Genomic DNA, 144,179 nt, shown 5'->3' on the forward strand with positions numbered 1-144,179 from the left:
TCCCTCGTCTAGATCATTTATAAATATTGGGAATAGCTGGGGTCCTCGGACCGATCCCTGCGGTACCCCACTAGTCACTGCCTACCACTCGGAAAAGGACCCATTTATTCCAACTCTTTGCTTTCTGTCTGCCAACCAGTTCTCTATCCAAGACAGTACCTTACCCCCATTCCCGTGTGCTTTAACTTTGCATGCTAATCTCTTATGCGGGACCTTATCGAAAGCCTTCTGAAAGTCCAAATACACCACATCCACTGGTTCTCCCTTATCTATTCTACCAGTTAGATCCTCAAAAAATTCCAGTAGTTTAGTCAAGCATGATTTACCTTTTGTAAATCCATGTTGACTTTGTCCGATCCTGTCACTGTTTTCCAAGTGCTCTGCTATTACATCTTTTATAATGGACTCTAGCATTTTCCCCACTACTGATGTCAGACTTAACGCTTTATAATTCCCCATTTTCTCTCTACCACCTTTTTTAAATAGTGGGGTTACATTAGCTATCCTCCAATCCATGGGAACTGTTCCAGATTCTATAGAGTTTTGGAAGATGACCAACAATGCATCTACTATTTCTAGGGCCAATTCCTTAAATACCTTAGGATGTAGATTATCAGGCCCTGGGGATTTATCGGCCTTCAATCCCGTCAATTTCCCTAACACCATTTCCCTACAAATACTGATTTCATTCAATTCCTCCTTCTCATTAGACCCTATGTTCCCCGACATCTCTGGGAGTTTATTTGTGTCCTCCTTTGTGAAGACAGAACCAAAGTATGTATTTAATTGGTCTGCCATTTCTTTGTTCCCCTGTGGCGGTCCCATTGGTTGACCTTTACATTGAGATACATAATTCCCTTTAACTTAACTTACTTATGTATGTATAACTTACTTAACTGTATGTACTTAACTTACTTATTTGTATAACTTACCAGTTGGGGCTGTTGCCCCTTTAACTTACCTGTTGGGCCGTTGCCCCTTTAAGAGGCGACCTAATGCGCTGACGTCACGCATCACGTGATGCATGCGCGCCGGCCTGACTCGGGTTTCCAAGACGGCCGCTGGCATAGCCCGGCCTACCGCGACTTTGGCCGCATCAGCCAGCAGGCGGGAGCGAAGCAATCCTCCACTCCCGCGGCAAGTACCGGCACAGCCCGGTCTCGCAACCTCAGCCTCAAAGGCCAGCCTCCATACCGGGGAGATGTACCGATGCAACGGCGCAGGTCGCGTGACCGCCTAAGCGCACGCGAACGTGCTGACGTCACGACGCGGTCACGTGACGCCCAAAACGGGAATATAGAGCAGAGTGTGATGAGGTCATCACGCTCCCCACGGGACTGGGAATTCAGTCCTTGTGGAGTCCCCGCTGGGACAAGACCTACAACATGGTGCTCCTGCAGTCAGCCATCTTACCTGCTACCTTACCTGCTGTAATTATCCTGTTCTGGTAAATAAACAACTTATTTATAGTTCGTCGAAGTTAAACTCTTTCAATTAGTGGCGATTTACACGAACCGTTACACCCCATTATAAATTTCCCTGATTCTGACTGCAAGGGACCTATGCTTGACTTCATTAAAATGGAGAATGAAGTAGTTGACTCAGAGACTAGGGACCTGAATTTAAATAAAGGAAACTATGATGGTATGAGGCACGAGCTGGTTAGGATGGATTGGGGAACGTTACTTAAAGGGTTGACGGTGGATAGGCAACTGCAAACATTTAAAGATCGCATGAATGAACTACAGAATTTGTTCATCCCTGTTTGGCATAAAAATAAAACAAAAAAGGTAACTCAGCCATGGCTAACAAGGGAACTTAGGGATAGCATAAGATCCAAGGAGAGGACATATAATTTGGCCAGAAAAAGCAGCAACCTGAGGATTGGGAGCAGTTTAGGATTCAGCAAAGGAGGACAAAGGGATTAATTAAGAGGGGGAAAATAGATTATGAGAGTAAGCTTGCAGGGAACATAAAAACTGACTGTAAAAGCTTCTATAGATATGTGAAGATAAAAAAGATTGGTGAAGTCAAGCGTAGGTGCCTTGCAGTCAGAATCAGGGGAATTTATAATGGGGAACAAAGAGAGAGTGCAGCGAAGATTCACCAGACTGATACCTGGGATGGCAGGAATGATGTATGAGGAGAGATTGGGTCGATTAGACTTATATTCGCTAGAGTTTAGAAGAATGGGAGGGGATATCATTGAAACTTATAAAATTCTAACAGGGCTAGACAGACTAGATGCAGGAAGGATGTTCCTGATGGCAGGGGAGTCCAGAACCAGGGGTCACAGTCTAAGGATAAGGGGTAAGCCATTTAGGACTGAAATGAGGAGGAATTTCTTCACCCAGAGAGTGGTGAACCTGTGGAATTCTCTACCACACATGGCAGTTGAAGCCAATTCATTAAATATATTCAAGAAGGAGTTAGATATATTTCTTAAGGCTAAAGGGATCAAGGGATATGGGGTGAAAGCAAGGACAGGGTACTGAATTTGGATGATCAGCCATGATCTCATTAAATGGTGGAACAGGTTCGAGGGGCTGAATGACCTACTCCTGCTCCTATCTTCTATGTTTCTATGTTTCTATGTAAACCTTCTAGACAGCAGGTGTTTCACACCTTATATGGAAATTCTGAGTCTGTTTGGAACAGATTTAGAATTGAGAAATTAAAAGTTAGGGTATTCGGGGATGAGTAAAGATGTTACAGCCTTATTGCCAGAACATACAAGATTCGAGATTCGTTGTAAAGTGAAAATGGCATTGTCTCTCTGAGTATTCCACCAGCTGAAGCATCAAAGTCATCATGCCAGTTTTATTGAAATGCGTCCTGGCTACTTTGCTGTGCTCCCATCCTTTGTGTCCCCGGATTAAGTTTAGAAAATATGGTCACCCTACAATAATGGGTCATTGAACATATGAACAAATGTCAACTTAAATTGTCAAGAGCTTGTTAAAAAAACACACCGTGAAAGACTTCAACAGAATTGGACTCGACGAAACATGTTTCAGCCAAAAAGATCAGCCATGATCTTATTGAATGGCGAACAGGCTCGAAGGGCCAAATGGCCTACTCCTGATCCTATTTCTTACGTTCATATGTTTCAAAAAATGACTGCAGGTTAGAGCTGGGGTGACTTTCAAGTTCTATGCCAGTGTTAACTAGTGAAATTTAGTTTTGCTTCTTTATTTTGCAACATGTTCTGAGCAGTTGAATCTCTTTTATTCATGTGTGTCTGAGAGAAAACAGAAAAACATGAACAGCAGTCAATAGGTTAACTTAGAGGGAGGAAATACTGGAAAGACTCTGTCATCATTCCAATTAGGAGGGTCTGTATAAAAGTCCTGCATTGAGACTGAGTAGCAGAAACCTTCTGACTTTGTGCTCCCAGTGGGCAGCCTTGTCCACCAGAAACACATGGAAATTCAGAATGAAAAGAAAGAACTTGTATTATATAGTATCTTTCACATTCTCAAAATATCCCAAAGCACTGCGACACCAATGAATTACTTTTGTAGGCCCCATAAACAGCAATGAGATTAATAGCCAGTTAGTTAGTTTGGTGTTGATTGAGGGATAAATGTTGCTCAGAACACCAGGGGACATCCCCTGCTCCTCAAATAGCATCATGGGATCTTTTACATCCACCTAAGTAGACAGACGGGGGTCTCAGCTCAACATCTCATTTGAAAGTCGCACCTCTGAGACTCCCTCAGTACCACAATGAACCACCAGCCTAGATTTTATTTTCAATTCTGGAGTGGGGCTTGAACCCATATACTTCTGCCTCAACAGAAGAGTGCTGCACTGAACCAAGACTGACACTTGGTCAGAATAGTTGGCAAATCAATTTCTGCCATGTATATCTGGCAGTTTTAAAGTTAGTTTAATAATTTCCTAAGTTTTGGGCGATTGATCCTTGGTGTAAAAATCCACCGCTAGCTCAGTAGAATAGTCTGCTGATTCCCTGGTTGTAGGTGAGGCTTAAATTATCTTTCTTTCTCTGTTTCTGTTCACCCCTCTCTCTATTCTCCCGCTCTCTGGGCTCGATTTTGCCGGGCCCGAGGAGATGGGTTTGGAGGCGTGTGAGGTGGTAAAATCGCAAAAAATGGCATGCGGGCCCGATCGCGCCTCCAACCCGCCTCCGAGCAATTTTCCCACATGCGTGTTTTCTGACACCGTTTCCATCCCACCTCCAAGAGGCGGGTTAGGCCCTTAAGGCCCTTAACCACTTAATTGCCTGTATCATTCCATTTTGAGAGGCCTTTCTGATTTTTTGACATTTCCCCCATCCTACATCCCTCCACTGGAACACGCCAGGTAATCCTGGCGGCCTCACAGTTGGATTGCTTACTAACTGCTGCAGCTCCACTATTACAAAGGAGTTTTCACCGATAATCATTTGCAGGTGGCAGAACTTTGTTGTCTCAGGCCTACTCATTGTTGTGGAAGTTTGGAGCCTAACACCCATCTCCAGTGTGACCTCCTGGGAAAACCAGAGGAGGCGGACCTGTGTGGGAGCGGCAGTGGGACCTGAGAGAAGGCAGAGCGGCCATAAAGGAGCGCGGCAGAGGAGGCCCGACACCGGAGGAGGCGGACCTGTGTGGGAGTGGCAGCGGGACCTGAGAGAAGGCAGAGTGGCCGTAAACGAACGTGGCAGAGGAGGCCCGATACTGGAGTGCTGCGAGTTGGGAAAGTGTCCAAGAGCGGGAGCAGTCAAACAACAACAACTGCAAAACCGCTAAAGTGACATCACAACCAGGGAAGGAGCTGATTGGTAAGTAGGACCTGGTGAGTATTTCTACAGTCCAGTCGTTGAAGTAAAAGTAAGGTCTCTAGTTTAGAGTAAGTAGTGTTTAAAGGGAAATAAGGTCCCTAGTGTATTTAATATTCTTTAATTTAAAGGAAGTAAAGGGAGTAAGTTAAGGGTGGGACATGGCAGGGCAGCTCAGCAGCATGGAGTGCTCCTTCTGTGCTATGTGGGAAGTCAGGGACACTTTCGGTGTCCAGGACGAACACATGTGCAGGAAGTGTCTCCAGCTGCAGCTATTCGAAATCTGCGATTCGGAGTTGGAGCTGCGGCTGGAGTCACTGTGGAGCATCCACGAAGCTGAGATCTTCGTGGATAGCATGTTTAATGAGGTGGTCACACCGCAGGTAAAGTGCATCGCCAGACAGAGTAAAAGAACTAGGAAGGTAGTGCAGGAGTCCCCTGGGTCCATCTCCATCTCCAACAGATTTTCCATTTTGGATACTGCTGGGGGAGATGGTTTCTCAGGGGATTGCAGCAAGAGCCAAGTCCGTGGCACTACGAGTGGCTCAGCTGCACAGGAGGGGAGGAAAAATAGTGGGAGAGCAAGAGTGATAGGGGATTCTATCGTAAGGGGAACAGATAGACGTTTCTGTGGCCGCAGACATGACTCCAGGGTGGTATGTTGCCTCCCCGGTGCCAGGGTCAAGGATGTCACTGAATGGCTGCAGGACATTCTGAAGGGGGAGGGCGAACAGTCAGAGGTCGTGGATCACATTGGTACCAACGACATGGGTAGAAAGAGGGATGAGGTCCTGCAACAAGAATTTAGGGAGCTAGGTAGAAGATTAAAAAGTAGGACCTCACAGGTTGTAATCTCTGGATTACTCCCAGCGTCACGTGCTAGTGAGTATAGGAATAGGAGGATAGAGTAGATGAATGCGTGGCTAAAGAGTTGGTGCAGGAGGGAGGGCTTTAGTTTCCTGGATTACTGGGTCTACTTCTGGGGAAGGTGGAACCTGTACAATTCGGATGGGTTGCACCTGAACCGGAACGGGACCAACATCCTTGCGGGGAGGTTTTGTAAGGGGCTTTAGATTGCAGAGGTTCCTCTCTCTGGAGGCCTCTCTCTCTTGCACAGTAAAACCTTGAGTGGTTCGACCCACTAGCCCCTTAGATTCTATACTCTGGTCTTTGGGGCAGGAACTACAATGTAGAGAAAACTCTTGTAGACCAAGTTTGATGAAACGAAATGAAATTTTATTGCATAAGGAAAAATAAATCAAATGCAAGCAGATAAGAGAGTGCATGGGAGGGAAAAACACAAACAAATCATAACGACACAATACTAACTAAGGCAAATACAGGCATCTTATACTCTACAAAGATCATCATGAAATAAGGAAACACACGGAACATCGAGGGACAACAACTGATGTTAATTGTACCCTTAAGTCCACCCCCTTAAACCTATCTAGATCTGATTGTGAAGGGCCAGAAACATGCTCACCAATCCAACTAGGAAGTGCAAGGTTTTGAACCAGTCTGCGTTTGATCCTTTCAGGCGTTCCGTCTCCACGTGGATTGTGGAGCCCCAGTGAGCTGCGCCACACCTCTCTCCTGAGGTGGGGGTCGGGGGCGGCTGGACACCGGCTGGTTCTGGCTGTCGGCAGGGTCAGGGATCGTCAGCTCGACCCCGGTCAGAGGAGCCTTGGGCTGGCTCCCATCGTTTCTTCAGTTTGTTTTTGTCTCTTCTCCCGAGTTGGGTCGATGGCCTCTCGTTTTGGCAATGGCCCGGGGATGATCGATGATCTCCCGATGTTTGTCCCCGAGGCGGGATGCCGGCTCGAACGGCCTTCTTGATGTTGGCTTAATTCTTCTTCCTCCTCCGATGGTGGAGAGGAGTTTGCTGATCTTCTCCCGAAGCGACTCCTCTTCACCCACTGCCACTCGGTCGTGTGTCTCTGAGTGTGACTGTGTCTCCAACTGTCTCCGCAACTGTAACAGTTCAACCATGACTCCTCCAATTATACCTTTTCTTCAGGAGCCTCCACTTCCCGCCCAAAATCAGGTTAGTCTTTGTTTAACTTTTGGCGGGCTGGGAGCACAGCGGGGTAGTTATTATATTTTAAAATGTTTTAGATGGCCGGTAAAGGCCCATCTCTGGTCTGGAATGACCTTCATTGTTTTTAGTGTCCTGCTGATTTTGTTATCTAGTCCTTGGTGCTGTTCTCATGAATATGAAATTGTCCCCTTTTGTCTGGGTCAACATTTAGATGGCCTCTGTCTCCAGGCCGATCTTGACTGGATCTGCATCTAATCCATATGTATATGTGTGGGTCTGGTTTCGTTCTCTCAGAAACGGCTTCCAGAACTTACTGTGGGTTGAATCCACAAAGCTGTCTGAGGATTCGCAGGAACCATTTTAAAATGTCCCAATAAGCCAGTCACATGGTATGGCAGCCATTTTGTATGCCCCTTTTTCCTGGGCTTCTGTTAAAACAGTCTTTAAAAATCATGGCATCTTCTGCCATTTGACCCTTTATAATACAACGTCCAATTTTGCGAATCCTACACTCCCCCCGATGATACTGTAACTTGCTTGAAGTATCATATTCTGGGTGAGCAAAATTTTCTGACTTTCCACAACCTAACCATCCCCAGTATTTACCTATCTACGACCCCACGACACATGCATTTCCCATTTCAGAAAAATCTAGTGTATATCAAGCATCTATAGATGGCAATACCTTGGAGTTAAAAATCTAACAACTTACTTCCAGGCGTGGAGGGGGTCCTTATACCCCTACATCACCTAGTGCATACACATTACCCTTTTAATAATAACATCACATCTAATAAGACTTCAATAATAAAATAAAATACACACGAAAAATCAAAAATGCACATGAATACACATCAAAATAATGCAGAGGAGGGAGGGAAAACTTTAACTTTATACACAGCAGCAAAAATCTAAACGGGTGTCTCTTCTTCTACCCGCACATAATGCTCCCTCCATTCCCCTCTATTCTCATACTTTTGCGAATGTTTGACCTTTTTACAGTGTACAAACAGTAAATAAACTACAATGACAACCTAGCACACTACAAGAATGTGGGAGGCTGTCCTAATCCAGGAAGGGACTTCTATATTAGTGAACAGGTCCCACCACGGTGGGGTCACTATATCCAATATGTCTGCCCCTATCTCTAAAGTCTTCTGCTCCAGTGTGTAGAAGTGTTCCTGTGAAACAACAACGGATTTTAATATCTTGGTGAGGTGTTCAGGGAGAGGGGGAATGATATATCCAAAATGTGCAACAAATCGCTGCAGATTGGTAAAATTCTCTTTAACAGTGATGTGAACAGTGGAAGGTTCAGGAATGGGGACAATTTGCTCTTGGGCCACTTGAACTTCTGCCCTGGGCTTAAAACAGAAGCTGCTGTCACTAACCGGACACCAACCGTGCTGTCCATGCTGGTAGTGGGGCACTGCAGTGGTGACACAGTATGTCCCACCTCCTATATATGCCACCTGCGGGGGCACATGGCCTTGTGCCATTGCCTCCATGGTGCAATTTATAGGCTTTGCGCCAGCAGTTCTGAACCCGCACTGTGGTTTTGAATGGGCATTCAAGTGCTGGGGACACAGGATGATGTGTGCTCCCCGGCTCCGGCACCCCGAGAGGTCGGTACCCATCATTGCATGCTCCCATCGAATGACGTAAAGTGGGACCCCCGTGTAGCGAATGTGCGCACCCCCCTGAATGTCTCCAATGTTCTCCACCCTGTATACCGGGACGGGTTTAGCTGTCTTACCCATCACCGGCATTCTTACCACTATACCCATAATGGTGTGATTAGACCGTCCACAGTCCACTGGGACTGGGTAGGCCTCTGAGGCTAGTCTGAGCTGGCACGGACTTAATGCATTCTCAAAAGGGTGGAGGGCTGCGAGGTGCTTGTTGCTGATCCAGGAGGGGACTAAACCTTGTTTCAAATCCTCCAGGTTATTGCGGCCCTTGCCCAGTAACCACGCCCCGTATAGTACACAAGCTTCATTCTGCGCCGCCTGATCGGACGCATTCCGATCCTCCCTGATGAGAGCATTGACCATTCTGGCGTGTTTCTCCAGCTCAGCTATAATCTCTTTTAAGTGTTGTGTCATGGCCTGGTCCTCATGTAACTCAGAACCCGCTACCTTATCCTCATCAGTCAGTATCTTTCTTAACTGTGTTTTCAAACCATTGATTTGGGTTTGCAGCTCCACATCATCCAGTGTGTTGATGACGGAAGTTCCTGTGTTAAAAGCTGTGAAAATATCATTTACTGCACCCCTTCTTTGTCTCCCTACCCTGTCCAAGACCTCATGTGGTGTGGTGTACAATTTGGCTCTGTCGACATCGGCAAAGTCGAATTCGTAAAACTGTTTAAACATGTTTGTTAACAGGACCTGGTATAATTGCTCCATTTCCCTGGGGCACCACTCTGGCAATCGTACTTCAGTGAGGTTTAAAATCACCGAAGCCACCGCATAGTGTACCCCTTGGTACAGCACCTGACCTGTGGGTACCAATACCAATCCGTTCCTGGGTCCCTTTGTCGTGGTGGGGCACCCTTCCTTGAGGGCTTTAGCTACCGGAATTGTGGGCAGGGGCTTGCGGGGTCGGGTGATGAGCTCAGTGACGTTTACTGGGATCTGAGAGTATGGGACTCGGCATGCCCGTGTGCTGACGTCCCACCTCATTCCTTGTCCAGCACCCTGCCACTGTCTTTGGAAAAAGAAGGAGATGCCTGTGGGCAAGCGCGTCCTGAACCCCACATACAGATGTAGATCCCCTCATCTGGTTCCCACCATTTGTCCCAACAGACACTCAACCCCCCATGAGTTCCCGTAATCATCCGATGGGTGTTGTTACCCAATCTCTCCCATTCCACAGTGGAGTTCTTCATGGTGCTGCTCAACTTGCGCAACCACCACCAACGGTCCAAAGGTACATGTCCCAGACAGTTCAGGAAAATCTTTCCCACGGTGACGCTGATCCTGGGTGCAATGATCCGCACCCTGGGGCACATCAGAGACGTTTCTCTGTATGCAAACCCCGTCTGGCTGGAGTATTCAGTAGAGTTCGACCCCAGCCAGCCTGGCCATCTTCCTTCATGGAAGTAGACAGCAGTCTCTTCAGCATCCCGTGGGCCGGTTCCATCAGTCGCGATGGGGCCTCTGTTGCCAGAGCACCTGTATATGGTAGAGTCCTTAGTGCGGCCCCGATAGGCCCAGCTTCACCCGATCGTCACGAACGCGACGAGGATCCCTCTCATCTTTCTCCTGGTTCCTGCAACAAATCACACAATATAGCCAGGCTCCCGAGAGATTCTGGCTTAGGTGACAGCATGATCGGGTCTTTCGACCTTGATCCAAAATACACACATACTGGTCAGATTTCAAAACTACTTAAACTCTAATCCCCTTAATATTTACATACCTTAAACTTAAACTTAAACTTATGTACAGCGCCGCCCGTCCTCGGGCGGCTTGCCTAATCCCTGATTGGACTGCAGCTCACCGCTCCCTGTGGCGGGGCTGCAGTGACCTGTGGCTTGGGTTCCCCGTAGCCTTTTGCTGTTAATCGGGGACTGCGTTTTGTCAAGGATTTTTCAAGTCGGCGTTTACTGGGAGCGGGGGACTCGGACCAGGGTTTTACTGGCTGAGGCGTTCGAGTCGACCTGCGAAAAGGTACTTTGGGCGTGGCTCCCTTAGCGAGTGGACCTTCGGGTGGGACCTTAGCTCTCACAGCCTGTGGCTCTTCCATGACTGTGGGCTTCAGCTCCCTCCCTTCAGGCTCCGCCCCTTTGGGATTCGGGCAGGCTCCCTTGGTGAGTGGACCTTCGGGTGGGACTTTAGCTCTCACAGCCCCTGGCTCTTCCACGACTGTGGGCTTCGGCTCCCTCCCCTCAGGCTCCGCCCCTTCAGGAATTGAGCCTGTGGCAGACGGCTCCTCCTCACCTGTCCCTACAGGTGGAGAATCTCTGCCCCCAATTTCTACCTCCCCCACGCTTGAGTCGAGGGCGGGACCTCCGTCCTCCGACTCCACCTCCTCCAGAATCGTGTCGAGGGCGGGGCCTTGCTGTTCGGGCTCCTCCTCGTCCGAGTGCCAGGCCATCGGGGAAAGCTCCCTCCAGGTGGGCAGGACAGCTTCTCCTTCCAAGCAGGCTACAACGCCAGCTTGTGTGGTCTATGACCCATCGCGCGCCTCAGGCTAAGGATCTTTACCCTCAGACCTGGCTTCGGTTGCTAATGCTCTTGCACCCGGTTTAAACAGTTTGCACCGCTTCATGCGAAACCATTTGTTGCGTCGGGACACCTCCACTGTGCAAGTGGCGTAGACCGGTGGATTTTCCACCAATTCCGGTCGATCCTCCTGGTCTATGGCTCTCTTGCCAGCGCATAGGGTTAGACCCAGGAATTTTACTTCTCGCCGGCCAACCCGCGCCTTCGTAGGGTTTTCCTTAACACTCTCTATCTCCTTCACACTCATACCCGCTCCCCAGAGACAATGATTTCTCAGGTCCACGTGGATCCCGTGGGCCACCAAAAAATCAGACCCCAGGACTCCCGTTCCACCTCCCACTTCATTAGTGTACACTTCCACGTGGTGCGGAGTGGTCCTAAATGAATGGAGAGGGGAAGGGAATGTGTGCCAGCCTGTTCTTCGCCCGTGAAGCCCGACAAAAGGTATGGGACCCCGGTGGACAGAGGCGAGGCGGTGGGGTTATCTGCGTGGATTACGGTGCACGATGCTCCCGTATCCAACAGATAGGTCCCTTTCACCTCCTCCACTTCCATCTCCACGAGGGGTCGTCTCCATACATCATATCACAGCGCACACAGGTAGATGGACTGCGCCGACTCTAGTCACTTGGGCACAGCGGTCGGGGTTTCGGGAGCGACAAGACCAGTGGTGACGGATATTTTCCCCTGTGAAATCATCAGAGACCGCATTGTCTCTATGATTGATTCAATCGCAGCAGGATCCATAACTGCACCAGCTCCTTGTGCTGGGGCAGGAGCTACGGCTTGGGTTTGGGCTGATGCTGGGGCGGAGGTCTGGGCTTGGGCTTGGGCTGCGGGAAATCTCCCTTTATTATCCTTCCACAGGTTTCTACAGTCCTTGTGCCAATGTCCATCCTTCCCACACCCGTAGCAATTGAGCTTAGCTTGGACAGGGCGATTCCCCTCTTGACACCACTCCTTTTTGCTTGGGGCTGCGGGTTTCTCCTCATGCACCTTTCCCTTCTGGGGAGGTGTTTCCTGACCTCTACAATTCTTGTACGCAACATTTAGCTGACGGAGTACCGTCTCCTCCGTGACGCCGGGACCTTGGGGATCAAACCATGACCTGGCTAGGGCCCGTATCTCTGGCAAGCTGTTGGTAACCAAGCAACAGAGCCAATGAACCCACTGTTCATTGCTCATTTGAGCCCGTTCAGGCATACCCGGACAGCTGCGTCGATATACTGGCCACAGCCTTTCTGCGAAAACCCGTGGGGGTTCTCCAGATAGCTGCACGGTCCCTTCCACATGGTCGAATGGACTACCGTCTTCCACTCCCATTACTTCTAAAACTTCCTCCCTGAGATCCGTATAACCTTTCCATCCCCTCTTACTATCCTCTGAGAGGCACTGAAGGATCGTGCAATCCTGGGAGAAAAGTAACATTTTCACCTGTTCCTGATCATCACAGTCATTAATGGCTGCTGTTTCCTCTATCTCCCTGAAATGAATCGAGGGATCTCCCTTTACGGTGAGTCGTGTGAGGTGGCTCACCATGGACCTTAATTGCGGGCCAGCGTAGGGCACCACGAGTTGGTTCTGGTGGGGTCCGATACCGCCATCGGCAGCGTTGGGACCGAACCTCTGGTGCTGAGCGGGACACATTGCTGCCGGTCCCGGCTTTGCTACCAGTGGTTCTTCCTCACACTCCACCTCGGCTACCTCCTCTTTCACTACCCCCTCCTTTTCCGGCCAAGTCTCACTATAGCTCGGCGGTGCTGAGGGCTTGGTGGCTGGTACCACAATTACCTCAGCTGGAAATGGCTGTTTTGATTCCTTTAAAAAGTCCATGTGACTAGCTTTCGGGCTGACGAGAAACACCATGCCTTTTGCCTTTACCAGGGCCGTTCTTAGGTCCTCTATGGTCTTTTGGCAGGGGCCGTGGTCTGTGCTCTCAAACCCGTGCTCGAGGGCTAGCTTGTAAGCTGCCTTAACCTCCACTACTCTCTCCTCCTGCGCTCTTAGCTGTTGTGCGAGGCGGGCGTTTTTCTCCCGTATCCTCGTTTCATTAATCTTTGCCTCAGTAACCTGGCACTCCAGGTGCTCTATCCTAGCCTGATGTTGACTAGCTACCACTTGGCGTTCCTGATTCAGCGCGTGAAGCGCTGTGATGAGTTTTTCCCCTCCCATGGCCTTTTCCTCTATCTCTGCTGCCTGGGTTGTAATCTTGGCTGCCTGTGCTGCAACGACCCGGTCCAAGATCTGGACCTGCTTCTTGTAACACATCAGCCACACTGCCTTCTCCACTGACTTCTTATGCTCTTTGCTCTCTGTCCATCTGATGACTGCGTCCACCGGACGCCCATCCAGTAAGAGATCAGAAATCCACTGTTTAGTGAGATTTACCTTGCCAAAGACATAATCCGCTATCCGCTCATCCATTGCATTTCGACCATTCAAACTCGGATCTACGACATTGCAATCCTGCTGCCAGAGTCCTGCAGCGGTCGCCATTTTCTGTAAGGGGTTTTAGATCGCAGAGGTTCCTCTCTCTAGAGGCCTCTCTCTCTTGCACAGTAAAACCTTGAGTGGTTCAACCCACTCGCCCCTTAGATTCTATACACTGGTCTTTGGGGCAGGAACTACAATGTAGAGAAAACTCTTGTAGACCAAGTTTGATGAAACGAAATGAAATTTTATTGGATAAGGAAAAATAAATCAAATGCAAGCAGATAAGAGAGTACATGGGAGGGAAAAACACAAACAAATCATAATGACACAATACTAACTAAGGCAAATACAGGCATCTTATACTCTACAAAGATCATAATGAAATAAGGAAACACACGGAACATCGAGGGACAACAACTCATGTTAATTATACCCTTAAGTCCACCCCCTTAAACCTATCTAGATCTGATTGTGAAGGGCCAGAAACATGCTCACCAATCCAACTAGGAAGTGCAAGGTTTTGAACCAGTCTGTGTTTGATCCTTTCAGGCGTTCCGTCTCCACGTGGATCATGGAGCCCCAGCGAGCTGCGCCACACCTCTCTTCTGAGGTGGGGGTCGGGGGCGACTGGACACCAGCTGGTTCTGGCTGTCAGCGGGGTCGGGGATCATCGGCTCGACCCCGGCCAGAGGAGCCTTGGGCTGGCTCCCATCATTTCTTCAGTTTGTTTTTGTCCCTTCTCCCGAGTTGGGTCGATGGCCTCTCGTTTCGGCAATGGCCCGGAGATGGTCGATGATCTCCCGATGTTTGTCCCCAGGGCGGGATGCTGGCTCGAACGGCCTTCTTGATGTTGGCTTAATTCTTCTTCCTCCTCCGATGGTGGAGAGGAGTTTGCTGATCTTCTCCCGAAGCGACTCCTCTTCACCCACTGCCACTCGGTCGTGTGTCTCTGATTGTGACTGTGTCTCCAACTGTCTCCGCAACTGTAACTGTTCAACCCCGACTCCTCCAATTATACCTTTTCTTCAGGAGCCTCCACTTCCCGCCCAAAATCAGGTTAGTCTTTGTTTAACTTTTGGCGGGCTGGGAGCACAGCGGGGTAGTTATTATATTTTAAAATGTTTTAGATGGCCGGTAAAGGCCCATCTCTGGTCTGGAATGACTTTCATTGTTTTTAATGTCCTGCTGATCTTGTTATCTAGTCCTTGGTGCTGTTCTCATGAATATGAAATTGTCCCCTTTTGTCTGGGTCAACATTTAGATGGCCTCTGTCTCCAGGCCAATCTTGACTGGATCTGCATCTAATCCATATGTATATGTGTGGGTCTGGTTTCGTTCTCTCAGAAACGGCTTCCAGAACTTACTGTGGGTTGAATCCACAAAGCTGTCTGAGGATTCGCAGGAACCATTTTAAAATGTCCCAATAAGCCGGTCACATGGTATGGTGGCCATTTTGCATGCCCCTTTTTCCTGGGCTTCTGTTAAAACAGTCTTTAAAAATCATGGCCACTTCTGCCATTTGACCCTTTATAATACAAAGTCCCATTTTGCGAATCCTACAGTTTGCTAGTACTGTTGGGGGGGGGGGTTAAACTAACGTGGCAGGTGGTTGGGATATGGAGTGGAGCTATAGTAGGGGGTGATGCACAGCCAAATATCGAAGGAAAAACAAGTCAGCCTGGAAGGCAGAGCAAATATGTAATGGCACAAGGGAGAATGGCAAGGCTGGATGGCATTTATTTTAATGCAAGGAGTCTTGCGAGTAAGGCAGATGAATTGAAGGTGTTGATGAACACATGGGCATATGATATTGTTGCTATCACAGAGACATGGTTGAGGGAGGGGCAGGACTGGCAGCTCAATATTCCAGGGTATAAAATCTTCAGACGAGACAGAGGGGGGTGTAAAAGAGGATGGGGTGTCACAATATTAATCAAGGAGTCAATTACTGATATAAGGAGGGATGATATCTTAGCAGGTTCCTCTAATGAGGCCATATGGGTAGAACTTAAAAACAAAAAGGGGGCAAGCACTTTGCTGGGAGTGTACTACAGGCCCCCAAACAGTCAGGGGGAGATAGAGAAACAGATATGTAGGCAAATCTCAGGGAAGTGTAGAAATAATAGGGTAATAATAGTAGGGGATTTCAACTTCCCTAATATTAATTGGGATAGTCAGAGTGTGAAAGGCTTAAAGGGTGCAGAATTCTTAAAGTGCATCCAGGAGAGCTTTTTGAGCCAGCATGTAGAAAGTCCTACAAGAGAGGGGGCGGTACTCGACCTAATTCTAGGGAATGTAGCCAGGCAAGTGACAGAAGTGGCAGTAGGAGAGCATTTTGGTGACAGTGACCATAATTCAGTGAGATTTAAGGTAGTCATAGAAAAGGACAAAGATGGACCGGAAATAAAGGTTCTAAATTGGGGGAAGCCCGATTTTAATATGATAAAGCAGGATCTGGCCAAAGTGGATTGGGATCAGCTACTTGAAGGAAAATCCACTTCAGAGCAGTGGGAGTCTTTCAGAAAGGAAATAGAGAGTACAACGCTAACATGTTCCTGTAAAAGTCAAGGGTGGGACCAACAAGCCCAGGGAACCCTGGATGTCAAGGGATATACAACAATGGATTAGGAAAAAAGGGAGGCTTTTGGCAGATACAAAGGACTAAGAACAGTGGAAGCCCTAGAGGAGTATAGAAAGTGCAGGGGGGTACTTAAAAACAAAATTAGGAGAGCGAAGAGGCGGCATGAAAAAACACTGACGCACAAAATAAAGGAAAATAATCTCTGGATTATTACCTGAACCACGAGCGAATTTGGTTAGGACAAATAAAATTAGAGAGTTAAATGCGTGGCTCAAAGACTGGTGTGGGAAAAATGGGTTTTGCTTCCTGGGACACTGGCACCAGTACTGGTGCAGGAGGGAGCTGTTCCTTTGGGACGGGCTTCACTTGGCCAGTGCTGGGACTAGAGTCCTGGCGGATCATATAACTAGGGCTGCAGAGAGGGCTTTAAATTAACTAGTGGGGGGGAGGTTCCTAGAGAGCAAATAATAAGAATGACAACAGAGAAGGTCATAGATTTAGGTAGCAGTGGGGAAATTAAAAACCAGAGCATGTCAGGAAAGGGCAGAAGGTATGGAGTAAAAGGTAAAGTAATAAAAAGGGCAAAAGCAGGAACTACGTGTCACAAAACATATTTGAAAGTTCTCTATCTGAATGCACGTAGCATTCATAACAAAATAGATGAGTTAATGGCACAAATAACTACATATGCGTATGATCTTGTGGCCATTACAGAAACATGGCTGCAGGGTGACAATGCCTGGGAAATAAACATACCAGGTTATTTAACGATCAGGAAGGACAGGCAGGAAGGAAGGGGAGGTGGGGCGGCTATGTTAATAAAGGAAGGAATCACTGTAATACAGAGAAATGATATTGGGTCAAAAGATCAGGATAATGAAACAGTTTGGGTGGAGATAAGGAATAATAAGGGGAAAAAAAACACTAGTGGGCGTAGTCTATAGGCCTCCGAACAGTTGCAACTCTGTTGGACGGAGTATCAATCAGGAAATAGTTGAGGCTTGTAATAAGGGAACATCTATAATTATGGGGGATTTTAACTATCATATTAATTGGACAAATCAAATTGGGCAGGGCTGCCTTGAGGATGAGTTCATTGAGTGTATTAGGGATGGGTTTCTTGAGCCGTATGTAACTGAACCGACCAGGGGGCAAGCAACCTTAGATCTGGTCCTGTGTAACGAGACAGGATTAATTAAGAATGTCCTAGTAAAGGATCCTCTTGGAATGAGTGACCATAACATGGTTGAATTTCATATTCAATTAGAGGGTGAGAAGGTTGGATCTCAAACAAGCATGCTAAGCTTGAATAAAGGAGACTATGAAGGTATGAGAGTGGAATTGAGTAGAGTGGATAGGGAAAATAGATTAAAGAGTAAGACGATACATGATCAGTGGTGTACATTTAAGGAGTTATTTTACAACTTCCAAAAAAAATATATTCCACTGAGAAGAAAAGGGTGTAAAAGAAAAGACAGCCATCCGTGGCTAAGTAAAGAAATTAAGGATAGTATTCAACTAAAAACAAGGGCATATAAGGTAGCCAAATCTAGTGGGAGGATAGAGGATTGGGAAAACTTTAAAAGACAGCAAAAAATAACAAAAAGATTGATTAAGAAAGGGAAGATAGATTATGAAAGTAAATTAGCAAAAAATATAAAAACAGATAGTAAGAGTTTTTATACTTATATAAAAAGAATAAGGGTGGCTAAAGTAAATGTTGGTCCCTTAGAGGATGAGACCAGGAAATTAATGGTGGGAAATATGGAGATGGCAAAAACACTGAATGAATATTTTGTATCAGTCTTTACAGTAGAAGACACTAAGAATATCCCAACACTGGACAAACAGGGGGCTATGGGGGGGAGGAGCTAAACATGATCCAAATCGCTAAGGAAGTGGTACTCGGTAAAATAATGGGACTAAGGCGAATAAATCACCTGGACCTGATGGCTTATATCCTAGGGTCTTGAGGGAAGTGGCGGTAGGGATTGTGGATGCATTAGTAATAATTTTCCAAAACTCCCTGGACTCAGCAAAGGTCCCGGCAGACTGGAAAACTGCTAATGTAACACCCTTATTTAAAAAGGGCAGTAGACAGAAGGCTGGAAACTATAGACTGGTTAGCCTAACATCTGTGGTAGGTAAAATTTTGGAGTCCATTATTAAGGAGACAGTAACAGGACATTTGGATAATCATAATTTAATAGGACAAAGTCAGCATGGTTTTATGAAGGGGAAGTCATGTTTGACAAATTTGCTGGAGTTCTTTGAGGAAGTAACATATAGGGTGGATAAAGGGGAACCAGTGGACGTAGTGTATTTAGACTTCCAAAAGGCATTTGACAAGGTGCCACACAAAAGATTATTGCTTAAGATAAAAAAATCATGGGATTGGGGTAATATTCTGGCATGGATAGAGGATTGGCTATCTAACAGAAGGCAGAGAGTTGGGATAAATCGTTCATTCTCAGACTGGCAATCAGTAACTAGTGGTGTTCCGCAGGGGTCAGTGCTGGGTCCCCAACTCTTTACAATCTATATTAACGATTTGAAGGAGGGGACCGAGTGTAACATATCAAAGTTTGCAGATGATACTAAGATGGGAGGGAAAGTAGTGAGTGAGGAGGACATAAAAAACCTGCAAGGGGACATAGACAGTCTAAGTAAGTGGGCAGAGATTTGGCAGATGGAATACAATACTGGAAAGTGTGAGGTTATGCACTTTGGCAGGAAAAATCGTAGAGCAAGTTATTATCTTAATGGCAAGAAACTGGAAAGTACTGAAGTACAAAGGGATCTGGGGGTCCTGGTGCACGAAACTCAAAAGGTTAGTATGCAGGTGCAGCAAGTGATTAAGAAGGCCAATGGAATGTTGGCTTTCATTGCTAGGGGGATAGAATATAAAAATAGGGAGGTATTGCTTCAGTTGTACAAGGTATTGGTGAGACCGCACCTGGAATACTGCATACAGTTTTGGTGTCCATACTTAAGAAAAGACATACTTGCTCTCGAGTCAGTACAAAGAAGGTTCACTCGGTTAATCCCGGGGATGAGGGGATGGACATATGAGGAGAGGTTGAGTAGATTGGGACTCTACTCATTGGAGTTCAGAAGAGTGAGAGGTGATCTTATTGAAACATATAAGATTGTGAAGGGGTCGGATCGGGTGGATGCGGGGAGGATGTTCCTGATGATGGGTGAAACTAGAACTAGGGGGCATAGTCTTAGAATAAGGGGCTGCTCTTTCAAAACTGAGATGAGGAGGAACTACTTCACTCAGAGGGTGGTAGGTCCATGGAATATGCTGCCCCAAAAAGCTGTAGAAGCTACATCATTACATAAATTTAAAACAGAAATCGACAGTTTCCTAGAAGTAAAGGGAATTAAGGGTTACGGGGAGCGGGCAGGAATTTGGACATGAGTCTAGGTTCGGATCGGACATGGCCCTGTGGGTAGCGGAACGGGCCCAGGGGCCGTGTAGCCTGATCCTGCTCCTATTTCGTGTGTCTAATTCTGTTAGATTCAGGAGATGATTCTGTGATGGTAGATTGGCGGTTAGGATCAGATCAGCCATGATCTTATTGAATGGCGGAGCAGGCTCGAGGGTCCAATTGGCCTACACCTGCTCCTATTTCTTATGTTCTTATGAACTTATAAAATCCTAAGGTGCTTTATAAGTATATTAAGGGCAAGCAGATAACCAGGGAAAGCGTAGGGCCCATTAGTGATCAAAGTGGCAATCTGTGTAGAGCCGGAAGATGTGGGTGAGGTTTCAAATGAATATTTTGCATCTGTGTTCTCTATGGAGAAGGACGATGTAGGCATAGGAATCAGGCAGGGGGATTGTGATATACTTGAACAAATTAGTATTGAGAGGGAGGAGGTACTAGCGGTAGATGCAGGAAGGAAGTTCCCAATGGTCGGGGAGTCCAGAACCAGGGGTCACAGTCTAAGGATAAGGGGTAAGCCATTTAGGACAGAGATGAGGAGGAATTTCTTCACCCAGAGAGTGGTGAACCTGTGGAATTCTCTACCACAGAAGGCAGTAGAGGCCAATTCATTAAATATATTCAAGAAGGAGTTGGATATATTTCTTAAGGCTAAAGGGATCAAGGGATATGGGGAGAAAGCAGGGACAGGGTACTAAATTTGGATGATCAGCCATGATCACATTGAATAGTGGAGCAAACTCGAGGGGTCAAATGGCCTACTCCTGCTCCTATCTTCTATGTTTCTATGTTAGCGGGCTTAAAAGTGGATAAGTCCCCAGGCCCAGACGAGATGTATCCCAGGCTGCTGTGTGAAGCAAGGGAGGAGATTGCAGGGGCTCTGACACAAATTTTCAGAACCTCTCTGGCCAAAGGGGAGGTGCTAGAGGACTGGAGGACAGCTAATGTCGTACCATTATTCAAGAAGGGTAGTAGGGATAAACCAAGGAATTACAGGCCAGTGAGCTGAACATCAGTGGTAGGGAAATTATTGGAAAAAATTCTGAGAGACAGAATTAGTCTCCACTTGGAGAGGCAAGGATTAATCAAGGTTAGTCAGCATGGCTTTATCAGGGGGAGATCATGTCCAACCAATTTGATTGAATTTTTCGAGGGGGTGACTAGGTGTGTGGATGAGGGTAGTGCAGTTGATGTAGTCTACATGGACTTCAGTAAGGCTTTTGACAAAGTCCCACATGGGAGACTGGTCAAGGAGGTAAGAGCCCATGGGATCCAGGGCAATTTGGCACATTGGATCCAAAATTGGCTTAGTGGCAGGAGGCAGAAGGTGATGGTCGAAGGTTGTTTTTGTGACTGGAAGCCTGTGTCCAGTGGTGTACCGCAGGGATCGGTGCTGGGTCCTTTGCTGTTTGTAGTGTACATTAATGATTTAGATATGAATGTAGGAGGTATGATCAGTAAGTTCGCAGATGACACGAAAATTGGTGGAGTGGTAAACAGCGAGGAGGGAAGCCTCAGGCTACAGGACGATATAGACGGGTTGGTCAGATGGGCAGAACAGTGGCAAATGGAATTTAACCCTGAAAAGTGTGAGGTGATGCATTTTGGGAGGACTAACAAGGCAAGGGAATACCAATGAATGGTAGGACCCTAAAATGGACAGAGGATCAGAGGGACCTTGGTGTGCATGTACATAGATCCCTGAAGGCAGCAGGCCAGGTAGATAAGGTGATTAAAAAGGCATATGGGATATTTGCCTTCATTAGCTGAGGCATAGAATATAAGAGCAGGGAGGTTATGATGGAGCTGTACAAAACGTTAGTTAGGCCACAGCTCGAATACTGTGTGCAGTTCTGGTCGCCACACTATAGGAAGGATGTGATTGCATTGCAGAGGGTGCAGAAGAGATTCACCAGGATGTTACCTGGGCAGGAGTGCTTCAGCTATGAAGAGAGACTGGACAGGTTGGGGTTGTTTTCATTGGAGCAGAGAAGGCTGAGGGGGGACCTCATTGAGGTGTACAAAATTATGAGGGGCATAGATAGGGTAGATAGAAAGGAACTTTTCCCCTTAGTAGAGAGGTCAATAACCAGGGGGCATAGTTTCAAGGTAAGGGGCAGGAGGTTTAGAGGGGATTTGAGGAAAAACTTTTTCACCCAGAGGGTGGTTGGAATCTGGAACTCACTGCCTGAAAGTGTGGCAGAGGCAGGAACCCTCACAACATTCAAGAAGCATTTAGATGAGCACTTGAAACGCCATAGCATACAAGGCTACGGACCAAGTGCTGCAAAATGGGATTAGAATAGATAGGGCTTTATGGCCGGCACGGACATGATCGGCCGAAGGGCCTCTTTCTGTGCTGTATAACTCTATGACTCTAGGGCCTAGAAATTCGGTGGCGCCCCATTTGGGGTGCCAGCCTCGCCTGGGCGCCGGAAGTACCGCCCCGGACGGAGACGCAAGCGCCAGCCAGAAATTCAGTTTCAGCGCCCCAAACGGAAGCGGGGCACTGCTCGAGGCGCCCCGCACCCCTCTTGGGGCGCTGCAACTGAAAATCGCAGCGCAACGTGCTGCAGCGCCACACGCTGCGGCACGGCGCGCTGTGGTACTGCAGGCCTTCCTCCCCTTCTTAAAGGGGAGGGGCCTGCAGCAGCGCAATCAGAGATCGCGAGTGCCGGCAAAAGAGCCCGGCACCGAGGAGAAGTGCCAGGCTCTTGGAACACAGCTGGCACAACGTGGGGGGGTGGCTCAGGAGGCCGGGGACGGCGGCGCGAGGAGCTGCTGGCAGGCGGCCAAGAAAAAAATGGCCGCCCCGCACCTCCCCTTTAATTAGCGCCTCTAGCGCCACAGGTAGGCCCCCCTGAACTGGTCGCAAATTGCGACCAGCGTTACAGCGGGAGGTGCTACCAAATATCACGTTCGGGGCAGTAGAGGGGCGCTGCGCACACCGATGACGTCATCGGTGGCGGCGCAGTGCTACAGGATAATGCCGCCATTAGTGCCCCGCTAAATTTTGCGGGAGGTGTGGCCAGTGGCACTAAACCCACTAAGTGCCCTCTTTGGGCACTAACTGGTGGCACAGGCCACCGAATTTCTAGGCCTATGTCTCTATGACCCCTCTGTCCACCTTGACTGAGCGCTTCCTCAACTGAGGCATATACCAGAAGCATGGCGACCATTTAATTCCTTTCCTCCTGGACATCAGATTCGGACGAAGACCAGCCGCGGCAGCAGCAGAACCATGAACAACAGCAGCACCAGCAGCAGGAGCATCAACAGGAGCACCAAGCTGCTAGTCACCCACCTGAAGCTGCACAGGCCAGAAGGCGCCAGCACACAACAACATTGCTGCCCGGGATGCACGGAACGCACTCATCTTGGGCAGATTTGGTGAGCCTGCACAATCAAACACTTTTGTCTTGCACCTTCTTACCAGAGTATCCACAATGGACAAGAACCTGCGGATTCTTATCACTCTGACCACCATACTGAGAATTGCAAGGCGCCCTAAGCCCTCAATGTGAAAGTCCCATTTGCAAAATGACAGAGGCTACAACTTCAACAGTTTGCCATCAAATCTGTTTATAATACAATGACAATGATGGCTGGTCCAAATACAAAACATCACAGCACCCAAGTGACTACCCTTGTGACTACTTGTGCTTTATCTTCCTCTTACGCGTGCTCCTACATAGTGCTTCCCCTGTGGCTTCAGCAGATGTGGAGGCCCCCTGCTCACTTTCTTGCTGCTCCTCTCTCGATGCCTTTGGCGGCCATCCTCTGGGGTGGCCAACTTATGTGGGCTCGCCAATATTCTGCTGCTCCTGCGGCTGTGCAGGGGCTGAGATGCCCATCTCAGTTGGGTAAGGACTCTGGTGGGGCTCTGATCGAGGGCTCTGCAGTGGCATGCTCGTGTGAGAGCTTGTAGAAGTGCCCCCACTCCCTTGTTCTCTGCCACCAACATCCCTCTCATAGATCAGCCCCACTTCAGAGCTAGCAAGTGGCTTGACAGCACCTTGCTGCACTTCAGGGGGGCCATGAGCACCCGTTTCTGCACTGGAAGTCCTACTCCAGAGGACTTCCATGAAGGTCTGGTTTCTCTGCTCAATAGCTGACCATCGCTCCTCAAGAGATGTCATTCTATTCTGAACAATTACCATGTTTTCCATACCCTAGCGAACAAGCTCCTCCATGGCCGTAGCCATCCTCTCCTCTACCATAGCCATCCTCCCCTCTGCGGTAGCCAGCCTTCCCACAGAGGTTGCCATCCTTTCCGCATTCATGCGTTCATGCGCCAATGCCTCCACAAAGGCTCTGATCATGTTAGCGATGGACTCCTCCATTCGCTCCACACTCGCAGCAACCCTGGAGACAAAACCTGCCAGAGATTCCTGCACCTGTTCCTGGATTCCAGCACCACTCTCCTTCTGGATGGACCCGGAGGTGCAGGGTCGACATGCAGCTGAGCCGAGCTGGCAGAGTCCTGCGCTCTCCAACGAGGACTCTCCACTGCTGTCCCTGTCTCCACCATCTGCTGATGCTCACTTGTGAGCTGTGATACACCAGGTGACAACACCAATCTATCTCGCAAAGGTCGCACCGAGGTGTGAGTGTCGGCGCTGGGGCTGGGTGCGCAGATTTCTGCTGACGCTGCGCCCTCAGAGGTTGCAGTTTCCTCTGAGGAGTCTGAAAGCTCAGGCTCTTTCTCCTGGACAGTGGGGACGGGGGGCTTTCGATGGTCCTCTGGGGGAGTAAAGGAAAGAGCTAGAGATGTGAGGTTAAGGTTACATGCACATTGAATAGTGCAGATGATCATAAATCAATCTGTTAGAGCATCAGATTCATTATCAGTGACTCATGCAATGTCAATGAGAGAGATGCCAAACTATTCTGTCACCAGATTGCTGTGATGCGCCCGTCTGTCCATCCCCCACTTGGGAATCCTCCTCGATCCTGGCGATTTCCAGGGTCGCCTCCTCCCAGGCAGTGAGCTGGGCTACTGAGGGGGGCCCTCCTCCTGTCATGGCTCTTTCCCTCTTATTGTGGGCTCTCTTTTCCTGCAATGATGGACACAAGTGGAGTTTGAGTGAGAATGAAGGAGTGAGTGTAGAGAATCCATAGCATAGATGCTTAGAAGGAGGCAAGGGACCCTCCCTGTGTGTTGTAATTTGTTTTCATTGCATTCCAGTGATAGAGAGGGTGAGGGCTGCATGGTCGAATAGTTAAGTGAATGTGACCATAGCGAGAGAAGGAATGGATAAGGGTGCAGGGATGTAAGTGTCAAGTGGGATGTGGAGGAAGAGGTTGGCAAAGCAGAGTGCTGGTGATAGGGATCAGATTGAGGGTGATGGGAAAGTCATACTCACTTTTCCTGTGCGGAGAAGGTCATGAAACCTCCTCCTGCATTGCAGCCAGGTTCTGCGGCTCATTGATATGGAGTTGACCTCCTCGACCACTTGCAGCCACACAGCTTTAGTCTGCTGGGGTGGTTTTTTTCTCCCTGAGGAAGGGAAGAGCACCTCCTTATTAGATCTTGCTCCCTGCACCAGAGCTTGGAGGGAGGGCTCATTAAAGCGAGGTGCACACTTTTGCTTGCTCGTGGACATGTCGGTAAATGAAGTCATTCATACAATTTCCAAAGCGTTTCCAGTCTCCAGAGGAAGCAAGGCTGCTTGCAGGCCTTAAATACAGCAGCATTGATGCTGTCATCGGAGGCGACTTTCTGTATGAAAAGACTCATTGGGCCAGGGGTTCCCACACACTGGAAATCAATTGCCTAAGTAGGGGAAAATCGCAATTTTTCACTTCGGAGTCGGGGTCCTGACACGAATCCCACCTGACACGCCCCAGCCCGCCCACACTGGCAAAATCGAGCCCTCTATCTTTCCACCCTCTGGCTCTCTTTCCCTTCTCGCTCTCTCTTGCCCCTCTCTTACCTCCCCTCTCTGAAAGGTATTAATATTCATTTATTGAAAATATTTTGTACCTCTAAATATTAGGAAGCATATTATTCCCACTGATTTGTATTTTCCACAATCACATGTTTCAAACGTTACAATTTCCCACCTCTGGTTGAATTGGGAAATCTTTTTAAGTGCCGTAGAAAAAGAATCATTGTGGCAGATTTTTGCCTTCATCACCTGGGCCATAATCTGATGGAGGAGATTGACTGCCCATTTTAGAACCCACCCAATTTTCTTTCCATGTCTTTGGGTGGGTTCTTTAAAGGGCTTTGACATGGCACACAAGGAAACATTTCATCCACACTTAGCTGCTATAATAGAACCTTATCACATGCAAATAGAGGTCTTCTACATACTCTCAAGAAGTCCCATCCTTGCCTGATTTTGCTGGTAGTGTATCTTGATGACACAAAAACAGATTATCTGGTCATTATCACATTGCTGTTTGTGGGAGATTGCTGTGTGCAAATTGGCTGCCGCGTTTCCCACATTACAACAGTGACTCCACTTCAAAAAGTACTTAATTGGCTGTAAAGTGCTTTGAGACGTCCAGTGGTCGTGAAAGGCGCTATATAAATGTAAGTCCTTTCTTTCAATTTCTTTCATCACTAAGGTGTCTCAAAGTGTCGACTGGGCCCTATTTCTATGGAGGTGCTAATACATTAGTCAGTTCTCAACTTTTGGGGATGTGATGACAAAGGCAGATTAACTTGAGATCTATTTAAAAGAAAAACCTAATGGAATATAACATGTAGTAAGAACAGAATGGCCCTGAATTTCCATCGGGGTTGTCCCAATGTTCCGCTGGAACTTTGGCGAGAGATCTGTGGAACACCCAGAGGATCAGCTTGAACCGCTATTTTTAGCTGTTTATGCCGTTTCTGCGAGAGTTCTGCTGATCTCATGCTGAAGTTACAGTAGGAGATTGGGAGAACCCCTGCAGAAATTCAGGCCCAAAATACTGGAAAAACACAGGAGGTCCATTGGGCAATTAAAAGAGAATCGATGAAAAAAATAGGTTAAGGTTGTAGGTAGAGCCCCTTCAAAGAACTGAAAGAGGATCTTGTTTAGAAATTAAGTTGCTAATAATTTAATATAGGAATGACACCTAAAGATGAGAAAGCTGTGTACATGTAGTCAAGTAATAATTCTTTATGCTATGTTTTGGCTTGAATAATTTTGACAAAGTCCCCAGATTCAAAAACTGTCATTTTTACCAGGATTACCCAATACATAAAATTAAGTCATCTTAATTCAACAAGCAGTGTTTTGTCTGCAAAAGTCTGATATGTGATATAAACACGATTTTCACTGATATAACGGGATAAAAGGATTAGGTATGGAATGACAGATTGGGTGACATTGATGCATTTACACAAATATAACTATGGTCTAATAATATGGTATAATGTACCTTCAGTGTTGGATCAGTATAAGTCTGCTGATCTCACAGAAATGTGAAGATTGGCACCAGTAGTCCCAATCATTAGAACCATCACCCAAGCCCAGTAATCAGCATTCCTACAACCATTTTGAGTGAGCGTGCACAAAGTTCTACCTTCCTGACTCAACAGCAAACTGAGTGGACAGTATGACCATAGCTTCTCACTTGCATTATTCTTAACAATGTAGTGGCTGCTGTACTGGTTGGTGCAGTATAATTGGAGATTTGGGCCTGTGCTTTTCTTGTGGTAAAACTTGTCTAATTTTCAGAAAAATAGGTAAAATAGGGTGGTGTGGTTTTACTGCTGCAATCCCACCCCAAGAAATGGCCACCAAAGTTTTCCTTTTCAAAAACAGCCAGACCTGATGACCACCCACTCTGACTCTGCTCCATCAAACATCCATTTTTGTTGCTTTGTGCTCTGGAACTTCACTGAAGAGATTTCTTATCTTTTATGGTGTGTACTGGACCAATTTACATCTTGGAGTAGGGAAATGGATTTTGTTATGTATTGTGTGTTCTCCTCCCACCTGTGGTGGCGCTGTTACAGCAGATACATGGTTGGGTGTTCTCTTGGTTAAGTTTTAGCTCTCTTTGTTTGGTTCTCTCCAGAACCTTCTTTTTGAATAAAGCACTTCATGTTTGAATCTCTGAGTTCTGAGTTCTAAATTGTGTCTAGGTAGAAAGGTACCGACACAACAAAGTGGCGACGAGGATCGGATGAATCTGCCGGAGGGCAAAAGTTCCGCAAAATAGACTTATGCCAGGCTTATCTACAAATGCACGTCGATGACAAATCAAAGGAGCTGCTGACAATTGTGACACACAAGGGGCTATACAGGTACTGCCGCCTTCCATTTGGAATTACGTCGGCCCCTGCTCTATTCCAAAGGGCAATGGATCAGATTTTGAGTGGACTGCCAGGAGTCCAGTGCTACCTGGATGACATCCTTGTCACTGGGACAAATGAGGAGGATCATCTTCTGAACTTGGATGCGACACTACAACGACTGAAAGAGTACGGACTCAGAGTTCGTAAAGACAAATGTGAATTTTTTCAGTCTTCAGTTGAGTACCTGGGGCATGTGATTGACGCTACTGGCCTGCATAAGGTGTCGTCAAAGGTCAAGGTGATCGTGGAGGCCCCAGCACCCCAGAATGTGAGCCAGTTACGTTCATTTCTGGGGCTACTTAACTACTATGGTAAGTTTATTCCAGACATAGCAACATTGCTGAAGCCGTTACATCAGTTGCTATGTCAAGGCAAAACATGGAAATGGACTGAACTGTGCAACGAAGCTTTCGCCCAAGCAAAGAAAGCATTGCTGAAATCGGAGGTCCTGACACACTTCGACCCAAAGCTACCTGTGCAGCTAGCATGTGATGCATCACCATATGGTGTGGGAGCAGTCATATCCCACATCATGCCTTCTGGTGAAGAGAAACCTATCGCCTTCGCATCACACACCTTGAACAAGGCCAAGAGTAACTATGCGAGGCCTTGGGAATCATTTTTGGAATTCGAAAATTTCATCAGTACCTGTTTGGGAGAAGGTTCACACTCCTGACAGACCACCGTCCATTGACTTCAATCTTCGGGCCCCACACCGGAATTCCATCTCTTGCTGCAAGCAGGATGCAAAGGTGGGCTTTACTGTTGTCAGGACACACATACGACATCAAATATCGCAAATCAGACTTGCACGGCAACGCAGACGGTCTCTCGAGGCTACCCTTGCCTGTTATTCCCCCAGAGCCTTGTCAGATAGACATCTTCTTCTTTAGACAAGTGGAGGGAGCACCTGTCATGGTAGTTCAGGTGTGAAGGTACACCCGCAACGATCCAGTCCTGTCTGAGGTAATGGACGATGTCATTCGAGGGAGAGCTATAGGAGATTCTCCTATTTGAAACCTTACGTTTCAAAAAGAAATTAGCTCTCTGTCCAGGCAGGTTGTCTTCTTTGGGGACGCCGTGTCATCATTCTGCCACCTCTGAGGGAACCTATACTGCAACGACTTCATACAGGCCACAGTGGGATGGTTCGGATGAAGGAAATGGCAAGAAGCTACTTCTGGTGGCCAGGTCTCGATGGAAATATTGAGGAGAAAGCCAAAACATGTTCCCCATGTCAAAGGGTCCGGAATGTTCCACAGCTGGCAACCCTACACCCCTGGGATTGGCCTGCAGAAGTGTGGCAGCGAGTACATGTGGACTTCGCCGGTCCTTTCAAAGAGAAGATGTTTATGGTGGTTGTGGACGCTCATAGCAAGTGGCCGGAGGTCGCTGTGATGAGGTTTACCACAGCAGAGAAAACAATTGAGAAACTTGGTGAGATGTTCAGCCGCTATGGCTCACCGGAACAACTCATAAGTGACAACGGTCCACAATTTGTATCACAGGAGTTTGCAACCTTCCTGCATGTGAATGGTGTCCAACACATCAGGTCTGCGCCCTATCATCCCTCTACTAACGGCCTGGCAGAAAGGTTCGTGCAAACTTTGAAGCACGCCTTGATGGCATCGCAAGGTCAGGGCTCAATCCACCAACGTCTGAACAGCTTCCTGTTGTCCTACAGGAACGAGCCGCATGCCACAACCAAAACTTCCCCCGCTTCGCTCATGATGAAGAGGCAGTTGCGGACAAGTTTTGACTTATTCAAACCTCCAAGGGCAGAACAGGTTATTTATTGTCAACAACAAGCTCAAGTTGAAAAGAGAGAGAAAAGAGCCAAGGAGAGACGGTTTCACCCTGGAGAGCACGCCCTAGCTCAAAACTACAACACTGGACCGAAATGGGCTCCTGCTACGGTGATCGCACAGACGGGCCCTGTGTCTTACACGGTTGAGACTGCTGAGGACGTCGTCTGGAGAAGACACACAGATCAACTGTTGCTAGGAGCAGAGACAGCCACAGAGGCTCCAACAGTTGGCTGGCCTGAACTGTTTCCGGATGATACCGCAAACCAGCGTCCTTTGCCACAGTGCTCTTCTCCAACACAGGAAGTCATAGAGACTGTTCCACCTGTGCAAACTCCTGACTTTCGACTGACACAGGCACCTTCTCCATCCAGGCCTGTGTCAATGCCTACTGCTGTGGAAGCCAGCGATGACCACCAGTATCCTGTCAGAGAGCGGCGGCCTCCAAGACGCTTGGATCTGTAGGCTTACTGACTTACCCACAAGACTGGGGCAGAATAAACCCCAGGGTAAAGTCAGGGTTTAAGGCAGTCTACCTCTACCCTTGGTTAGTTGAGTGCATTGAAAGTAACTTACCTGTTGAGGAATAATGTGGACCTTTCATTTAAGAGGGGAGGAATATGTTATGTATTGTGTGTTCTCCTCCCACCTGTGGTGGCACTGTCACAGCAGATACATGGTTGGGTGTTCTCTTGGTTAAGTTTAGCTCTCTTTGTTCGGAACTCTCCAGAGCTTTCCTTTCCTTCCTGAATAAAGCACTTCGGCCTAGAAATTGAGTGGGGTTAGCGCCCAATTAGAGGCGCTAGAGGGCCTTGCGCCGGAATTATAGCCGCTTCGGAAATTGATTTGGGCCCTACCATCGGCGTTAGCCGGTAGCGCTGCGCCGGCACCGATGACGTCATCGGTGTGCGCAGCGTCCCGGTTGCCGTGGTAACGCGGCCGGACGCCGAAATTCAGTTGCGGCCGCCTCGCCCGTGGCAGCCGCAACCAACGATTTTTCAAAAGTTTCTTGCTGGACTTAGCGCCGGCGCATTAAGGTGGCGCGGCGGCCGGCCGCTTTCCCGGCGGCCGCCTGCCCGCACCTCCCTCCCCGGACTCCTCCACCACCCCCCCGCGGCACAGATGTGTGTGGGCCTCGAGCCCGGCACTTCTCCGAGGTGCCGGGCTCATTTTTCGTGCGATTCCACCGGCCAGCGGTCGGCTGCAGGCAGCTCCTCCTTAACAGAAGGAGGAGGCCTGCAGTACCCCAGCCTGCCGCACCGCATCGGGTGCCGCAGCGGGGGATTAGCGCCGCAATCCTGCATTCAGCGCCCATTGCGAGGCGCTGACACCCTCCATTCGCGCCCGCAGCCGTCTGGGCGCGGCGCAGCTGAATTTTTGGCGGGCGCAGCGGCAATTAACGCTGGCGCTAAATTTCGGGCGCTACAGCCCTGGCGGAGGCAAACTCAATTTCTAGGCCTTCATGTTTGAATCTCTGGGTTCTGAGTTCTAATTATGTCTAGGTAGAAAGGTACTGACACAACAGATTTCCCAATGGGAATCCTTCTCTTCCCCTGGTATGAAAAGGAGGATAGAAATAGAAAAGGCTTGATTAGAGGAACTTAGAATATGGCATCACAAAAGATGCTTTTTACAACACGCTGATACCCGCTCTAGGGCCTAGAAATTCAGTGGGTTGCGCCAGCCGCTAACGCCATAAAACGGCTATATTTCCGGCGCTAGACACTTAGCGCCTGAACGCAGTCCGACCTGCGCCGACGCCCAAATTCAGTTGACATTTAGCGCCGGCTTTGCGCCCGCTCGGGTGCGCGCGCAGCTTATGACGTCATATTGTCGCGCAACGCTGTTTGTGCGCCCCAAACCGGAAATTCAGTGGCGCCCGCCCAATGTGGGCATGGCGCTGCTAAGAACTGTGAGGTGGAACGCAAAAGAGGCCCTGTGGGCCTCGGGGAGCGCAAATTAAAGGGCACTTACACTGACCTATAAAGCCCAGCCATTTTGCTGCAATGACTTCACTGCTTTGGATTTCTGGACAGAGACCAAGGGACAGAGGTTACTGATTTGGGACAACATAGGAGAGGTATTTTTGGCTTCTGGCCAGTGCTTTGACATTTGATTCATTGTGATTTATCTGTTCTCAACTTTATTATGGGGGCTGTATGGGGGGCCAACCCTCAGTTGCAGCATTATGTGCGAAGGGCTCGCAGACGCTGTGAGAGAGGGCCAGCCATGCCTAGACGCAGAGGGGCCATCAGGCATCGGCAACGTAGGCCTTACCCACTCAGGCAATACCGGCAGCAGGTGTCCTATCTCACCATGACTGCGGCACATTGTGTGACGAGGCTGCGCTTCAGAAGGGAGGTGGTTGCAGAGATCTGCCAGCTGCTTCACACAGATCTGTGTCCACAGCTGATGTGCAGGATGTCTCTCTCGGTGGAAGTGAAGGTCACGGTGGCTCTGAACTTTTATGCAAGCGGCTCCTTCCAAGCCGCTGCTGCGGACATAGCGAACATCTCCCAGTTCGCCGCGCATCGCTGCATCCGGCAGGTCACCGATGCACTTTACGCGAGGAGACACCAATTCATCTCCTTCCCCATGACCCGACAGAGGCAGGAGCAGCATGCAGTCGGATTTGGCAGGATCGCGGGCTTCCCCATGGTGCAGGGCGCCATTGACTGCACGCATGTGGCTATGCGGGCACCTATCCACAATGCCGAGGATTACCGCAACCGGAAGGGCTACCATTCCCTAAATGTACAGCTGGTGTGTGACCACAGGCAGCGCATCCTAGCTGTCAATGCCCGCTTCCCAGGAAGCAGCCACGATGCATTTATCCTGCACCAGACTACTGTGGCTGACATGTTCGAGGCACAGCCTCCACCAAGGGGATGGCTTATCGGGGACAAGGGCTACCCTTTGTGTACATGGCTCATGACCCCGCTCCGCGCGCCCAGGACCCCAGCGGAGGAGGCATACAACGAAAGCCATCAAGCCACAAGGAACATCATCGAGCAAACGATAGGCGTCCTCAAGCAACGGTTCCACTGCCTGGATCGTTCCGGAGGATCTCTTCAGTATTCGCCGGATAGAGTCTCCCAGTTCGTCGTCGTGTGCTGCATGCTGCACAACCTGGCTATCCGCAGGACTCAGGCACTGCCACCTGGCATTGCACCACCACCTCAGGAGGACGAGCAGGAGGAGGAGGAGGAGGAGGAGGAGGAGGAGGAGGAGGAGGAGGAGGACCAGCCCAGGAGGGAGCGACAAGGGCCAAGGGCCGTCCGCCGGGGGCTTATTGATCGACACTTCTAGGCCCCCTGTCAGGGAATGGCCTGTGGCAATGAACGCACCTGAGGCAGCCGCTCCGCAAGCCCTCAGCCGGTTAACGCAACAACCACTTCAAACATGACACCTGGACATGCTGAATAAATCAAAAGCTTTATTTCACAAACTCAGGGCCCTTCCCACATGAAACAGAAAAACAGACAAGACCCCCAAAAAACAGTCAAAAACATCTGTCACTCCCAAAACCTGGGGAGGACTAACAAAACTTGCCCATCCAAAAGGCCTTCAACAGCGGCCTTACAAAAATAAGCCCCCCCCCCCCACAACAGAGACACCCCCATGAAAACAAAAAATGCCTTGATCCTCGGCCTTAACAAAATAATGCCCCCCACAACACAAGCCCCCCATGTAAAAGAAACCGCTCTCACCACACTCTAATGGGTGTGCCGAGAGGGCGAGTCCTTAGACAGGCTTCTCCGGCCCCTGGCCGACCTGCTGCTCCGCCTCAACCTGGGCCCTGCGGGTGTGGCGAGGCTGGGGGAAGGCTCATGAGGGCCACAAAGCGTGTCGGCAGATGCCCTTGGGGGTCGGCCTAGACGAGGCCTGGCCCGGGAGGGGCCGCCTGCTGACTGCTGCAGCTGTGGCTGGGCAGCATCAGTCTTAGCAGCAGCTCGTCGCACCTTGGCTGGGGGAGTGGCAGTGTCGGCAGCACCATTGGGGGCAAGCTGGCTGATGGCAGGTGCGCGCTGCTCGCCAGAGACACTGGCACTCGGCCGGGCTGGCAGTGTAGCAAGCGCAGCAATCTGGGGGAGGCCAGACCGCTGTGCTGCAGCAGGGCGGCGGCTGCCATGGCGATGCCTCCGTGCCACAGCAAGTGTGGCAGAAGTGAGTGCCCGAACTGCCCTGGTATGTGCCCGCATCAGCTCTGCCAGTGTCTGGACGGCACCACTCATCTCGCGAGTCGCGTCCTGCGCTGCCGCCAGTTGCTGCACACCCGCGTCCTGCGCTGCCGCGAGTTGCTGCACACCCCTGTCCTGCGCTGCCGCGAGTTGCTGCACACCCCTGTCCTGCGCTGCCGCGAGTTGCTGCACACCCCTGTCGTGCGCTGCGGCCAGTTGCTGGACACCCCTGTCATGCGCTGCCGTGAGTTGTTCGAACCCCCTGGCCTGTGATTCCCTGAAAGCCACCACACTCTGAGCCAGGGACTCAATGGCGTGAGGCATCTGTTCGACCACCCCCATGAACTCTTGGTGGCGCCGCTCAGATGCCACCGACATCTCATCGAGGACGCGCACCTCCTGGGCAAGGACCGTGTCCGGACTGGAGGGCGGACTCTCCCTCCGGGGAGAAGGCCGCCGTGCTGGCCGACCCTTCCCGCGTGCGTCGACCCCACTTGGGCCAGGTTCTGCCCTCCCCTCCAACACCTCCCCCCTCTGGGCAGAAGGCCGGCGTGCTGCCGGAGCCTTCCCGCGTGCGTCCACCCTACTGGGACCAGCTTCGGCCCTCCCCTCCAACACCTCCCCCTGGCTCTCCTGCAGGCCAGACGTCTCCCCTCCATTGCCATCCCCTGGCGCGGAGGAGGGTTCCCCTGATGTGCCGCCTTCCTCCTGGTCCTCGACGTCCTCCTCCTCCAAGGGCCTGGCTCTCTGCGCTTCAGGGACCACCTCCTCCTCACCAGCTGAAAGCAGGAAGGCACAAGAGTAGCTTTAGAGTGAGGACAGGCCATCAGCGAGGTAGGCCTGAGTGGTGCATTCTGCGCATTTGTCGGTCAGTGGGAAAGGATGTAGATCTGAAGCGCGAGGGCAACGAGAGAGGTGCAACCGGTCATGTCCTTACCAGTGGGTACCAGTACAGGGTCCGCCTCGCCGATCGCGACAGGGCCAGTCACCCGGCCACGCATGAGTCGTGCCACGCTCTCCTCCAGATCAGTGAGCGCCTGGTACTCGGGACGGCCTCCACCAGTGACAGCCTGGCTCCTTACATTGCTCGCCAGCTTGGCCTGCAAGAGAAAGGACGGCCTCTAAGTACAGTGTGGTGCCCTGTCGCTGGGTGCACTGCCTCCCATGGTGGAATAGCTTGGCCAGTGTGGTGCCCTGTTGCTGGGTGCACTGCCTCCCATGGTGGAATAGCTTGGCCAGTGTGGTGCCCTGTTGCTGGGTGCACTGCCTCCCATGGTGGAATAGCTTGGCCAGTGTGGTGCCCTGTTGCTGGGTGCACTGCCTCCCATGGTGGAATAGCTTGGCCAGTGTGGTGCCCTGTTGCTGGGTGCACTGCCTCCCATGGTCGAATAGCTTGGCCACTGTGTTAAGTGCAGAAAGTGCTATTGATGAACATGCAAGTGCCATTGCTGCGGGAGGAGGGCTGCCCATTAGGCCTTTGAGGTCCTTTTGCCCATAATGTGAGGTGCACATGCAAGGATGAGGGGGACACTGGAAAGGGTACTCACCTTCACCATCCGAGTGAGGTCGTTGAACTTCTTGCGGCATTGGTCCGCACTCCTGGGGACATCACAGGTGGATGACACCCTGCGGGCGATTTTGCCCCAGGCTCTCCTGTACTGGCTCCTGGGAGCCTTCCTGCCACTGTCCGGGCACAGGATCTCTCTTCTCTTCTCCACACCATGAATGAGCACCCTCAGAGCATGCTCTGAGAAGCGCTGCGCTCGCTCACGGGCCCTCTCCATTGCTCCAGGCGCTATTTTGGCACACCAGTAGTGCTGAGGCCTAGCTGCAGGGCTCCAGTATGCAGGGCGTGGCAGCAGTCAAAGTTGACCCTTCCCCCTTTAAGAGCTGGCCGGCGTCAGGGTGTCTGCTGTCAATCAAAACATGACCGCACCTGCGCTGCGCCCGGCTTCGGCGTTATTAGGCCGCATCGCCGGCTTAGCGCCGGAACACAGCATTTCAACGCCAGTTTCAGCGCTCGGCCAAACTTAGGGCCAACTCTACTGAATTTTGGCGATGTGGCCTACACTTTCCGGCGGGCGCTAACTTTAGCGAGCGCCCGACTTTAGCGCCCCAAAAGTGTCCAGACTGAATTTCTAGGCCTAGAGGGTTTACAGACCTAGAGGTCGTCGATATCTTGTACTGCCAATTCCTCAGAAGGCTATGCTTCCCCCAGAGGCTATTGGGAAGCCATGTCAGCTGTTGGCTAAAGACCTGCAGCCCACTATAACGAGGAACATAGCATTATGCAAAGTTGAAGCCTATGGAATAAAAGAGACAGTGGCAGCATGGATATGAAATTGGCGAAGTGACAGGAAACAGAGAGTAGTGGCGAACAGTTGTTTATCGGACTAGAGGAAGGTATACACAGTGGTGTTCCCCAGGGGTCTGTACTAGGACCACTGCTTTTCTTGATATATATTAATGACTTGGACTTGGGTGTACAGGGCACAGTTTCAAAAATTTTAGATGACACAAAACTTGGAAGTATAGTGAACAGTGAGGAGGATAGTTATAGACTTCAAGAAGACATAGACAAGCTGGTGAAATGGGCGGACATGTGGCAGATGAAATTTAACGCAAAAACATGTGAAGTGATACATTTTGGGAGCAAGAACGAGGTGAGGAAATATAAAGTAAAGGGTGACGTAAGAAAACTACTAGGTGCTTGGTCTGAGTTTTAAACAAGGCTTTCATCAATTGTTTTTTAACATGGAGATCCAATTGTGTCCTTCATTGTTCCTGTTAAAGAATGTCCTGAGCAAACTGGGCCCATGCCTGAGTATTTATACTCTCCCTGGACAGCGTCACCAGCAGGCCGCCCAGTATTACTTCATAAGTCATTTCTGTTAAGTATGTGTATTGTATTGAACAATTAACACAAAGACTTAAACGTATAACTCAAACAGGTCTTTACTGGTTGGAGGTAGGGACTATACTGAATACAAGATTACTGCACAGTGCTTATATACCGGTGTGTTCACCCCCGGTATTACGTCTACAGCAGCCTGAGAAAGTAGTACATCTCTTAAGGTGGAACAGGCTTAAGCTCTCTTAAGGTGGAACAGGTTACATACACAACACTCCTCCCTTCTTAGCTTTATAGTCATCCCCCCCATTTAACATAACGTAATAACATATATACATATATAACTTCATGTTTAACGTAACATATCACAGATTCAGTCTCTGCGGAAAACAGTTCACAGATTCAATCTCTACGAACAGTTGCAACATACTCTTAGTGGGAACAGTTTACAGGTTCAGTCTCTGTGGGAACAGTTCGTAAATTCAGTCTCTGATCTTAATTCGTTCCAGACAGCATCTTTTCGTAGTGTTCGGCCGGAGGTAGTAGAAGTAACAATATTTTAAACAATTATTATTTTCGGCCTCTTCTTTTTCTTTTCTGCCTTTTTACAACTCTTGTCGTTCCCATCTTCTCGGCGGACAGCTGTAATGCTACCAACTCTCTATGTTCTTTAGACCTTAAGTGCTTCCTCCGGATTTCAGCACTTTGGGAGTTTCCATCACAATTTGGGCATACCACATCCTCGTAGTATTCACTATCACTCAACAGGTCGAGAGGCCCTTCTACTTCTTCCTTACCCAACTGGACGCTATCCGACTGCTGTTCCTTCTCTATCTCTCTTACTTCCCGTAGTAGAGCCACCTTCTTCCGATGTTCCGTAGACTTTTGGTGCTCCTCCATGATTTCTGCACTTTGGGGGTCGAAGTTACAAGCTGGGCAGGACAGGACATCGTAATATTCGGAGTCGTCCGACAGGTCATGGTAATATTCGGTGTCGTCCTGAGCTAGGCCAGCGAGAGGGTCGTCTATTTCCTCCATACCCAGCTGGACGTTAGCCAGCTCTTGTTCCAAATCCAGACATCTTTCCTGAAGAGACTTCTTCATGTGTACCTCTGCATCCAGCTTTTTCTGGGCTTTCAGCAAGTCGTTTACTAGTGACCTCATTTGTGATTTTAATACTTCAACTTCCTTTGGAGATTGATTGCTCGGACTATGCAGTCCCTCTACCGGAGCAGCTGTTTCAGCGGTCTGTTGTTCTACATTGACGTGAGTCAGCGTACTTTTGGCATCCAATGGCTGCTCTGTTGCAGTCGTTTCAGTCTGTGTCATCACATCAGCCATCTCAATGACTTTTGAGAGCTCCGAACCCTTTTCCTTTGAAGATCGCAGCTCATGTTCAAGTTTTTCCCATTTCAGAGTCTTGTCCCTCAGCATATGAAGGAGTTGGCTGACCGTTAACTCTTCTGACACCAGATTATGGCACGCACCTTCAGAACCTGAATCAGCTTTGATTCGTTCGGCCTCCTCGCGCAGATGGTTGGTGTGCTCCTGCTCCATTTTCTCCATCAGTTGCTTCTGTTGCCTTTCCAGATTCTCCCACTCTGTAACAAAGAACTTTTTATTTCATTCATCTCTTGCTCAAAACGGCGAATCATTTGTTCTAATTGCTGTTGTAGTTTGAAATGGAGTTGAGTTCGAGCCCAGTGTCCCTCAAAAATGTGCATATCAGTAGACTTGACAGACTCAGAATTCTCTGTTAAACTATGTTGTTGTTGCTCAGTGGAATTCTGTGCTGAAACTTTGTCTTTTGCACATGGGTTGGTCTTACCATCATCAGTTCTAGAGTCTGGGCTGATTATCTGCACCGAGTTCTCACTCTTTATGGCTTTTAGCGAATGCCAGTCCATATTTATGTTTCTAAACCACTCCCGGCCTAGTAGTGGTGGACCTCCCTCCGGTAGCACATATAAGTCCATTATTTGACTTCCTTCGCCCTTGTTGGCCACTGCAACCTTTATTGTCCCGATGGGGTACACTCTCTGCCCCGTGTAGGTTGTCAATATAATCTCCGTATCCTGTAGGGGAATATGTTGGAATAACCTTCTGTAATCTTTCTTATTCATGACCGACAATGCCGATCCAGTGTCCAATTCCATTTTTACTTGGACTCCTTCTATCTGAAGAGTAACCCAAATTGTCTGGAGGTCTGCACCCTTACCAACGTTGAGTACCCTTAAGCTAGCCAGTTCAATACTGCTTGCGTCTGAATCGGACTCCTGTTCGGCCACCTTGTGTACCTTTGCGTATTTCCCTTGCGGTGACTTCTTGTTGCTGGTCTTCTTCCCTGACCTGCATACTCTAGCTATATGTCCAAGCCTACCACAAGTTCTACATTCTTGGTTTTTAAACCAACACTGGTTCTGATCATGCGTTGTCTTTCCACAACGATAACATTTAACAGAACTCACACCCAATTTGTGTGCACTGAGCTCCGGTGACCGTAGCTGCATTACTGCCGTGCCTCTCGCTGCGGCTTCGTGTGCTGCTGCCATAGTGACCGCCTTCTCAAGCGTCAGCTCATTCTCCTCGAGCAGTCGCTTTTGTGTATCCTGTTTAAATAAACCACACACAAATTTGTCTCGTAGTGCATCTGTCAGTCCCGTTCGAAACTGGCAATATTTCGCTAATTTACGCAATTCCAGCAAATATTCAGCATTGCTTTCATGCTGTAGCTGCCTTCTGTCGTAAAATTTAAATCGTTCCGCTAGCATCAGCGGCATGGGGTTTAGATGATCTTTCAGGACAGTAACAATCTCATCGAACGTCTTATCCGCCGGTTCATCTGGTGATAACAGGTGTTTCAATTGCCCGTATGTCTTCGCACCCATTAAATTTAATAATGTTAGTGCTTTATCAGCCTCACGAATTTTATTGGCCTTACAATAATTTTTAACTCGTTCAACATATATGGCCCAATCTTCGATGTCACTATCAAAGTTGCTAATATTCCCGTGTTTAGGCATTGTAGTACTTTATCAGATTTGCAATTTCTCAGATTTTTTTTTTTTTTACTGCTATCCAAGATGGCGGCTTCCCGCTCTTGCCGTCGTCCTCCGCCCACAAAATGGCGGTTTTCCCGCGCTTGGCGGTCTTCACCCGTCCCCCGACGCCGTCTCCCTTCAGCCCCGAGTGCGGCCCTTATCTCCGCCGCGATCGATAGCCCGCGCTGTGCACCGCGGCTCTCGCACCTTGAGCTTCTGCAGCCGCCGCGCCTTTCAGCCCGAGTGCGGCCCTTATCAGGGATTTTGATTGATGGCCCGGCTGCACCTCGCACTTGAAAGCGGCCCAGCCCTTATCAGCGGATGCGATCGATGGCCCGGCTGCGCCCCTCACTTCAAAGCGGCCCGGCCCTTATCTGCCGATCGCTATCGCCCTGTACCTCTCTCTTCCCCAGTCCTGTCTTCTACTCCGGTTCACAAGCTGATGGAGGCTTCAGGGTCCTAATGCCTGTCGCTTCCAGTGGGGTGGTGAGTGGTGAGGTTTGAAACCTCTCTTCAACCGCCGTGGAATAACTGCCGCAGGGTAAGAACCTGACTCGTCGCCAGTGTTAATTATGTGTATTGTATTGAACAATTAACACAAAGACTTAAACGTATAACTCAAACAGGTCTTTACTGGTTGGAGGTAGGGACTATACTGAATACAAGATTACTGCACAGTGCTTATATACCGGTGTGTTCACCCTCGGTATTACGTCTACAGCAGCCTGAGAAAGTAGTACATCTCTTAAGGTGGAACAGGCTTAAGCTCTCTTAAGGTGGAACAGGTTACATACACAATAATTTCCACATGAATGACAAGGTTCATGTCAAGGGTACAACCCTAAAGGGGTTGCATGAACAGAGAGATATGTGCACAACTCGTTGAAGGTGGCAGGGCAGGTTGAAAAAGTGGTTATAAAAGCATATGGGATCCTGGGCTTCGTAGATAGAGGCATAGAGTACAAAAGCAAGGAAGTTATGATGAACCTTTATAAAACACTGGTTCGGCCTCAACTGGAGTATTGTGTCCAATTCTGGGCACTGCACTTTAGGAAGGATGGAAAGGCCTTAGAGAGGGTGCAGAAAAGATTTACAAGAATGATTCCAGGGATGAGGGACTTCAGTTATGTGGATAGACTAGAGAAGCTGGGATTGTTCTCCTTAGAGCAGAGAAGGTTGTGAGGAGATTTGATAGAGGTGCTCAAAATCATGAGAGGTCTAGACAGAGTAGAGTTCCCATTGGCGGAAGGGTCAAGAACCAGAAGACACAGATTTAAGATGATTGTCAAAAGAACCAAAGGTGACATGAGGAAAAACTTTCTTACGCAGCGAGTGGTTATGATCTGGAATGCATTGCCTGAAAGGGTGGTGGGGGCAAACTCAATCGTGGTTTTCAAAAGGGAATTGTTTAAGTACCTGAAGGAAGAAAATTTGTAGGACTACGGGGAAAGGGCGGGGGAGTGAGACTAGCTGAAGTGCTGTTGCAGAGAGCCGGCACCGGCTCAATGGGCCGAATGGCATCCTTCTGTGCTGTAACCATTCTATGATTCTCTGATTCACTGGGGGTGATTTTCCCAGCCCCGGGGAGGTGGGTTTGGAGGCGGGACAGTTGGCAAAATGGCAAAAACTGAGGGCGGGTTCGGAACCCACCTCCGCTCAATTTTGCCGGAGGCAGGTTTGATGGGTGCGATTCGGTCCTGCCTCCATCAGTCTGGTGAGGTAGATAAGACCCTTAAATAGTAGTTAAGGGCCTCTATAATCCTATTTTGACAGGCTTTTGTTATTTTGCCACATTTTGTGCATGTTGCACGACCCTCCTAAACCACGCCAGCTAATCCTGGCGGGTTGACAAGTGGGTGGCCTCCTCACAGCTGCAGCTCCACCATTAAAACGGAGCTTTCATCAGGGATCAGTTGCAGGTGGCAGGACTTTTGTTCCAAAGGTCTTTCAGCACTTTTAGCAGGCCTACTGAAGTCGGAGGTGCTGCAGCTTCTATCTCTCAACTGTGGGACCTCCTTGGAAGACCTTCTCCCCGCTTGGACTGAGCACTTCACCAACGGAGGTACCTGTCAGCAGCATGGGAACCATTTATTTCCTTTCACAATGGACCTCAGATTCGGATGAGGAGCAGCCACAGCAGCAGCAGAACCAGGCAGCTCAGCAGCAACAGCAGCAGGAGCCCCAACTTCCTGCTCACCCACCTGATACTGCACAGGGCAGAAGGCGCCAGCACATGGAAGCATGTCACCACAGGAGATACCCCCCTCTCAGTGTTTACAGACAGAGGATGAGCTACCTCAACATGAGTGAACAGCAGTGCCAAAGGTAAGCTGAGACTTTCGCGAGAGGTTGTCGGAGACATCTGCGCACTGCTGCACCAACACCTGGAGCCCAGAGGAGCGGGTGGACACCCCTTACCAGTGGCTGTCAAAGTCGCCACCACACTCAACATTTTTGCCTCAGGCTCCTTCCAGGGATCATCAGCAGACATCAGCGGCATCTCCCAGTCAGCCGCCCACAGTTGCATTATGCAGGTTACTGATGCCTTTTTCACAAAGGCCCACAATTACATTCACTTCTCAAGGGATCAAGCAAGTGTAACCGCACGTTCAGTTGGCTTTTCAAATATGGCAGGCTTGCCAATGGTGCAGGCATCATAGACTGCACACATGTGGCCCTTAGGGCACCCCATCACAACCCAACTATCTTTGTCAACCGCAGGGGCTTCCACTCCCTCAACGTACAGCTGGTGTGTAACCACAAGAAGGAGATTTTGCATGTTTGCGCCAAGTTCTGTGGTAATTGCCATGATTCGTTCATCCTGCGGCACTCTAGTGTTCCACCGGTCTTCAATCCGCCAAACCAAGTTAATGGATGGCTCCTTGGTGACAAGGGCTACCCCCTGAAGAAGTGGCTAATGACGCCAATCAGGAGGCCAGCTAACAAGGCTGAAGAGCGCTACAAAGCCAGCCACATTTGAACCAGGTGCATCATCGAGCAAACTATTGGCTTGCTGAAGATGCGATTCCAATGCCTTGACAGCTCAGGTGGAGCCCTGCAGTAATCAGCAGCCAGGGTCTCCAGAATGGTCGTAATATGCTGTGCACTGCACAACATGGCACAGCATCGAGGCTTGCAGCTTCCTGATGAGCAGGTGGCTCAGTTCATAACCTCCTCAGATGAGGAGGAGGAGGAGGAGGAGGAAGACCGAGCTGCGGCGTATCGACCAGCTGCAGCAGCAGCACGCGAGCACATGGCTGTCCGTGATGCAAGGGATGCACTCATCCAGGCCAGATTTGCATAGGTTGCGCATTTTGGCACATGTCCTTGGCTCCATCTTAATACATGATCGACAATGGAAATGACTCTCTGGCCTCCTTTCACTGGCCAACACCTGGAGACCAGAGGAGCAGGTGGACACCCCCTACCAATGACTCTCTGGCCACGAACCTGACCACGCAAGTGTCGTGGAGCCCACAATGTGGAGCTGCATAAGGCGAAATAACAGATGCCATCATACCAACAGTTTGCCATCACCTCGTTTTTATACATTCAAACAGGGATGACATTTGTCATTAAACAGAAACAATCACCCAAGTGCCTACCCCTGTGACTAATGGTGCTTTATTTTTCTCTTACGTGGTGCTCCCCCTGTGCCTTCAGCAGAAGTGGAGACCTCTTGCTCACTTTGATGCTGCTCCTGCTTCGACACATTTGGCAGGCGTCCTCTGGGTTTCCGAGCCTGTGAGGGCTCACCAAATGCCTGCTCACCCTGCTGCAGTGCAGGGGCTGAGACGCCCATCTCAGTTGGGTGTGGACTCTGGTGGGGCTCTGACCGAGGGCTACGCAGTGGCATGGAAGTTTGAGCATTTGGAGAGGAGCCCCCACTTCCTTGTTCTCTGCCACCAACTTCCCTCTCATGGGTCAGGCCTACCTCAGCGCTTGCAAGTGGCTTGAGAGCACCTTGCTGCACATCAGGGAGGCCATGGGGACCCATATCTGCACTGGCAGTCCTACTCAAAAGAACTTCCATGAAGCTCTGGTTTCTCTGCTCAATAGCTGCCCATCGCTCCTCCAGAAATGTCAGTCTATTCTGAACAATCACCATGTTTTCCTGACTCTGGTGACTTATTTCCTCCATGGCCATAGCCAGCCTTTCCATGGAGTTTGCCATCCTTTTGCGTGTTGCTGCGTATATGCGCCATTGCCTCAACAACGGCACTGCTCATATTAGAGTTGGACTCCTCCATCTGTAGTGTATGTGCCTTTAAGAGCCCCATGTGTACTGTAATGCCGGTAATGGCCACTCGGGCTATATAAGCCTGTATATTGTGTTGTATCAGTTAGTTCCCCTCCAGACTTTGTTTAGTAAACACCTATGAAACCAACTCCTGTCTTCAGTGTCTCTATCAACACACAGACACAACAGTGGTGACGAAAAGAAACGGACTTACCTGCAATTCGGCAGCACCTCAAGGACATCGATTCCTCTGGCGTCCAAAGTTGAAGAAAAATCAAGAAAAATAAAACCCGGGATTTCACCAGCTAGCTAAGCTGGTGGCAGGTACTACAATAATCCTTCCTGGGCATCGGGCTGGGGCTCCAGCGGCTGGCTCTACAGCTAGGCCAAGCAGCGAAAGCAGAGGCAAGCAGTAACAGACGGGGAGGGAGCACTCGGGAGACGGCCAGCGCTGCAAGCAGGTCGGCATTCAGACCTAGAGAGAGAGTCCGGCGGGAACGAGTCTCCAACTGTAAATAAATAAATAAAAAGAATGGAAACCGCGGGAAACAGCATTGTCATCGGCAGCAGCGGCAGGGAAGCGCGGGAAGCGCCATATCTTTTCTGCAGAAAAGAAAGAAAAGCGCGGGAAGCGCCATTTTATTTCTAGGATGCCTAAGTCTGGCAATATTGATGCTTTTGATAACGGCCCAGAAATTCCAGAACTGGGCTTGCAGCGCGTGCAAGCCCCGTATTTGCACTTACCCCGCGCTCGTGCCGATCAGCTTCTGGGACGCCTGAACTTGCAGAAATAGAAAGCACATTCCCGGGCAGCGTATGACGTCACGCCGCCCAGGAGTGCAGCCAGCGCGAAGCCAGGAGCGTGCAGTGTAAGTGAGACACGCCCCTTGAGGTCTCAGTTTCACTGGACATGCCCCCAATGTTTCTGTCAAGCTGCTAAGGATTTTTACATGCAAAGCAGCAGTTTAAATAGGTTTTTGGAAGTTTTTTGAAGATTTTGGTAACTTTTATAAACTTTTTAAAATGTTTACATTATTTTGAGTAATCTGAAGTAGTTTTAAAGAGAATTAAAGCAATTTAAAGACTTTTAAAAGCCCTAAAAGAATTTTTTTAATTCCATTTATTTATTTAGCAATGTCGTCGTCATACGTGTCTTCACACTGTTCCCTTTGGGGAACTGTATGAAGTGGTGGAAGGACTTATGGCCATGATTAACGCTCATTCCGTGACCGTAACCATCTTTGAACCAGCCATTAGGGCGGTTAGTCCTATGGCGGGAGGGTTTTACGGGCTCCCACAAGCTATACAAGGAGGGGGGGCCACCCACACCCACGGACGCAAATATCCCACTGGATGTCAACCCAGAATTTAGAGCCGGAGCTCCGACTCCACTTGCCGGGACTGTCTGGAGCGGGGTTCGAAACCCTACCCTGATCTGGCCCAGCGGCGGAGATCCTACCGCTATGACAAAGGCCCAATCCAATTAGCAACGTGAAATGGCAGCATAGGGCTCCAGTCACGGGGAGGGAAAAGGCGCAGGAAACGTATGGGTGTCACCTTTTGTGCGGAGTGGGCCTTTTGCGTAGCAGTAAGCATCCCCGCCGCTGGGCCAGAAGGAGTAGGGTTTTGAACCCCACTCCAGACAGTCCCGGCAAGTGGAGTCGGAGCTCCAACTTTAAATTCTGGGTGGACATCCAGCGGGATACTTGCGTCCGTGGGTGTTGGTGCCCCCCCCCCTCAGATGGGTTGTGGGAGCCCGTAAAACCCTCCCGCCATAGGACTAACCACCCTAATGGCTGGTTCAAAGATGGTTACGGTCACGGAATGAGCGTTAATCACGGCCATAAATCCTTCCACCACTTCATACAGTTCCCCAAAGGGAACAGTGTGAGGATACGTACGATGATGACCTCTTGCGCAATGCACCTCCTTGCGCCCTCAGTCGCAGATGCGAGGGGGCAAGTCGTGCAATTGTTAAATTTTTTATTTTATTGACATGTAAAATGTTGGCCCAGTAATTCCCTTCCAAATGCGCTAGTACGGTCGGGGTACTTACGCATCTGGCCGGATGAAATGCCGGTTTTCAGCATTCACAGTGCATGTGGGGAAAACCGGCATTTCCTGTCCTCTGACCGAAGGGGTTCAGAGGCAGAACGCGTGTGACTGCACAGGCAGCGCGTGCGCAGTATAATTCGCCGCTTTCATTAATGCTTTCAGTGAGGTCCAGTCATTACAACTTACACATGAAAAAAGCATGGGTACAGTTGCTCCACAGGCTGCGGAGGAAGATATTTCTTATCGTGGAGCTTCTGAAAGTATGTATGTCTGTATATATTCCTTTGCGTGTTATGTATATATTCCTTTATTTATGTGTATGAATGTATTATTTAATTATGACTTTCAGAGAAAGTAACTTATTGGAAAATCATAATTAAAAACATACATTCATACACATTAGTAAAGGAATATAAAGCATACATACATATACGTAAAGGAATATATGTGGACATACATACATAACTCATTCTCACATTCCATTCACACAGCCACAATTGCTCCTTCTACCTACCGTTCTGAAAACCCTTTTAAAAAAAAAATTTAAACATTAAAACTTACTTAAAATTTCTTAAAATAACTTCCCTCCCTTTCCCAAACAAAAATATTGCATTTCAAAAGCTCCACGATAAAATATATCTTCCTCCGCAGCCAATGAACAACTTTACACTTGCTTTTTCCAAGTGTAACGTCTAAGGACTTACCCTCACGGATTTCATGAATGAAATCCACGAAGTTCACTGCGCAAGCGCTGCCTGTGCAGTCGCACGCGCTCGAGGTCTGGAAATGCCGGCGTTCCCCGCATGCGCTGTTCATGCTGAACGCCGGCATTTCCAATGGCCAGAAGCGTGAGTAAGCCGACCGTACTCATGCTTCTGGCCTGGAATTTCTGGCCCAACGAGATAGAGGATTGGACCACATATGTGGAAAGAGTGGAGGTATATTGCACCACAAATGGAATAGAAAATGAAAAAAAAGCTTCAGTACTGCTAAATCTAATGGGCGCAAAGACATACGGGCTGTTACGAAATTTAATCACTCCAGCCAAACCAAAGGACAAGAATTTTAAAGAAATTGTTGATACCCTACAGGAGCACTTAAACCCAACACCACTGCTGATAGCGGAACGATTCAAATTCTTCAAGAGAAATCAACACAAGAATGAAAGAAACGCTGATTACCTCACCGAATTAAGAAAGCTATCAAAACACTGCCAATTCGGGGCAGGACTAGCAGATTATCTTCGAGACAAATTCATCTGCGGTCTCTTAAGTGAAGGAACACAGAAAAGGCTGCTTTCTGAAAAAGATTTAACACTGGACAAGGCTTTCAGTATGGCTGTATCATACGAAGCAGCCGCAAGAGGAGCTGCAGAGATACAACAAAAGACACAGGACTTCGGCACCCATGAAATGACACAGGGTTTCAAGAGATGTTATCGCTGCGGCAGATCCACCCATGACCAGAGGGACTGCTGGTTCAAGGACAAAGCATGCAGACAATGCGGAAAGATTGGACACATTGCACGGGTATGCCGATCTGGACAAAAAAAATCCACAGACAGGAAAAAAAAAATCAATAAAGAAAAGTACAGAAAGGTACAAATGATGACGGACAGTAGCTCCGAAGACCAGAAGAGTGATAGCGACTCCGAAAACAAGAGACTAAGCTGTCTCAAATTACATAATGTAATTGCCAAAGATGATTACCAGACCATTTGGGTTACCCTCACGATAGCAGGGTCCCCAGTTAAAATGGAGCTCGATACAGGATCAGCTCTGACCGTCATAAATCGACGGGATTACGAGCGGCTATTTCCGCATATACCTTTAAAAGACACATCCATTATCTTGAAAACATATACGGGGCAGAAAGTATACCCCAAAGGAAAAATAAGGGTGCCTGTTGTATACAACGGCAAGGAAATACAAAAGTTGTATTTATACATTCTACAAGATGGTGGTCCACCGCTGTTGGGATGTGAATGGATCAGGAAAATACGTTTAGACTGGCACTCCATTCAGGCACTGACGGTGACCAGTAAGAAAAAAAACGATGATGACATCATACCTGAACGATTAAAAGACATCTTGGCCAACGCCAAAGAAGTGTTTCAAGAGAAACTAGGAACCTTGAAAGGCATCACCGCCTCAATAAAAGTAGAAGATGCAGCAATTCGTCCTGCAGTCGAGGCAGAGCTGGAGAATTTGGAAAAGGCAGGCGTATTATTCAAAATAGATTGGAGCGAGTGGGCAACACCCATCGTCCCGGTCATGAAGAAAGCATTGAATAATGATAAATCTGAAGAACAGAGAAAAATTCGCATCTGTGGAGACTTCAAGGTGACTGTAAACCCGGTCCTTCACACGGTACAGTATCCTCTTCCGAGGATAGAAGATATTTTTGCCTCACTATCCGGAGGGAAACGTTTCACCAAAATTGACTTGCACAGGCATATCTACAGATGGAGGTTGAAGAGGCCTCTAAAAAATATCTCACGATAAATACACACAAAGGTCTGTACCAGTACAATCAACTGGTTTTCGGAGTAGCATCCGCTCCAGCTATCTGGCAAAGAGCTATGGAGCAAGTCCTCCAAGGGATTCCGGGGACTCAATGCTACCTAGACGACATCCTTGTAATAGGAGAAAACGACAACGAGCACCTTGCCAATTTGGAGCAGGTGCTCACTAGGCTGAGAGAACGGGGCCTACGAGCAAATCGCCCCAAGTGCGAATTTTTCCAAAATCAAATATCATATTGTGGCCACATAATTAATAAGGAAGGGTTGCATAAGTCACCTGAAAAAATTGAAGCGGTCATAAAAGCCCCAGCACCTGAAAATGTTTCACAATTAAGGTCGTTCCTGGGATTAATAAATTACTATCATAAATTTTTACCCAACTTATCAACTCTTCTACACCCTCTTAATGAACTGCTACAAACAGGAGTAATTTGGAAATGGAGCGAAGACTGTAAACGTGCCTTCCATAAATGCAAAGACTTAATCACGTCCAAAGAAGTTTTGGCTCATTACAACCCATCACTGCCAATCAGACTGGTGTGCGATGCATCCCCTTACGGCGTAGGGGCAGTATTATCGCATAAATTCCCTGATGGCTCGGAACGGCCGATAGCTTTTGCATCACGCTCATTGAACTCAGCTGAGCGTAACTATGCCCAAATCGACAGGGAAGCACTCAGCCTGGTATTGGCAATGAAGAAATTCAACCATTACCTACACGGACAAAAATTTACCTTGTTGACTGACCATCAACCCCTCATCTCCATATTCAACCCTAAAAAGGGTGTTCCCATTATGACAGCGCAAAGGCTACAGAGGTGGTCCCTTTTTCTAGGGGCACATCAATACAACATCGAATACAAAGGATCAAAACAGCATGGGAATGCTGACGGGTTATCGCGCCTACCGTTGCCAATGGTAGAAGAAGCACCTACCGTAGACCCAGTGGAGATTTTCCACTCTACCATAGTCGAATGTCTACCAGTAACAAATTCTGCCATTGAAAGGGAAACTAGAAATGACCCGACTCTCTCACGAGTCTACGATTTAACAGTGAAGGGATGGCCAGCATATGGCGAACCACTGTTGCCAGCATTCTCGCAAAGAAGAGAACAGCTGTCAGTGTGCCGAGGAACCTTGATGTGTGGATCCAGAGTGGTGATTCCACCCAAACTCCAGGATAAAGTTCTAAAGGAGCTTCACGAGGGGCATCTGGGTGGAGTGAAAATGAAGAAATTAGCCAGGGCATTTGTATGGTGGCCAGGTATCGATGGAGACATCGAGGAAATGACCAAGAGCTGCCTAGGATCCCAGAAGGTCCAAAACGCTCCACCCCAAGCCCCTCTACATCCATGGGAGTGGCCCTCATCTCCCTGGAAAAGGGTACACATTGACTTTGCTGGTCCATTTATGGACTCAATCTTCTTAATCGCGGTTGATGCACACTCCAAGTGGCCGGAGGTAATAAAGATGTCCTCCACCACCACGGAAAAAACCATCACAGTATTAAGGACCATATTTGCCAGGAATGGGCTGCCGGAACAGATCTGTTGTGATAATGGACCGCAATTTGTGTCCGAAGAATTCAGGAAGTTCTTAAAAAACAATGGGGTTAAGCACTACACGTCCGCCCCATACCATCCCGCCACCAATGGATTGGCTGAAAGGTTTGTCCAGACCTTCAAGAAGGCCATAAAGGCCATGGGTAATGAAGACATAAAACTTCAGCACAAGGTGGATAACTTCTTGTTCGCATACAGGAATGCAACACATATGGTTACAAACCAAACTCCCGCCATGATGTTCTTCAATAGAAGCCTAAGATGCCGGCTGGATTTGATCAAGCCCAACATCAGAAGGGACGTGGAGAACCGGCAATTTCAAGGCATGAATGAAAGGCCAACTAGAACCTTCCAGATAGGTCAACAAGTTTTGGCCCGGGACTACCGTACCGAGAAATGGCAGCCTGGAACTATCTGCACATGACTAGGACCGCTGATGTATACCGTGGACATCGGCGAAAGCATAATAAGGCGCCATGCTGACCAAATCATAGAGTCATCCGAAAGGGGACAACCTACACCACAACTCTATACGCCTAACGATGAAGTAGAGATACCCATATCTACCTCCGATCCGGTGATACTGGAACCCGATGAACCCGACACTGGCATTCAAGCCGAATCAGCCTTGCCAAAAGAACCTACTACACCACCAGAAACTACTACACCACCGAGGCGCTATCCGGACCGAGTCAGGAAGCCTCCAGAGAGACTGACTTATAATTAATTAACTGCAGCAATGTGTAGATTATTTTTCTTGTAACATGTAATTAATAATTACTTAAAATATTATGTACTGGTTGGCTAAAAGGGGAGGAATTGTAGTGTATGTGCCTTTAAGAGCCCCATGTGTACTGTAATGCCGGTAATGGCCACTCGGGCTATATAAGCCTGTATATTGTGTTGTATCAGTTAGTTCCCCTCCAGACTTTGTTTAGTAAACACCTATGAAACCAACTCCTGTCTTCAGTGTCTCTATCAACACACAGACACAACACCATCCTCTCCACACTCACAGTGACCATGGAGACAAGACCTGTCAGAGACTCCTGCACCTGCTCCTGGAGTTCCAGCACCGCTCTCCTTCTGGATGGACCCAGAGGCATAGGGTCAACATGCAGCGGAGCAGAGCTAGGACAGTCCTGCGACCTCCGATGAGGAATCTCCACTGCTGTCCCTCTCTCCACCACCTGCTGATGCTCACCTGTGAGCTGTGATACACACGGTGACAACACAACTCTATGTCCCGAAGGTCCCACTGAGGTGTGCGTATCTGCGCTGGTGCTGGGTGCACTTACATCTGCTGACGCTGCGTCCTCAGAGGTTGCAGGTTCCCCCGAGGAGTCTTGCTGCTCAGCCTCTTCCTCATCAACATTGGGGGTGGGGGGGGGGCTCTGTGGATGATCCTGTGGGGGAGTAAATGCATGGGTTAGACATTTCACGGAAGTGTGGCATGCACATACAATAGTGCAGATGCTTAAGTGGCATTCTAATAATGTACACCAGCAGCCATTTCAGTTACTCAAGCAGTGTTAATGAGAGAGATGCAAAACTATTCTGTTACCAGCTTGGTCTGCATCGCCCGTCTGTCCGTCCCCCACTTCCGCCTCCACCTCTGCGCCGGCGATGTCCAGGGCCACCTCTTCAGCCTGGGTGCGAAGGGTGAGGGAAAGTGGCGCTCCTCCTGTCTTCGCCCTTTCCCTTCTAGTGTGGGCTCTCTTTTCCTGCAGTGAGGGAGACAAGTGGAGTTGGAGTGAGAATGATGGAGTGAGTGTAGAGAGTGCAGAGCATAGATGCTTAGAAGGAGACAAAGATGGAGTAAAGTTCCATGTCCAAGGGCCCTCCCTGTGCGTTGTTAGTCATTGTCATTGCATAACATTGAAAGGGAGTGTGAGGGCAGCATAGTTGAATAGTGAAGTGATTGGGTTTATAGAGTGAGAGGGATGGTGAAGGGTGCAAGGGTTGTAAGGGTAAAGTGGGATGTGTAGGAGGAGGTTGACAATGCAGAGTGCTGGTGATGAGAGGAGAAGGGAGCAGAAGGAGGGTCAAGCTGAAGGTATACTCACTTTGCCTGATCTTACAAGGTCATTGAACCTTTTACATCACTGCAGCCATGTTCTGCTGCACACTGATCTGGAGGTTATATCCCTTGCCAGCTGTACCCACACAGCCTTGGTTTCTTTGGGAGGCCTCTTCATCCCAGATGAGGGGAAGAGCAGCTCCCTGCTGGCTCTTGCCCCCTCAACCAGCATACCCAGCGCCTCATTGGAGAACCTCGGGGGGGCCCTTGCCTTGGAGTTGGCCATTTTTGAAGGAGATAACAGTTTGGAGGTGGTGCAGCATCGACCAAAAACGAGTGGAATGAGCCAAGGCCGCAAGCAGCCCTTAAATGAAGCTGGATAAATGACGTCAGCAGAGGTGAGTTTCAGTCCCAAAACACTAATTGGCCCAGGAGAACCCACACCTCTGAAATCAACTGGCCAATTAGGGGAAAAATCGCAAATTTTTCCCACCTCTCAGTGGAGAGGATTTGGATCCCACCCCAAACCGAAACCCGCCTCCAACCTGCCTCCATTGGGAAAATTGTGCCCTATGATCTGTAACAGTCAAATGAATTATGACCTAGAATATTTTTGCCATTGGATCTTTCCAGGCAGCCTTGGGTGACCTTTATCACATAATTCAGGCAGCAGCTCATCACTGTATAAAGAGAGTCCCTGACGCTCTAATCAAATGAGCCTCGCTGTTCATTACCTTCTCAATGGAACCAGCAAAACAAAGTGATTCTATAAATTAACAGTGACCCCACAGGAGCAGGGAGCAATTGATGGGACATAAGTGGCCTTGAAAACGCTATACAACAAACCACAATTTCATTAATCGGAAACGGCTTAATTCCTGCAACATCCAGCTAGTGTGTGATGCTAATCACTTTATCTGCACCTTAATGCTTCCTACCAGGAGGTTGTCATAATGCTTTCATCACATGATAATCCATCATACCAACCCTGATGACTCAAAACCACATATTAGGATGGCTGATTGACGATTAGGTATGGCTGATGACTCCAGTATGGCTCCCACATATGGAGGGACTCAGGAGCAGGAAGTGCCCCCAGGTTTTCAGATGCATCCATGAATGTTTTATTTTTTGAAGTGAGGGCTAGAAGGGATGGACTCATTGGATTGAGAACAGGTAGTCCTGTAAAAGTGTGGAACAAACATTATGGAGGTAAATTGCTGAGACAGTCTGTGCTATGTCTTGCACCCCATGAACTGCCACACAGTGCAGAAAAAGGTTTAATGACCCCACAATGTTGGGCAGAGGTAAGTGACGGCATTATTTCCCATGCACATCCTGTAACATAGAAACATAGAAGATAGGAGCAGGAGTAGGCCATCCGGCCCCTCGAGCCTGCTCCGCCATTTAATGAGATCATGGCTGATCATCCAAATTCAGTACCCTGTCCCTGCTTTCTCCCCATATCCCTTGATCCCTTTAGCCTTAAGAAATATATCTAACTCCTTCTTGAATATATTTAATGAATTGGCCTCAACTGCCTTCTGTGGTAGAGAATTCCACAGATTCACCACTCTCTGGGTGAAGAAATTCCTCCTCATCTCAGTCCTAAATGGCTTACCCCTTATCCTTAGACTGTGATCCCTGGTTCTGGACTCCCTCGCCATCGGGAACATCCTTCCTGCATCTAGTCTGTCTAGTCCTGTTAGAATTTTATAAGTTTCAATGAGATCCACTCTCATTCTTCTAAACTCTAGCGAATATAAGCCTAATCGACCCAATCTCTCCTCATACGTCATTCCTGCCATCCCAGGTATCAGTCTGGTGAATCTTCGCTGAACTCCCTCCATGGCAAGAACATCCTTCCTCAGATAAGGTTGGCTGCCGCGTTTCCCACATTACTCCAGTGACTACACTTCAAAAAGTACTTCATTGGCTATAAAGCGCTTTGAGACATCCGGTGGTCGTGAAAGGCATTATATAAATGCAAGTCTTTTTTCTTTAAGTGACCTGGAGCTGAAGGTCAAGTCGTCTTTTGGCTCCCTGAAACCCAGGAGCACCACAACCAATGGCCGTCAGCTCGCTGAAAATAGTTAACACAGCATATACCGTCAACTGAGGCCCGGGCCATCTTGGGCTGTCCGGCTCAGGTGCTCACTGACTCAACCAACGAGCCATGAGGGGAAATGAGGAAATTTGTTACTGCTTGACTTCCAGGCCTAGAAATTGAGTTGACGCCGCGCCAGGGCTTTAGCGCCGGAAATTTAGCGCCGGCGCTAATTCCCTTGCGCGCGCCAAAAATTCAGTAGCGCCGCGCCCAGACGGCTGCCGGCGCTACTGGCGGGCGTGAGTGCCTCCCAATGGGCGCTGAGTGCCGCATTGCGGCGCTAAGCCGGCGCTGCGGCACCCGATGCGGTGCGGCAGGCTGGGGAAGTGCAGCCCTCCTCCTCCCGTTAAGGAGGCGCTGCCTTCACCCGATCGCTGGCCGTTTGATTTTTTCAAAAATGAGCCCGGCACCTCGGACAAGTGCCGGGCTTGCAGGCCAGACGCATCTGTTCCGCGGGGGGGGGGGGTGGAGGAGTCCGGGGAGGGAGGTGCGGGCAGGCGGCCGGCGGGAAAGCGGCCGGCCGCTGCGCGACCTTAATGCGCCGGCGCTAACTTGTGTAAGACTCGATTGCCAGAGTCTTAGTTGCGGCTGCCACGGGCGAGGCGGCCGCAACTGAATTTCGGCGTTCGGGCGCGTTGCCACGGCAACCGGGACGCTGTGCACACCGATGACGTCATCGGTGCCGGCGCAGCGCAACCGGCTAACGCCGATGGCAGCGCCGAAGTGAATTTCAGAAACGGCTATCATTGCGGCGCTAGGCCCTCTAGCGCCGCAAAATGGGCGCTAACCCTACTGAATTTTCAGCCCCAGTCCACATCCCATTAATGATGCGTAACATAAAACTGGTGTTAAGGCATTGGAGGAAATTCACAAAGGTCTTGTGTGAAGCAGAGCAGGAGACATTGGCCCCGAAATTCCACGTAGTGAATTTTGCTGGATTTGTGGCAATAAGTCATGAGTTGCGCCCACTGATGCTGTACAGAGCTGAAACACCAATATTTCATGGGTCAGCTCATTTGTATATCCATTGGAGGATCCATTGATGTAAGTTTTATGTAAATTGGGAGTAATGTGCGGAGGGCACTTGTAAATTAGAGTGCAACCTTTAAAGAGCCAATTTCTGATTGAAGATTGCAGCAGCAACCTGGGAGAGCAGCAGATAAGCAAGAAAGTGTTTGCATTACTCAGTCCACTATCAGCTAGCTGCACTGGATGGCTCATGTGTATTTTTGTCCACGTTTCAAGAACGGCTGCCACTGAAGGATCTGGCATTGACAACTGAAAGAAGGACAAGGGCATGGCAAGGAAGAACAGAAGAATAGTATTCAATTTTGTGACAGCAACATCCAAACCCTCCCAGATGAGATTGAGAAAAGCTTGGTCTCAATAGGAGGATGCCACAGAAAAGTATGTCTTGTTCCATATCGAGTGAGGTGATACTGGCACTGTGTGCCATCTCTCTCACCATTAGAACTGCAGACCAGTGCCACAGGAAGTTCAATGACTTTACTAAGGCAAACAAGGTCTCTCTTTTCTTCATTAGACACCCTGGGCACCAACGCATTGTTCATCCACTAGAATAAACTTGGGATCTTGATGTAGGCGTTCCCAAATTCCCCTCCCTGCACTTTAACAGGATTATATTAGCACATCTCTGAAAGCAGCTGTCCGGTGGCACCTGGAAGACAATCCTCCACAGCTGGCCTTCACCTATTCTGCCAAATCTTGATACAAGAGAAACTTGCTCACAGTGGGAGTATCACAGGCATCAACGAGCTCATCGCCTAGGAGGAGAAGCCATGGAGCTAATGGGAAGGCACCCTATTGTTGCCATGGCAGATGACTAGGTTGGATGCATAGTGAAGGCACCAGGTTAGTGGGTTCACACCTGCACAGTTGCCATGGCATCCCTGTGAAGCATCACACAGCCACAAGCTTCAACCACTTCCCAGCGTGTATTGCTCACCCATTCTTAACTTGTACTCATTTTTTCTGCAGATCTACCACAGCAATGGGAGGGTGGGGGGAAGTCAGAGGAGGATGATGATGATAAACAGTAAGAGAGATGGGATTTCAGCCTCATGGACTTAAAGGATGATGAAGGCAAGGAGGATGATGTGAAGAAGGAAAGGAAATCAAGGTGAAACCCATCTATGGGTTCCTGCAGTGACATCCTGCCCCAGGTTCTTCTGCCACAACCCCCTTGGTCTCACCCACTCCGTCGTTCCCAGATACTTTCACTCAAAGGAGGTGAAGGAATTAGATAGTGTTAGTGAGGATGCGGCACTGGATAATTAACAGAGCATGAGGGAACCAGAGACATGGTGAGTGGGTGAGGATGTGCCACCTTACCAGCAGCGGCTGAGAAAAAGGTTGCCTGTGGCATTGGGTTGAGGTACCCAGAACTCTTGGGTACTTGCCTGAAAAGAAGGATTTTTAAGCAACGTCATACCTACGTACAGGCTATTGGGTCACTCTCTGAAGATGTGTGGCAACTGACAGGTATGATTCTGGAGTCTACAGCCCTCATTTGGGACAATATCAGGGAAGCTTTTGCCTCGTTGCAGCTTCATAGGAATCTGCAGCAAACCCCCACCTAAGAAGCAGCCAGGGATCATCTGGCTCCTCCACCTCCATGGAAGCATAAATTGCTGCCCTGGTGACATTTGGAGACAGTTCCCTCTGTACCAACTTTCGGATGCTTCGGCTGTCTCTTAGGTCTTTTAGGATCTGATAATTACATTGGGTCATCCACCTTGCTGATCACTAGAGAAACAGGTTCAGGGACCAAAGACATGGCGATAGGCCTGCTTGAGGCTGCCATCTCACGTGGACGACAGCACATGCCAGGCCTCCGGCCTTCCTCTTCAAAACATCATGCCAGTGGCACATAGGACGCAACCTAGGCAGTTCTTCCAAAAGCAAGCTGCTATGAGAGGAGGGCCACTTCAGTCTCATGAGCCGTTTGTGGCACCAGCTGCCAACCACCTTTCATGATACTGCACTTAGAGTAAGCAATAGAATAGGAGAAAGAACAGTTTAGTGTCAGGAAAGAATATGCTGGTTTGTGTTCACTTTGGAGTTTGTTGTATTATAAGAGCACTTACGTTGTTGTGTTTCGTTATTCAACAACTTGCATTTATATAACATATATGCTATATATTATTAAAAATTAGTTAAGCTGTCTGTACAGCAATGCACACAGTGTCCATAATAAAACAGGGGAACTGGAGGCAATAATATGTTGCGAGGAACCAGATATAGTAGGGATTACTGAGCCAAGGCTACAGAAAAATCAAGACTGGGAACTAAACATTGCAGGGTATAACATATTTGGAAAAGATAGAGAGGGAAGGTGGAGTAGCTGTACTTAGTAGATATAACATAATGGCAGTAGAAAAAGTGACAGCCATCAGTAAGACAGAAATAGAATTCATGTGGCTTGAGATATAAGATAATAAAGGATAAATCACACTAATAGTGGCAGTCTACAGAGCACCTAATAGTGGAAGGGAGGTGGAAGAAGAAATATGCAAACATGTTAGGGAAATGAGTAAAAACATAGAATAATAATCATGGGGGATTTCAACTACCCCAAAATTAATTGGCCAGAAGAGGTAGGTAAAGGGGATAAGGGAATGGAGTTCCTATAATATGTACAGGATTCCTTTCTAACCCATTATGTCAGAAGCCCAACAAGGGAGGATTTGCTATTGGATCTAGTAATGGGGCATGAACCACAGCAGATAAGAAAAGTAAAAGTAGGGGAACATCTAGGCAATAGTGACCATAATATATTATAGTTTAAGATAATAATTGAAAAGGACATAAGCATGACAAAGACCAGGGTAATTGATTGGAGAAAAAGATGATTTTGAGGGGATGAGAATAGAACTTGGGAAAAGAAAATGGACAGCAATATTGGCGAACAATGATATAGAACAGCAATGGGAAACAATTAAAATGGTGTTGAACGGAGTCCAGGAAAAATATATTCTGCTAAAAAACAACAAACTAAACACTAATGAGACACCATGGATGAATAAAGGCATAAGGGAAAAATTGAGAATAAGGAACGAGGTATACACCAAGTACATGGACAGCAGGGGAGAGCATGACAAGTGAGAATATGAAACAATTAGGAGAGAAGTCAAAAAAACAATTATGAAGGCAAAGAGGAACTATGAAATTAAATTATCAAGGAACATAAAACAAAATAGTAAAATATTCTTGATGTGCTTTCAATTGCCACAAAACTAGAAGTTATAGACTTTAACAAGTTGGCTTTTAATCACTAAGATCAGAGCTAACATCTCAACACACCGACTGGCTCACAGGAATGAGTCATACAGATCCTGAGATCTTTAAGTAAGAGAAGTCAGGGGCGGAGCCAAGAGCCAAGACCTGGAACCTTCCAGGTTAGTCAGGAAAGAGGAAGTAAAACTATACACCGTGTGGGGGAGGGTAATATACATGAGTGCAAAACGGATACAGGCAAGACAAACAGATTTCATTACATTCACCCCTTCTTTAGATTTAGTCCATCGGGGTGATGTTTCTTAAAAGTTGGTATAAGTGAGTCTGTCAGGAGGTTTTGCGGTTCTCAGTGATCGGCGCAAAGCCGGTTGGGGTGCCTCTAGGGGAGTGGATTCTGGTTCCTCCACTGTCCGGGCCTCCGCAGTGTCTTCCAGGTTAGTCAGGAATACTAGGATGGATCAACTCCTAAAACCAGAGTGTCTGGACTTGGATCCACATTCTGCTGAAGCATCAAATCAATTTGGACACTGGCTCAAATGCTTCGAACTCTTTGCGAGGGCCTCATCCGCTAGCGAGGTAGATAAACTGAGTCTACTGACTACTCGCGTTAGTCATCGGATTTATTCGTTCATCCGGGACGCCACCTCTTACACGGAGGCCATCACTATCCTGAAGGCCCAATACCAGAGGCCAGTAAACGAAGTGTACGCCAGACATCTGCTGGCTACACGCAGGCAGCGACCTGAGGAATCAATGGACGATTTCTTACAGGGCCTAAAGGACTTGGTCCGGGACTGTAACTGCAAGGCCGTGACGGCCAACGTGTACTCTGACGAATTGGTCCGCGATTCCTTCATCACGGGCCTCAAATCGAATTATATCCGGCAGAGACTGCTGGAGAAGGATGTCCTGGACTTAAAAAAGGCAGTGGCCACTGCGCGATCGCTGGACGTGGCCCAGAAAAACTCTGACTCTTATTCTTCCGGCCATGCGGCCCTCACCGCCTCGTGCGCGCCGAGGGGGCCGCCATCTTGGAATCAGCCATCTTCCCCATCCAGATCTCAGACCAGCTCTACTCCGCCGGAGTCCCCACACAGAAGTTCACCCAGGAGTCCTACTACAGCGGCAATGTCTCGAGGCCCAAAATGCTACTTCTGCGGCCAGGCCAAGCACCCCAGACAACGATGCCCAGCGAAGGACGCTACATGCTTCAAATGTAAGAAAAAGGGGCATTTTAGCAAAGTCTGCAGGGGGAATCCGATTTCCAACTCCGTCACCGCCTCGTGCGTGCCGTGCGGGCTGCCATCTTGGGATCCGCCATCTTTTCCCGACTCAACGGCCGCCCAGGGCCCAACAGTGGCTTCGATCACGGTGGATCAATCCAGGCCACACCCGTTGACAAAATCCATGATGGACATACAGGTAAACGGGAATTTAATGAAATGTTTAATTGACTGTGGGAGTACAGAGAGTTTTGTCCACCCTAGCCTGGTACGGCGGCACTCATTAACGGTGACCCCTACACGGAGCAGAATTGCTATGGCTGCTAAGCCCCACACTTCGGGCATTTTGGGCTACTGTGTGGTAACACTGACTTTAAAAGGCACGGACTACAAGGATTTTAAACTCCTCGTGATGCCAGAACTCTGTGTTAATGTAATCTTGGGCCTGGACTTCCAGTGCCACCACGAAAGTGTCACGCTAGCATATGGCGGGTCCCAGCCGCCACTCACAGTCTGTGGCCTATCAACCTTAAAAATCAGTCCACCCTCTTTATTCGCTAATCTCGCTCCGAACTGTTGGCCCATAGCGACCAAAAGTAGACGGTACAGTCTGGAAGACAGACACTTTATCAAGGCGGAAGTGGACAGACTCCTGCGGGAAGGCATTATTGAATGCAGTACCAGCCCGTGGCGTGCCCAAGTAGTCACAGTTAAAAATAGCGAAAAGAAACGGATGGTAATTGACTACAGCCAGACTGTTAATATTTATACCCAGCTGGACGCCTACCCTTTACCCCGCATATCAGAAATGGTCAACCAGATTGCGCAATACCGAGTCTTCTCGACTATCGACCTCAAATCCGCGTATCACCAGCTCCCCATTAGAACGGAGGACCGCCCATACACCGTCTTCGAGGCGAACGGGCGCCTCTACCATTTTCTCAGAGTGCCCTTCGGAGTAACAAATGGGGTCTCGGTCTTTCAACGTGAGATGGACCGCATGGTTGACGAGAATAAACTACAAGCTACCTACCCCTATCTGGACAATGTCACTATCTGCGGGCACAACCAGCAAGACCACGATCTAAATCTTGCGAGATTTTTAAAAACTGCCCTAAAGCTGAATCTAACCTACAACGAAGACAAATGTGTCTTCAACACAACCCGTCTCTGTATCCTCGGCTGTGTGGTGGAAGATGGGGTAATTGGACCGGACCCTACTGGTGTCAGGCTTACCGGTCTATAATTCCCCGTTTTCTCTCTACCACCTTTTTTAAATAGTGGGGTTACATTAACTACCCTCCAATCCAAGTTTGGCAATATTGTGGTGGTGGAAGTAGGTGGTCTTTGTGATAGATATGGGGGTGAAAGCTCAGCCCAGAGATAAATAGGATGCTGAAGTTGTAAGCAATTTGGTTCAGCTTGAGACAGTGGCCGTAGTGAGGGATGGAATCATTGGTAAGGGTACTTAGTTTGTGATGAGGGCCAAAGACGATGGCTTTGGTCTTCCCAAGATAAGAGAAATTGTGGCTCATTCAAGACTGAATATCGGACAAGCAGTCTGACAACACAGAAGCAGCGGAGGGATCAAGAGAGGTGATAGAGAAATAGAGCTGGGCGTCATCAGCACACAAGTGTAAATTGATTCCATATTTGCAGATGATGTCACCAGGGGACAGCATGCAGATGAAGAAGAGGAGGGGCAAATGGTGGATATTCATGAGACTCTGGAAGTATGAGTGCAGAAGTGGGAAAGAAGTCACTGTTGGAGATGCTCTGGTTATGATCCGATTGGTAAGAGTAGAACCACATGAGAGCAATCCCACTGAGCTGGAAAATGGAGGGACGGCATTGGACGAGGGTGCTGTATTTGACCCTGTCAAAGGCTGCAGAGAGGTTGAGGAGAACGACGAGGGATAATCCACCATGGTCATAGAGATTAGAGTCATACAAGAAAGAGTGCACTTATTTGGTGCTGATTTATTTAAACAGGTGATTGTTATTGGAATAGTCATACAGAGAAAGAGGTCTGATGTGTTGTAATGCTACAGGATGGGTACTGCTTTGAAGAATTAGTCCTTTATTTGAAGTTGGGGAAGAATGAGTAAGACATGTTTAACAGAGATAGACTGTGTTAAACAGAAGAGAAGACTTCAGTGATTATTTGTGCTCTGATGCCCCTTGCAGCAGTCATTGAGAAGTCCTCTGTGTGACAGTCACCTTGTTGCTCTTCTCCACGTACTTCTGCCTCCAAAGCAGCTAAGGTCATCTTCCCAGGCTTCTTTGGATGCTGAAGTTATGCAGGATCTGCAGGCTATAACAATGTATGACATATGAGCAGGAGCATACTACCAAGCCCCTCCAACCTGTCAAGGCAACAAAAACACTCCTTTAAGATCCAAATGGTCCTCTCAACCACTATGGTAGAGGCATATGTCTCACTGCTGCTGTTCGGGCCACTCTTAGTGTGATCATTATTCATTAGCAGGAATATGCCTTGTCACCCACAAGCCATCCATTGACACGATCTCCTTCCTTAAAGAGGTCAGGAGAGGCTGAATTACAAAGGATAAATTAATTATGGCAACTTCCAGCATATCTTACATTGACGTGTTGAATCTTTTGCGTGTTGTCATACACAGTCTGTACATTTAGGGAGTGAAATCCTTTTCAATGAAGGAAGTTGAGGGGTTGTCTGTAGGAACTCACAAAGCAACATGGGTGCCATCTATTACATCCTGGATCTAGGGAAGCCAGCAACCACAAAAAGCTGGATGGCCCTATCTCACTGCTGTCGCATTGGGATGAATGTGAATGAATTCCCTAGCTCTGCTGTAAAGTGCATCAGTTACCTGATGGGTGATTGCCTGTACTAAAGCCTGGCTGATGTTACAAAGAACACTTTATGCTATGATTTGCTTTATTATTAATGTGGTATGTAAACATTCTACGGGTCTATTTCTTCAAGCATTTTACTACATGTTTGTGTTTTAATGGATTGGCAGGGGGAGCGGGTTTGCGGGGGTGGTGGGGGGTTGCGGAGGGACCCCGAATATCCTTGGTGCCCAGGGCTACTAGAATTCTTAATCCAGCTCCATGCAACTGCTGATTAAGACAGAGATCACGGCTTATTTAAGATGGCATTGATTAAGTATTTGAAACAAAGAATATAAAAGGATTTGGGAAAGGGTCTGAAAATGGGACTAGAGTACATGGTTCCAACTGAAAAGCTACTGTTGGCATAGATGCAATGGGACAAATAGCCTCATGCTATGTTGCCCTAATTTCTGCTTCTGTTGCTTGGTGTCAAATTTGGTTTTATAACGCTCCTTGAAGCATCCTGGTACGTTTTACATTAGAGGTGCTATGTAAATACAAGTTGTTTGTTGTTATATTACTGGAAGGTGTAGATGTGAAGGTTTCCTAAGAGGTCTGCTGCAGATCTGCTTCTGATTCAACTGGCTGCCTACCTAGAAAAGTAACAGACGCAGAAAATCCTGCCTATGTGCCAGGAATGAATTGCCCAGTTGTAACTGCAAGGCTTTCTCCTGTCACTTGTCCAGAGGCAGCTGCAGGCAAGAGGCTAGTGGCAACCTGATAGCTACCCGCTGTTCCTGTGTTTCTAGCCACGTGGGCCTGCAGAATGTTCATATCAGCTACTGCTCTGTTCAAATATAGTACATTGCACTGCTATGAGACCTCTTGTGGTTCCCCAGAGTCTGCCTCCAGTCATGTTGAAGTCATCCATTATAACATCATGCAGTGTGAACCTCAATGCCTCAAGATCATCATTGAGATGCTCCAATTGTGCTCACTGTGTATGTGCCTAAGGTCTTCCCTGTCGATGCTCCAGGACTCTGTGTGTTGCTCAATAGCAGTACATAGAGCAGATAATTCTTGCTTCATGACAGTGCAGAGCTGGCTAGTAGAACCTACAAGTGTGATCTGAAAAGAGACTAGTGACTGGGACGCTTGTCATGAAGTATAGCTGGCTCCATGAGGTCAGACTCAGATGAGGAAATACTCCCACCATGGCACGTTGGAAAATTGAATTAATTAAATCTGGTGATTTGTGGGCTGGCAGCAGATAAAATAACCATGAAAAACTGCTGGATTGTCGTAAAAACCCAACTGTCACACCTACCTGGTCTGGTCTACATACGACTCCAGTCCCACCCTACATAGTTGACTCTTAATGCCCTCAGGCAACTAGGGATGGTCAATAAATGCAACCTTGCAAGCGCATCCCCCCAGAAAATATATTTTTAAAAAGCCAATGGAGCAAAATTGGGCAGAAAGGCCCAACTCCAGTAAATTATACTACAGTGTAAGCCCTACAGTACTAGGTGCAGTAAATTTTAATCTGTTTCCAGTACAAGCTTGCCAACATGTGAAGCAAATAGCAATAGCTGCATCTGATGCTGTCAGCAAGTAGCAAGAGCCAAGTCTAATATGGCAATGGAAACAAAACAAAGTGGACTTTGAAAATGGCATATTTAAAGATGAATGAACAAGTGGTTATCTGTTTATTCCTGCAGGATAAAGTTAATACTGAACCAAGGTACTTGATTTTTAATACAAATGTTGCAGTGGTGAAGACTTGAAATGTCAAGTGTTGTGGGTGCTGGGAAAACCAAAGCAATCCCTTTAGCACTGCTGATTGCAGGAGTGCCTGGTGGAAATAGAAAAGGGAAGGTTTAATGATGGTGTGGTGAAAGAAATTCAAGAATTCCCATTGTCTGACAAAACAAGCACACCCTGCATTGCCTGAAGAGATTTCTCAAAAAGTACTTACGGATCTGAAAGTTGCATTTTGTTATGCTGTTGCAGTCCATGAACAATGCAACGTCATTGATGTTGCACAGTTGTCTGATTTTGCTTGCTTTTACAACAATAGACATTGGGAAGACCTAAGCCATAATACAAAGAAAAAAAAATTCTATTTATATAGTGCCTTTCACGACCTCAGGACATCTCAAAGCACTTTACAGCCAATGAAGTACTTTTTTTGAAGTGTAGTCACTGTTGTAATCTTCGACTTGTGGCACAAACTCCGTTCCCTGGCCATCGATTCCACCCCCCTCCCTGGTCACTGTCTCAGGTTGAACCAGACTGTTCTCAACCTTGGTGTCCTATTTGACGCCGAGCTGAGCTTTCAAACCCATATCCTCTCTATCACAAAGACCGCCTACCTCCACCTCTGTAACATCACCCATTTCTGCCCCTGCCTCAGCCCACTTCTGCTGAAACCCTTATTCATGCTTTTGTCACCTCTAGACTCAACTATTCTAATGCTCTACTGGCCGGCCTCCCATCTATCATCCTTCATAAACTTTAGCTTATTAACTCAAGTAGCTATTGAATAAGATAACTTTTTAACGCACTTTGATGTCGGACGGCTAAGCAAAGGATGTGTGTTGAGTTGACTGTGGGCAACGAGGAAAGTAATCTGAATTCCTCAACAACTTTCATAGCTAGAAAGCAAGAAAGTTTACAGATTGTTTAGAGGAAGATGACATTATGGGGATAGTTTTCCTGACAGAGAACCTTGCCCAAATTTTGAAAATCGTTCCCAATGGGCCTGACTCTTTTCTGGGAGCACAGAGTCACAAAATTACCTCTATTGCTGAACCTTGTCTTCTTATCCGGGATCCTTTTACACCTTAGTGGGCTTAATAGTGACCTCCAGGGAAAACAAAGTCCTGCCTAAATTGAGGCTCAATGTATAAGCTTTCAGTTTTTTTTTGACGGATGTTACATCAAGAGAGTTGTTTTATTTCCCAAGATTGTTGAAATTGGAGAATCTTTGCTTTTTGGGCTTTGCTATCTTCCTACACAGTCTACGCAAAGAGTTTCACTCATACTTTGAAGATTTTACTCACATCAGTCAACTTCCGCTCCTTGTCCTTGACCTATTTTCTTTGCAGCTCAATGGCAAATGGAATAAGAAAGCAAATGCAGCTTTTAGTCAAGACAACGGGAAACTTAATTCAGAACTTGAAACTAGGAATGGAAGGGGCAGAGGGGCTGGGATAATAAAGTGAACCAGCATCAGCTAATAATGAAGGGAGAAACAGATGACGATAATATTCACACAGAAAACAAATTAGCAATCGGGATATGGAGTAGAGAAAGAAAGAAAGACTTGCATTTATATAGCGCCTTTCATGATCACCAGACATCTCAAAGCGCTTTACAGCCAATGAAGTACTTTTGGAGTGTAGTCACTGTTGTAATGTTGTAGAGGAATGAAATTAAATGGACTAGCTATATTCATGGAAAATTAATAAAGGTAGGGGGTAGCTTTGACAAAGAAATCATGGGAAAAGGAGTAGTGCTTTTTTTAAAGCAAATAAAGGTTAAATGCATGTATTGCAATGTGCAGAGTGTGGGAAATAACCTGGGGGAACTGGAAGCAATTATTTTACAGGAAGATCTAGACTTAACAGCATTAACAGAAACCTTCAAGCTGGACAAGAATAGAAAATAAACTTATCAGGATGTGACATATTTAAGATCGCTAGAAAAGATAACAAAGGAGGCAGTGTGGTAATATTGGTAAGAGTGAATATATACTAGAGAGATGGTTAATGTTAACAAGAAAGGGGTATAGAGAGGCAATATGATTTAAGCTTAAAGATAAAGAAAGGGTTTGTTACGTTAGTAAGGGTGTATTACAGGCTTCCAAATTGCAGAAAGGGGACATAGGAAATGCGACAGGAAATCTGCAGTCAGATTAGACAGATGAGTAGGAATAAGAAAATTATTGTTCCTCAAGATTTTAATTATCCACTTATTGATTCTGACAGATGTAATGATATCAGCAAATAGAGATGGTATTTGCCTGTTTGATTATCATGTCTTACCAGCATGTTTGCATGTATTGATTACTTATGCCTGACCAGCAGAGGTCATGTGAGAGACAAGCAGTTTGGGTTTAGTTTCAGTTTCGTTCTAGATGCATCACTAGCATCGTGTCTCCTGTAAATGCTGTATAAAGAGTTGAACAGACTTAGATTAAAAGACATCTTCTTTCATAAATGTCTCATCATTGAACCCACAAAGAAATCAATACATGTGTCAGAAGTGGCTGAAAGAGATGAAGAGAAAAAATCTGAAGTTAAATCAGCTCTCCACAGATTAGCAAGCCAAAAGAGAACATCGTTACTTACCAGTAGAGAATAGCTAATGAAGTGAAAAATGGAAGGTTTACTCCCACCGGCGATGCTTCAGTTGACAGGTAATGTGGCTGAAAATTGGAAAAGGTTCAAACAACGTGTGGGGTTGTATTTATCAGCAATCGGAGCTGACGAGAAAAGTAATAAAAGGAAATTGTCACTGTTCTTACATGTCGTGGGTGATGAAGCGCTGGAGGTGTATAATAACTTCACATTCGCTGCTAATGGAGACAAAATGAAGCTAGATAAAATAATGGAACAGTTTGAGGCCTACTGCATACCTAAACATAACGTGACGTTTGAGAGGCACAGATTTTTCACGTGTTCAGAAAACGGGTGAGACTATTGATCAGTATGTGACTGAACTGAGAAACAGAAGCAAATCATGTGAATTTGGGGGACTGACAGACTCGCTGATAAAAGACAGACTGGTGTGTGGTATTCCAGATAATGGTCTAAGGGAAAGACTGCTAAGAGAGCAAGATCTAGACCTGGGAAAAGCCATAGCACTGTGTAGGGCTACAGAGGCTGTGAAGTTGCAGGCAAAGGAGCTGTTCAGTGACAGTAGCTGCAACGTGGATGCAGTGAGTAAGAACGGACACAAACCATTTAACAAAAAGAGTGCCAATGTGAAAAAAGAGGCATGGCCAGCGAACAAAAATGAAAGGGACAATCAAAAGTCATGTAGTCGATGCGGTACACAGCATCCACCAAGAAAGTGTCCAGCATATGGTAAAACATGCAATAGTTGCAACAAGAACAACCATTATGCCCGTTGCTGTAAGAACCAAATGCAACAAAGCAAGGTCCATGCAGTAGATGAAAGCGGCATAGAGGAGTTCTATGCAGATGTTGTGTCTGAAAACAAAAAAGAAGAAAGAGACTGGATGTTGACACTAAAAGTGAATGACATACACATTCCATTTAAATTGGATACTGGAGCACAAGTTAATGTGTTATCAGAGACTGATTTTAAGAAAATTAGACCCAGACCAAAGATACATGGGCCTAGAAATTCGGTGGGGTTAGCGCCCAATTAGAGGCGTTAGAGGGTCTTGCACCGGAATTATAGCTGGTAATGAAATTGCGTTGGGCCCTACCATCGGCGTTAGCCGGTAGCGCTGCGCCGGCACCGATGACGTCATCGGTGTGCGCAGCGTCCCGGTTGCCGTGGTAACCCGGCCCCAAGCCTAAATTCAGTTGCGGCCGCCTCGCCCGTGGCAGCCGCAACCAACGATTGTTGAAAGGGATGTTACACACCTTTGCGCCGGCGCATAAAGGTGGAGCGGCGGCCGGCCACTTTCCCGGCGGCCGCCTGCCCGCATCTCCCTCCCCGGACTCCTCCACCACCCCCCCGCGGCACTGATGTGTGTGGCCCGCGAGCCCGGCTCTTCCCCAAGGTGCCGGGCTCATTTGTCGGGCAAATCGACCGGCCAGCGGTCGGCTGCAGGCAGCTCCTCCTTAACAGAAGGAGGAGGCCTGCAGTGCCCCAGCCTGCCGCACCGCCTCGGGTGCCGCAGCGGGGGATTAGCGCCTCAAAACTGCACTGAACGCCCATAGTGAGGCGCAAAAACCCTCCATTAGCACCCGCCGCCGTCTGGGCCCGGGGAAACCGAATTTTCGTCGGGCGCAGCAGCATTAACGCCGGCGCAAAATTTCGGGCGCTAAAGCCCTGGCGGACCCACAACCGAATTTCTAGGCCATGGAATCAAAGTGAAAGTGACAGGATACTCAGGTACTGAAATACCAGTGAAAGGAAGATGCAATATCAAAGTGACACACAAGGACAGAGAGCACACGTTAGCATTAATCGTGGTGCCAAAGGAGGTGCAAGCCATACTAGGTTTAAAAGCCTGTGAGAGACTGAACCTGGTAAAGAGAGTCCTCGTTGTGGAAAGCGAAGGAGAGACAGTCTATGATGAACTGAATGTTGCGTACACACCAGGTAAGCTGAGGTATACAGCAGACACGTTGTCCAGAGCTGTTGACCCAGGAGAGCCCGCAAACACAGTGAAAAGACTGAAGTACAAGGCAAAAGACAGTGGAACTGACTTCTACCAGAGCATGCTTGTATACCGCACAACGCCGCTCGAGTGTGGTATGTCACCAGCCCAACTCCTGATGGGACGTCGGCTAAGGTCAAACCTACCCATCCCGGAGAACCTCCTGAAAACAAAAGAGGGGGAGAAAGTGAGGAAGTTCAAAGAGCAACAGAAAGAAAAGCAAAAGTATTACTATGACAGAGGAACACAAAACCTACCTGAACTCCACACTGGTGACCAAGTAAGGTTCAAAGACAAAACAAACACATGGACTCAGAAGGGAACTGTCCTGAGTGAAGTTCAACCAAGATCATACACCATTCAGACAGATGAGGGTGCTGTTCTGAGAAGAAATCGTCGAGATCTTCTCATGGGACCAGCTACAGCAGGTCAAGAGACTGATACTGTTGAACAACCTGATCACACAGCTGAGAACCAATCATCTGAGGCAACAACTCAGATTCAAGGACAATCAATCAGAAAATCCTCAAGACACGTGAAGCCTCCTGAGAGACTCATTGAGCAAATTTAAGGACTATTGTTATAGAAGGAAGTAATGTTATCTTATTCTTTCTTCAAGTTCTAGTGTATTGACATATTTCATGTGAACACACAAAGCAAGGTTAAAAAACCTTGATCATGATAATGATAATGTAAGTTCATTAAGTGTTACAGTTAAAATGCAGATTAATACAAAGAAAACATGTTGTTAGTTAAAAGTAAAATACTTTTGTTTTAAGAAAAGGAGATGTAATGATATCAGCAAATAGAGATGGTATTTGCCTGTTCGATTATGATGCCTTAATAGCATGTTTGCATGTATTGATTGCTTGTGCCTGACTAGCAGAGGGCATGTGACAGAGACAAGCAAGGCAGTTAGTTTGGTTTCAGTTTCGTTCTAGATGCATCACAAGCATCGTGTCTCCTGTAAAAGCTGTATAAAAGAGTTGAACAAGCTTTAGATTAAAAGTCATTCTCTTTCATAAATGTCTCGTCATTGAACCCACAAAGAAATCAATACAACAGAGAGGCAGTAAATGAAGAACTGTAGGGGGTGGCATATGCCCAGTCAGCTCTGCCCCTGACTGTCTCTGAGCGGTTCGAATCGCTCCCACACCCCTGGGCTCTAGACACCGGACTTAGGTACAGGCAGCAATACAGAAATAGAGTAGACAACTGGTTTGGTGCAAGAAAACCTAATTTTTATTAAAGGCACAATAAAATCACAACACTGAAAATTACTAGAATAATTACAGGCATATAAAAGTACACTTATTTTGGAATGGGGAACACACGGCACATCGAGGGAACAAACGCATTAAAAATCCCCCTACCCTTGTCCCACCCCCAATACCTAACTAGATTGAGCTACGAGGGGCCAGGGATTTAAGCTTACCAATGGGATTCCTTTTGACGGTTTGAAACCTGTTGATTAAGCCGGTTGCGGTTTTGGGATTCGCTCTTTGTGTCCTTTGGGGCCTGCCGTCGTCATGTGGTTCCAGGGTGCGGCGGTGGAGTCGTCTGAGTAAAGTAACCTCTTTTCCTCCGTTAGAGATAGGGAGTAAAGTCTTTGTTGGGTACTTTACCTTGCAGAATGGTTGTTCTTCTGGTGGTGGTCTGGTTGTCAAAGGTTTTGTTGCGGTTGGGGTTCGGTTGGCGGTCTATGGTGTTTGGCTTGAGTTTGTTACCGCGGTGCTCGTGGTCGTCAGCTGCTTTTTCTACCCATGCTTTGAATACCAGCTTATACCTGGACCGGGGTGTGTGCCCGCTCGTCCCCAATGTTTCTCTACGCTGCCCTTCTCTGCTTATCGGCCTTGCCATTCATCTCGTCTCGCCTGCCCGCTTGCTGCCCCGTGTGTCCTGTGTGTGTTGAGTCGGAGCCCATTCTCCTTCCTTTTGCCCCCGGTGTTGTAATGGGCGTCCTCACTGTCGAGCAGAGTGGGAAGAGAAGAGAGGAAGTGAGCTTGGCTACCGGTGGGCCTACAATTATACTACTTTGGAGGTTCCTTATCTGCGCACCAAATCAGGGTCAGTTCTTTGTTTAAATTTGGCGGGCTCGTTAAAGTGATTATAGTCATTCACTTTAACTGTATTTGGGGCGGTTGTCTTCTTGCTTAATGGCTTCAACATCCTGGTTGTTTTTTATTTATGATTTTTAATCGGTGTTCTTCTGTCTTGGTGGCTACTTCGAACTGAAGCCGATTATGTATGCAAAAAGTTAATGGCCTCAAGATTACGTCTATCCTGAGTTAAACTGTTTCAAGATGAAGGATGCATATTCTGTGTTTATCTAGTGTCTGGCTTTTAGAAATAACAAAGTCCTTCACACAGATACATGCATGTTAGATTTCCTTTCAAGATTTGAATGAGCCTGCATTTGCAGGGCCTTTTTAAAAAAAATCCTGCAGGTTTCTGTCACGAGGTTCAGAAGCCATTTTTCTTTCGGGTACCCTTTTTAATAACTTGTCCATACAGGGTCCCTTTATCCATAACTTTTGGGGAATGTGGGAATTTTGAGAACCCTACACTCCCCCCTGTTGATACTAAACTCGCTTTAAGTATCATCCTTTCAAGGTGAGCAAAATTCCCGACCCTCCATAGTCAATCTTCCCCTGTAATTACCTATCTATGATCCCATGACACATGCATTTCCCATTCTGTAAAAATGTAGTGTACATAAGAATACATAGACAGAAATACAGTTGTTAACACACATCCAAGCAAGGAGGGGGTTAAACACCTCTGCACCACTTGGTACACATACATCTTTATTAAAATAACACGTCGAAAGTCTTTATTAAAAACAAAAAACACACAAAAAAAACAATCTTTATTCAGAAACACAAAATAAAAAAATTCAAACAGGTGTATCTCCCTCCACCTTAACATAATATTCCTTCCATGTCCTTTGGTTTCGGAATTCTAGTATTTGGCCTTTTCCCTTGCACTGAGTGCACACTAGGTACAATACTATTCCCAGCTGGCAAACCACGAGGATGTGGGAAGCCAGTCAAATCCATGAAGGGACCTCTATATTTTCAAAAATGTCCCACCAGGGTGGAACCACAATATCCAATATTTTGGCCCCTATCTCTAATGTCTTCTGCTCCAGAGTGTAGAAATGTGTCTGTGAGACTATTACTGCTTTTAGTATTTTGGTAAGGTGTTCTGGGAGAGGGGGGATTTCATAGCCGAAATGTGCTACATATTTTTGTAGGTTGGTGAAATTCTCTTTTACAGTGAGGTGAACAGTGGAGGGTTCAGGAATGGGGACAATTCATTCCTGGGCCACTTGAACTTCTGCCTCAGGTTTAAAGCAGAAACTGCTGTCCATGCTGGTAGTGGGGCACACCTGTGGTGACATAATATGTCCCACCTCCTATATATGCTACTTGTGGGGGAACATGGTCTTGTGCCATTACCTCCATGGTACAGTTTATAGGTTTTGCGCCGGCAGCTTTAAACCCGCACTGTGGTTTTCAATAGGTGTTCAAGTGCTGGGGACACAGTATTATGTGTGCTCCCCGGCTCCAGCACACCGAGAGGTCAGTACCTGTCATAGCGTGCTCCCACTTTATGACATAAGGTGGGACCGCGGTGAAACGAATGTGTGCACCCCCTTGAATGACTCCAATGTTCTCTACCCTGTATATCGGCACGGGTCGGGCTGTCCCACCCATGACCGGCATCCTCACTACTATCCCCATGATAGTGTGGTTTGAACGTCCACAATCTACTGGGACTGGGTAGGCCTCAAAAGCTAGCCGGAGTTGATACGGGCTTAATGCATTCTCAAATGGATGGAGGGCTGCGAGGTGTTTGTTGCTGATGCAGGAGGGGACTAAACCCTGTTTTAAATCCTCCAGGTTACTGCGGCACTCGCCCAGCAACCACGCCCCGTACAGTACGCACACCTCATTCTGTGCAGCCTGATCTGAAGCTGTAGTGTATGTACCTTTAAGGGGAGAACTACTTTTTACAGCTCCTGTATACTATAGTACCGGCAGTGACCACACCTGTATATAACCCTGAGTAGGGATCTGTACAGTTTGTTTTACAGTAACCCTCATCCAGTAAACACCTGTTGATTGTTCCCTGCAGTCTCTTGTCTAATTATTGAAGGACACACAACATCAAGATACACGGATCTAACATTGGCGATGAGAAGATTCAAACCTACCTGCAACTCTGCATCACCTCCCAGGGATTCGCTCCTGGAGAACAGTGAAAGAAGAAGGCCGAGTCCAGAAGCACGTGCGTCGACCATCCAGCGGAGGCTTGAGCATCGCAGGTGAGGCTGTTGAGAGCTGGGCTTGGTTCTCCAGTCACGGTGGTCCAGCAAAACGGGCTGGCAACAGGTACGGCTCAGACCCTTCCCGGACAGCGGCGGCTAGAGCCGACCGACGGCACAGAAAAAGGCCGAGCAGCGTCGACGGGAGAATAGAGAGGGTAGAGCACACAGGGCGCAGCTGGTGTTCAGGACCGAGCGGCGTCGACGGGAGAAGAGAGAGGGTAGAGCGCACAAGGCGCAGCCAGTGTTCAGGACCGAGTGGCGTCGACGGGAGAAGAGAGAGGGTAGAGCGCACAGGGTGCAGCCGGTGTTCAGGACCGAGTGGCGTCGATGAGAGAGAGCAGAGTGTAGCCGGTGTTCAAGGGCCGAGCAGTGTCAACGAGAGAGAGAGGCGTGCAGGAAAACGCACAGAGCGCAGCCGGCGTTCAAGGGCCGAGCAGCGTCAGCGGGGAAGAAAGGAAAGCGCGGGAGACGCCATTTTGAGCCGCAGCGGAGAAGAAGGGAGAGCGCGGGAGACGCCATTTTGAGCTGCAGCGGAGAAGAAGGGAGAGCGCGGGACACGCGATTTTGAGCCAGTCTAACCACACCCAGGGATGCCGAAGAGTGGCAGTGTCACAGCGCTCGACAATGAAGTCGAAGATTGGACGACATATGTCGAACGCATAGAAGTGTACTGCAAGGCGAAGGAAGTGCCAGATGACAGGAAAGCGCTGGTATTGTTGAATTCAATGGGTGCAAAAACATATGGCTTACTGCGAAACCTAGTAACCCCAGAGAAGCCAGTGGAAAAGGATTTTGAAAACATAGTGTCAATCCTACAGGACCACTTAGACCCCACACTGCTGCTGATAGTGGAAAGATTTAAGTTTCACAAAAGGAACCAGCATAAAGATGAAAGTAATGCTGAGTTTTTAACGGAACTGTGCAAGCTATCGAAACACTGCCAGTTTGGAACGGGACTAGCAGATACTTTAAGGGACAAGTTTGTGTGTGGGCTTCAAAGTGAAGGAACCCAGAAACGGCTTCTATCAGAAAAGGATCTTACGCAGGACAAGGCTTTCAGCATGGCAGTATCACACGAAGCAGCAGCATGGGGCGCGGCAGAGATACAATGGAGACCGCAACAATATGGCACAAATGAAATGTCATACGGAACAGTGAAGTGCTATCGCTGCAGCAGAACAACACACGACCATAAGGATTGCTAGTTCAAGGACCAAGTGTACAGACAGTGTGGAAAAGTAGGACACATAGCAAGAGTCTGCAGGCCAAGAAAGAAAACAAGCAGCAAGAAATCTCCACAGGAGAAGTACAAAAAGGTACATAAGGTGACGAAGAGTAGTTCAGACGAACAGAAAAGTGATACAGACTCCGGAAGCAAGGAGCTGGGTTGTCTGAAACTACATAATGTAATCAAAATGGAGGATCACCAAACTATCCGGGTCACGCTCAAGATAGACGGAGTCCAAGTGAAAATGGAATTGGACACAGGATCAGCCCTAACAGTCATAAACCGAAGGGACTACAAGCGGCTATTCTCACATATACACTTGAGAGATACAGATATTATCTTGAAGACATACACGGGGCAAAAAGTCTACCTCAAAGGAAAAATAAGGGTGAACGTGATATACAACAGCAAGGAAACACCAAAAATGGATCTATATGTATTGCCAGATGGAGGACCACCACTATTAGGACGTGAATGGATCCGGAAGATACAGCTAGATTGGCATTCCATACAAGCACTGACTGTAGATGCCAAAAAGGATGACGACGTCACACCTGGACAACCGTCAAAAATGCTAACTGACGCACAAGAAGTGTTCCAGGAGGGACTCGGAACACTAAAAGGCATAACAGCGACGATCAAAATAGAGGAAAATGCAAGCCCAAAGTTTTTTTAAGGCCAGACCGGTACCTTATGCGATCCGCCCAGCCATCGAAGCAGAGCTGGAAGGTTTGGAATGTTCAGGAGTACTGTCCAAAGTGGACTGGAGCGAGTGGGCTACACCCATTGTTCCTGTAATGAAGAGGTCGTTGAGTAATACACCTGGGGAACCAAAGAAGGTTCGCATCTGTGGGGCCTTTAAGGTGACAGTGAACTCAGTCCTTCACACTGTACAATATCCGCTTCCGCGGATTGAAGATATTTTCGCCTCGCTATCTGAAGGGAAACGCTTCACTAAGATTGATCTGGCCCAGGCGTACCTGCAAATGGATGTAGAAGAAGCCTCGAAACAGTACCTCACGATCAACACTCATAAAGGTCTCTACCAATACAACCGGCTGGTGTTCGGGGTAGCATCAGCTCCGGCTATTTGGCAAAGGGCAAAGGATCAAGTCCTGCAAGGGATTCCAGGGACCCAGTGTTATTTGGACTACATCCTGGTCACGGGCGAAAATGACAGTGATCACCTCGTCACCCTGGAGCAGGTGCTCACTAGATTGAAGAAATATGGGCTCCGAGCTAATCTCCACAAATGCAAGTTTTTCCAGAAGCAGATCTCGTATTGTGGCCACGTTATTGATGAAGAGGGGTTACATAAGTCCCCTGAAAAGATTGAGGCAGTAGTCAAGGTTCCAGCACCGGATATTGTGTCACAACTGAGGTCGTTCCTTGGGCTGGTGAACTACTACGATAAGTTCTTGCCGAATTTGTCAAAGTACTACACCCACTGAACACCCTACTGCAAACAGGGGTACCATGGAAGTGGAATGGCGAAAGTAAACGAGCTTTCCAGAAGTGCAAAGAATTGATCACATCAAAAGAGGTGTTGGCTCATTTCAACCCAGCACTACCAATTCGTTTGGCGTGTGATGCATCACCCTATGGCATTGGACAAATTCCCGGACGGCTCGGAGAGGCCAGTAGCCTTTGCGTCTCGGTCACTAACCTCAGCCGAGTGCAACTACACCCAGATTGACAGGGAGGCCCTTAGTCTTGTGTGGGGAGTGAAAAAGTTCAACCAATATCTGCACGGGCAGAATTTCACCTTGCTGACTGACCACCAACCACTTGTCTCCATCTTTAATCCAAAGAAGGGCGTTCCGGTGATGACTGCGCAACGGCTACAAAGATGGTCCCTTTTTCTAGGGGTGAACCAATAAGAAATCGAGTATAAGGGCACGAAACAGCATGGAAACGCTGATGGGCTGTCACGCCTGCCACTGCCTACACCGGAGGAAGCACCAGCAGTGGACCCTGTCGAAATATTTTATTCAACTATAATTGAACGCTTGACAGTAACTAACGCTGATATAGAGAAGGAGACCAGAAATGACCCGACACTGTCTCGGGTATATGACTTGACTTATAATCCGTGAATCTTGATGTATGGTGTCCTTCAATAAATCGACAGAGACTGCAGAGGAGCAATCAACAGGTGTTTACTGGATGAGAGTCACACAAAAACTAACAGTACAGATCCCTACTCAGGATTTATATACAGGTGTGGTCACTGCCGGTACTACAGTATACAGGAGCTGTAAAAAGTAGTTCTCCCCTTAAAGGTACATACACTACAATTCCTCCCCTTTTAGATTAACAGTACCATAACATTCATTTTAACAATTAACACTTTTAACATGCAACATTAACTGAAAATAGTCCATTTATAAATTCAGTCTTTGGGGCGGCTTCCTGATCCTTTCTGGATAGCGCCTTTCCTGAGTGTCTTGCTCTTGGTGCGGAGATGATTCTGCCCCCCTGTCGTCGGTTGGTTCATCAGCTCGCGATGCTACTGTTTCTGGGGTAGATGCTACCTGTATGTCGGGTTCATCACCAGGTACGCGAGACATGGGGTGGTGCATTTTGGACCTTCTGGCATCCTGAGCAGTTCTTTGTCAGGTCCTCGATTTGCTGATCGATCCCCGGCCACCACACATAAGCCCTAGCAAGGCTTTTCATTTTCACCCCTCCCAGATGGCCTTCGTGAAGCTCATTGAGCACTCTCTCCCTTAACTTGGGTGGAATTACCACTCGGGATCCACACATCAAGGCCCCCTGGCATACTGACAGCTGTTCTCTTCTGGATGAGAATGCTGGCAACAGTGAGTCGCCATGTGTTGGCCATCCCTTCACCGTCAAATCATATAAACAAGACAGTGTCGGGTCATTTCGGGTCTCCTTCTCTATATCAGCGTTAGTTACTGGCAAGCGTTCAATTATAGTCAAATAAAATATTTTGACAGGGTCCACTGCTGGTGTGTCCTCCGCAGTAGGCAGTGGCAGGCGTGATAGCCCATCAGTGTTTCCATGCTGTTTCGTGCCCTTATACTCTATTTCATATTGGTTCGCCCCTAGAAAAAGGGACCATCTTTGTAGCCGTTGCGCAGTCATCACCGGAACGCCCTTCTTTGGATTAAAGATGGAGACAAGTGGTTGGTGGTCAGTCAGCAAGGTGAACTTCTGCCCGTGCAGATAATGGTTGAACTTTTTCACTCCCCACACTAGACTGAGGGCCTCCCTGTCAATCTGGGCGTAGTTACACTCGGCTGAGGTTAGTGACCGAGACGCAAAGGCTATTGGCCTCTCCAAGCCGTCCGGGAATTTGTGTGACAGCACCGCTCCAATACCATAGGGTGATGCATCACACGCCACCCGAATTGGTATTGCTGGGTTGAAATGAGCCAACACCTCTTTTGATGTGATCAATTCTTTGCACTTCTGGAAAGCTCGTTTACATTCGTCATTCCACTTCCATGGTACCCCCGTTTGCAGTAGGGTGTTCAGTGAGTGCAGTACTGTAGACAAATTCGGCAAGAACTTATGGTAGTAGTTCACCAGCCCGAGGAACGACCTCAGTTGTGACACAATATCCGGTGCTGGAGCCTTGACTACTGCCTCAATCTTTTCAGGGGACTTATGTAACCCCTCTTCATCAATAACGTGGCCACAATACGAGATCTGCTTCTGGAAAAACTCGCATTTGTGGCGATTAGCTCGGAGCCCATATTTCTTCAATCTAGTGAGCACATGCTCCAGGTTGGCGAGGTGATCGCTGTCATTTTCGCCCGTGACCAGGATGTCATCCAAATAACACTGGGTCCCTGGAATCCCTTGCAGGTCTTGATCCATTGCCCTTTACCAAATAGCCGGAGCTGATGCTACCCCGACACCAGCCGGTTGTATTGGTAGAGACCTTTGTGAGTGTTGATCGTGAGGTACTGTTTTGAGGCTTCTTCTACCTCCATTTGCAGGTACGCCTGGGCCAGATCAATATTAGTGAAGCGTTTTCCTCCAGATAGCGAGGCGAAAATATCTTCAATCCGCGGAAGCGGATATTGTACCGTGTGAAGGACTGAGTTCACTGTCACCTTAAAGGCCCCACAGATGCGAACCTTCTTTGGTTCCCCAGGCGTATTACTCAACGACCTCGTCATTACAGGAACGATGGGTGTAGCCCACTCGCTCCAGTCCACTTTGGACAGTACTCCAGAACGTTCCAAACCTTCCAGTTCTGCTTCGACGGCTGGGCGGATCGCATAAGGCACCTGTCTGGCCTTAAAAAACTTTGGGCTTCCATTTTCCTCTATTTTGATCGTCGCTGTTATGCCTTTTAGTGTTCCGAGTCCCTCCTGGAACACTTCTTGTGCGTCAGTAAGCATTTTTGACAGTCGACCAGGTGTGACATCGTCATCCTTTTTGGCATCTACCATCAGTGCTTGTATGGCATGCCAATCTAACTGTATCTTCCGGATCCATTCACGTCCTAGTAGTGGTGGTCCTCCATCTGGCAATACATATAGGTCCATTTTTGGTGTTTCCTTGCTGTTGTATATCACGTTCACCCTTATTTTTCCTTTGGGGTTGAATTTTTGCCCCGTGTACGTCTTCAGGACAATCTCTGTATCTCTCAAGGGTATATGTGAGAATAGCCGCTTGTAGTCCCTTCGGTTTATGACTGTTAGGGCTGATCCTGTGTCCAATTCCATTTTCACTTGGACTCCGTCTATCTTGAGCGTGACCCGGATAGTTTGGTGATCCTCCATTTTGATTACATTATGTAGTTTCAGACAACCCAGCTCCTTGCTTCCGGAGTCTGTATCACTTTTCTGTTCGTCTGAACTATTCTCCGTCACCTTATGTACCTTTTTGTACTTCTCCTGTGGAGATTTCTTGCTGCTGGTTTCTTTTCTGACCTGCAGACTCTTGCTATGTGTCCTACTTTTCCACACTGTCTGCACACTTGGTCCTTGAACCAACAATCCTTATGGTCGTGTGTTGTTCTGCCGCAGCGATAACGCTTCACTGCTGCATATGACATTTCATTTGTGCCATATTCTTGCAGTCTCCGTTGTATCTCTGCAGCGCCCCGTGCGGCTGCTTCGTGTGATACTGCCATGCTGAAAGCCTTGTCCAGCGTAAGATCCTTTTCTGATAGAAGCCGTTTCTGGGTTCCTTCACTTTGAAGCCCACACACAAACTTGTCCCTTAAAGTATCTGCTAGTCCCGTTGCAAACTGGCAGTGTTTCGATAGCTTTCGCAGTTCCGTTAAATACTCAGCATTACTTTCGTCTTTATGCTGGTTCCTTTTGTGAAACTTAAATCTTTCTGCTATCAGCAGCGGTGTGGGGTTTAAGTGGTCCTGTAGGATTGCCACTATGCTTTCAAAATCCTTTTCCACTGGCTTCTCTGGGGTTACTAGGTTTCGCAGTAAGCCATACGTTTTTGCACCCATGGAATTCAACAATATCAGTGCTTTCCTGGCATCTGGCACTTCATTCGCCTTGCAGTACACTTCTATGCGTTCTGCATATGTCGCCCAATCTTCGACTTCATTGTCGAACGCTGTGACACTGCCACTCTTCGGCATCCCTGGGTGTGGTTAGACTGGCTAAAAATGGCGTCTCCCACGCTCTCCCTTCTTCTCTGCTGGCTTAAAATGGCGTCTCCCACGCTTTCCTTTCTTCTCCCACAGACGCTGCTCAGCCCTTGATCACCGGCCGCGCTCTGCGCGTTTTCCTGTGCCCTCTCTCGTTGACGCCGCTCGGTCCTGAACCCCGGCTGCGCCCTGTGTGCTTTACCCTCTCTCTCTTTTTATTTTTCCGTCGACGCTGCTCAGTCTTCAACCCCGGCTGCGCCCTGTGCGCTTTACCCTCTCTCGTTGACGCCGCTCGGTCTTCAACCCCGGCTGTGCCCTGTGCGCTTTACTCTCTCTTACCCCGTCGACGCTGCTCGGCCTTTTTCTGTGCCGTCGGTCGGCTCCAGCCGCCGCTGTCCGGGAAGGGTCGGCGCCGTACCTGCTGCCAGCCCGCTGCGCTGGATCGTCGCGACTGGAAAACAAAGCCCAGCTCTCCACAGCCTCCTCTGCGATGCTCAAGTCCTCTCTGGATATTCGACGCCCGCACTTCTGGACTGTGCCTTCCCCTTTCACTGCTCTCCAGGAGCGAATCCCTGGAAGGTGATGCAGAGTTGCAGGTAGGTTTGAATCGACTCGTCGCCAATGTTAAATCCGTGAAGCTTGATGTATGGTGTCCTTCAATAAATCGACAGAGACTGCAGAGGAACAATCAACAGGTGTTTACTGGATGAGAGTCACCCAATAACTAACAGTACAGATCCCTACTCAGGGTTTATATACAGGTGTGGTCACTGCCAGTACTACAGTATACAGGAGCTGTAAAAAGTAGTTCTCCCCTTAAAGGTACATACACTACATTGACGGTGAAGGGATGGCCAACACATGGCGACTCACTGTTGCCAGCATTCTCATCCAGAAGAGAACAGCTGTCAGTATGCCAGGGGACCTTGATGTGTGGATCCCGAGTGGTAATTCCACCCAAGTTAAGGGAGAGAGTGCTCAATGAGCTTCACGAAGGCAATCTGGGAGGGGTGAAAATGAAAAGCCTTGCTAAGGCTTACGTGTGGTGGCCGGGGATCGATCAGCAAATCGAGGACCTGACAAAGAGCTGCTCAGGATGCCAGAAGGTCCAAAATGCACCACCACATGCCCCTCTACACCCATGGGAGTGGCCCTCATCTCCATGGCAACGGGTGCATATTGATTTTGCTTGTCCATTCATGGACTCAATGTTTTTAATAGCCGTGGATACGCACTCGAAATGGCCTGAGGTGATCAAAATATCCTCCACCACCACGGAGAAAACTATTGCAGTCCTATGGACCATATTTGCCAGGAACGGCTTGCCAGAGCAGATTTGCTCTGATAATGGACCACAGTTTGTGTCCGAAGAGTTTCGAAGATTTATGAAAAGGAATGGGGTAAGGCATTACACATCCGCCCCGTATCATCCAGCCACAAATGGATTGGCTGAGAGGTTCGTACAAACCTTTGAAAAAGCAGTAAGGGCCATGTGCGATGACAGCATTCCACTGTAGCATAAGGTGGACAATTTCCTGTTAGCCTACAGAAATGCGACACATGCAGTCACCAACCAGACCCTGGCCATGATGTTCTTTAACCGAAGGTTGAGATCTCGTCTGGATTTGCTCAGACCAAATGTACGAAGAGATGTTGAGAATAAGCAATTCCAGCACATCAATGAGAAGCCGACAAGGAGCTTCAATGTAGGGCAACCAGTCTTGGCCCGCGACTACCGAACAGAGAAATGGCAACCAGGAACGATATGCACACGGCAGGGACCACTAATGTACACAGTGGAGGTTGGGGAGTACATTGTGAGATGCCATGTTGACCAGATCCTAGAGTCACAGGAACGAGTCAACCCCATGTCTCGCGTGCCTGGTGATGAACCCTGTAAAGTCCGCGCCTCAATAATACACGGACTTTGGGAGAACAGTTTAACAGGTACTTTACTGAACAGGAGGGTAACGTCAGACTGAAATACAAAAGCCTGCTAGGGCCTTTTATACAGGGGTGGTCACTGCCGGTACTGCAGTCTAAAACCAGTTCTTCCCTTAAAGGTACATACACAACAATTCCTCCCCTTTTAGATAAACAGTACATAACATTCATTTAACAACTAAATAATAACTAATTACAATTTTCTGGGTACTATATACATCAACTGAAATAATCATTTATAAGTTCAGTCTTTGAGGAGGCTTCCTGATCCTGACTGGATAGCGCCTTTCTCGAGTATCCTGTTCTTGTGGCGGAGTTGATTCTGGTTCATTGTCATTGGTTGGTTCGTCAGCTTCCAATACCACTGCTTCTGAGGTAGACGCAATCTGTACATCAGGTTGATTACCAGGTGCACCTGCTCGTGGTATGGGTTTGGCTTGTTCCTGTGACTCTAGAATCTGGTCAGCATGGCGTCTCACGATGCTCTCTCCAACGTCCACTGTGTACATTAGTGGTCCCTGCTGTGTGCATATCGTTCCTGGCTGCCATTTTCCTGTTCGGTAGTCGCGGGCCAAGACTGGTTGCCCTATCTTGAAGCTCCTGGTTGGCTTCTCATTTATGTGCTGGAATTGCTTATCCTCAACATCTCGTCTTATGTTTGGTTTGAGCAAATCCAGGCGACATCTTAGCCTTCGATTGAAAAACAGTACGGCTGGAGCTTGGTTGGTGACTGCATGTGTCGCATTCCGGTAAGCAAACAAGAAATTATCCACCTTGTGTTGTAGTGGTATATCGTCATTATACATTGCCTTTATGGCCTTTTTAAAGGTCTGAACAAACCTCTCAGCCAATCCATTTGTGGCTGGATGATATGGGGCAGATGTGTAATGTTTCACCCCATTATTCCTCAGAAACCTCCGGAAATCCTCGGACACAAACTGTGGTCCATTGTCGGAGCAAATCTGTTCTGGCAACCCATTCCTGGCGAAGATGGTCCTTAGGACTGCAATAGTTTTCTCCGTGGTGGTGGAGGACATTTTAATGACCTCTGCCCATTTCGAATGGGCGTCCACAGCGATTAGAAACATTGAGTCCATAAATGGACCAGCAAAATCAATGTGTACCTATTGCCATGGAGATGAGGGCCACTCCCATGAATGTAGCGGGGCCTGTGCTGGAGCGTTTTGGACCTTCTGGCATCCTGTGCATCTCTTGATCATATCCTCCATTTCTTTATTGATTCCCAGCCACCACACAAACGCCCTGGCTAGGCTCTTCATTTTTACCCCTCCCAGATGACCCTCATGAAGCTCATTGAGCACTCTATCTCTCAACTTAGGTGGAATTACCACACATCAAGGTCCCCCGGCACACTGACAGCTGTTCTCTCCTTGGCGAGAATGCTGGCAACAGTGAGTCGCCATGTTCTGGCCATCCCTTCACCATCAAATCATAGACCTGAGAGAGTGTCGGGTCATTTCGGGTTTCCTTCTCTATACTTGAGTTTGTAACAGGCAAACGTTCGACCATGGTCGCATGGAACATCTCAACAGGGTCCACTGCAGGTGCTTCTTATACCATAGGCAACGGTAGGCATGACAGCCCATCAGCATTTCCATGGTGTTTCGTACCCTTGTACTCTATGTCGTACTGATGTGCCCCTAGAAAAAGTGACCACCTTTGCAGCCGTTGCGCCATCATCACCGGAACGCCCTTCTTTGGGTTAAAAATGGAGACCAGGGGCTGATGATCAGTCAGTAGGGTGAATTTCTGCCCGTGCAGATAGTGATTGAACTTCTTCACCCCCCACACCAGGCTGAGGGCCTCCCTGTTAATCTGGGCGTAGTTACGCTCGGCTGAGGTTAGCGAGCGCGACGCAAAGGCTGTTGGCCTCTCTGAACCGTCAAGGAATTTGTGTGACAGCACAACTCCAATGCCGTAGGGTGACGCATCACATGCCAACCGAATCGGTAGTGTTGGGTTGTAGTGGGCCAATACTTCTTTTGAAGTGATTAGGCATTTATATTCCTGAAAGGCACGCTTACACTCATCACTCCATTTCCATGTTACTCCAGTTTGCAGCAGGGCGTTCAGTGGGTGCAGAATTGTAGATAAATTCGGCAAGAACTTATGGTAGTAGTTCACCAACCCGAGGAACGACCTCAGTTGCGACACATTTTCCGGTGCTGGAGCCTTGACTACAGCCTCAACCTTGTCCGGTGACTTATGCAACCCTTCCTCATCAATCATGTGGCCACAATACGAGATATGTCTCCTAAAGAACTCGCATTTGGGGCATTTGGCTCGTAGCCCATATTCCTGTAATCTCGTGAGCGCCTGCTCCAGGTTGGCAAGGTGTTCACTGTCATTTTCGCCCGTAACCAGGATGTCGTCCAAATAACACTGTATCCCCGGGATCCCTTGCAGGACTTGTTCCTCTGCCAAATAGCCGGGGCTGATGCTACCCCGAATACCAGTCGATTGTACTGGTAAAGGCCTTTGTGAGTGTTTATTGTGAGGTATTTTCGAGATGCTTCTTCCACCTCCATTTGTAGATACGCTTGGGCCAGATCAATCTTTGTAAAACGTTTCCCTCCAGATAGTGAGGCGAAAATATCTTCTATCCGCGGAAGTGGATATTGTACTGTGTGCAGGACTGGGTTCACAGTTACCTTGAAGTCCCCACAGATGTGAACCTTCTTCGGCTCCCCAGGCGTGCTGCTCAATGCTTTCTTCATTACAGGAACGATGGGTGTGGCCCACTCGCTCCAGTCCACCTTCGACAGCACACCCGAACGCTCCAGACTCTCCAGTTCAGCTTCAATGGCTGGGCGGATCACGTATGGCACTGGTCTGGCCTTAAAAAATTTTGGGTTTGCGTTATCTTCAATCTTTATGGTTGCCTTTACTCCTTTTAGAGTCCCAAGTCCTTGTTGGAACATCTCTTCTGCGTCAGATAGAATTTGTGACAGACGTCCAGGTGCGACGTCATCATCCTTTTTGTCAGTCACAGTTAGCGCCTGAATGGAATACCAATCCAATTGTATTTTTCGGATCCATTCACGTCCCAATAATGGTGGTCCTCCATCTCGTAGTATATACATATATAGTATCTGTGTTTCCTTGCCGTTATATTTAACTGGCACCCTTATTTTTCCTCTGGGGTAGACCTTTTGCCCCGTGTATGTCTTCAATACAATGGATGTGTCCTTTAAGGGTATGTGTGAGAATAGCCGCTCATAGTCTCGTCGATTCATGACAGTTAGGGCTGATCCTATGTCCAATTCCATCTTTACTGGGGATCCTGCTATCATGAGGGTGACCCAAATGGTTCGGTGATCCTCCTTTGCGATCACGTTGTGTAACTTTAGACAACTTAGTCTCCTGCTCCCGGAGTCCTTATCACTCTCCTGATCTTCCGAACTACTGTCTGTCAGTTTCTTTACTTTCTTGTACTGTTCCTTAGTAGTTCTTGTCGTGTTGGTTTTCTTTCCCAACCTGCAGACTCTTGCTATATGTCCCATTTTTCCGCATTGCCTGCATACTTTGTCCTTAAACCAGCAGTCCTTCTGCTCATGGGTTGTTCTGCCGCAGCGATAGCACTTTTCTGCTCCATACGCCATTTCGTTAGTGCTGTATTCTTGTGGTTTCTGTTGTATTTCCGCAGCTCCCCATGCTGCTGCTTCGTAGGATACTGCCACGCTGAAAGCCTGTTCTAGCGTCTGGTCCTTTTTCGAAAGTAGTCTTTTCTGGGTTCCTTCACTCTGGAGCCCGCAGACAAACTTATCCCGTAAGGTGTCTGCCAGTCCTGGCAGTGCTTCGATAACTTGCGTAGTTCCGTAAGATAGTCAGCATTGCTCTCATCTTTCTGCTGGTTTCTTTTATGGAACTTGAATCTTTCTGTTATCAGCAGCGGTGTAGGGTTTAGGTGTTCCTGTAAGATATTAACAATCTCCTCAAAACTTTTCTCCATTGGTTTAGCTGGGGTAATTAAATTCTGCAATAGGCCGTACGTACTCGCGCCCATCAAATTCAATAATACCGACGCCCTCTTTCCATCGGCCACCTCATTTGCCTTGCAGTACACTTCAATTCTTTCCACATACGTGGTCCAGTCTTCTACCTCGTTGTCGAAAACAGTGATACTGCCACTTTTCGGCATCTTGGGTGATTTAAAATGGCGCCTCCCGTGCTTTTTCTTCTTCCCCAATGGAATAAAATAGCGCCTCCCACGCTTTTCCTTCTTCCCCAACGGGATAAAATGGCGCCTCCCGCTCTTTTCCTTCTTCCCCTTGCTGCCACGCTGCTCCTAGCATTCTACAGGGTAATGGCGGCGACCCGCGGCTTCGGCGCGTCTCACTTTCCTTCCCCCCGTTTATTTACTCTCCGCTGCCTGGTTCTTGAGCACCGACCGCGCCCTGTGCGCTCCACCCTCTCTCTCTCTTTTGTTTTCTTTTCCCGGCGACGCTGCGCGGCCCATTTTGTAGAGCCGCTCGATCGAGCTTGAGCCCGCCGCAGTCCGGAAGGGTCAGCGCACTACCTGCTACCAGCACGATTTGCTGGAACACCTTAACTGGGGAGCCAAACTCAGCTCTCCACAGCCTCTCCTGCAATTCTCCGAACACCGATGAATCCTTTGGGCGGTTGCCCGCGGTCGATGCCCGTTGCTCAGACTACGACCTCCAAGAAACCTCCTCTCAGGGTGAGATCCCCGTGAGATGATGCAACACTGCAGGTGAGTTCGAACTTACTCGTCGCCACTGTAAAGTCCGCGCCTCAATAATACACGGACTTCGGGAGAACAGTTTAACAGGTACTTTACTGAACAGGAGGGTAACGTCAGACTGAAATACAGAAGCCTGCTAGGGCCTTTTATACAGGGGTGGTCACTGCCGGTACTGCAGTCTAAAACCAGTTCTTCCCTTAAAGGTACATACACAACAAACCCGACATACAGGTAGCATCTACCCCAGAAACAGTAGCATCGGATGCTGATGAACCAACCGACGACAGGGGGCCAGAATCGCCTCTGCACCAAGAGCAAGACACTCAGGAAAGGCGCTATCCAGAAAGGATCAGGAAGCCTCCCCAAAGACTGAATTTATAAATAGACTATTTTCAGTTAATGTTGCATGTTAAAAATGTTAATTGTAATTAGTTGCTATTTAATTGTTAAATGAATGTTATGGTACTGTTAATCTAAAAGAGGAGGAATTGTAGTGTATGTACCTTTAAGGGGAGAACTACTTTTTACAGCACCTGTATACTGTAGTACCGGCAGTGACCACACCTGTATATAACCTTGAGTAGGGATCTGTACAGTTAGTTTTACAGTAACCCTCATCCAGTAAACACCTGTTGATTGTTCCCTGCAGTCTCTTGTCTAATTATTGAAGGACACACAACATCAAGATACACAGATCTAACAGAAGCATTCCTGTCCTCTCATATGAGGGCATTTACTGTCTTTGTGTGCCTCTCCAGCTCAGCAATGATCTCTTTTAAATGGACCATCATAGCCTGGTCCTCATGTAACTCTAAGCCTACTACCTTGTTTTCATCCATCAAGATTTCCCTCATTTGTGTTTTTAGACCGTTTATCTGTGTCTGCAATTCTATGTCATCTAAGCTGTTTATAACAGAGGATCCTGTGTTAAATGCAGTAAAAACATCATTCCAGGTTACCCTTTTTTGTCTCCCCGCATTACCAAAATACTCAGTGTGTGTGGTGTACTGTTCTGTTTTGTCTACATTGGCAAGATCGAACTCATAGAATTTCCTAAACATCTCTTTTAACAGGGCCTGGTATAGCTGTTCTGTCTCTTTGGGGCACCACTCAGGTAAGTGTACCTCGGTGAGGTTCAGGATCACGGAAGCTACCACGTAGTGTACCCCCTGGCATAGCACCTGTTCTGTCGGCACTAGTACCAGCCCATTCCCTGGTCCCTTGGTGGTGGCAGGGCACCCTTCTCTGTGTGTTCATGCTGCCTGGGCCGTGGGCAGGGACTTCCGGGCACGTGCCACTAGCTCAGTGGCTTTAACTGGGGCTGGGAAACGCGGGACTATGCAGGTGTGTAGGTGGGAATCCCATTCCACCCCCCTCCCCTTATCCTGCCATGATGCGGAGAAGATGATAGATATGCCGGTGGGACAGGCCCTTTGTGACCCCCACAGGCAGACATAAATTCCCTGTTCCGACTCCCACCACTTATCCCAGCACATTCTCTTCCCCCCTCGGGTCCCTGTGACCGTCCGGTAGGTGTCGTTCCCCATTCATTCCCAGTCAGCTGTATGGTCCCCCATATCTGTGCTCAGCTTTCTGAGCCACCACCACCTTCCATGGGGAATCTGTCCTCTGCAGGTCAGGCACACACGTTTCCCCTCAGTGACCCCGACCCGTGAGGCCACAATCTGTACGCTGGGGCAGGGGAGGGAGGCCTCCCCGTAGGTGAACCCGGTCTGGCTGGAGTACCAGGTGGAGTTGGATCCCAGCCACCCTGGCCATCTTCCCTCATGGGAATAGATAGCGAGCTCCTCCACGCCTCGTTCGCCGCCCCCAGCAGTCACAACAGGTGCTTTCTCTCCTGAGCACCCATAAATGTGGGAGTCCTCCACCTCACCTCGCTTCCCAGTGCTCATTCCTATCAGGGCAAGTAGGAGTACGCCCCCCTTCATCTCGAAATCCCCTCTGCAAAGAGATACAAGAACATATAGCCAGGTCCCGAGGAGATCCTCTGGCTTGGGTGAAGCATAGTCGAGTCTTGCAACCTCGACTCAACACAAACACTCTTAACAATACTACTACTATTTAAACTACCAATCACCTCGTTTAAACTTAAACTAAACCCCAAACTTAACAATATCAAGCTTAAATTACATAAACTATGTACATCCGCCGCCTGTCTCCGGGCAGCCAGCCTAATCCCTGTTCGGGCTGCGGCACACCGCTCCCTTCGGTGTGGCCGCACTGTCCTGTACTTTCAGTCCCTCACAGCCTGTGGCTGCTGGCAGGGAACCTCTGTCTTTAGATTGACCTCTGACTCGGGAGGCTGTCCCTTTAAACGGGGGAGTCGGTGACCACGGTTTCTTTGGTTGTGGCGTTCGTGGGGATCTTCGAGGGACTTTGGCTGGTGGGGTTTTTCTGGCTGGTGGGCCTTTAACACGAGCCACTGCCCCCTCCTGTGCGGCCTGTGCACTTACCACTACCACTGGCTGGGGATCTTCAACCTCAGGCTTTACCTCTCCTGAACCTGGGCTAGGGGCAGGTAACTCTTCGCAGCCTGGTGCTGCAGGCTGAGGGTCCTCGCCCTCAGGTCCCACCTCATCTAAACCTGGGTCGGTGTCGGGGTCTTCGCTCTCAGGTCCCACCTCATCCGAATCCCAGAAGGGTGGGGGAGTGTCCCAATCGGTGGGCGGGATGGCCCCTCCCCTTAAACAAGCCACTGCGCCTGTCTGTGCAGTCTGTGAACTTGCTCCCACTGCAGGCTGAGGATTTCTATCCTCAGACCTTGCCCCAACTGGCTGTTCTCTTTTCTCAGGCTTAAACAATTTGCATTGGTTAATGTAACGAGCAGCCTGCCTTAAAGTCTCGTCCGCTGCCCTGAACGGGCCTTCTATGGACTGCCCATTCTTTCTCCCTACCGGGATGGCCTTAAGGACAGGATCTTGGGCTTGGACCTGCTTTAGGTCTGGGGCCAAAGCTACTCCCTGTGTGCCTCCCTTGTCCCGGATTGCGGCCACTGAACCTGTCCGATAGGGGTCCCAAGACTCTCCTTCCCTAGCCCTCTGCTTGGCCACCTCGTTGGTCTTTTGGTTACCCTCCCACGTGGCATGGAGGGATCCTAAATATATGGCCAAAGGTTTGGCCATTTCCCCAGCCTGCTCGTTCCCTGTGAATCCCATTAGGCTAAATGGGACCTCGTTAGACCTGGGTGAATTGGTCGGGTCTTCCGAATGGACGACCATGCTGGAAGCTCCAGTGTCCACTGAATATCTCCCCTGCACCGTCTCCGCCCGCATCTTAACACAGGGCCTGCTCCCCTCATCGTTTTCAAGGGGACACAGGTCGGCAGGCTGCGCTGGCTCTAGTCAGGGCTGTAGGTTGGATGGGGCTGACGGGGTCAGAGCACTGGTAGTGGCTGCTACTCTCCCTTGGCCAGTCAACAGGGACCTCGTGGCGTCCAAAAATGACTCGACCGTGGCGGGAGGGATTCCTGTCTCTGTCTTTTGGGCTGGGGCTGTGGAATTCTTTCCCTTGTTATCCTTCCAAGGATTTTTGCACTCCTTCCTCCAGTGTCCATCCTTCCCACACCCGTAACAATTGAGCTTTGTGCTAGAAGGGTTATTCCCTTCCTGATGCCACTCCTTCCTACCCTGTCCGGGTTTTACCTCATGTACCTTCCCCTTAGGTGGTTGTACATCGGTTCCCCTACCGTACTTATAGGCTAGGGTCAACTGTCCGATCACCGTAAATTCGGTGGTCAGGGGATTCCTAGGGTCAAACCAGACTTCCGCCTTGGCCCGGACCTGTGGCAAGCTGTTTGCCACCAGGCAACGGAGCCAGTGGGCCAGCTGATCCTGGTTCAGGAGTGCCCGGTTAGGTGCCCCAGGACAGGCGCTCCTGTACACCGGCCATAACCTGCCCGCGAAAGCCTGCGGGGTTTCCCCTGCGAGCTGCACTGTCTTCTCCACACGGGAGAAAGGACTTCCCTCATTCATCCCCATGGCCTCCAGAACTTCATCCCTGAGCTCCTCATACCCGCACTGCCCCCTCTTACACTCGTCAGAGAGGGATTGGAGGAGCTTACCCTTCAAAGAGAATAGCAGCATTTTGGCTTGCTCAGCATCATCGCACTTGTTGACGCTGGCTGCCTGTTCTATTTCCCTGAAGTGGACCCAGGGGTCCCCTTTTTGATGAGCTTTGGGATATGGCTCACCATAGCCCTAAGCTGTTGGGTGCTGTAGGGTAATACGAACTGGTTTTGGAGGGGTATCTCTTCCTTGTCATTAACAGGTGGGCCGAACCTCCGATGCCGGGCTGGGCACATCGGCACTGGTTCCAGCCTCTCTTGTGGGGGTTGTTCCACCTCCGCTTCTACCCCTGACTTCACCCCCCTTGCTGCCAGACCTTGCTAAAACCTGGCGCTACGGGTGGTGGTCATGTGACTTCCTGTTCCTCAACCAGGTCGTCCCTTGGCACTACCTGTGGTGTCTGAACCGTTCTCCCCTCGTTCCCTGTAAAATCTGCCTGGGCTGCCTTCGGGCTTATGAGGCACACAATGCCCTTTGCCTTCCTTAAGGCCAGGCTCAGATTCTCTATTTGTTCCTTGCTGGGGCCATGATCTGCATCTTCAAACTCCTGTTCGCTCGCTAACTTATAAGCTGCCTTTATATCCTTCACTTTCTCCTCCTGCTCTCTTACTTGTCTCGCTAGGCGGGCGTTCTTATCCCGCAACCTCAACTCACCGCTCTTGGCCTCGGTGACCTGACACTGTAGGTATTCCAACTTGGCCTTATGTTCTCCCATTAATTGTACCCTTTCCTTGTTTAGGGCCTGCAATGCTACCAGTAACTTTTCCCCTACTAGAGCCTTGTCCTGGACCTTCAGGGCTGACTCCTTTATCTCGGCTGCCTGTGCTGCAATGAGCCTATCCAAAAGCTGGACCTGTTTCTTGAAGCACATCAGCCAGACTGCCTTCTCTAGAGATTTCTTGTGATGCTTCCCTTCTGTCCACTTGGCTGCGGCATCTACCGGACACCCAGCCTTTAACAGATTGGTGATCCACTTCTTCGTGATATTCACCTTGCTGAACACATAATCAGAAATCCTCTCTTCCATTATGGTTTGCTCTTCCGAACCACTGTCTACTGTATCGCACCCCTGTTGCCGGTGTCCTGCCGCGGTCGCCATTTCTGTAGTGGGTGGCGTGTGCCCAGTCAGCTCTGCCCCTGACTGTCTCTGAGTGGTTCGAATCGCTCCCACACCCCTGGGGTCTAGACACCAGACTTAGGTACAGGCGGCGATACAGAAATAGAGTAGACAACTGGTTTGGTGCAAGAAAACCATATTTTTATTAAAGGCACAATAAAATCACAACACTGAAAATTACTAAAATAATTACAGGCATATAAAAGTACACTTATTTGGGAATGGGGAACACACGGCACATCGAGGGAACAAACGCATTAAAAATCCCCCTACCCTTGTCCCACCCCCAATACCTAACTAGATTAAGCTACGAGGGGCCAGGGATTTATGCTCACCAACTTTTGACGGTTCGAAACCTGTCGATTAAGCCGGTTGCAGTTTTGGGGTTCGCTCTTTGTGTCCTTTGGGGCCTGCCATCGTCATGTGGTCCCAGGGCGTGGCGGTGGAGTCGTCTGATTAAATTACCCTCTTTTCCTCCGTTAGAGATAGGGAGTAAAGTCTTTGTTGGGTACTTTACCTTGCAGAATGGTTGTTCTTCTGGTGGTGGTCTGGTCGTCAAAGGTTTTGTTGCAGTTGGGGTTCGGTTGGCTGTCTATGGTGTTTGGCTTGAGTTTGTTACCGCAGTGCTTGTGGTCGTCAGCTGCTTCTTCTACCCATGCTTCGAATACTAGCTTATACCTGGACCGGGGTGTGTGCCCGCTCGTCCCCAACGCTTCTCTACGCTGCCCTTCTCTGCTTATCGGCCTTGCCATTCGTCTCGTCTCGCCTGCCCGCTTGCTGCCCCGTGTGTCCTGTGTGTGTTGAGTCGGGTCCCATTCTCCTTCCTTTTACCCCCAGTGTTGTAATGGGCATCCTCAGTGTCGAGCAGAGTGGGAAGAGAAGAGAGGAAGCAAGCTTGGCTACTGGTGGGCCTAAAATTATAGTACTTCGGAGGTTCCTTATCTGCACGCCAAATCAAGGTTAGTTCTTTGTTTAAATTTGGCGGGCTCGTTAAAGTGATTATAGTCATTCACTTTAACTGTTTTTGGGGCGGCTGTCTCCTTGTTTAATGGCTTCAACATCCTGGCTGTTTGTTATTTATGATTTTTAATCAGCGTTCTCCTGTCTTGGTAGCTACTTCGAACTGTAGCCGATTATGTATGCAAAAAGGTAATGGCCTCAAGATTACGTCTATCCTGAGTTAAACTGTTTCAAGATGAAGGATGAATATTCTGTGTTTATCTAGTGTCTGGCTTTTAGAAATAACAAAGTCCTTCACACAGATCCATGCATGTTAGGTTTTGTTTCAAGTTTTGAATGGGCCTGCCTTTGCAGGGCCTTGTCTTTTTTAAAATCCTGCAGGTTTCTGTCACGAGGTTCAGAAGCCATTTTTCTGTCGGGTACCCTTTTTAATAACTTGTCCATACAGGGTCCCTTTATCCATAACTTTTGGGGAATGTGGGAATTTTGAGAACCCTACAGAACAAGCAAAGTAATTCCTAAAATGTACAGGATTTCCTCCTCAAGCAGTATGCTAGTAGGCCAACAAGGGTGGAGGTGTTGCTAGATCTGGCTGAATAATGAAATAGATCAGGAAGATGCGCTAAATGTGGGTGAGAGCACTTTGGGAGTACTGACCACAATATAATAAGGTTTAAAATCCAACCAGAAAGGGAAAAAAGTCAGTACAAAACTGGAACACTAGACTGGATTCAGGCAGATTTTGGAAAGATAAGGAGTGAGCTAGCTGAGGTAAGGTGTAAGGGGAAATTGAGATACAGGACTGTAGAGTGGGATGCTTTTAATAAGAAAGAAAAAGTATGCCATGGATAAATAGAGGTTAAAAATCAATTAAAATTGAATAAGAGGGCCTAGAAGGACTATAAGAAAAATTATGAAAAAACTAAATGAGAATATGAGAAAATAGGAAAAGAGGTTAAGACCAGGATAAGGAAAGCAAAAGAGAGTATGAGGAAATGTTTCCAAAAAATCAAAAAGGAACAAAAAGTATTTTACAAATATCAGTAAAATGAGAATTGCAAAAAGTGAGGTGGGACCCCTGAGGAGAGGGCATTATCAATTTGTAGATGATGATCAAAAAATGGCAGAGTTAAGTACTTTGCATCAGTCTTTACTAAAGAGAAGAATATCAGAGAGAAGCTGAATCCTGAAGTGGTTGAGAACAAGATGATAAAAGAAAATGTTAGATAAGCTAGTTATGCTAAAGGAAGACAAAAGTGTTAGAATCCTGAGAGAGTGAGGAAAGAAATTGCTGAAGCCCCAGAACGTATGAGATTGATGTTTACTCAGTGCACATTTGGGGTGAGGGACACGAGGGAAATCCCCAAGGGGAGTTCAACGTGAGGCTCAGGCCATTTTAATTCCTGCGCCTCATTTAAATATTCTAGTATTGCCTCCTGCCCAAAACTGGTGGGAGTAATGACAGGGCCAGCGGGCAGGAACAGAAATTGAGTTGGGAGCACAAGGATGCAGGAATGCAAGTGAATGATTTAATTAAGGATCGAATAAACCACATATCTAGATAAAGAGAAAACATTTAAAAGTAGCCAGCACAGATTTCAAAATCCCACTGGACAAACCTCACAGAATTCCTTGAGGAGGTAACAGACACAGTTGAAGGGGGAATTGCAGTGGATGTAGTGTACACGGACTTTATGAAAGTCTTTGACAAGGTATCACATAGGAAGTTATTAGAGAAGATTAAGGGGTATGAAATTAGGTGAAGTTGGCAAACTGGTTGATGGCAAAAATTGGTTTGAAGGGAAAAAACAGACATTAGGAGTTGAGTGCTGTTTTTCAGAGGGGTTGGAAGTGGGTAGCAGTACCTGACAGGGATCAGATCTGTTCACTGCGTATATCAATGATTTGGATATAAGGCTAGAGGGAATGGCATTGAAATTTGCAGGTGGTACAAAAATAGGAGATATAGTTAATTCTTCAGAAGACCAAAGGAAGCAGCAAAGGGATATTAATGAGATTATGAAGGGGAAGTCATGTTTGACAAATTTGCTGGAGTTCTTTGAGGAAGTAACATATAGGGTGGATAAAGGGGAATGAGTGGACGTAGTGTATTTAGACTTCCAAAAGGCATTTGACAAGGTGCCACACAAAAGATTATTGCTTAAGATAAAAAATCACGGGATTGGGGGTAATATTCTGGCATGGATAGAGGATTGGCTATCTAACAGAAGGCAGAGAGTTGGGATAAATGGTTCATTCTCAGACTGGCAATCAGTAACTAGTGGTGTTCCGCAGGGGTCAGTGCTGGGTCCCCAACCCTTTACAATCGATTTGGAGGAGGGGACCGAGTGTAACATATCAAAGTTTGCAGATGATACTAAGATGGGGGGGAAAGTAGTGAGTGAGGAGGACATAAAAAACCTTCAAGGGGACATAGACAGGCTAAGTAAGTGGGCAGAGATTTGGCAGATGGAATACAATACTGGAAAGTGTGAGGTTATGCACTTTGGCAGGAAAAATCGTAGAGCAAGTTATTATCTTAATGGCAAGAAACTGGAAAATACTGAAGTACAAAGGGATCTGGGGGTCCTGGTGCACGAAACTCAAAAGGTTAGTATGCAGGTGCTGCAAGTGATTAAGAAGGCCAATGGAATGTTGGCTTTCATTGCTAGGGGGATAGAATATAAAAATAGGGAGGTATTGCTTCAGTTGTACAAGGTATTGGTGAGACCGCACCTGGAATACTGCGTACAGTTTTGGTGTCCATACTTAAGAAAGGACATACTTGCTCTCGAGTCAGTACAAAGAAGGTTCACTCGGTTAATCCCGGGGATGAGGGGATGGACATATGAGGAGAGGTTGAGTAGATTGGGACTCTACTCATTGGAGTTCAGAAGAATGAGAGGCGATCTTATTGAAACATATAAGATTGTGAAGGGGTTGGATCGGGTGGATGCAGGGAAGATGTTCCCGATGATGGGTGAAACTAAAACTAGGGGGCATAGTCTTAGAATAAGGGGCTGCTCTTTCAAAACTGAGATGAGGAGGAACTATTTCACTCAGAGGGTGGTAGGTCCATGGAATATGCTGCCCCAAAAAACTGTAGAAGCTACATCATTACATAAATTTAAAACAGAAATAGACAGTTTCCTAGAAGTAAAGGGAATTAAGGGTTACGGGGAGCGGGCAGGAATTTGGACATGAGTCTAGGTTCGGATCGGTCATGGCCCTGTGGGTAGCAGAGCGGGCCCAGGAGCCGTGTAGCCTGATCCTGCTCCTATTTCGTGTGTCTAATTCTGTTAGATGCAGGAGATGGTTCTGTGATAGTGAATTGGCGGTTAGGATCAGATCAGCCATGATCTTATTGAATGGCGGAGCAGGCTCGAAGGGCCGATTGGCCTACTACTGCTCCTATTTCTTATGTTCTTATGTTCTTATGAGATGGAGCAATGGGCTAAAAAGAGGCAGATGGAATTCATTGTCAGTAAATGTGAAATGCACATTTTAGTTTAAAAAATAACAGCAGTAACCTCTTTACTTTTGGTGCTATGGAAGAGCAGAGGGATTTGGGGATACAAACTTACAAATTAAAAGCAGTACTTCAGTTTAATTAAGCCGTTAAAAAAAACGAATTAAATTCTAGATTTTATCACGAGGTATAGAAAGAAAGAAGAAAGAAGCATTTATATAGTGTCTTTCATGACCACTGGACGTCCCAAAGCACTTTACAGCCGACAAATTAATTCTTGAAGTGTAATCACTGTTGTAACGTACGAAACGTGGCAACCAATTTGCGCACAGCAAGCTCCCACAAACAACAATGTGATAATGACCAGATAAGCTGTTTCAGTGATGTTGATTGAGGGATAAATATTGGCTAGGACAGCAGGGATAAATAGTTCCATATGATCTTTTATGTCCTCCTGAGAGAACAGACTTGGTTTAACATCTTATCCAAAAGACGGTACCTCCAACAGTGCAGCACTCCCTCAATACTACGCTGGAGTATCAGACTAGATTTTTGTGCTCAAGTCTCTGAAGTGGAACTTGAACCCACAGCCTCCTGACCCTGAGGCAAGCATGCTACCAACTGAGCCATGACGGACAGTGAGTGAAGAAGTAATGATGAGCTGATACAAAATCTTAGTAAGACCTCAGTTAAAGTATTGTGTGCAATATTGGGCTCCAGGGTATTGAGGCTTTAGAGATGGTACAAAGCAGATGCTGCCTGGTATGAGGAAATAGAAATACAAAGAAAGACTTGATAAATTGGGGGCTTGTGTCTGTCTTCATGGAAGAAGTTGCAAAAAAACTTCCTGGAAATAGTGGAGAATGAGGAACTGAAAGAAATTAGTATTGGTAAAAAAAAATAGTACTGGAGAAATTAATGGGACTGAAAGCCGATAAATCCCCTGGACCTGATGGATTATGTCCTAGGGTTTTGAAAGGCTATACAGATAGTGGATGCATTTGTTGTCATTTTCCAAAATTCCATAGAGTCTAGAATGGTTCCCATGGATTGGAAGGTAGCAAATGTAACCCCACTATTTAAGAAAGAAGGGAGAGAGAAAACAGGGAACTACAGACCAGTTAGCCTGACAGTAGTAGTAAGGAAAATGCTAGAATCTATTAATAAGGACGTGGTAACAGGGCACTTAGAAAATAATAATAGCATTGGGCAAAGTCAACACGGATTTATGAAAGGGAAATCATGTTTGACAAATCTGTTAGAGTTTTTTGAGGTTGTAACTAGCAGAATAGATAAGGGAGAACCAATGGATATGGTGTACTTGGATTTTCAGAAGGCATTCGATAAGGTGCCACACAAGAGGTTAAGCAAAATTAGGGCTCATGGGATTGGGGGTAATATACTAGCATGGATTGAGGATTGGTTAACGGACAGAAAACAGAGAGTAGGAATAAACAGGTCATTTTCAGGTTGACAGGCTGTAACTAGTGGGGTGCCGCAAGGATCAGTGCTTGGGCCTCAGCTATTCACAATCTACATCAATGATTTGGATGAGGGGACCAAATGTAATATATCCAAGTTTGCTGATGATGCAAAGCTGGGTGGGAATGTAAGTTATGAGGAGGATGCAAGGAGGCTTCAAGGGGATTTAGACAAGCTAAATGAGTGGGCAAGAACATGGCAAATGGAATATAATGTGGAGAAATGTGAAGTTATCCACTTTGATAGGAAAAATAGAAAAGCAGAGTATTTTTTAAATGGTGAGAGATTGGGAAATGTTGGTGTTCAGAGGGACCTGGGTGTCCTTGTACAAGAATCACTGAAAATTAACATGCAGGTACAGCAAGCAATTAGGAAAGCAAATGATATGTTGGCCTTTATTACAAGAGGATTTGAGTACAAGAGTAAAGACGTCTTACTGCAATTATATAGGGCCCTGGTGAGACCACACCTGGAGTATTGTGTAGTTTTGGTCTCCTTACCTAAGGAATGGTGAAGTCAAGCGTAGGTCCCTTGCAGTCAGAATCAGGGGAATTTATAATGGGAAACAAAGAAATGGCAGACCAACTAAATACATACTTTGGTTCTGTCTTCACAAAGGAGGACACAAATAACCTCCCCGAGATGCCGGGGAACATAGAGTCTGATGAAAGGGTGGAACTGAAAGAAATCAGTATTTGTAGGGAAATGGTGTTAGGAAAATTGATGGGACTGAAGGCCGATAAATCCCCAGGGCCTGATAATCTACATCCCAGGGTACTTAAGGAAGTGGCCCTAGAAATAGCAGATGCATTGCTGGTCATCTTCCAGAACTCGATAGACTCTGGAACAGTACCCATGGATTGGAGGGTAGCTAATGTTACCCCACTATTCAAAAAAGGTGGTAGAGAAAAAGCGGGGAATTATAGACCGGTAAGCCTGACATCGGTAGTGGGGAAAATGCTAGAGTCCATTATAAAAGATGTAATAGCAGAGCACTTGGAAAGCAGTGACAGGATTGGACAAAGTCAACATGGATTTACAAAAGGTAAATCATGCTTGACTAATCTACTGGAATTTTTTGAGGATGTAACTGGTAAAATAGATAAAGGAGAACCAGTGGATGTGGTGTATTTGGACTTTCAGAAGGTTTTTGATAAGGTCCCACATAAGAGATTAGCGTGCAAAATTAAGGCACATGGGTTGGGGGCAAGGTATTGACTTGGATAGAGAACTGGCTGGCGGACAGAAAGCAAAGAGTTGGAATAAACGGGTCGTTTTCCGAGTGGCAGGCAGTGACTAGTGGGGTACCGCAAGGATCGGTCCTAGGACCCCAGCTGTTCACAATATATATTAATGATCTGGACGAGGGAATTGGATGTAATATCTCCAAATTTGCAGACGACACAAAGCTGGGTGGGAGAGTAAGCTGTGAGGAGGACGTCGTGAAACTCCAGTACGATTTGGGCAGGTTGGGTGATTGGGCAGAAACATGGCAAATGCAGTATAATGTGGACAAATGTGAGGTTTTCCACTTTGGTGGCAAAAACAGGAAGGCAGATTATTATTTGAATGGCAATAGATTGGGAGAAGGGGAAGTGCAAAGAGACCTGGGTGTTCTTGTGCACCAGTCGCTGAAGGTAAGCATGCAGGTGCAGCAGGCGGTTAAGAAGGCAAATGGTATGTTGGCCTTCGTAGCAAGAGGGTTCGAATACAAGAACAAGGATGTCTTGCTGCAGTTATACAGGGCCTTGGTGAGACCACACCTTGAGTATTGTGTGCAGTTTTGGTCGCCTTACCTGAGGAAGGACGTTCTTGCCATGGAGGGAGTGCAGCGAAGATTCACCAGGCTGATACCTGGGATGGCAGGAATGACGTATGAGGAGAGATTGTGTCGATTGGGCTTATACTCACTGGAGTTTAGAAGATTGAGAGGGGATCTCATTGAAACCTATAAAATTCTGTCAGGCCTGGACAGACTAGATGCAGAAAGGATGTTTCTGATGGCCGGGGAGTCCAGAACTAGGGGTCATAGTCTAAGGATAAGGGGTAAGCCATTTAGGACTGAAATGAGGAGGAATTTCTTCACCCAGAGAGTGGTGAACCTGTGGAATTCTCTGCCACAGAGGGCGGCGGAGGCCAGTCCATTAAATATATTCAAGAAAGAGTTGGATATATTTCTTAAGGCTAAAGGGATCAAGGGATATGGGGAGAAGGCAGGGACAGGGTACTGAATTTGGATGATCAGCCATGATCTCAATGAATGGCGGAGCAGGCTCGAAGGGCCGAATGGCCTACCCCTGCTCCTATCTTCTATGTTTCTGTTTCTATGAAGGATATACTTGCCATAGAGGGAGTGCAACGAAGGTTCACCAGACTGGTTCCTGGGATGGGGGGATTGTCCTATGAGGAGAGATTGAGTAGACTAGGCCTATATTCTCTAGAGTTTAGAAGAATGAGAGGTGATCTCATTGAAACAAACAAAATTCTTATAGGGCTTGACAGGGCAGATGCAGGGAGGATGTTTCCCCTGGCTGGGGAGTCTAGAACCAAGGGTCACAGTCTCAGAATAAGGGGTCGGCCATTCAGGACTGAGATGAGGAGAAATGTCTTCACTCAGAGGGTGGTGAATATTTGGAATTCTCTACCCCAGAGGGCTGTGGAGGCTCAGTCGTTGTGTATATTCAAGACAGATAGATTTTTGGATATTAAGGGATATGGGAATAGTGCAGGAAAGGAGATGAGGTAGAAGTTCAGCCATGATCTTATTGAATGGCGGAGCAGGCTCGAGGGGCCAAATGGCCTACTTCTCCTCCTATTTCTTACATCCTTATAAGACACAATGCTCTGACTTCACAGATGTTCACCTGTAGCAAGGTCTTCACATCACTACATCGCAGTCTTTTACATTTAACTTTTGGGGCACGAAATCCAGTTATGCCCCGTTTGGAGGTGGTAACCGAGTTAAGGCCGGACATTTAGCGCCCAGTGTGGAAGTACCACCCTGGCCGCTAAATTCGGCTTACCGCCCTGCACAGCAAGTGGAGTGCAATCTCGGGTGCTCCACTTCCTGGTGGGGAGGTAACCAAGGCGATGTCAGGGCGCTGTCATGTTTCAACGTCGCTCCCATTTCAGTTAAAGGGGAGGGTCGCTGCACACTCTGCAGGGTCTCCGATAGCCCCAACTAGGCCAACAGGGCAGCGCCAAGATGCAGTGCTGGGCTGCGTGATGGCGGGCAGGACCATGCCACGGCCCACCATGGAGGGCCGACCTAGAGGTCGGCCAAAAAAAAAATGGCGGTGCGGGTCGCGGCCACACCTCCCCTTTAAATACCGCCCCGTGAGCGGAGGTCGGCCTGGATCGCAATCTGTGAGGCTGGCGCTGACATTGCCCGTGGCAGCCTCGCGAGGCGCAGTCGAATTTCTGCCATGGGGCGGTAAGGGGGCGTGGCACATGGCGATGACGTCATCACTGGCAGTGCAGCAGCCCAGGGCGCTACCGGTGGGTGCGTGCCGCTGTTGGGTAGCGCTTCAGCAATGCCCCGCCAAATTTCTCGGGAGGTGCTCCCCCCCGGTCGATATGCCCTTTGTGCCCAGTTAGCACTCCCCGGAGGTGCTAACGGCAGGCGCAGAGGAGCCGAATTTGTAGCCGACGCCTCACATGCAGCAGAACGTGTCATTTCTCTGAATAAAACAAAATATTTATCATGTTTCTTACAAATATCGCAAAGGGCTTCACATTCAATGAAATTACCTTGAAGTTTAGCGACTTGTTGTGCAGACAGACTGTGGTAGCCAATCTGCATGCCACATCACCCCACACACCAGCAACTGGATAACTAACCAATCAATCCTGCATTGATGAGATGTGAGAATGCATTCAAGGTCAAACTCAAGGAACAAAACTTAGCTCTGTTATGGTGGCATTGTATCATTCAACAAAAGAAATGAAAGAATGCTAGCGAGAGCTGGTAGCAGGAAAAAACAGTACTCAACTCTTAAAGGCATTGCAATTGCCATGTGTACAATGTTTGGCTCCAACCTGGATTTATGGGTTTGCATTCAATGCTGCGTATCTAATAAATAACATGCAAAATGCTTTAATTTTTTCCCTCATCTTTTTGGCACTCTTCTAGCAGGCAAGGAATCACATCAAATACATTATGTAAAGTAAATCAATGAAGCCAGTCTCTTCACCTGCAGTGAGATCTTTGAATTGAAAATAAAACAAATCCTGTTAGTTCACCCATCACAATTGACTTTTCTGTTACAATTGGACAACTTAAGTGTGTATAGACCTTGTAGCAGGGTTACTCAAACATCACTTGTGCCAAGTTTATGAAAGAATTAAACAATATTAATACAGTATTAAATTATTAAGTATTATTAAATCATTCAAGTATTAAATCAATATTTATTTAATAACAAAAGGTCCAACTAGACTGCAAACTTCAGACTCACTAATATTTTTGGTAAACGGACCAGTTGCCAAACTGATTGAGTACCCCAATCTGCTGACTTGGCAAAATAGTTAAGCATTCTGTTTGTTTTGCTGACTGCTGCTTTGCAATGACTGAACATGGTGGCCTAGGAATTCGGTTGCATAGTGCCCATTGTTTGGGCGCTACTGGTGCCGAATTGGTACCAAAATGGCGTCCAAGCAGCGCGCGCACACTTCTGGTCCAGGCCACACTGGCCACCCTCTTGGTGAGGGTGGTAGGACGCCGTTAGGAGCGTGTGCTCAAAGTATTGTAAGTAGGCAGATCATGACATCAATCAGAGTGCAATATTGATGCAAGTGCTGCCATTTTTGTCATCATCACTAGAGCTAATGCCCTCCCTTAACCTCGCACAGCTGAACAGGCGTTCAGCAGCAGGAAGGACCCCCCACCAGCGCTATTTAAAGGGATCATCAACAACTTTCAGGTAACTTGCTTTTTGATTTCTGCTGGCTCTGTGCAAGTTTGTATAACTGTTAAGAGCTTTCTAGAGTTGTTTAAAGTTGGTGAGGTGACAGGGAGTGGTGCTGCAAGTGGAGAAGGCTTCTGACTTCAAGTGTTCTGGTCAGGCCACCTGCTACCCAGTCATGGCTGCTCTGGTTGTCATCTGCCTTGGCCTGCAGCTTGACCGGGAGATGGAGCAGAGGCAGCAAAGAATAGGCTGCTCACAGAAGGAGGAGGAGGAGGGGGAGAAGGGCTCTCAGCAGGCGGTCTTACCTACCTGGGGTCTTCCAAGAGCAATTTTCTTACCTCAACCTGAGCCAGGAGCAGTGCCTGAGGCGTGTGCACTTTATGAAGGAGGTGCTCACAGAACTCTGCCACCTCTTGCAACCAGACCTGCAGCCTCACTCTAGGTAAAGGACAGCGCTGCCAGTGGCTGTGAAGGTGATTGCGGCCTGAATTTCTTTGCATCGGGATCCTTCCGGGCTGTAACATCTGTAAGCTCACCGTCCACTGCTGCATAAGAGAGGTGATAGACACTCTTAATGCCAGGAGAGGGGACTTTATTGTCTTCTCTCTGACCACAGAGAAGCAGATGGAACATGCACGTGGCTTTGCCAGGATAGCGGACTTCCTCATGGTGCAGAATGCCATCGACTGCATGCACGTGGCGTTGCAGGCACCATATATAAATGTACCGCAACCGCAAAGGTTACCACTAGCTGAATGTGCAGTTGGTGTGCGACCATGCTCAGCACATCATGATGGTGAATGCACAGTATCCTCGCAACAGTTATGATGCTTTTATTCTGTGCTAGTCTGCTGTTCCCTCAGTCTTTGAACCACCGAGACAAACCAGAGGGTGGCTACAGGGCAATAAGGGCTATCCCCTGATCACCTGGCTCACGACTCCGCTCCGCAGCCCAACCACGTGGCCAACATGCGTACAATGAGAGCCATGCCTCCACAAGAAACATCATAGAGCAGACCACATGTAGTTGGGTTGTGGAGCAGAATCATGAGCCAGGTGGTCAGGGGATAGTCCTTATCACCCAGTAACCACCGAACGGGCGCGGGTTGTGTTTTCGGAGGATACCGAATTTCTAGGCTGGTAAGTTTAATCTACTATCACTTCCAAATCTCTTTCAGCCTCTGCCCTAGCGAGTTAAACGCCATTCATTAGTATGTCTCCATTTTAGTAATAAGTAGGTAACATATAGATTGAGCGTTGTAATAGAGGGCAAGGCACCTGGACCAGATGGACTGCATACTGAGTTGCTTAAGGAACTGGCAAATGAAATTGTTCACATCTGATGGTCATTGACTGAAAACGGCCTATCCTCGAGGATTAGATGAGGACAACTGTAAATGGTAACAGTGGGAACTACAGTTCAATGAGCCTGAACTCCATAGTAAGTAAAATCATGAAAAATACAATAATTACATAACTAGAAAAATCTGAACTGATAAGAATTCAGCACGGCTTTATGGGAGGGACATCATATTTGACAAATCTATTCGACCTCTTTGAGTTAGATAATGGAGCTCGTGGATAATGGGAACTCAGCAGACATTATGGTGCTGAAAATCCATAAGCCACAATCCCTTCACTTATGCCAGGATTGCACCTGATGCCCTCCAGCATTCACCCTGTTGGAATTTATCGAGTCAGTTGAAGGGTACTTAATTTGTATGGCAGAGAGCACCTGTATCACTATGTTCATTTTGGGAGTCTGTTAGCCTCGTGCTGCTGGAAACTCTGCAACCTGCCAGGTAACTGGGGGGAGGTGAGGGCTGCTATGCTCCACCCCCTCCCCGATACCCCAGTCACATTCCCCTGATGCCTCCCTGTGTAAGGAGGCTGATACTGCAACTTTCATTCAAATTTTGGCTATCTTTGGAGATACAGGTCAGGACCTGCCCCGGTGGGTCCACTCGGGCAGTTCAGGAGGCTGGTGTGCCTTATGTAACTCGGTGTACTGGTATCCATTGTTACGCTGGGTTTGTTGTGGGACAGGAAAGCAGGATCTCATAGTGTAGGAAGTCGTGCCCCCTCTGACATGGCTGTCCTTGTAAAGGGTAGGTGGGAGTTCTGGGACCAAATGGGAAATTCCAAATGAAGCCTAAATCCCATTCTTTTGCCACGCCATTCCATCAGACTCTTGCCGCAATTACAACCAGAGTCCATGAAACAGCGGAGGAATTTCTACCCATATTTATTTGGATTTTAGCAAAGTTTTTGACAAACTGCCGTCAGGAAATTGATCCATAAGGTTTAAAGTCACTGATTGGCAGAGACAAGTGAGAATGTTGGGTGGATCAGAATCAGAGGAAGCAAAGTAGAGGTTAAAAAGATGCTTCAGTTGGCAGTGTTTGGGCAATTATTGTAAATAAGTGAATTGGAAGTGGGGCAGAGAAAAAGTTGTCTAAATAAAATTGGGAGGGGGAGACTGCAAATAACATGGAATAACTGGAACAAATACAAAGAGATCAGGATAGATTGGGCTAGTGAGTGGTAGATACTTAATGAAAGAAAGAACTTGCATTTATATAGCACCTTCTCACAGTCTCAGGATGCCCCAAATTACTGTCACATTGAAGGAAGAGGACAAAATACAAGCAGTACAAGAGAACCTAAAATAAGTCAAGGGTAGGAAGTTAGTAAATTTATATAATTTAAACAAATGGTAAGAGAAAATAATGGGACAAATTTGCAGGACCTAATGGTTTTCACTCAGAGTATTAAAATAAATAGGCGAGGAAATTGTAGATGCGGGCAGGAGACAGGGTAACAAAATATTAATCAGACCCTGCCAGCAGGGCCTAAGGGAAACCCGTTCTTCAGGGTTTCCCTACCACATTCCAGCACCCCACCCACCTCCCCCCCCCCCCCCACACTCCTCTCCCTACCCACATCCAAGTTAAAATTTCGGTCATTGTCCTCAGTCCCCGTTCAACAAACTCCGTTCCCTAGCCTCCGACTCCATCCCTCTCCCAGGCCACGGTCTGAGGCTGAACCATACCATTGGCAACCTTGGTCCTGCACCAAGCTTCCGACCCCATTTCCTCTTCATCACTAAGACCGCCTATTTCCACTTTCGTATCATAACCTGACTCCACCTCTGCCTCAGCCCATCTGCTACTGAAACCCTAATCCGTGCCTTTGTTCTCTCTGGGATCAACGCTCTCCTGGCTGGCCTACCACTTTGCACCCTCCATAGGCTTGAACTCATCCAAAACTCTACATTCTGTATCCTTAATTGTACCAAGTCCCATTCACCCATCACCCCTCTGCTCACTGACCTAAATTGCTACATTGCCTCCTGATCTGGCAATGCCTTGTTTTTAAAATTCTCATCCTTGTTTTCAAATCCCTCTGTCACCTTGCCCCTCCCTATCCCTAACATCCTCCAGCCCTACAACCCTCAGATTTCTGCGCTCCTCCAATTCTGGCCTTTTGCAAATCCCTGATTGCTATCATTCTGCCTTTGGCAGGTCTGCGTTCAGCTGCCTGGGCCCCAGGCTCTGGAATTCCCTTCCTAAACCTCTCTGTCTCACTGCCTCTCTCTCCTTTAAGATGCTCCTTAAAACCTACCTCTTTGACCAAGCTTTTGGTCACCTGCCCTAATATTTCTTTATGTGGCTCGGAGTTAAATTTTGTTTGATAACACTCCTGTGAAGTGCCTTGGGATGTTTTACTATGTTAAAGGTGCTGTATAAATGTTATTGTTGCTGTTGAACGATAAATATTGGCCAGGGCACTGGGGAGTACTCCCCTGCTCTTCTTCAAAATAGTGCCACGGGATCTTTTATGTCCACTTGAGAGGGTAGACAAGCCCTCAGTTTATCGTCTCATCCGAACGATGGCACCTCCAACAATACAGCACTCCCTCAGAACTGCACTGGGGTGGCAGCCTAGTACCCATCCATATTTAGATGCAGTACAAAATGAGGCAGTAGGATGGCTAAGTGCGGGGATCCTCCAGTGTTCCGTAGTGCAGAGTGACAGGAACGGGTTTGCGCCTGCAGATTCCTGTACGATGAAATCTCACCCTCAACTATGCTGTTATTAGATGATTATATTTGCATTGTGAATGAAAGTGTATTTTATTGTAGTACAAATAAAATGACTTGTCTGCTTCCCATTCAACAACACGTACATGACACTACCAGGCGTTTCTGCAACCATTGACGTGAGTCTTGCATGCTGGGTTGCCTCCCTGGTACCAGGGCAAAGGACATCAGTGAATGGGTGCAGAACATTTTGCAGGGGGAAGGGGAACAGGCAGAAGTCATGGCCCCTGTTGGAATCAATGACATAGGTAGGAAAAGGTTTGAAGTCCTACAGGCAGATTTTCAGGAGCTAGGGAAGAAGTTAAAGAGCAGAACCTTAAAGGTAGTAATCTCTGGATTACTCCCAGTGCCATATGCAAGTGTGTATAGGATCAGTAAAATAAGACAGGTTAACGTGTGGCTGGAGAAATGGTGCAGGAGGGATGGCTTCAGATTTATGGGGCATTGGGACCAGTTCTGGGGCAGGAGGGACCTGTACAAGATGGATGGGTTTCACCTCAATAGGACGAGAACCAATGTCATAGAGTCTGGCCTAGAAATTGGGTATAGCCCAGCTTGAGGCGTTAGAACTGGCGATGCGCTAAGTTTATAGCCAGACGAGAGCTATCCGCGCCTGGGGCGATATTGGGTTGCATCGCCCCCAAAGGGGATTCAGGCGCTAAATCAGCCATTGCACAGTGCTCTTAAGGCGCAAAAGGTCAGGCGCTACTCAATTTCGATGCGGACGGGCGCAGCGCAGGTGAACTCAATTACGGCAAAGCACGAGACCTGCAGGCACCGGCCGGCTCTTAAAGGGGTGGGTCAGTCAGACTGAGCTTCAACACCCAATGCCCTGTAGGCCTCAGATTCGGCGCTCGCCCTTGTCTGGCGGTACAAAGTTCATCATTATGGAGAAGGTTAGGCAGAGAGCAGAGCGCTTCAGCACTGAGGCTCTGGACCAATTGGTGGCTGCAGTTGAACACTGTCGACAGGTGCTGTACCTGGATAATGGCAAGAGGCCAAATCAGAAGGCTTACTGACGATCTTGGAGGGAGGTTGCTGTGAGGGTCAACTCCAGCAGCATGGCGACCAGGACCCCTGTTCAGTGCAGGAAGAAATTCAACAACCTCACACGGATCGTTAGGGTGAGTGATGGTTTACCAAACTTCTGATTCCCTCCATCTGCAGCTGACTTCGGGCACCCTGCTGCAATGATGCGCCAATGGCCATCTGTCAGTATGCACCCATGGCCCTTTCTGGGCACACACATGGACAGATGTCTCGAGGCCTCATGTAAGGGCTCTTGCACCATGGGGGGCATGCGATGATGTCTCAAGGCCTCATGTAAGGGCTCTTGCACCATGGGGGGCATGCGATGATGTCTCAAGGCCTCATGTAACAGAACCTCCCCTTCTTTCCCCTGCAGTCGAAGATGGCGCAGATTAGGAAGGAGCAGCGTCGAACCGGTGGCGGACCTGCACAAGTGGTCACTCTCACGGATCTGGAGGAGAGAGTGCACCAGATACTTGGAGGACGTCTGTCTGGTCCTGTGACCACTGCATCTGCCGACCCCATTACCGACAGCGAGGGTAAGACTCTCACCTTTTCCACCTGTTGCCTTCCACTTGGTCCCCCCGCCAGCATGCATCCTCAGTGTGCAGCCATGTCAGAGCCATGCCGCAATCTGGCATGCCTTTCCGCAAACCTGTCCTTTTGCTAAAGCCACTCTTCCACCTCCCACTTTCAGATGAAGCAGCACCAACTCGGGCTCAACGCGCTGAAGCTGCCAGTGCCAGTGCCACCGGAGGCGAGGACCAGCAGGAATCCGGACCAGCCGTTGCAGAATCCGGGGAGCTGACACATCTGCAGACTGGGGATAGTAATCCCCTGGAGGGGAGGGGAGGTGGCTCTGAGGATGAACCAGTTGCCGGACCAAGCGGCATGGAGCAACGCAGGGGGGATAGGTAAGTTCGCCCACCATCTCCCCGCAGGACAAGGCAGGTCGTCATGACTGCTGCACAGAGTGCAGATGAGGTCCGGCGCCTGGCAGAGATGAGCAAACAGGCCCGGGTCAGACACACGGAGCTGATGGCTGCAGTGGAGAAGATGCCCGAGTCAATAGATTCATTGGCTAGGAGTATGTTGGACTTCGGGGCAACAATGAAGAGGACTCTGCAGGGCTTTGGCGCAACAATGGAGAGGCCTCTCCAGGTGTTCGGGGAAACAATGGACAGGTCTATCCAGGGCTTCGGGGCCACAATGGACAGGACTATCCAGGGCTTCGGCCCAACAATGGAGAGGACTGTCCACGGCTTTGAGTCGGCAATGGAAAGGACTGTTCAGGGCTTCAGACAATCCCTGCAAAGGTCTGTGCAGGGCTTGTCCAAGGCAGTGGAGCGGTCGGCTCCTGCCTTGTCCGAAGCCATGGGAAGAACTGTCCAGGCCTTCTCCGAAGCACTGGCACCTGGCACACAGGTCCTCACTGTTGCCACGCATTCACTTGCTGGGCTCCTCCACAGCCAGATTGACGCAATGCGATGTCTCACTGCAGCCACCCTCTCTGCATCAGATAGGATCACCCCGGGCCCTTCCACTCCTGTACAAGGCCAGGAATCCGTGGAGCCTGTGATTGTGGCGGATGAGCCGAGCCGCTCCCCTCAGATAGCCAGTGTGTCATCCGACCATGGTGCAGGTGTCCTCTCTCGGCAGGAGACCATTGCACATGCCAGCGCTGGGATGCCTGCATTGCAGCTGCCACCACCTGCAGGCCACACTGCTCCCAGCCATGCTCAAAGCAAGCATCCCGCGTCCGCACCCTCCAAGCCCAGAGGTCGGCCAGGCCGTACCTCAGGGGCTTCTGCGCTTCCAGGCAGTCGGCAAGCGTCCCCCAGCCTTGAGGCCGCCACTGGGGTGCAATTACGTAGGAGCAGCAGGGAGGGAAGGGGCCGGGCGCAAACGAGAAGTCGTTCTCCCTCAAGGGGCCAGTTGTAGAGGGAGGTGCTGAGACGTTTGTTTGTCCAAATTCATGGACACCCTCACCTGCTGTTATAGGTGCAGATTTTTGTTGAATTTTGCTGCTTTGCCGAACAGGTCACTTTTATTTTGGCAGTGATGGTTTCTGCTCACTTTATGTTGTTTAGCTGTAATGAAAGACTTTTGTGTCAATAAACAGGAGTTTCAATGTTGCTTGGTGCATGTGACTACTTTCAGTGATGCTGGCATGCAGAGGCCCTCAAACATCCAAAGTGCCCATGAGGTAAGACTCTCATCATTCCGTCACAGGGGTGTCGAGACGAGTCCAGAGGAGCCTCTGACGTATGGACCTTCCACTTTCAGCAGCCCTTCCATCTTCCTCCTCCTCCTCCTCCGCCTGCTCTTCCTCCTCCTCCTCCTCCTCCTCCTCCTCATACTCCTCCTCCTCCGCCTGCTCTTCCTCCTCCTCCTCCTCCTCCTCCTCATACTCCTCCTCCTCCGCCTGCTTGTGCAGGGTCTGAGGGAAGGTAATGAATGGACGCGTTCGCCTATAAAGGGCATCTGTCACTTGCCGGATGCAACAGCGGACTGCAGCCTGAGCGACAGTCGCATTGTCCCCAATGGCTGACTGAAAGGAGCCGTTGGCATAAAAATGGGGGCCTTCAGTCAGTGTAGCCATCACGGACAGAGAGGTTCTGCAGCGTTCACGCGGCTGCAGATCCTAACCAAGCAGGTGGCACAGATCAGTAACAATGTCCCTCCAGATTCGGAGCCTTCGCAAACACTGCTCCTCCGACATGTCAAGGCTTGTCACCTGCTGCCTAAAGACCCTCGCAGCCTCCCGTCGGATTGGCCGACCTCCATTGCCCCTCCTCCTTCTGGCCAATACCGGCCCTCTCTCCCGCCGTCTCTCTGCCCCTTCACAGTGTTGGGCGATGAGGCCGTCGCCCTCCAAACAAGCTCCCATTCCGATGCCAGTTGGTCAAAAGGCTTTTAGGTGTAGTGCTGCAAGTGCTTCGGACAGGGTTGAAGGTCCCAAGTACTGTAAAGCTCAAATCCCAGAATTCTGCTCCACATTAGCTCGCCAACTCTCTCCAGCAGCGATCGCAATGAGCAAGCCAAGTGGCAGAAGATTCTGCACTAGAGCTGTCCCCTTTAAATAGCGCCGCCCTACTCCGAGAAGGGCCTGTTAGCCCTCCTTCGAACTGTCACTAATAGCGCTGGGCGCTAAGGCTCCGGGCGCCACCCAATATGCGCTCAGGCGCTCCTTGAAGGCGTTGCACACTGGAATGACGTCATGAGCGCTAAATGTATAGTCAATTTCTGAGTCGGCGCTATCCTCATAGCGCTCGCCCCAACATAGGGCTTCGCCCCAATTCTAGGTCTCATTAGGCGCTCAGCGCCGGCGCTACCAACCCAATTTCTAGGCCATAGAGTTATAAAGCACAGAAAGAGGCCCTTCAGCCCATCACGTCCGCGCCGGCCATCAATCCCTGTCCAATCTAATCCCATTTTCCAGCATTTGGTCCATAGCCTTGTATGCTATGGCATTTCAAGTGCTCATCCAAATGCTTCTTGAATATTGTGAGGGTTCCTGCCTCTACCACCCTTTCAGGCAGTGAGTTCCAGATTCCAACCACCCTCTGGGTGAAAAAGTTCTTCCTCAAATCCCCTCTAAACCTCCTGCCCCTTACCTTGAATCTATGCCCCCTTGTTATTGACCCCTCTACTAAGGGAAAAAGTTCCTTTCTATCTACCCTATCTATGCCCCTCATAATTTTGTACACCTCAATGAGGTCCCCCCTCAGCCTTCTCTGCTCCAAGGAAAACAACCCCAGCCTGTCCAGTCTTTCTTCATAGCTGAAGCGCTCCAGCCCAGGTAACATCCTGGTGAATCTCCTCTGCACCCTCTCCAAAGCAATCACATCCTTCCTATAGTGTGGCGACCAGAACTGCACACAATACTCCAGCTGTGGCCTAACCAGCGTTTTGTACAGCTCCATCATAACCTCCCTCACAGGGAGGTTAACTAGTGCTGTGGGGGAGGATTTAAACTAATTTGGCAGGGGGTTGCATCAGAATAAACCATTAGAGAGGAGATACAAGGTGCACAGAGGACTGGGAGAGGCAAACAGCATTGGAATAAAGAGTAGATCAGAAATAGGATGGATCAAATGGGGGGAAATGAGAGGCAGACTAAGGAGTTTGGAGTGCTGGTGCTTAAACACACATAGTGTGATAAATAGGGTTGGTAAACTGCAGGCATAAGTAGCCATATGGGATTATGATATAGTGGCAATAACAGAGACTTGGCTCAAACAAGGGGAGGAATGGGCACTTAAAATTCCTGGCTACAAGGTATTCAAGGAAGATAGAGAAGGAGAGAAAAGAGGGTGCATGGCAGTATTGATCAAAGATACTGTTACAGCACTAGAAAGGGATGATGTACTTAAGGGTTCAAAGACAGAATCTATTTGGTTAGAATTAGGGAACAATAGAGAATCTATTTTGCTGCTGGGTGTATACTATAGGCCATTAAATAGTAGGAAGGAGATAAAGGAGCAAATTTGCAGGCAATTGTAGAATGATGCAAGAATTTTAGAGTTGTGATAATGGTGGATTTCAATATTTTTTTTTTAATTCATTGATGGGATGTGGGCGTCACTGGCTAGGCCTGCATTTAGTGCCCATCCCTAATTGCCCTTGAGAAGATGGTGGTGAGCCGCCTTCTTGAACCGCTGCAGTCCATATGGTGTAGGTACACCCACAATGCTGTTAGGAAGGGAGTTCCAGGATTTTGGCCCAGCGACAGTGAAGGAACGCCGATACAGGTCCAAGTCAGGATGGTGTGTGGCTTGGAGGGGAACTTGTAGGTGGTGATGTTCCCATGCGTCTGCTGCCCTTGTCCTTCTAAGTGGTAGAGGTCGCGGGTTTGGAAGGTGCTGTTGGAGGAGCTTTGGCGAGTTGCTGCAGTGCATCTTGTAGACGGTACACACTGCAGCCACAGTGCGCCGGTGGTGGAGGGAGTGAATGTTGAAGGTGGTGGACGGAGTGCCAATCAAGCGGGCTGCTTTATCATGAATGGTGTCGAGCTTCTTGAGTGTTGTTGGAGCTGCACTCATCCAGGCAAGTGGAGAGTATTCCATCACACTCCAAACTTGTGCCTTGTAGATGGTGGAAAGGCTTTGGGGAGTCAGGAGGTGAGACACTCGCCGCAGAATTCCCAGCCTCTGGCCTGCTCTTGTAGCCACAGTATTTATATGGCTGGTCCAGTTCAGTTTCTGATCAATGGTAACCCCCAGGATGTTGATAGTGGGGGATTCAGCAATGGTTATGCCATTGAATGTCAAGGGGAGATGGTTAGAGTCTCGCTTGTTGGAGATGGTCATTGCCTGGCACTTGTATGGTGTGAATGTTACTTGCCACTTGTCAGCCCAAGTCTGAATGTTGTCCAGGTCTTGCTGCATATGGACACGGACTGCGTCAGTATCTGACGAGTCTCGAATGGTGCTGAACAGTGTGCAATCATCAGCGAACATCCCCACTTCTGACCTTATGATGGAGGGAAGGTCATTGATGAAACAGCTGAAGATGGTTGGGCCTAGGACACTGCCCTGATATAAACTGGGATAGTAACAGTGTAAAGGGCAAAGAGGAGGAGAGTTCATTTAAGTGAGTTGCAAAGGGATCTGGCCCAAGTAGATTGGAATCAAAGTTGGCAGGTAAAACAGTAAATGAGAAGTGGGAGGCCTTCAAAGAGGAGGTAGTTTGGGTACAGAATAGACACATTCCCATGAGCATAAAATAAATTAATGAATTAACAGGAAAGGAAGGGCATCTAAAGCTAGATCTCCCTGGATGACTAGAGATTAAAATGAAACAGAAAAAGGAGGCTTATGGCAAGTTCATAATTCAGTAGAGAACAAACCTGAATACAAAAAATACAGAGGAGAACTGAAAATGGAAATAAGAGGGGCAAAGAGAGAGTATGAGAATAGATTAGTGGGTAACATAAAAGTCTTTCATAAATATATAAATAGTAAAAAGGTAATCAAAGGAAGGGTGGGGCCGATTAGGGACCAAAAAGATCTTGGGGAGGCAGAGCATATGGCTGAGGTACTAAATAAGTACTTCGCATCTGTCTTCACTATAATGTCACAGTAAAGGAGGAGGTAGTAGAGAAATTCTATAGGATAAAAATAGATAAAAAGGAGGTACTGAAAAGGTTGGCAGCGCTCAAAAGAGAAAAGTCACCTGGTCCGGATGGGTTGCATCCTAGGTTGCTGAGGGAAGTAAGGGTGGAAATTGCGGAGCCTCTGGCCACAATCTTCAAATCCTCCTTAGATATTGGGGTGCTGCCAGAGGACTGGCGGATTGCAAATGTTATACCCCTATTCAAAAAAGGGGAGAGGAATAAACTTAACAACTACAGGCCAGTCAGCCTAATACAGTGGTGAGGAAACTTTTAGAGACAATAATCTGAGACAAAGTTAATTGGCTATTGGAACAATATGGGTTAATAAATGAAAGCCAGCACGGATTTGTTAAAGGCATATTGTGTTTGACTAACTTGATTGAGTTCTTTGATGAAGTAATAGAGAGGGTTGATGAGGTTGATGTGTGTATATGGACTTTCAAAAGGCATTTGATAAAGTGCCACATAATAGACTTGTTAGCAAAATTGGAGCCCATGGAATTAAAGGGGCAGTGGCTGCGTGGATATAAAATTGGCTAAGGGACAGAAAACTGAGAGTAGTGATGAACATTTGTTTTTCATACTGGAGGGAAGTGTGCAGTGGTGTCCCCCAGGGGACGGTGTTGGGGCCATTGCTCTTGTTGATATATATTAATGACCTGGACTTGGGTATACAGGGCAGAATTTCAAAGTTTACTGATGACACAAAATTCAGAAATGTAGTAAACAGTGAGGAGGATAGTAAAAGACTTCAGAAGGACATAAACAGACTGGTGAAATGGACAGACACATGGGAGATGAAATTTAATGCAGAGAACTGTGAAGTCATTCATTTTGGTAGGAAGAATGAGGAGAGGAATTATAAACAAAATGGTACAATTTTATAGAGGGTGGAGGAACAGAGAGACCTGGGAGTATACATACACAAGTTGAGAAGGCTGTTAAAAAGGCATACAGGATCCTTGGCTTTACAAATAGAGGCATAGGAGTACAAAAGCAAGGAAGTTATGCTAAACATTTATGAAACTCTGGTTAGGCCCCAGCTGGAGGGTTGTGTCCAATTCTGGGCACCACAGTTTAGGAAGGATGTCAAGGCCTTAGAGAGGGTGCAGAAGAGATTTACTGGAATGGTACAGGGATGAAAGACTTCAGTTAAATGGAGAGGCTAGAGATGCTGGAGTTGCTCTCCTTGGAGCAGAGAAGGGTAAGGGGAGATTTGATAGTGGTGTTCAAAATCATGAAAGGTTTTGACAGAATAAATAAGGAGAAACTACTTCCACTGGCAGAAGGCTCGGTAACTCGAGGACACAGATTTAAGGTAATTGGCAAAAGGACTAGAGGCGGCAGCGAGTTGTTATGATCTGGAATGCACTGCCTGAAAGGCGATGAAAGCAGAATCAATAATAACTTTCAAAAGGGAATTGGATAAATACTTACAGGGGAAAATGAGAAGGGCTGTGGCGAAAGTGCAGGCACGATGGGCCGAATGGCCTCATTCTGTGTTTTATCATTCTATGATTCTATGAAGTGAATTTAAACTGGTGTGTCTGCCATAAGCACTCAACAAACCATTAGAGGAATGGAGCGGTGGCAGCCAATAAGTACAAATTTGGAAGTTTAAAAAAAAATTGAAAATTATATATAAGATGGTGAAATAGAAGAACCACCAAAATATGAGGGTTTCTTTTTCCTCTCTCTCATTTAAATAACTCTAATGTTTCTCTGGAGTTCAAACATTCAACATGAAAATGTACTGGAAGTTGGTGTTAATTCTTCTAAATATTAAGTAATGAGACAAAAGAGCTGAATGCCAGAGGCGAGGTGAGTGACTCCCTTGAACTCAAGGCAGCATTCAACCGAGTGCGACATCAAGGAGCCCGAGTAAAGTTAAAGTCAATGGAAATCAGCGGGAAAATTCTCCACTGGCTCGTGTCATACCTCGCACAAAGGAAGATGGTTGTGGTTGTTGGAGGCCAATCATCTCAGCCCCAGGACATCACTGCAGGAGTTCCTCAGGGCAGTGTCCTAGGCCCAACCATCTTCAGATGCTTCATCAATGACCTTCCCTCCATCATAAGGTCAGAAGTGGGGATGTTCGCTGATGTTTGCACAGTGTTCAGTTCCATTTGCAACTCCTCAGAAAATGAAGCCATCCATGCCCACATGCAGTAAGAACTGGAAGACATTCAGGATTGGGCTGATAAGTGGCAAGTAACACAAAAGTGCCAGACAATGACTATCTCCAACAAGCAAGAGTCTAACCACCGCCCCCTGACATTCAACTGCATTACCATCGTCGAATCCTCCACCATCAACGTCCTGGGGATCACCATTGGCCAGAAACTTAACTGGACCAACGACATAAATACTGTGGCTACAAGAGCAGGTCAGAGGCTGAGTATTTTGTGATGAATGTCTCACCTCCCGGCTCCCCAAAGCCATTCCACCATCTACAAGGCACAAGTCAGGAGTGTGATGGAATATTCTCCAGTTGCCTGGATGAGTAGCTCCAACAACACGCAAGAAGCTTGACATCATCCAGGACAAAGCAGCCCGCTTGATTGGCACCTCATCAACCACCTTAAACATTCACTCTCTCCACCATTGGCATACCATGGCTGCAGTGTGTACCATTTACAAGATGCACTTCAGCAACTCACCAAGGCTTCTTCAACAGCACCTCCCAAACCCACGACCTCCAGCATCTAGAAGGACAAGGGCAGCAGATGCATGGGAACACCATTGACGTAATAAAACTCACTGCGCACTTGGTTTGAGCATAAAGCAAGGCTTTAATCAACTTATCTCAGAACATGGAAGTCTAGTTGTATCCACTAGCTCCTTGTCTTTACAAAAGGTCCCTGGCACGCTGGGGCCAACGCCCGAGTATTTATACTCCTTGGACGGTGCCACCAGCTGGCCGTCCAGTGTTATTTCATAGGTAGTTTCTCGATGATGAGATTTATGACAACCATCACCTGCAAGTTCTCTTCCAAGTTACACACCATCCTGACTTGGAAATATATCACCATTCCTTCATCATCGCTGGGTCCCTGGAACACCCTACCTAACAGCATTGTAGGAGTGCCTTCACCACATGAACTGCAGCGGTTCAAGAAGACGGCTCACCGCCACCTTCTCAAGGGCAATTAGGGATGGCAATAAATGCTGGCCTTGCCATCAACACCCACATCCCAGGAATAAATAAAGAAGAACCATGTTGTGAGTTGTTAAGTACAATACCAGAAACAATAGCTTAAGGCACAGTCAGGCACAGAATATTGGCACAGATACCATCCCACACATCAAAAGTAAAACTCAGCCCAAAATCTCAACCAGTAATAGGTGTAAATGTATAACATCAACAAACGACTGTATTTCAAATATAATAGTAATAGGAACTTAGAATAAATATTCATTTATCATACATTAATAAATAAAGTAGCATTACCTAGCATTTTAAATATTAATCTTCCCAGTGGGCATGTTTCCCTCTAGCTTGAGCTAATCTTCCAAAGACAAGCTATTCACATTTTTTTCATTTCTAAGCATCTGTTCTTTTTATTCTCCAAGCATGACTTTTAGAACTGGATGGTTCCGGGTTTGATTTAATTATTATAGAATTGCCTTCTACATTTATGAATATGGAATTGTCTGGTGTATGTAAATGTGAGATCTTTTCAAGGGACACATCATTGTAATCCAGAAGAGTTTGAATGTTTCAAATGACTGGAAACTCTCTGTGTTTCCTTGATGACTCTATTAAGTTTAGCAATGAATGGCTGAGCTATACAGAGTAGTAAGATCAAGGTTTGTTCCCTGATCCACACTGAGTTAACGGATCTCTGCTGGGGTTACAGTTGGGCACTACTATTTGTGTTAGTGTTCATGGGTTAGGCAAGCTAGCTGGGGTTTCTGTTCCTGACCACGGTCCAGGATCCCCTGCTGGATGCGTAGAAATTAGTTAAAGACACGTGTTTGTTCTGGTTATGTTAGCCTCACTGTAACTGAATAGCCTAATGTTGTAACCTGCCAAATGGCTGCCATATTTACCTACATAACAATACTCATTTCACTTCAAAGTAATTCATTGTGTGAAATGTTTTGATGATGTGTTAATTCTATATAAAATCAGGTGTTTCTTATTTTGACTTGGGTGCAATTGAGACAGACGGTGAAAAGGTTGAGCTTCACTCTGTCATACAGAGTTTATTTCACAGGTGATTAAAGCTACTTGTATACTGGTTTTGTGCCATGCTCGTGCCACCAGCCCCGGACGTAGGTCTTGTGCAGCTGGCTGTAACCCCAAAGTAATCTTCCTGGATTCAGTATGGTTGGGGACAAGGGAAACCTGCAGCTGTAGTGTAAATGTGGGATAGGCACAGTAAGCAATGTCTTCATAAGAACCACAAGAATTTACATCTGCTTGAAAAAGATTTTTTTTTTCCTGCATTAACTCAATGAATATGCTGAACAGCATGAAGTCTTAAAATGTTGTTTTTCTGTGTAACAGTGAACCGTTGTATGTTGCCTGCCTTGAATTGAATAGTGCGGGTGGCTGTTGTTTTCACAACTAGGTATGTCTTTTTGGATTCAGTGCAAAGTTTATATCACAAAGCAATTTTATTTTGCCTGAACTATTTTTTTGCTCACTGTTTTTATTTGGGAGAAGAAAAGACAGTGAGAAAAATCACTATTTAGTTTTTCTACTGGTCCATGTTGTGTGATGTGCAGTGTCTGACATACTGTAAGTAGCATGTGGTGTAACATGTAAGGTGTGCTCGTGATATGGTGGGCACAAACAAAGCACATGAAAATCCTTTACATGAAGTGATAGAATGATTCGGAGAGAGTCTTTAACAGGAAGTTTCCATAGTTACGTCATTTTCAGACCTGTCGGTCCCTCTCAGTCAAGACATTTTTACATTGATCGTGTGCTCAGTAACACATGACAAAATTAATTACTTGGTCTCCATAATCCCAATGGTAACAGGATTCAACTTTTCCAGGGTTACAAGAGCAGAAGTCAAAAGGCACAGAAAACAAACATCTCTTCTAACAGGGGCCATAGGTACACAGGCACACTTACAAGGGGACACCGATACTAAGTGGTCACAGGTCCCATTTCAGCAATGCCTACTGGGGCATCCGCAGCAGTGTAAAAGTACCGTCAGATCTCATGCTAGTGAGTTCTTCAGGATGCTGCATTTCTAGTTTTTAACAGAAAGAAAATTCTCAAAGGAAACGTCACAGAAAGCTAAGATATTGGATTAATTATAGGGGAAAGATTGTCTCTGCACTATGTATAGCAAAATTGTAAATGTGTTTATAAAGAATTGCTTTATGATAAATAGATAGTAGCGTTATGAGAAGAATTGGATCAAAATGTATATTTAACATATGTGCAACACTGGCTGAAATTGTTTGTACAACAATACTCCATTGGCTTTACTGTCAGGCTGTCTCTTTCTATTACATAGGAAACTACAGGAATGGAGAAGACTGGGCAGCCCATCTGGCTTTCTTTTAATGCTGCTCAGTGAACAAATATTATGTAAAACAAAAGTGACTTTATAATTTAATGTGGACTAAGATACTATCACATTATAACAGTGGAGCTTTACTATTGGTTCATTGGACATGCGTTGTCACATGTTATACCTAGGAAGGAATTAAACCTCAGGAGGATATTCAGATTTCCCATCTCCTAAACATAACATTCATGTTTTCTGTAAATACTATCCCGACCCCCACTCTCATTCTCTCTCTCTCATACACACACACACAAAACATAATTATATACCTGTCTTAATTGGCATAGTCTAGTAACTTTTTGTGTGTTGTGCTGTAGGCTTAAGAGTTTGCAAGACAGATGTCCTGTGGAATCATAATATGCTTTTTTGACAATATATTATATGATATGGTTGTGCATGAAAGAGCTTTGTCACGGTCTGGGCTCCAGATCTGTGGGTAAACATTGATGCTAACTAGGTACCTCCTCTGCTTGTTCATGAAGCACTTTGGCATTTGGAAAGATTGTTTTGAAAATGATTGCAGATTAATTTTTATGAGATTGTTTTCAAAATGAGGTGGGGGCAAAAGAAAGTAGAGGAAATGTGAAAGTGATTTATTGGATATTTGGCAGCCTCTCTATTGACTTAGATTACTGAAATATTTTCCTCATTATCTAAAAAATATTTAGTACACCAATGTTTAAAGCTGCATTTCCATTTTTTAATAAAAAATAAAGCTCTTAAAGTAAAAGTCACAGAAAGCTAAAACATTTGATTAAATAACACAGGGGGGAATATTGCCTAATGTCTTACATTATGTAAATCAGGACTAACAGTCCTTTGAATATTTGGTGTATTGTGAATGTTTTGAGTGTTGTGCTTCTATAAACCTGCACTATTTTGGTACTGTGACTTAAATTCTGATGCAATGACCTGTCAAATTAGCTTGCACTGCGAGCCATATTTTGACGCAGAATTCATTCTACCTCATTATTAGATGTGTTTATATTCTGTATTTATGAAAACAAGCTGCAGCTTGCAGTGTATGTGAATGAGGCATTTTGGCACATCTCACAGATGAATTTGCAAGAAATTGGTTTTGAAAACTCTCATTCCATTGTATACAGTGCTCTATGTGTGGCTGTTGGTACAATGTACGCTCGGTCTGCATAGGAGACAACTATCTCAGTTTACAAACAGATTAATCTTATTAATAAGTTTAACACATTCTTTAGAGTTAAATTTAATTTACAAATGCTGTATTACCTGCTTGAAATTCAGGTTCACACTAAGTATGTTCTTCTAATGCCAGTGAAGGGAATATTGCCACTCTTTTTCATGCTACTGTAGGAATGTCTAGTTCCTAGCCAAAGACTGAGGTCCACTCAGGCAGTCAAACAAAATGAAGTTTAATGGAAACAACAGGTTTAAACAAGTAACTACAGGAGAACATCGAGTGTAGGTCTGCTCAGTTCGGAGGCTCCACGAGGACTGCTCGGGTGGTCCCCTGGTTGACGTCATCACGTTTTTCCCGCCAGTGGGGGATCACGTGATGAACGGCGTGACGTCATTGTGTTTACCCGTGCTGTTAAAGTAATCACGCTCTGTACAAGTAAACAGTATAAATAAAGATACAGACTCAGGCTGTAGCTAACATGTTGTTAAAGGGAATTATAAACAAACGATCTGAGTCCTTTAGTGGCTCCGCCACACTATATGTCCTTTCAGACCCTGCATGCAGCAACTATGGATATCAGTTATTTAGCATCGTCACTGCATCATAAGGATGCTTCACTCTATCAGGTTATCAACATCCAACAACAGAGAAAGGAAGAGTCATTCTTTATTGTTCCTTAGTTCCCTAACATCATGGTCTGCATTCACCGTACCTCTCCAAGCACTGCTCAGGATGTGCATAACTAGGAAATGCTTTGTTACTGATGAAATGGTTTGTGGTGTCAGGAATATCCTTATAGATACGTGTGCCAGTTACTTAAACACACCCACAACTTTTATTTTTACTGACACTGAAACAAACATTAAGATTATGTGCCAAAATCTGACCAGCAGTTGGTTGCTAGGCCCCACTTTAGGCCGGAATTTGCAGTGGGTATTAATGGCAAACAAAGTGTTCATCGTTATTACCCCTTTGTAATTGACTGCAACTTCAGGATGTAGCGCATGAGCATCTAAACGCAGAGATTCTAAAGTTGTGGTCAGTCATTCACTGCTCAGACACTGGCTGCACTGTGGACCCACCCCCAACCCCTTCTTCTTCTTCTTCTTCTTCTTCTTAGGCAGTCCCTCGGAACCGAGGATGACTTGCTTCCACATTAAAAATTAGTTCTCAGGTGACTGATGAGTCCAATGCGGGACCTACAGTCTCTGTCACAGATGGGGCAGACGGTGGTTGAAGGGGCGGGTGGGTGGGGTGCTTGGGTTGACGTGCGCTCCTTGCGCTGCTTGTGCTTGGCTTCTGCTTGCTCCTGGCGAAGAGACTCGAGGTGTTTGGCGCCTTCCCGGATGCTTCTCCTCCACTTCGTGCGGTCTTGGGCCAGGGATTCCCAGGTGTCAGTGGATATGTTGCATTTTTTCAAGAAGGCTTTGAGGGTGTCCTTGAAGCGTTTCCTCTGCCCACCTGGGGCTCTCTTGCCGTGTCGGAGCTCCGAGTGGAGCGCTTGTTTTGGGAGTCTTGTATCGGGCATGCGGACGATGTGACCCGTCCATCGGAACTGATCGAGCGTGGTCAAAGCTTCGATGCTGGGGATGTTGCCTGAGTGAGAACACTGACGTTGGTGCACCTATCCTGCCAATAGATTTGCAGGGTCTTGCGGAGGCAGGGTTGGTGGTACCTCTCCAGTGCTTTGAGGTGCCTGCTGTACATGGTCCATGTCCCTGAGGCATACAGCAGGGTAGGTATCACTGCTGGTTTGTAGACCATGAGCTTACTGGCTGCACTGTGGACCCACCCCATAGCCGGCAATCAGTGTAATCAGTGAAACTGATGAAAACCTGGGCTTTTCCGCGCTAATGTCGTGTTAAATACCCGGAAAAATTTTAGGCCCTGTTGGATTAGGTGTAACTGGGGTTTTAACAGTGTATTGACTACTAAACAAACGTTATGGCCCTGAAAAACCAATTTTAATTTTGTGGAGTGTCAAATTTATCCATTATGATAAAAATTACAATTTTTAAGACTTTTTTTTTTTAATAAGTTTGTTCATGATGTTTCAGGTTCTACCTTATCCCCATGTGAGAGCTCCAATCTTTGTTTTGATTTCTGTAACATTTTTTAAAAGTCCGGACAAATGCAGCTTCCCTTTTTCTGGTAACCCGTCTGTTAGAATCCTGCAATGTGATTGGCTGCTTAGAAAGCTTGTTGATGTCACAGCAGATCGCACTAGGGAATTCCCACTACACTGTGCTGAAATCACTTGAACGTCGACAAAGGCGAACTTCTCACCACAGAGATTGCAAGATCTCTGTGGGCAGCTTTCTTCAGGGCCAGCGGCGAGTGCCTTTGCTCTGCCGCTGACTGCAAATTCTGGGCCATTATTTTTCAGATCTCAGTGTCTCTCTTACTGTCTGTGTTCTTTGTAATGAATGTTATACTCTCTTTAGCAGGTGACATGAGATATCCCCCCAGTGTCTCCCTAACTCTTTATACTGTTATAGGATGTGCATCTGCCTGTTCTAGTGGATGAATAGAATACTGTTTTGTTTCATTTTCATCCACTTGCATGACTGGCAAATGCAAATCAGTGTTGACTTATGATGCATATGTTTGGCTGACAAAATACCAAAGATGCATTATGACATACATTCAAAACAAATCAACACATAAACATTCATTGTTTTGCATGTGCGCCAATTCAAACATTGATAGACTATAACCCCATGTTTTGTTTGTACGTTGGTTTGATAAATGACTCCATTTATTATTTGCATGTAAATGTGGAACGAGTAATGAAAAAGTATATTTACTTATCCAGTACAAATGATGAAAACAACATTTTGTGCGTACATGAGTCACTGCACGTACCACTTCAGATTTTACTTGCTATCCATTCTAATGTACTTAGTTATCTGTGAATCAGTTTTCTTATCAATGACAGTAACGTGTAGTAATCTCCCCTATAATACCCACACTTATACACTTACACTTCATTAATAAAGAATAGAAAATACGCTCACCGCAAGCCCACATTAATAACACTTTTTGTATGGTTCTCAAAGGTGGCATTGTTGAGCAGGTCAACTTAATTTTGATTTTTAGGCACTGAATCCTTTTGTGCCTTGTGATACAGCTTTTAGTGCTTCAGACCAGAAAATCCCAGTGTAAAAATGATACCATCTAATCTTGTGCAAACAGCCATACATTCTGAGAGGAAATAAGTTCACTATAGAAGAGATTGAATAGTTTCACAATCATCACAGTTAAGTGATTACCCGAGGAATGTAGATAAACATGTATAATAAACATATACACATGTGATGTATATTATATACACTTTGTACTACATTCCTCTGTATCTTGTTATCCAGAGCAAACTTGGATGACTGCAATACCAGACATGTGATGCTCTACACCTTCAGATTCAACATTATTCTTGTGCTTATTCATTTAGAAACAACTTCCCTGCTCCCTGCAGCAATCCAAAGCACTGGTGAGCAATTCACATCTGAACCATGTTTTAGAAACACTAAATCATATACATTTTATTATAAAGAAAATAATAAGGTTGCCAGTTAAAAGGTAGGAACTGAATCTTAGGCCGTGGTTTTACTAACCTCGGCAGGTCCGTGGCAGTGGTGTCGGTGGCAGGTCCCGACACCACTGCTAGCTCCATCCCAGCACCTGAAATTAGTTTCCCCTGATTGGGCTTGTTAAGCCTGCCCAGCGTGTTTCCCAGCCAATTAGAGGAAGCGGGTCTGGTGACATCATTCATGATGCATCATCAGCCTGTTTCCTTAAAGGGACCATGGCGAAATTTATTTTGACATTTGTGCTGTCAGTGCTCACCAGCATTGAAGTGCTACAAACACTGACAATAACTGCACAGAGGTGCATGGCTGCACCCAGGCACTCCCATGACACCCTCCATATGCTTACGGAGGGAGTCACAGCACACACAGATGTCCTCTTCAACTTCCCATGGGCTGAAGAGACCTCCCCAGGAGATCAACACAGCCCGGTTGCACATTGCAGAGGAGGGCACAAACAGGGATGTGGTCAGGAGGACCTGGGTGCAGTGCCACAAACGTTTCAATGATCTCAGCAGATCATGAAACGTTAGAACAAAGCCACATTCAACCTCATCCAGCTGTGCCTCTCATCACATCCCCATCACTCTGCCTTCCCTACCCTACTCCTGCACATCCTTACTCACACCAACTTACCTTGCACCTCCACCCATCCCTCTCTATCTACATTATCACATTCCCATCTCACTAGCCACCCCTCACACTCACCCTCACCCTTGTGCAATCATACCAACTAACAACACACAAGGGTAGGCACTTGGGTATTTCATGCAATGTTCATGTAAAGTTTCTATTAATGTGGTGTCAAACACTTTGCGTTCTTGGACAGATTTGGGTGCGCATTTGGAAGTTGGTTAGTGAGTTGCAGTGAATGGTGAGACATAACGTTACCCCCCGCAATGGCGACGAGTGTGAAAGGAATGGCTTGGGCATCGTAGGGATGCTTTGTGGTGTTGGTGTGGGGTGGTGCCAACCTGGCGCATCATGTGGCAGCCAGGGTGTACAGCGTCAAGTGAAGTAAATCTGGCCATGGTGAGGCCATCCCTGGCCTCCCGGGCAGCAATGTGGTCAGGTGCTGATGCCCTGTGTCCTGTGCAGCATTAGTTGAATACAGAGAAGGTTGGTGTTGTTGTTGATGCTGCTGGTGTGCCTGGTGATGCTGGTGTTGGGGCTGATCGTGGTAGGATTCTGAGGACCAAGGTGAGAGTGTATAAAGGGCTCCGATGCTGATGGAATAGATGCTACAACACTGGCATCTATCCGAAAATGTGGAAAACTGCCCAGGTATGTCCTGTCCACAAAAAGCATTACAAATCCAATCCGGCCAATTACTACCCCATCAGTCTCAATCATCAGCAAAGTGATGGAAGGTGTCATCAACTGTGCTATCAAGTGGCACTTACTCACCAATAACCTGCTCACTCATGCTTAGTTTGGGTTCCGCCAAGACCACTCAGCTGCCGAACTCATTACAGCCTTGGTCCAAACATAGACAAAGGAGCTGAATTCCAAAGACGAGGCGAGAGTGACTGCCCTTGACATCAAGGTAGCATTTGACCAGGTGTGGCATCAAGGAGCCTTAGTAAAACTGAAGCCAATGGGAATTGAGGGAAAATTCTCCACGGGCTGGAGACATACCTAGCACAAAGGAAGATGGTTGTGGTGGTTGAAGGTCAATCATCACAGCCCCAGGACATCACTGTAGGAGTTCCTCAGGGCAGTGTCCCAGGCCCAAACATCTTCAGCTGCTTCATCAATGACCTTCCATCCAACATAAGGTCAGAAATGGGGATGTTCGCTGATGGCTGCACAGTGTTCAGTGCCATTCACAACTCCTCAGATAATGAAGCAGTTCATGCCCGCATGCAACAACACCTGGACAACATTCAGGCTTGGGCTGATAAGTGGCAGGTAACATTCGCCCCACACAAATGCCAGGCAATGACTATCTCCAACAAGTGAGAGTCTAACCACCGCCCCTTGACAGTCAACAGCATTACCATCGTGGAATCACCCACCATCAACATCCTGGGGGTCACCACTGACTAGAAATTTAACTGGACCAGCCACATAAATACTGTGGCAACAAGAGCAGGTCAGAAGCTAGGTATTCTGTGAAGTGTCTCACCTCCTGACTCCTCAAAGCTCTTCCACCATCTACAAGGCACATGTAAGGAGTGTGATGGAATACTCTCCACTTGCCTGGATGAGTGCAGCTCCAACAACACTCAAGAAGCTCGACACCATCCAGAACAAAGCAGCCCGTTTGATTGGTACCCCATCCACCACCTTAAACATTCACTCCCTCCACCACCGACGTACCATGGCTGCAGTGTGTACCATCTACAAGATGCACCACAGCAACTCGCTAAGGCTTCTTCGGCAGCACCTCCCAAACTCGCAACCTCTTCCACCTAGAAGGACAAGGGCAGCAGGTGCATGGGAACACCACCACCTCCAAGTTCCCCTCCAAGTCACACATCATCCTGACTTGGAAATATATCGCTGATCCTTCATCATCGCTGGGTCAAAATCCTGGAGCTCCCTACCTAACAGCACTGTGGGAGTACCTTTACCACATGGACTGCAGCAGTGCAAGGCAGCGGCTCACCACCACCTTCTCAAGGGCAATTAGTAATGGGCAATAAAGGCTGGCAATGCCAGCGATGCCCACATCCCATAAACGAATAAACAAAAAGGTGAAGTAGAGATGACAAAAGCGATCTGTCAATGGGGAGAGAGGTAATGAGGTCAGACTGGATGGAGACTTGTGTAAAGACTTGCAGCATGGTGAATCTGTTGTGGAAATGCAGTGAGGAAGAGTTTGTAGCTGAGGGAAGATATCTCTGTAAGGCGGGAGCTTTTACTGTACATTTGAAGCTGTCAACTCAACAGCTGATTCAATGGACACTGACCTCCTGCCTCAGCTTCACAGACGAGGTCTAGGCACTGTGGGGAAACCAGTGGGTGACCTGTCAAATCCAAAAAGTTGGGACAAAACCATGGATAAATGGCTGTAAACAAGCCACTAATGATTTTAATTGCCTCCCTCACCGCTGCCTGCCAGGCCTGCTCAGCACTGGCAGACCTGACATCGGGAAAGTTCAGTGTACACAGTTTGACAAGGCGTTAGTGACCCGCTATCAATCATTTTAAATTCAACAGCTGACCTGCCACCCTTCCCGTCCGCTGAGCATCGGCAAAATTCCGGCAACTGTGTTCTGTCGCTGTTATAAATTGCTCAAGCTTTATCTTGCGGTTAATGATACCATTGTGGCGGAGCCACCAGGGGACTCTGATCTAATGTACATAATTATCTTTCACAAATTACTAGCTACAGAATGAATCTCTATCTTTGTTCATATTATTGCATGTACATAGCGCGGTCCCTTTAAGAATGAGACCAAACGCGATGACGTCATCACGTTGATCACGTGATCCTCCAGCGGCAGGAAAACGTCATGACGTCATGATGTCAGGCTGGGGAGCCGCCCTAGCCAGTCCTCGTGGAGCCAGCAAAGAGTACAGACCTGTAATTTAGTTCTCCTGTGTTTTCGTGTTAAACTCTGGTGAATAGTATTAAACATCGTTTGTTGATAGACTGACTCGACATCAGTCCTTTCATTAGGAATCTAGCCATTCCTACAGTGGTGACCTCGAATTTTCGTGAACAATTTTCGCGGGAGAAGCGAAGCGAAACGAAACATGGAAGCGAACTCCGTGGCTTTGAAGCTCCCACAGTTTTGGGAACAACAGGTGGCCTCCTGGTTCGTACAAGCAGAAGCACAATTCGGACTCCGAAACATGGTTGCGGATCAGACCCATTACCTTTACGTGGTCTCCGCACTCAACAGCTCCACGGCCTCACGGATCATAAGCCTGCTCGAATACCCCCCGGTTGACAGCAAGTATAATACTCTTAAAGCGCGGTTAATACAGGTCTTCGGGCTCATGAAGGTGGAGTGTGCCCGCCGACTGCTCGCTATGCCCAGGCTTGGCGATTCCAAGCCATCTGAGTTAATGAGCCAGATGCTCACGCTCCTTGGCTCCGAACCACAATGTTTCCTCTTTCGGGGGTTATTCCTGAGTCAACTACCCGAGCAGGTTCAGGCTGCCCTCACCAGGTCAAAAGCCACAGATTGCGCAGCACTTGCTGCAGAAGCAGATACGATTTATGCAGTCACGCAGCAATTCTGCACCACCACGAGGCACCACTCCCCCGCGAACACCGCCCCGACGCCTACATCCCCTGGCTTGTGCTTTTACCACGCCCGTTTTGGCGCGAAAGCCAGAGGCTGCCGCCCTCCCTGCAGTTTCGCGCCTAAAAACAAAAACCAACATCAACACCAGCAGCAACTCCAGAAAAGGAGGACCGAGTCTGAGGGACGTTCCGCGGCCGCGATGGCGATTGGAAATTCCGGGAAGCTCCTCTACATTACAGATTCCCTCTCGGGCCGGCACTTTTTATGCAACACCGGGGTGCAGTGTAGCATCCTTCCTGCCTCAGCACTCGATATTCATTCTGGGAGGTACGGCCTCTCCCTCGAGGCAGCTAATGGCGGGGCCATTCGTACCTTTGGCAAACGGCGGGTCCAGGTGTGCTTCGGCGGGCAACAGTTTCAGTGGGAATTCATCACAGCCAAGGTTTCGCAAGCCATCCTCGGCGCGGATTTCTTATGCGCCAACAGCCTCTTGGTGGATGTAAGAAATTGTCGATTGGTTAACGCGGCCACCTTCCACTCCATCCCTTGCTTCCGCAGTTCCGCAACGTCGCACACTGTCTCCTGCGCGTTGCCCTCGCCGGACGAGTTCACTCGCCTATTAGGTGAATTCCCGGAGCTGACCAAGCCCACTTTCTCCTCCTCAGCCACTAAACATGGTGTCGAACACCACATTACTACGACTGGCTCTCCAGTTTACGCACGAGCTCGGCGCCTGGAACCCGGCAAGCTCGCGGCTGCGAAGGCAGAGTTTGCCACGATGGAACGGCTGGGGATTATTCGCCAGTCGAATAGTCCCTGGTCCTCGCCTCTCCACATCGTCCCAAAGCCCGGCGGCGGATGGCGGCCATGCGGGGACTACCGACGCCTTAATGACGCCACTACTCCCGATCGGTACCCGATCCCACATATTCAGGATTTCTCCGCCCATTTGGCGGGAAACTCTATCTTCAAGGTCGACCTCGTCCGTGGCTACCACCAAGTTCCCGTACACCCGCCAGACATCCAGAAAACTGCAGTCATCACTCCCTTTGGACTGTTCGAGTTTCTACGGATGCCATTTGGGCTCAAGAATGCTGCACAGGCTTTTCAGCGACTAATGGACTTGGTCCTGCGGGATCTTAAGTTTTTATTTGTCTACCACGACGCCCTCCTGATAGCCAGCTCTACCAAAGAGGAACACGTCTCCCATTTACGCACCCTCTTTCGGCGCCTCAGCCAACATGGCCTCATAATCAACCCAGCCAAGTGTCAGTTCGGCCTACAGCAGATTGACTTCTTGGGCCACCGCATTACTTCGGAGGGCGCAATTCCGCTGCAATCAAAGGTCGAAGCAATTACGGCATTCCCAAGGCCGCAGTCCACCAAGGCTCTTCAAGAATTCCTGGGCATGGTGAATTTCTACCACCGCTTTGTACCGAAGGCAGCACAACTCATGCAGCCCCTCTACGAGGCCCTCAAAGGCAAGGCTGGAAAGGATAAAATAGCCTGGACGGTCGAAATGGACAACGCTTTCGACAACACAAAAACCGCTCTAGCCAATGCAACTATGTTGGCGCACCCTCTGCCAGGTGCCACCATCGCCCTTACCACCGACGCTTCCGACTATGCCATAGGCGCCGTACAGGAACAGTCAGTCAACGGGACGTGGCAACCACTGGCATTTTTCAGCCACCAACTCCGGCGCAATGAACGCAAATACAGCACTTTCGACCGGGAGTTGCTGGCGCTGTTCCTGGCTATCCGCCATTTCCGCTTTTTGTTAGAAGGACGTCCCTTCACTGCATTTGTAGATCACAAACCACTGACCTTCGCCATGGCCAAGACCGCCAAACTGTGGTTGGCTCGACAGCAGCGACAGCTAACTTTCATTTCAGAATTCACGACAGACATCCAACACGTAGCTGGCAAGGACAACTTGGTAGCTGATTGCCTTTCTTGCGCGACCGTACGGGTGGTCCAGCTGGGCATCCATTATGCCGTCATGGCCACCGATCAGGCATCCGACCCTGAAACACAGGCGTATCGCACTGACACCTCCAGCCTCCAACCAGCTGATGTGCAATTCCACGCAGCAGGGACCTCGTTACTCTGCAATGTCTCCATGGGAGATCACCGCCCGATCGTTCCAGTCGCCTGGCGCCGCAAAGCTTTTGACGCCATACATGGGCTTTCCCATCCTGGCGTGAAGGCATCTCAAAAATTAATGTCGGCTAAGTGCGTCTGGAGAGGAATGCGTAAGGATATCCGCGACTGGGCTAACACCTGCATCGTCTGTCAAAAGTCTAAGGTGCAACGTCACGTCAAGGCCCCATTGGCCACGTCCGCAGTACCAGAACGTCGATTCGACCATGTCAACGTGGACCTCGTCGGGCCGCTTCCACCGTCACAGGGGTTCACACACGTCCTCACCATGGTCGATCGTACTACTAGATAGCCAGAGGCAGTTCCTTTGGCGTCTACTACGCCTGCTGATGTCGCCAGAGTATTCCTCTCCTCGTGGGTCGCACGTTTCGGCGTTCCGGCGGACATTTCTTCAGACCGCGGTCCACAGTTCTCTTCCGAGCTCTGGAACGCTGTGGCCCAAGGTCTCGGCACCAAGCTTCACCGCACCACGGCCTACCACCCGCAGGCAAACGGTTTGTGTGAACGTTTCCACAGATCGTTAAAGGCATCGCTGAGGGCCAGCCTCCAAGGTGCCGGATGGGTGGATAAGCTTCCGTGGGTCATGTTGGGTCTTCGCACGGCACTCAAAGAGGACCTGCAATCGTCCGCCGCGGAGCTCGTGTACGGCCAGCCACTCCGCGTACTGGGAGATTTCCTGCCGCTTCCAACTGAGCCGTGGTCCGCAGCCGACCAACTCAGCAACTACCAGGAAACAGCCAAGGCTTTTGCGCCTATCCCAACTTCGCATCACGGCCTTCCATCTTCACACGTACCAGCAGAGCTAAAGAATGCTGAATTTGTATTCATTCGTCATGATGCCCATAGGGATCCGCTCAAGGCCCCTTACACAGGCCCTTTCCGCGTACTGGAGACAGGCGACAAGAGTTTCTCCGTCGACATCGGTGGTAAACCCGACCACATATCCATTGACCATCTCAAACCGGCACACCTGGACATCGACCGGCCAGTAGAGACCGCACAGCCACCACGACATGGTCGACCTCACGCTGCATCCACGCCAGACCCAAGGCTTCCATCCGCCAGCCCGCCAGCTGTTCAACAACGTCCACTCCAAGAATACAGGAGTCGCTCTGACAGGCTTGTCAGACCTCCTAGTCGATTGACTTTTACTGTTAAAGACAATTCTGGCGGGGGCGCATGTGGTGGAGCCACCAGGGGACTCTGATCTAATGTACATAATTATCTTTAACAAATTACTAGCTACAGAATGAACCTGTATCTTTGTTCATATTATTGCATGTACATAGCGCGGTCCCTTTAAGAATGAGACCAAACGCGATGACGTCATCACGTTGATCACGTGATCCTCCAGCGGCAGGAAAACGTCATGACGTCATGATGTCAGGCTGGGGAGCCGCCCTAGCCAGTCCTCGTGGAGCCAGCAAAGAGTACAGACCTGTAATTTAGTTCTCCTGTGTTTTCGTGTTAAACTCTGTTGAATAATATTAAACATCGTTTGTTTGATAGACTGACTCGACCTCAGTCCTTTAGTTAGGAATCTAGCCATTCCTACACCATCAGAACTTAGTTATTAGCTGCTGTAAGCCACTTACTATAAAATATATCTCAGCACGTTGTTATATATATATATTACTACACCACATCTTTTTAGATTCATGCAGAAGAATTAATTTCACACTGGGCTTGTTTGCAAAGCATAGGTTTAACATGGCAGAGAGTCAACGGTTCTTGAATTATTTCCAGTTTTTCTGTTTACATGACTGCTTTTGACATTGTTTACTGATCATATTACTATATACCCTTGATCAACATTAAAATGTTAGCACTTAGGCACCATTTAGGGCTGCTAGAGATTTCATCAACTGAGTGGGGTGGACTAGCTCCTTGAGAATGTGAAAAGTGCTCCAAAATCATGATCATGTACACAAGAGATATATAAGTTAGTAAGTGGCATTGCATTACCTTGAAGTAAAAATAATCTCCTTTTGTTATGTATCATAAATACAGTTATAAAGATTTCCTCTGTTTAGTATTTCTAGTGAAATCATAACCACATTTTTTACTTATGATCTTGCTACATGGAGTAGGCAGAGCAATTCTTCCCTCCTCTTCACATATTTTCTTTTCTTGTGAGATAATCGTGTAAAACAAATCATAATATTTGTGTCACATGGAAATGAGCAATAATATATGCTACATGGTATGAGTAAATATTCCTGTTATATGACACAAGTAATATTCTAGTGACATAATGCAAGAAATACTTATTTCACATGCTACGAGTATTTATATGCAATGTTCCCTCTAAGCTGCATGGCTGCAAAGCTCTCTGCCAGCGTAGCCCAGGACCAGCTTTCTGTGAATGTGCCACGCAGCCCCTTAAAGGGGCCACGCACCCAAAAAAAAATTAGGGGGAACATTGTTTGCATGTCAAATGATATGAGTGTTGAGATACTGCGGCAAACGTGGGAGTCGAGACCAGAGCTAGTAAAACACAACTGCTTTTATTCTACCTCGTGGCAAAGAGAAACTGGAAAAGCCCGCGCATCCACTTAAATACTTCCCAGACAGGAAGTGCTCCCGGCAGCCTATCCCTGCGGGAAACAACTTGCTGGAGGAAAGGGCCCCCGGCTGGGGGCGTCTGCTTAAACTGTCCGTGCCGCCGTGAGCGTATTATGTCCAGTGGTGGCATGTCGCCACAGAGCTCCCCCCAGAATCCGCTTAGGAGGAGTGGACGAGTCGTGACGGTGGTCTGATGGTTCTGCCGCAGTGGCTCTGAGTGGTCACCGGTCTAGTTGGTGGGGCCGGGCGGTTCGCCGCCGGCTGTGCTGGCTTGCTGGCGGGACGGCCTCTAGTTGGAGGATGGGCCACGGGGACCTGTTCCCCTGGTTCTGTGTGTGCTGGTTTGAGCCGGTCGATGGAGACTGTGTCGACCCTGTCGCCGAGTCGCAACTTGAAGACCTTGTCCCCGGTTTGTAGCACCTCGTACGGTCCGTCATACGGGGGTCACAGGGGCCCGCGGTGCGCGTCGTGTCGCACGAAGACGAAGCGCGCCTGCTGTAAATTTGGCGGGACGTGAGGTGCGAGTTCGCCGTGTCGGTTGACCAGAAGTGGGGCGAACTGCTGAGCGGAAGAGAAAGAGTTGAGCCGCTGCTGTTCGGCCGACCAAGGCGTGGTAGCCTCCGGAAGGAATTCGCCTGGGACGCGCAGCGGTTGTCCGTAGACTAACTCCGCTGCCGAGGACTGGAGGTCTTCCTTGACCGCGGTGCGTAGGCCTAGTAGCACCCACGGTAGGCGGTCAGTCCAGGTACTGTCCTGCAGGCCGGCGCGGAGTGAGGCCTTGAGTGACCTGTGGAAGCGTTCACAAAGCCCGTTGGCCTGCGGGTGGTACGCCGTGGTTCGGTGGAGCGTCACCCCGGGGTTGCGTGCTGTGGCCGTCCAGAGTTCGGAGGTGAACTGGGCGCCTCTGTTGGAGGTTATGTCGGTCGGTACGCCGAACCTCGCAACCCAGGTGTTAACGAACGCCCTGGCGATGTCGGCTGTGGTGGTGGAGGTCAGCGGCACTGCCTCAGGCCAGCGTGTGTAGCGGTCGACCATTGTGAGGAGATAAGTTTGGCCTTGCGATGGCAGCAGGGGACCGACGATGTCGACGTGTACGTGGTCGAAGCGGCGGCTGGGTACCTCGAAGTCTCCCAGGGGTGCTTTTGTGTGCAGCTGTACCTTAGCCCGTTGGCAGGCGAGGCAGGAGGTGGCCCAAGTCCGAACATCTCTGCTGAGGCCGCGCCAGACGAAACACTGGGAGAGGAGTTTGACGGATGCGCGGGAACCCGGGTGGGAGAGCCCGTGGAGCGCGTCGAAGATGCGGCGGCGCCAGGTTTCAGGGACGACCGGCCTGGGTTGGCCGAGTGAGACGTCGCAAGTGACTGCCGTGGCTTCGGGCCCGTGCGCGACCTTGACTAGGCATAGCCCTGGCAGGCTGGTAGCCGCCGAGAGGAGGTCTGGGTCCATGAGCTGGGCCACTGCTAGTTGCGCATAGTCGACCGCGAGGTGATTCGCGCAGATGGCGGGACGGGAAAGGCAGTCGGTGACAACATTGTCTCTACCGGAGACGTGCTGGATGTCCGTAGTAAACTCGGACACGGCCGCGAGCTGGCGTTGCTGCCTAGCGGACCAGGGTTCGGTGTGCTTGGCCATCGCGTATGTGAGCGGCTTGTGGTCCACGTACGCGGTGAAGGGGTGGCCTTCCAGGAGGAACCTGAAATGGTGGACCGACAGGTGGAGCGCGAGAAGCTCGCGGTCGAAAGTGGAGTATTTGACCTCCGGGGGGCGCAGTTGGCGGCTGTAGAAGGCAAGTGGCTGCCACGCGCCATTGACCCACTGCTCGAACACGGCGCTGACCGCGTGGTCGGAGGCGTCGGTGGTGAGCGCGACCCGGGCATTGGCCCTCGGGTGCGCGAGCAGGGTGGCGTCGGCGAGCGCGTTTTTGGTGGCGTCGAAGGCGGCTGACGTGTCAGTGGTCCAGGCTACGTCCATCTTGCCGGATTTACCTCGGAGGGAGTCATATAGGGGCTTCATGAGGGCTGCCGCTCTGGGGATGAACCTGTTGTAGAAGTTCACCATCCCGAGGAACTCCTGGAGGCCCTTGATGGTTGTGGGGCGGGGGAATTGCTGGACGGCCTGCACCTTGTTGGGCAGGGGGACGGCCCCAGCAGGGGTGATGTGGTGACCGAGAAAATCGATTTCGGCTAGGCCGAATTGGCACTTCGCCGGGCTGAGGATGAGCCCGTGTTGGGCTAGGCGCCTGAACAAAATGCGAAGGTGTTCGAGGTGTTCTTGTTTGGAGGAGCTGGCCACGAGAATGTCGTCTAGATAGACGAATAGGAAGTTTAGGTCCCGGAGGACTGAGTCCATCAGGCGCTGGAAAGCCTGGGCTGCATTCTTGAGGCTGAAGGGCATCCTCAGGAACTCGAACAGGCCGAATGGGGTGATGACGGCCGTTTTGGGGATGTCTGCGGTGTGTACGGGGACTTGGTGGTAACCGCGCACCAGGTCGACTTTGGAAAAGATGGCTCGTCCGGCCAGTCGGGCCGAGAAGTCCTGGCTGTGTGGCACCGGGTATCGGTCGGGGGTGGTGGCGTCGTTAAGGCGGCGGTAGTCCCCGCAAGGGCGCCAGCCTCCGCCGGGCTTGGGGGCGATGTGGAGGGGCGAGGCCCAATGGCTGCTGGAGCGGCGGATGATGCCGAGTTGTTCCATGGTGGTGAACTCGGCCCACGCGATTTCCAGCTTGGCCGGGTTGAGTCTGCGGGCGTGGGCAGAAACTGGGGGGCCGGTGGTGGGGATATAGTGCTCCACACTGTGTTTGGCGGCTTTGGCCGAAAAGGTCGGGTTAGTGAGGGCCGAGTAGTCGTCCGTGGCTCTGGCGAGGCAGTAGGTCGTCAGGCCGGCCGAACGGGCTGGGGTAAATGCGCCGGGGATGGGGGCCATAGTGTTGATGTCGACGAGGCAGTGCCTCGGAATGTCGACAAGGAGGCCGTGGGCGCGTAGGAAGTCTGCGCCGATGAGTGGGCAGAGGACCTTGGCTGTGAGGAACTCCCAGCGGTAGCAGCGGCCCGCGAGGTCGAGCGTGACTATGCGGTTGCCATATGTGCGGATGTCAGAGCCATTGGCTGCGGCCAGCGTGATACCCTGTGTGCCGCGTTGGATTTCGAGGGCGGAGGCGGGGGTGATGCTGTGCTGGGCCCCTGTGTCGCACAGGAATCGGCGGTTGGTTCTGTCGTCGGTGACGTACAGTAGAGGCTCCTTTTGCCCCGCGGCCATCGCGGGGACCAGTGCGGGGGGGGTTTGAAAGTACATGGTGGCATGCAGCGTTGGGCTCTAGCGCCAAAACGGGTGTGGTAGTAGCAGTGACCCGGAGTGGTAGGGCGGTCGGGCCTAGTGGGCCGGGAAGACCGCGTGGTCGTCGCCGTGAGGTCGGGCGCGACGTCGCGAGCGGACTGTGCAGAGAGCAGCCGGTCGGCCTTTTCGGCTATATCATTCAGGTCCGTGGAGCCAGACTCCACAATGAGCGGGCGGATGCTGGCGGGGAGCTGCCGAATGAAAAGCGTGCGAAAGAGGGTGCCGGGGTTTTTGTCGTCCGAGAGGGACAGCATGTGGGAAAGCAGGTCTGATGGTGAAGCGTCACCAAGGCCGGGGAGGTCAAGGAGTTGGCAGTGGCGCTGGTAAGAGGACGTTTGAAATTTTTTAAGGAGCGCAGCCTTCAGATGTTCGTACTTGCCGTCCGGTGGTGGATTCTGCAGCGCTGCCCAAACCTTGGGGACTGTGGCGTAGGTGAGAGCGGAGACGAGGTAGTCGTACTTTGTGGCGTCGACTGTAAAGTGTTTCAGCCGGAATCTGGACTCAGCTTGAACGAACCAGGCTTCGGCCAGGTTCTCCCAAACGTCCGGTAATTTAACCGTGACTGCATTTGTATCCGCCATGCTAGCTTAGGATTCGCCCTGAGCGTCGGGGTCACTAGTGTTGAGATACCGCGGCAAACGTGGGAGTCGAGACCAGAGCTAGTAAAACACAACTGCTTTTATTCTACCTCATGGCAAAGAGAAACTGGAAAAGCCCGCGCAACCACTTAAATACTCCCCAGACAGGAAGTGCTCCCGGCAGCCTGTCCCTGCGGGAAACAAGTTGCTGGAGGAAAGGGCCCCCGGCTGGGGGCGTCTGCTTAAACTGTCCGTGCCGCCGTGAGCGGATTATGTCCAGTGGTGGCATGTCGCCACATGAGTAATATTTCTGTCACATGGTTTGAGTAATATTCTTGCCACTTGGTACATGTGGTCCAAGTAATAGAGGCCATCTCTCTCTTCAATTCGGCCCCCATAAACTTACCTTAGTAGGCCTTGGTCTCAGCCGAGCCCTACAAAGCCGTGAGATTTCTTCCTTTTCAGGGCTCAGCCCCTTTAACTTCCCTGACCAGTCTTTAGATGCTGCAGCAGCAAGCTTCCTCTTCACAGTGGAAATCCCACTGGGAGCGCAGCCTGCCTGCCAAATCAGCAACGGGAAGGGCAGGCAGAAGACCTACCCACACCAAACAGGAGAATCTAGCCCGAAGAGTCAATCCCAAGTGAAACTCCTGTCTCAAATTGGATGAGAAAACCTTTGTCACTTACCTCTCCCCATCTCTGCTCCCACAAATGTTTCAGTCTTGTAAATGCTCTCAGCTATTTGTTATTTTCTATATATGTAAAGAATTTGACGTCAAAATTGTGATTAATAAAAGGTGAAAGGCTCCAATCTCTGATCTGAAGTTAGTAGGTGTGTTACAATTGGCTTCGGCACACCCTGAGTTAGAGAGAAGGAAATCAGCCAGGTTTCCCACACCTGGTCAATACCTGGTACTTTTTGCTGGAAGTGCACATACGTGGATGTCAGGTGAGGACAGAATCCAGTTTGGTTGCAATGCTTCTTGATCACCAACACTCACTGCCAAGACCAGCACATCAATAATGGCCACCAGTGCTCATGGAGCTGCATCCTAGCAAAAATTAATCCCTTCAGGATAGCAGAGGAAGGCAGGAAATTGTTGAGAAAACAAATTTGACAGCAAGCTTTTCTCATTCCATTCTAACGTCAATTATCAGCAGCCCCAGAATTCTGCGGCACGTCAAGGCCAATTTCCGTGGCAAGCCCAACTACATTTTTTGGCATGAGAACATTCGATCCAGTGCCAAGTCTGTCTAGAATTTGGATATCTCATTGTAATGAATATTTCAAACGTATTATTTGAGAACAGTGTTGAAGTAATGGCTTTTGCTTAGAAAAATTGGGAATTTTAAACTGTTTAAAAGGAGTTGACTGGGCATGGCCTCTGAGTCCACAGCTGTTTACAGTGAGAGCACACTTATCCTGCCAAACTGGACTCAGCGCTTCTGTAAAGAATAAATCCACAGTTGATTAGGGAGCTAAGAAAAATAGATTAGATAATCTCCATGCATTTACACTTTGCACATTTTCCAGGTGAACTGCTTGGGGATTTTAAAATTGCATATCAATGTGAATGAGAAGATTTGTGTCAATTGTCACTATTTGGAAATGTAATATTTGGTATTGGTAGACCATGTACTGGTTCCAATACAATTACAATGGGCAAAACTGTCTGGGGAACAGAAACATGTGGAGAAATTAACTAGTGAACAATTGTATTTATGTAGAATTTTTGGGCTAAGAATTCTGGGGTTTAGCGCCACCCATTACTACCAGATTTGGGGGAAAAATGGCGGCCACCACTCTTCCACCCGCTACCGGCGGGTCCTGTGGCGGCCGCCATTTTTGGACGGCTGGCATCGCTACCGATGTTGACGGGAGGAGGAATGCCAGGAGGGCTCTCAACAGGCATGCATCTTCTCCTCTTCTTCACTGCTTCCGCTCCCTCTCCTGAAGATACTCGAGCACTTACCCACCTAGGATCTTCTGAGAGCACTTCTCTTATATCCACTTAAGCGAGGAGCACTGTATTAGGAGTAAAAACAGAAAATGCTGGAAATACTCAGCAGGTCAGGCAGCTTCTGTGGAAAGAGAAGCAGAGTTAACGCTTCAGGTCGATGACCCTTCGTCAGTGCATTAGGAGGCTCCGCTTCACCATAGAATTCCTGATGGCAGCATGGCTCTCAAGGTCATAGAATTCTGTCACCTCCTTCAACCAGACCTGCAGCCTCAGATCAGGGTGACCACAGCTCTCCCAGTGGTAGTCAAGGTCACCGTGGCCCTCAATTTCTTCACCAGCGGATCCTTCCAGTCTGCAGCAGGAGACATAGCTAACATCTCACAGTTCGCTATCCATCACTGAATCCGGGAGGTCATTGAGGCTTTCTACACCAGGAGAAGGGACTATGTTTTCTTCTCTCTGAGCAGAGAAAAGCAGGCTGATTGCACATGTGGCTTTGCCAGGATAGCGGGCTTCCCCATGGTGCAGGACCCTATCGACTGCACCCACGTGGCTTTGCAGGCAACGCATAACAATCCTGAGATCTTCCGTAACCGCAAGAGCTACCGCTCACTTAATGTGCAGTGGTTGTGCAACCAAGCCCCGATGGTCAATACCTGCAATCCTGGCAGCAGCCATGATGCCTTCATCCTGTGCCAGACCGGTGTGCCAGCAATCTTCCAGCCACCACATGAAACTCGAGGGTGGCTGGTCGGAGACAAGGGCTATCCGCTCTGCACCTGGCTGATGACTCCCCTCCGCAACACCAACACTCGTGCCCAGCACTCATATAATGAAAGCCATGCTGCCACCAGGAACATTATCGAGCAGACCATCAGGCTACTGAAGCAATGGTTCCTCTGCCTTGACCGTTCTGGAGGAGCCCTCCAGTACTCGGCGGAGGGGGTGTCCCATTTTGTGGTGGTCTGTTGCATGCGTCACAACTTGGCCATCGTGAGGGCGCAACCCTTGCTACCAGGGATTGTGGGACCTCCTGAGGAGGACGACAAGGGAGAGGAGGAGGAGGAGGAAGAGGAAGATGAGCAAGACAAAGAGGAAAAGGAAGAGGAGGAAGGGAGGAGACAGGCAGCCAATCCGCCTTCCGGACGGGCTGTCCGTGAACACCTCATCAGACTCCGATTCCAATGAATGAAACCCCAGGTCCCTGTTGCTCACCACATCCCATCCCATCATCCCATCCCTCTGTCATGGAATATCACAACGTCCTCCTGGGCACAAAGCTGAAATGCGAGCCACCACAAAAGATTCCCCAAAAAATTAATACATCTATGAAAAATCAATTGACCCATATGATATGAACTAATCACCTTTATGCAGTCCCTTAGTGCCTGTCATTCAGCTGCCCTTTTCTGATTTAGTGCTCCTATGAAGTGCTCCCCCAGTGGCTGCAGCATGGCTGGTGTAAGGCTGCTGTGTTTCCATGGGGGAGACTGCAGATGACCTTGCAGGACGACCTCGAGCAGCTCTGGCCCTAGAAGTTCAAGCTGTAGATTGCACCACCTCGGCATGGGCGGCAGCAGCCTGGGCTGGCTGGCTGACAGGCAGCAGCAAGGGCAGTGGCGGAGTGGCAGTGGTGAGAACAGGAATGTTGTCATCCTGAGAGAGGACAGCAAGGTCCTGCTCCACTGACCCACTGCCACTCTCCTGAGGCAGCACCTCAGCATTCCTAGCAATCTGTTGGAGCACAGATTGCTGGCCTGCAGCGACACCCTGCAAGGCCCGGTCGACAGTAGTAAACCCAGCCACGATGGCAGCAGTCTGAACTTGGGTGGCATCAAGCTGAGACTGCATGAGAGCAGTCTGTGCTTCCGCTGTAGCACTAAGACGTTGGGTCACTTCCGCCTGTGCTGCACTGGGAGTCACAACATCGACCATCACACACAGCATCATGTCTGGGTCGACACGTTCTCTTCGGGAGTTTTCCATCATTTCCAGCCTGGAAATCCTGAGCTCCAAGGAAATCTGCACAGAGCCCCGTGCAATGTTGGAGGTGACTCGTCCACGCTCCTTGACATTGCCAAGCGGCTTTCTGGCAGACTTGCCATTGCACCCATCAATTCTGTGTGCATGCCCATCACCATTCTTCTAAAGGCTGCCTCATCGAGATCCTCATCTGAGTCCTGTGCAGCAGAACACGCCCTCCGGGGAGCTGGCTCCCGAGCTACCCTTTCCCCCGGCCTTGCTGCAGCCCACTCGTGCCCGGTGCCTCACCCTGTGCAGAACCTGCTTCTATATTAGTCTCTAAAGTACACACTTTGCCAGTTTCTGAGCTGGTGTCTACAAGCGACAGATGCAGTGATGTGATTTCTTCTTCTTCTTCTTCTCCCTCTCGCTCTCCTGCATTGCCTCAGGGATAAGCTGGTCTGGTGCTTGTTCTTGGTTATCTGAAAGCAAAGGCACAAGAGTCAGGTTATGGTGAGGGGACAGGGGGGGAAGCAAGATATGCATGCATACAGCATCAGCAGCTTGAAAGTGAGAAGAGATTGTGGGATGAGGGGGAAGTGGGATGTGAGAAGAAGGTTTAGGGATGACCGTACCATTGTTGACCCCAAGGGGTTCAACCTCTCTGATTGCTACAGCCTTCATTATCTGCCGCCCAATGATCTCCAGCACTCTCTCCTCCAGCTGGCTGAGGTCCTGGATGGTAGCTTGCCCCCCGCCTGTCTGCCGCTGCTCCCTCCTGTTATGCTCAATCTTGGCCTGCAAAAGAAAGGGAAGTATGTCAGTGAGTGTGATGCAATGTGTTTGGGTGATGTGCCTGCCATAGTTGAATAGCTGTCAGTGTGTGGAAGGTGTGAGATGTGGGTGTGAGTGTTGCAGCAGTGGTAAAGTTGTGAGGATGAAGTGAAGCTATGATTGTGAGGTCTGAGTGGTGATAGGTAGAGACTGTTGGTAGATGAGTGATGGGGGTGTGGTGAATTGAGCAGTGTGTGAGGCTTGTGGTGCAGATGGTGGGATATGGCATTTGCTGAATCCTTCACTCACCTTGACCTGCCATGTGAGATCATTAGACTTCATGCGGCACTAGATCGCCAACCTTGGGACCACAGTGCTGGCCGTCACATAGCCGGCTATCTCCTGCCAGATTTTGAGATGTATGTGATGAGGGCTTCCTGCTAGTGTGTGGGAAGAGGACAGCCCGCCTCCTCTCTGTGGCCATCACCAGTGCCTCAAGAGCTGTGTCTGACAATCTGTGGGCTCTCTCCCTGTGCTGAGGCTCAGCCATCTGATTCAACTGCCGTCTGCTTCCAGGTGAAGTTGGAACTGGATTGACAATGAGGTGCTGTAGCAACAATGCACCTCCCCTTTAAGTACTGAATAAAGCCTGTGCCAAACATGACTGGGAATTAGACTGGACTCGATATTGGCCCACCTGTTGAGCTGTAAGCCAATGAGCAGCGGTTTTAGCGCCGAGGTCAAGACTATAATCATGTTAATGAGGACTGAGCATGAATTTTGCGTACTACCTAGACCATTTTGACCTGGTGCAGCTTAACATCGTTGGGCCTGTTTTGTGGCCATATCCAATTTTTAGCCCATAGATTATTAGCAGCCTTGATCATAAGCAGTACTAAATAATCACAGAGTATGTTACCTGATATTACACTTATCAGCTCTTGTTTCCAATATTAAGTAGAATCATTTGTAAGATATTACACAGTACATTTTTAAAATCCAAAGCAAACTTTATTACATAGAATTACATAGAATGTACAGAGTAGAAACAGGTAATTCGGGCCAACTGCTCCATGCCGTTGTTTATGCCTCCTCCCACCCAGAGGGTATGAAAATCATCGGTTTTCCCTTTACTCTCCCCACTCATATTTCACTGTACCATAAAACTAGTGCTACTTAGAAAGTAGGTAAGCAACCTACTCCCAGGCCTCCCTGAATGCTCCAGGGCCACTAGAAGGTACCTGATAAGAGAGCATTGATGACTCCTTCAACTTTTCTTCCTCTGCTCAGCTTGGCACCTACCCACCCTGATAGATCTGGGACTGGGATTTTAATTTTTTTTTAATTAATTCTCAGATTGTAGACATTACTGGCATAGCCAGCATTTATTGCTTCTTCTTAAACCGCTGCAATCCGTGTGGTGAAGGGACTCCCACGTGCTGTTAGGTAGGAAGTTCCAGGATTTTGACCCAGTGACGATGAAGAAACAGTGATATATGTTCAAGTCAGGATGGTGTGTTTCTTGCTGGGGATCTTTTAGGTGATGGTGTCCCCATACGCCTACTTCCCTTGTCTTTCTAGGTGGTGGAGGTTGTGGGTTTGGGAGGTGCTGCTGAAGAAGCCTTTGTGAGTTGCTGCAATGCAGCTTGTAGATAGTACACACTGCAGCCACTGGTGGAAGAAGTTGATCTTAGTGGTGAATTGAACCTGTGTGCCTCTACTGCACGATGCCTGAATTCAAAGGGAACTTTATTTGATAGCAAGTATTTGCTAACTTGTTGGGAAAGTAACCATGTAGCTATCTGTGCAGCTGATCTATTTATCCTGAGGTTTAAAAGGAGCTGAATACAAGAAACTAGATAAATCTAACCCAACCAAGTACCACCTTATCAGCCTCCAAACCCAAAAGTCGTTCAGACCTCCCAACTGCCACACTGAGCGGGTACGGCGGGTGCACCAATAACGCGTCCATTCAGTGCCCAGTCCGAAAGTCTCCCCATAGAGTGAAAACTAATCATGAAATTAGTGAGATGGTAAAATGTAGTCAGAAATTTAGTGAGTAACTTATTGAATTAAAAATGCCATTGTATTAATGAGGGTGTATTATTACCTATATATTAGCAGTTTCTTATTTTCTCAGGGTGTGTTGCTCATCAGGGAGATCACATGCTGTAGAGCCAGGCTCAAGCTGACAATATTTGAAAAGCAGTAGTTCATTGATGTACAGCGTCATTGTTCATGGGTTCCATGATACAGCATCAGCTGTGAAAAAGGCCCCACTGAGAAGCTGTGGTGCATCTGTTGAGCTCTGCATGCATCCGTGCAAATGTGACAAAATCAGAGTGTAGACTAGGCACCAGAGGGGAGAATTTCAGGAACAGATATATATATATATTAATTATATA

The sequence above is a fragment of the Somniosus microcephalus genome, chromosome 5 (genome assembly GCF_052327205.1).
Source record: "Somniosus microcephalus isolate GS21.2 chromosome 5, FLI_Smic_1.0, whole genome shotgun sequence".
Classification (NCBI taxonomy): domain Eukaryota; kingdom Metazoa; phylum Chordata; class Chondrichthyes; order Squaliformes; family Somniosidae; genus Somniosus; species Somniosus microcephalus.